Here is a 121,896-nt window from a genome sequence, read left to right on the forward strand (position 1 = left end):
ATTTTGCCGCCAAATTTGTTCTCTCGCGAGAAAAAAAATCTCAAGTGTCCTTCACAAAACAACCTTTGACTGCATGCTGTATTACACGTGATACAGCAATTAATGCTTGCCTCACAGAGCCACCCAAGTGTATTTCTCGATCGAAACATCACAGTAGGCTAATGAACAATAACAGAACACCCTGATATTTTCGTGCATGAATTTAAGTGTGGAACTTGTGGAAGTGACCTGTTTATGTACGAACATTTTGTGTGTTATGCGAAGAGCTGCTGGCATGCATTTTAACTGAAACATTATTTCCAGTACTAAAGTCGCCATGTATCGCTAAAGAACACATAAATTGCGGGTGAATATGTAATATTTTTAAAATTTTTGATTCTGTTATTTTACAAGTTATTCTATGCGTATCATATATGATACACCATGCAGTGAGGGATGTAATGTTCTTGACATACATGCATACAGTGGCGTAGCAACAGGGGGGGCCGGGGGGCCGTGGGCCCCGGGTGCAAGGGGCCAGTGGGGGGGGGGGGGGAGGAGGTGTCATATACGTCTGAAGACAACCCTCATTCCGCCGGCCACACCCGGGGGGGGGGGGTGACAGAAGATTTAAGGGCCCCGGGTGCCAGACGACGTAGCTACGCCGCTGCATACATACATACATACATACATACATACATACATACATACATACATACATACATACATACATACATACATACATACATACATACATACATACATACATACATACATACATACATACATACATGTATTCGTGTGTGTGTGATTCCACCCCTTTTGGAGGAGTCATGGCTCCAAAATTATTGTGTTCATGGGAAAATCACTTTTTCGTGTATCCTTCCGTCTCTTCCCCATTTACCTTTCTCTTTCCGTGAGTGCGGATAAGATAATTGAGAGTCGCTTTCTCATCAAGCTTACCGAAATTAATAATCATCTGCGATTCGCTTTTGCGGGATGAAGGGATTCACTGTACAGCCAGGCGCTTTTCTCAACGGAAGTACATGCATGGCTACTCTACTAAGTACGAAGTGGGGAGTAAATATGTTGGCAAAATTCAGAGTGTTTTTCCTACCCTCCACATTATTTTATTTATTTTGTCTATTTTTCGCCTGTTTTCTCCATTATACACATATGTATGCTCTATGTGTTTCTAAATGCGATGGTATTTGTTGTTAAACCGTCACCCAGTTTGGTCAGTCTGACTGGCTATCTATAGCGACAAAAATGCGCCAATTGTTTACCACACGTGGGAAGCCATGCATTTGACAAAATAATGCTCTGTCACAGTTAGCCTAATACAATTTGTGTAATACCAACCATGTTCCTAAATCCGGCTAGCCTATATCTCGTCTCGAAGCTGCACCTACATAATATAAATAAAAGCATTTGTCTTTAGTTGGGTTCACACTTCACAACAGCGTTGCATTAACCGCAAAAAATATCGAAGCCCTTTCGTGATGCAAATTAAACTTGCGAAATAACCAACCTAAATGATTGATCGCGTATTCACAAACAGTACACAAGATATATATATACATAGCACACACCGTCCCATATACTCTCTGTGAATCATCTGCGGAGCATCGGATTCGCATTGGTCCTCTGTCTAGCCACAGTAAACATGCGCTGATGCCTCAGTGCACGGAAAAGCTAGAACGCGTTCACGATTTTTTTGTTGAAACCGTATTTCTAAATAGTAATCTCGCTGATAGCGCTGTTTCACCGCTAGAAGGTGGATTAGTGGAAGACGGCAATATTACTCGCATGATAAATCACAATATCCAAGGAGCTATTTGGAAAGCTGAAGTAAAAAGTAACCATATTAATATTTCACATTAGGGCAAATGTTGCAAAGATAAACGAAGCTGAGTGGTAATTAAGTCAAATCCACTGAGCAGTATTTGCCAGACTAAAACCACTTGAGGTATCTTCTCCCACTATCTGCTAAAATGCATTGAGGTTACGTGCCAAATCCATTCAGTAGACATTTCCAGACTATAGAACCATTTCCGAGACATCTTCTCCCATTATCTGCTAAAATGCACCGACGTTAAGTGCTAAATCCATTCAGTAGACAGTTCTAGATTTAGAACCGTTTCTTAGATATCTGTTCCCACAATCCGCTAAAGTGCATTGACGTTACATGCCAAATCTATTCACTAGACAGTTCTAGACTAGAACCATTTCTGAGATATCTACTCCCACAATCCGCTAAAGTGCATCGCTGTTACATGCCAAATGCGTTCAGTAGACATTTCCAGACTAGAACCATTTCTAAAATATCTGCTCCCACTATCTGCTGAAATGCATTCGCGTTAAGTGCCAAATCTATTGAGACAGGAAATTCTAGACTAGAACCCCATTTGAGATATCTGCTCCCACTATCTCCTAAAATGCATTGACGTTTCATGTCAAATGTACTGAGCAGGAATTTCTGGACTAGAACCACTGTACGCTATAATGCATTGATTATACATGTCAAAACTTAATGAACAGGAATTTGCAAAGTAGAATCGCTTTTGAGATATCTGTTCCACTATTTACTAAAATGCAACGACGCTACTTGTCAAATCCACTGAGCAGGAGTTTCTGGACTAGAACCACTTTTGAGATATCTGCTCCTACTATTTGCCAAAGAAATGCATTCACTTGCAATTAACACAGTCCTGTAATAGGTGGTGAGGGCTATTGGGAATAATTAACTGAAGCGCCTACGTTAGTTTGTGACAAAGTTGAAACGAAATCCTCAAAACTGGTGCTTTCTCGACATTTTTGCTAAGCAGATATGACTTTGCTACCGATCGGGCTCAATTTGTCCATTTCAATATGTGCGGTAAAGTGAAGCAATAAAAAACAATATTACAGGAAGTTTGTAAACTATGCAAGTGAACATTGCGATTTGTCGGGCGAGGGAGGTCTGCTTCTTCACGAATATACCTGAACAGGCCGAATCGCACTATGTGGCACATCGACAATAATAATAATAATAAAATCTGAGAACGCGCACACAAATGCATCTGTACGTTATGCCGAGTGACCTCGTTCCCTAAATTTTTCTCCGGCACTGCATAAGTTTACGTAGCCACCCAACACGAAGCTTTATCTCGAGACTAATTCCGATGCCGCCTATTCAAATACATGTAAAACGCAGAAATGCATTTTTGAGATAACCCATAGGCCGATTTTAATCACATCTGTTGCATTTTAGAGAAAAAGATAAATTCTAGTGACTGTCGGGAGCGGAATTTTCATTTAAGGCCCGAGATTTTTTACAAGAGTAAAAAAAAATTAAGTTTAAGAAAAACGGAAGTCCGAAGTTTCTTATATTTTTTCTTTCTGCATCAACAACAGAGATCGCCGTTCTATAAATTGCATCCGTTATAGCATCTAAAGTGGACAAACTCGATGCATAAATTTACAGCTTACATGAATTTGTTACAATGTTTACAAGGGCGTTACAACAGTCACACTCACATAAGAGGGGAATATAGTACATCAATTTTGTCCATTTGAGAAGTGCTATTACATGGAGTTTACCGAATTGTGATACAAGTTTTCGTTGCTGAGTTAGAGCTGTCAACTCGATAGTATCGTTTTCTGCAAATTTGCTATTTTCGACAATTTTTATTAAAAGATTGACATCCTAAATTCTAAACTAGATTTTACCGCTTTCTTTTATGTACAACAAACTTCACCAAATTGAGTGCAGTGGTTGCCGAGAAATACGATTTGTCTTTTCCCATGTATTTAGGGGCCCCCGAGCTAAAGCTTTTCCTTAAAGGGACACTAAAGCTAAACGCTCAATCAGTTTAGACGGATAAAGCGTTCTTTGAAAACTCTGTTGTCGTTAATTTTGTAATATTAGGTTGATTATTAGAAGAAAAAATGCCGGTCAAAATTTCAGGTATTGAATTTTGCGCCGAAAATCCAACGCTGGTACGTCGCTGTGACTTCACGAATTTCAAAGAATGATTTTTTTTTATTTAGGCCGCGTTAGCTCAACAAAAGTTTATCAAACCAGCCCTGTTCTGTGGCTCCTTTAGAACAGAGTGTAGTCTATCTTTACAGCTATATTATTAACTATAGACCTTAGAAGATACTGTCAAAATTTATGACGTCACAGTGAGGGGGTGTGGGCACTTCATGGAGGCGTCGCCACCCGTCTTTTGTTAATGCACTTTTTCTAGCTTACCAAGCGTCTTATCGTGGTAAGAGTGGTGTTTTAGATATTATAAAAGGCCAATTTACTGATACAGAAGAAATCAATTTTCTCTTTCGTGTCCCTTTAAACAACCCTTCCAAAAGGCTGCAGACACCAACGCAGGAAATGCCAACGAGCTCTCACATCGATAAACATTCTGACCTCTCTACGCTTTCTTGTGGACCGTTTTTCTCCATCCGGTGGTGCTGTTCACATATGCTAACAATGCAGACCATCGGCAGCTGAGCTACAATTCAATGCGTGTCCACATTTCCACGCAGTTAGGCCTACTTAAAATTTTTTCCAACAGCACTTGAGGTATATATACGAAAGTTATGGATCGGCGGACGCAAGAGGCTTGCTTTCCGCTCGCATACGAGAGTCGCCTGGGTGCTATCAACACACAAGCAGACTTTGGCATTCTTGGTTTCGGAATCCGCAATTTCGTCCCCTGATATAAAACTCTCTGTTATAAAGCCACGAGCGAAGCTCTGAAAGCATAAAGAAAGCAACTGGGAGGCCTAGTTCCGAAAGCGAGTTGTTGCGTTTCGCCTGCGACACGTGGTTTTGCCGGCGCGACTGCGGCGGGGCGGCAGACATTTTGGCCCGATCATCGTCGCCGCAACGCTCATCGGCAGGTGTTTCCAGGCGCGACTGCGGCGATGCGACCGCAAAGGATCACCCTCTCATTCCAGTCATTGTGCCCGAACCAGGCGATGCGAAAGCAGGGATCATCCGCTCATTACAGTCATTGTGCCCGACCGGCAGCGCTACGACAGGGTGCTACGAGATCGTGCTCGACATGGTGCTACGGCAGCGCTACGACAGGGTGCTACGAGATCGTGCTCGACATGGTGCTACGGCAGCGCTACGACAGTGTGCGTCACCATTAGCCCATTGTACATTCACGTGCTCGTCTTTTGAGGGGTTCCTTCTTGCCCTCAACTGCGAGAGTATAAAAACAGCTGCCCCCGGACGCCAAAAGGAGGGCTCCGATTTCTTCTGTTGAGTGAAGTGCTCTCCCGTCTCTCTACTTCGGTCAAACCTGACCGCCAACTCTTTGCGATGTTAAAATAAACAAGTTGTTTTGTTGTTACCAGTCGACTCATGCTTTGCCGGGACCTTCGGATGCTTCCAGTTGTACCCCAGGCCGCCAGGCCAACGCTACCCTTGGGGCTTGCGACCCAGGTACAACCACGGGCGTCAGCGCCGAGTTCCCAACAGATCGTACCAGCGGTGCGATCCAAACATCTGGTTGGCAGCGGTGAGATCGCCTCCGACTTCAAACAACTGTCTGCCAGCGGTGAGATCGCGACAACGGAGGCCAGCAGCGAAGAGATGCAGTTGACTGTATGCTGAGCAGCTCAACAACGATCCGGGAGCAGTGCAACGAGCCCTGTGTGATGACTGGTTGCCTGCAGCGGAACGACTGCGCTGGACTCTTGGCTGCGAGGTTTGGTGAGTGCGGGACTTTCTTCTTCTGAGCTTTGCCAGGCTTTTTGTTAGTGTCAGAAACAGAGCTGGTAATTGTGGTTGTCGTTGCTGCCGGGTTAGTTTGCGGCAAGACAATAGTAAGCAGTAGAGAAAGCAGCATTCAGAGCAGCCATGGATTTGAAGTCGTTGCGCAAACCGAAATTGCTGGAGCTTGCAAGAGAGTTGGGTCTGGATGTCTCGGACAAACTCAGAAAACCAGAACTGCTAAAGGCTATTCTTGGGTTGGAGGCTGAGGATGACGAGCTGTCGGAATGCCTTGAGACTATTGAGGAGAGGTCAAAAAGACAGGAGCGCGAACTTAAAGAGCAAAAAGAGAAACAGGAGCGTGAACGTAAAGAACAGAAAGAGCGAGAGCAACAAGAGAAAAAAGAAGAGCGCGAACACGCTTTGGAAATGAAGCGTCTCGAGGTAGAGATGGAACGCGCTCGTAATGGAAGTCAGGCACACGGTGCAGGAGAACGAGTATTGTTCAAAATGACTGACCTGATGCGGCCGTTTAAGCTTGGAGAGGACATTGGTTTGTTCCTGGTTAACTTTGAGCGAACGTGCGAGAAGCAGGGGTTCTCTCGGGAAACGTGGCCACAGCGCTTGCTCACTTTGTTACCCGGCGAGGCGGCCGACGTAGTCGCTCGCTTGGATAGAGAGGAAGCAGAGGATTTCGACAAAGTAAAATCGAGTCTGCTAAAAAAGTACCGGCTGTCTGCGGAGGCGTTCCGTCGGAAGTTTCGGGAAAATGAGAAAGGCAAAAGTGAGTCATATACAGAGTTTGCGTATAGGCTTATGTCAAACATGCAGGAGTGGCTCAAAGAAGAAAAAGCGTTCGGTGACCACGAGAAAGTTCTGCAGTGTTTCGGGCTAGAACAGTTTTATAGTCGGTTACCGGAGAACGTGCGATAATGGGTCTTGGATAGGCCAGACGTTTGTACGGTGGCTAAAGCCGCTGAGCTAGCCGAGGAGTTTGTGACGCGTCGGGCTCGCGGAGCTAAGGACGGTCAAAAGGGTGAATTTGGCTCGAAGTTTGAGAGGCCGAAGTTCACACCCATGAGAGCAAAGGGGAACACGCGTAGTGCGGATGCGAGTGGAAGCAGTGCGACCGAACCTAAGGAGACGGCAGCAGCCGAAGCCGAACGCAGAAAGCGGTTCGAGATGAGGCAAGCGCGCGTTTGTTATACGTGCCAGAAGCCGGGTCACTTTTCGGCGCAGTGTCCGGAAACAACACCAAAAGTTGTGTTTTTTTCAATAGGCAGCACTGACGAGAACATGAAGCTTCTCGAGCCTTACATGCGAGACCTCCTCGTGAACGGGAAAGAGTGCCGAGTGCTTCGCGATTCCGCAGCTACGATGGATGTAGTTCACCCGTCTTACGTAGAACCCCATATGTTCACGGGCGAGTGCGCATGGATCAAGCAAGCCGTGGAAGCTCATAGCGTGTGTCTGCCAGTAGCAAAGGTGCTTATTGAAGGACCTTTCGGAGCGCTTGAGACGGAGGCGGCAGTGTCATCTATGCTGCCACCCCAGTACCCGTACCTATTTTCAAACAGGTCCGATCACCTCCTGCGCGAGAAGGGGCTTTTGTTTGGTGAAGCTAGTGTTCAGGCCTTAACCAGATCGAAGGTTCGGGAGCTCGCTGCAAAGGCGGTAGTTGCGGGGCCGACGTTATCAAACAACGAAAAAGGGTCAGAGGCGCAGCAAGCTGATATTCAGAGCACGCCCGAACTGAATAAACTTGAGTCTGTAACGTTAAAGGCGCCAGATACTGGAGAGGAAACGCCCGACGCGGGAAAGTTAGAAGAGCTATCTACTGATTTGCTCATCGCGCCTACGTCAGACGGACTTGATAGGTTGCTAAAAGTCAGCCGGACGGCTTTGATAGCCGAGCAAAAAAAGGATGGCAGCCTGGAAAACGTGCGCTGCAATGTCAAAGAAGGTATCGCCAGGAAAACTGCGCGTTTTGTGGAAAGAGGTGGAGTCCTGTACCGGAAGTATCTAGACCGCAGAGGAGTGGAGTTCGATCAGCTGATCGTGCCTCAATGCTATCGTCAGGATCTGTTGCGCTTGTCACACGGGGGTTCGTGGTCCGGACACCTTGGAGTTAAGAAAACTAAGGACCGTCTCTTGCAAGAGTACTATTGGCCAGGGTGTTTTCGGGACGCAGACCATTTCGTGAGGACATGTGACACTTGTCAGCGGGTGGGCAAACCAGGGGACAAATCGAGGGCGCCGTTGAAATTGGTACCTATCATTACGGAGCCTTTTAGACGGCTCGTTATTGATACTGTGGGACCTCTGCCGGTAACAGCCACGGGTACAGACACATTTTGACTGTGATCTGCCCAGCGACAAAGTTCCCTGAAGCAGTGCCGCTTAAAGAACTCAGCTCAGTTGAGATAGTTAATGCACTACTGTCCATATTTGCGCGAGTTGGTTTCCCTGCGGAAATCCAATCAGATCAGGGCACAGTGTTTACTAGCGCTTTGACGACAACTTTTCTCGAAAGGTGTGGGGTAAAGCTGTTACACAGCTCAGTGTACCACCCACAGTCGAATTCCGTTGAGAAGCTCCACTCCGTCATGAAGCGCGTGTTGAGAGCGTTGTGTTTTGAACATCGAACTGACTGGGAGCTGTGTCTGCCTGGGGTGATGTTTGCTTTAAGGACCGCGCCGCATGCGGCTACGGGGTTTTCGCCAGCTGAACTGGTGTACGGTCGCTCGCTTCGATCTCCGCTTCGCATGCTTCGAGAATCGTGGGAAGGTAGGGGCGACGACCCAGTCGTGGTGGAGTACGTACTTAAGCTCCTCGAACGCTTAAGAAGGGCACAGGAGTTGTCAGGTGAAGCAATGACAAAGGCCCAGCAGAGGGCCAAGGTTTATTATGATCGGACAGCCAGGGCCCGTCGTTTTGAGGTGGGCGATGAGGTCATGATATTGCGCACATCGCTAAACAACAAACTAGACGTGCAGTGGGAAGGCCCAGCACGAATTGTTCAGAAACTGTCGGACGTTAACTACGTGGTAAGTCTGCCAGGAAAGCGGAAAGCACAGCAAGTTTACCACTGTAATCTGCTCAAACCTTATAGACAAAGGGAAGCAGTGGTGTGCATGATGGTAAACGTTCCTGAAGAGCTTCCGGTCGAGCTTCCGGGACTAGGCTCAGTGACGAACAGGGAAGACACCGGTCAAGTCATTAGTGACCTTATCAGTAAAGCACCGCTGTCGCCCGAGCAGAAAACCGAACTACACCAGCTATTACAAGAGTTTCAAGGTCTGTTCTCTGAGAGGCCTGGTAGGACTTCTGTACTTACTCATGATATAGAACTTACCTCCCCAGAGCCAGTACGATCCAAGGCGTATCGGGTGTCACCCCGCCAGAGCGATATTATGGAGGCTGAGGTAAAGAAAATGCTACAGCTCGGTGTTATTGAGGCAGGTGAGAGTGATTATACCTCCCCTTTGATTTTAGTTGAGGTACCGGGCAAGGAACCTCGTCCTTGCGTCGACTACCGCAGGCTTAATTCCATCACTAAGGATCAAATTTATCCGATCCCTAACATCGAGGAGTGCCTTGAGAAAGTTAGTAGCGCTCAGTTTATTTCCACCCTAGATCTTGTCAGGGGTTATTGGCAGGTTCCACTTACAGAAGAGGCTAGTAGGTATGCGGCGTTCATTTCACCAATGGGAAGATTCCGTCCTAAAGTGTTGAGTTTTGGTTTGAAGAACGCGCCATACTGTTTTTCAAGTCTCATGGATAAAGTGTTGCGGGGACAGCAAGAATTCGCTTTACCGTATCTAGACGACGTAGCGATATTCTCCGCATCCTGGTCTGAGCATATGGCACACTTGCGGGCAGTGCTAACCCGCCTGCGCGAAGCGGGCTTGACAGTCAAGGCTCCTAAGTGCCAGTTAGCACAGGCCGAGGTTGTCTACCTCGGTCACGTGATTGGTCAGGGTCGTCGCCGCCCCTCTGAGATAAAAGTGGCCGCTGTGCGAGACTTTCCGCAACCGCGCACGAAGACCGATATTCGGTCGTTCTTAGGTGTCGCCGGCTACTATCAGAGGTACATCCCTAGGTACTCTGATATCGCGGCTCCCCTGACGGATGCTCTAAGAAAGTCAGAGCCTCAAACAGTCGTCTGGGACGAGACAAAGGAAAGAGCTTTTAGCGCCCTAAAGAGTGCCCTAACAAGCCAGCCTGTGCTACGATCGCCAGACTATACAAAAGGGTTCATTGTTCAGTGCGATGCTAGTGAGCGAGGCATGGGCGTTGTACTGTGCCAACGGGAAAATGGAGAAGTAGAACACCCCGTCCTGTATGCTAGTCGTAAGCTGACCAGTCGTGAGCAGGCGTATAGCGCCACCGAGAAAGAGTGTGCGTGTCTCGTGTGGGCCGTTCAGAAATTGTCATGCTATCTAGCCGGCTCGAGGTTTATCATTGAGACGGATCACTGCCCTCTCCAATGGCTGCAGACCATCTCTCCCAAAAATGGCCGCCTCCTGCGCTGGAGCCTCGCTTTACAACAATATTCCTTTGAGGTGCGTTACAAAAAGGGGAGACTCAACGGTAACGCCGATGGCTTAAGTCGAAGCCCCTAACGTAGGAATCAGCCTCAAAATTGTTTGTTACTGATGTTTTTCTTCCTGAGGCAGGATTTTTTTTAACATATTGCTTTTGTTTAGTGTTTCAAAGTGATGATATGCTTTCTAGTGCAATTTTTCAATTTGTGGACGCGTTCTGAGTGATGCTAGACTACTGTAAGGAACTAGGCAGTGGTATAAAAAGGGGAAAGAGCCTGGCAGGGCTTAGTGAGGGTTGTGCCGTGCTTGCTGACTGAGCGGTTGAGTTTCAGCGTAGTTCTAACGCTTGCCGGGAACGAGAACAAAAATGTGAACTCTCCCGAAGTCACTTTGCAGTGTCCCGTGCGAACCTGAACGAGAGAACGAGGCCTTCTCTGTGCGCTGCGCTCAAGAAACGTCGAGGGACGCCCGACTTCGGTTATGAGCATCATCGAGCGACATCCCTCCGGACAGCGGATGCAGTCCCCTGTCCATCGGGATCTCCTTCCCCCGGCGGGGCGGTCTGTTGCGTTTCGCCTGCGACACGTGGTTTTGCCGGCGCGACTGCGGCGGGGCGGCAGACATTTTGGCCCGATCATCGTCGCCGCAACGCTCATCGGCAGGTGTTTCCAGGCGCGACTGCGGCGATGCGACCGCAAAGGATCACCCTCTCATTCCAGTCATTGTGCCCGAACCAAGCGATGCGAAAGCAGGGATCATCCGCTCATTACAGTCATTGTGCCCGACCGGCAGCGCTACGACAGGGTGCTACGAGATCGTGCTCGACATGGTGCTACGGCAGCGCTACGACAGGGTGCTACGAGATCGTGCTCGACATGGTGCTACGGCAGCGCTACGACAGTGTGCGTCACCATTAGCCCATTGTACATTCACGTGCTCGTCTTTTGAGGGGTTCCTTCTTGCCCTCAACTGCGAGAGTATAAAAACAGCTGCCCCCGGACGCCAAAAGGAGGGCTCCGATTTCTTCTGTTGAGTGAAGTGCTCTCCCGTCTCTCTACTTCGGTCAAACCTGACCGCCAACTCTTTGCGATGTTAAAATAAACAAGTTGTTTTGTTGTTACCAGTCGACTCATGCTTTGCCGGGACCTTCGGATGCTTCCAGTTGTACCCCAGGCCGCCAGGCCAACGCTACCCTTGGGGCTTGCGACCCAGGTACAACCACGGGCGTCAGCGCCGAGTTCCCAACAGATCGTACCAGCGGTGCGATCCAAACAGAGTGTAACAAAAGATAACGAAGCAGCTGACAGTGGCCGTAGGCAACAAGAATGTTAAATGACCGAGAGTGGAAGAGATAGAGCGTGAGAGGGCAACCGGCCAACGCCGGCGAGGGGCTTGTCTAGACACGCTCTCCTAGCGCCCCTTAATGTACACTATTTCTAAATTTTTTGATTCCGCGACCCGCACACAACCGGACGCCGTGAAATAAGGCATGTGTTTAAACGAGCACTGACTCTCTCGCGCATGCGTAGCAAAATCCTCCTCCCAAACCCGCTTGCCTCGTCTGTCCCAGCAGCCAGCTATTGAATCTCCTGCGGAAGCCGTCGCCAAATCCTCCTCACAAGCTCTCTCGTCTCTCTCATCAGCCCTGCGCTCTCTCCTCCTCCGTGCGCGAGTTGTAGAGGTCGCTCGGGGCTGCAGAGCCGGCGGCAGCAGCAGCGTACAGCAGCCCCAGCAGCGGCTCATTCGCTTTCACGGCGTCGTCTGCACAGCTAGAGCCAGCAGCAGCCGTGACAACAGCAACGCAGTCGGGGACCGCTGCAGATTTTGTCACCCGATCCCCATACACGTCATAGGCCGTCATAAGCCTCGCTGTCTCAAACCGCAGGTGAGTATTGTCTCACGCTTTCTAACGGTTTTTTTTTTTTTCTTGCGGCTCCCGCCAGTGTCCCAGCCTTTGTTTTGTGTTGCTCGCTGTCGCGCGAGAGGCGTTCGGTGTTCTGTGAGCGCTCCGCGTTGAGCGTGCGTTATCTCTGCGCGTGCGAGGGATGTCGGACAAGTTAAAGAAGTCGGGTTTTGCGCGATAGCAACAAGTTGGCATTGAGTCGTATTCGCGCCGGTCGCGCGTTTCGTCCAGCTTGGTTTCTAATGCCAGTTCGCTTTCTAAATCGAGTCTGGTGTGGCTCACACAAACGTCGAAGACTCCAAATTACGTAAGCTTTTATGACATCCGCTTTTCCCGCCGTACAGTCCGGTCGAGAGGAGGGAATTAACGGACGGAGCGAGGAAGCCGAAGGAGGGGGTGCCTCAAACCAGTGGCCTTGTCTATGCTTCAAAAAGCCTGCTGCGCAGACAACGTTCGAACGCGTCCGTTTCCTGGTGTTGCCAAATCAGTTCTTCCGCCATTATCGTTTACAACAATGTGAGGCGGGAAGTTGAGCGTGGGTTCTTTGATATGACGTGAATGCAGTGGCGTAGCAACAGGGGGGGCCGGGGGGCCGTGGGCCCCGGGTGCAAGGGGCCAGTGAAGGGGGGGGGGGGGGCGTGTCATACATCTGAAGACACCTCTATTTCCGCCGGCTACACCCGGGGAGTGGGGTGACAGAAGGCCTATGGGCCCCGGGTGCCAGACGACCTAGCTACGCCACTGCGTGAATGTGCTATTTTGCGCTATGCATTACACAGTAGTTATTTTACTTCATTTAAAATTGTGTAAAACTTGAAACGTGCCTACAAGATTTTACCGCGAAGCTGCTTATGGCTATGCTTCCGTGAATTTCTCTCACGCGCGTGTGCAAATGTTGTGGGCCAATCCCGAACATAGTACGATACCGGGCCAACCCGCGGCGGAGGTGAAGCAGGCTCCAAGCACTCCGCCAGCTTGCAAAAATAAGTTTGAAATCTTGGGTCGAAATAGAATCCGTATCAAGTACTAAGTTGTTCAGAACAGATAACACTTTAACCCGAGTCGGCCATATCTACAATGTCTACGCTCGCACCACCTTTTCTTTGTCGGCGTGCCAAGCGCTTGCGTAACTACTTTCCTTCCGCTCTCCCGTGGTGGCGGCCCCGTCGAAACGCAACGTGTGTATAGTTTTTGTTTCGTTCTCGTGAATTCCTTTAGATGGCACGGTGACGGAGTGTGGACATGTGTAATACTAGTGTGCTGTTTACTCGAAATTTGATCCTTGCATTCTTTTTGTTCTTCGTCTAATTCTCTATATTTTATAAAGTTTGCCATTCGTATCACTATCACGCATCTTCAAGCGACCCTTAAGTCTAAGTGTCGACGCTGCATGTAACGCAAGAAGTAAACGCAACATGCTGTGACAGTCCGACTGCTCTCGCGGGACTGAACAACGCTCAACTGTCGTTCGACATAATCGTAGAATCGCGACCTAGGACAGTGAACTTTGCCTTGAACTGCGTTGAAATCAAACAGTACCTCCGCGATGGACCTCCGCGCATAAGAAATACATATTTTGCGACGTCTTTTGGCACAGCTGCATGGGAAAGTAAGAAAGCAGCTTAAGTTATGATTTGAAGCCATCGCTTCAAAGCCCAGTGGCGGCCTGTGCAGCTGCTTGTGCACGTGAGCAGGATCTCTCACGACAAAGTTCGGAAACCAGTGCTGCTCGTTATGTTTTTTTTTTTTTTTGAAAGGGAGAAACAAGGGACTGCTACACAGCAGTCACACGAACATATGTCAATGCTCTGCTACAAAGCAGAAGGAGGGAGACAGCAAAAAGAAAAGCGAAGCCTAGCTAGAAGTGTGTCCCTCGCGCCTTCATGTAAGACGACGTCAGTTCACAAAACACTCAAAAGCTTATACATAATGAGGCGCAGTAGGCAAGGATGGAGACAGGAGCGCACACGCACGGGCGCCGTACTTCCAAGCCGCACGTTATGTACATTCGTGATCCGACTATCGTCTTGTGTGCGTTCCTCTGTCTCCGTCATTGTCTACATGGACTGCGAAAGCTTCCCTGTCAAGCAGTAGGGAAAGGCAGACGACAGGGAGATGCAGAAGTATCGTCTGCAATCCGCTACATGTTAAGTAGCGCGCGCAATGCCTAAATATGTACCGCCAGCGCCATTGCGCATGAACTTCGTACGCTAGGTGGACAGCGTCCCTCATCTCTGGGTCTTCTGCTTCTAGAAGCACCAAGGAGAAACGCTGAATCATTTTAGGTTGATAAAGTATTCTAGGATAACTCCACTTTCGTTGTTTTCGTGGTATCAGGCTGATTATTGCTAGGGAAAATGATGGTCAAAGTTTCAATTTTGAATTTCGCACTGAATCTCGCGGGCAATTACGTCACCCTGACGTCATGAATCGCAAGGTTTCTTTTTCATTTCGGCCGTTATTATTCAGCGACATTTCTTGGAACTTTCGAAGTTCAGTCCTTGGCTCTGTTAGAATACAGAGTAGCCTGTTTTTGACCGATAACAATTTAACTAAACCCGAGCAGACGATGTCAAAATCCATGACGTCACGGCGCGTTGGTGCGGTAATTTGAAGGCGGCGTCGCCACCTGTCTTTTGTTTTTGTTTCTGGGGGTCTCCTCGCGGCAAGAAGGGCTTTTCTTTTTTTTTACTATCGAAGGGTAATTTACTAGCACAGCTAAAATCATTTTTTCTCTTTAGGGACAATTTAAGCACGGTGCAAACAGCAAGATGCTCCGGCGGTGCCCCGCCGTATGGGGAGGAAAACGTCTACAAAATGTTCGCTGCCTCTAGGGGGTGGCACCTTTCTTGGGGGCGCTAAAGAGACTTGCGAATATATATGCGTGGCAATGCAGCAGCATATCTGCGCCTTAATTTTAGCACAGAGAAATTGGGAATTGTGATCTTTAATGAAGACACGTGTATGTAATTAGGTGGTATGAATTCAACAGCCAGTCATACTCACAGTAAAGTAATATAAGCACCTGAGTGCATGCGTAAACGAGAAAAAGACCTACTCAAACATTTACCAAGGCAATCTGAGGATGAATGGAAAGTGGAATGCCGCAATGATGAAACAAAGAGTACTCTGGGGTTACAATAAATGTAAGGTGGAGCGAGGAACTTGGATAGGACTAATGGTGCCAGCGTTAACGTTCGCAAATTCAATTCTTTGCTTAACATCACAGATCTTGTCGGGCATAGACGTTAACCAAGGGTTGGCAGGGGCGATTGGCGTTGGGGGCCCACAGTAAAACCACAAATCAGGCAGTGCAGAGTGACCTTGGTTGGGCCTCTTTTGAAGTCAGCGCAGCGTAATGTTAGTTGTGAAGAAAGACTCGGGAACGTGGATGAAATAAAATGGGCGGCCTAACTGTACAAATATCTGCAGCTCAGACCCATGGATGGACACGGAATGGAAGCAGAAGTCAAGAAGGCTGACAACAAACTACAGTGTAAATGAAGGTACAAATAGACGACCAGAAGTCATCGAAATGAAAGTGAGAGAAACAGACGGTAAATTGCATGCAAAGGACGGAAACAAAAAGAGACCGTGGCGATTTGCGAGTACGGCAAGAAAGAAATTAGGAGAGAAAAAGTGTACGACAGCACAAAGGGCAGCGCCTTGCTATTTGAGGTTCGTGTTGGCTACCCGAGGACAAAAACACATCGCAGCAGATATTCGCAAAGGGTTCAAGGCATGTGTCGTCTGCTGCAGCGAAATTCCGCAAACGACTCAGCACATCGCAAAGGAATGCCAAGATATTCCACCAGCAAGAAGACCTATACGGTACGACCATTTAAAAACTGCGGAGGAAGGCCATAAGTTCAACCAGTAGATCACGTCAGCGAAAAGCACTTTTATACTGCTTTTCCCACCAAGACGTGGACTTCTCAGCACGGCGGCCGTTGTAGCTAGCATGCAGAACCCGGTCGAGCACGTCCTGCAGATGCGGCACAGGTGCGACGATATTTCGGAGCTGCTCGAGTTACTCTTCAAAGCGCGTCGAGCGCAGGAGGCAGAGTGCAACGAGAGAACAAAAACGGCTTACCGCAGTAACGACCTTATAAGTCAGAAAGCATCCGAGGCCTCCTCGTCTACTCCTCGCGTTACATGTGTTAAAGACGGCATCAAGCGACGCGCTTGCGAGCGCTCGAGACGACACCGAAGAAGCCCCGGGTCCGTGTCGTAAAAGGAGCATCGAAGGTTGTGCGAGTTTTGACTTTGAACGTTTTGAAAATCGGTCACTTCTTGAATAAAACGCAGCCGTTTGCATCAGCGCGAAACAGACCGGTATGTCAGTGCGGGCAAATTCAGCCTAAACGCTTCCACTCCAGAAGTATTACTGCGTGTCCATCTCATGTTACATAAATGGAGGTCGCAGTGATCCAATAGCGTATTGGATATGAGCCAAAATCGCAACATAAGTGACATCGTGGATCGACGTCTGTCAAATTTCTCGGACGTATTCGTCGTTCGCATACGCATGCGCGAACTCAGCTCGGGCTTCGGACAAATAAAATAAATCAAGTACCCGACCGTATTTGTATTGCTGCCGGAGGTTCCGCGTTATCAACCTGTTGTATCCGACGGTATTTTTAAATATGCAGGCACACTATAGACCACCACGATAATAAACGCTGACTCCTAGTCGCAGAGGATCGTATCTGCACTCGTGTATTTACTTTCGCTATCCTAACGTGTCTGAGCCGAAAGATAAGTAGCCGCTAGCTATGTCCGCAGTGACACAGTCGCTCTAGAGGAATGTAAGAGACAGCAGACGCTTCGCGACAAGCTTTCTCTTTGAGAATTTGTTGGCGCATAAAAACTAACGAACACATCGAAGTGAAGAAAATTTTCTTTCTGCCTGTTTTTTTTTCTCCCTAAACGATAACACCGTAAAGAACCATGGCCGCTAGGTTATTTTGTCCTGTAACATCGTTAGCTTTATACCTAGAACGGCGCTTTGCGATTTCAGTCACGTTCTCGATTGATGTGATCATGTCAGTCTAGTACGCACATCCGTTAAAGTTGACCGTTTGAGACTTCTGTGCGTCCACTTGGCTATTTGTATACTGTCTAATGGCGTCTTCGTCAGATGCTTGGCCACAGTCCCTTGCACTAATATCCCAATAGCAGACCGCCCACCAACAATCCACAAATACGTGTTCTATAGATTCTGTTTTTTTTTTTTTTTTTTGCAGAGTAAACAGTTAGTTCCTCACGGTAAATATTCCCCTTTTTCTTCTGGCCATGCTTTCACCGGAAAGGTATCAGCATGTAGTTTAAAAAATAAAGTTTTCGCAGCCTCTGCTGCCATCATTCGTTTCACACGTTTTAGCTCTTGGTCTTGACAGTGAATTAACCGATACAGTTGTTCTGGGAACATAACGTCTAATAAATCCGAGCTTATGCGCTTACGTGTCTCAGCAGACTAGTATTCGATGGAAAAATTGTGGTTGAAGAAACCTACTAGTACTGTCACTTCATGTAAAAATGTATTCGCTGCGTAGCACCCGTCTTCTCTCATCGAGTCAACAAAGTAAGATAAGCCATTGCTCAACCGGAATTGAATAACTGCTCGCAAGAAAAGGTTCGTTGTGCCTCGCAGGGACAAAGATCTAGAAACCAGTTGCTTTAAGTTGTTAACAAGTTCGGTAGCGACAAGCCTCTCTGACCTAACTTGCGAAACACAGGTTGCTTCCGCTTGTACTTTCGTATTCGGACTGCCGAAGAAACACAGCGAATACTCTTATGAAATTTCTTAAAACTGAATCGGGAACAGCTCAGGACTTTCAGAAGATACTAGAGCTTGCAAATCAAGAAGATCCTGCAAATGGCCGCACGTGCGACTATTGAGAAATCACATCCGCCCCCCTTGTCTGTTTGAACTTTCAATTGTTGCACCTTCCCGCTCCATAAATCTTTGGTGTCTCGATGAGCGCCTAGTGGTAACCCTATAGGTGAATCGCAGGTACTCCGAGATCGTCGGTCATGTGACCTGCTATGTTTCCAAAGCACGGCACACTTGCAACGCTGAACGGAGTGGCAACGTGGAACGTGGGAACGCGTAAGCGTTCGGACAAGCACGTGGTGGCACCACGTCACGCGTTTCTCATCAGCGCCAGCGTTCTCTCGGCTCGTCGATCGCGGTCATCGAGTTCTCCCCGTTCGTACGGGTTCCGTCACGTGCTTATGCTTACTGCGATTCATACTGCCCCGAAAGGGAGGAAGGAAATCGACTTTATTCCAAGGTCCTGCAGGCCACGAGAGCTTTGGGCTCTCGGGGAGTGGGCGTCTCCCACGACGGAACCGGGAGGTTGAGTTTCCTGGCGGCGTCGTGGACCTGCTGGGCGGCCCAGAGTTGGGGAGCGAGTTCTTCGCTCTGGATTGCTTCTTCAAACTTGCGCTTGTCCGGTTCTGAGTTTATGTGAGCTTGCGAGCACGGCCAGAGTAAATGATAGACGTTAAGCCTCGAAAGCTACGATCCTTATTTCGTGTTGTGCCGTATAAACCCGTGTAAGGGCCGCGCCTCCAACTTGGCAGCCCAGAACATTGAGTCCAAAACATTGAGACAAAATAGTTTCTACCAAAAATCAATCGCGTTGACTGCGCTGACGCTGCAGCACGCGCGCATCATCAAAATGAGTCTATACGGTACTGTAATGCACTGCTATCGTATTCGTTGCTTCACCCCTACCGCGAAAGTGTGGTAATTTTTCTTCACATGCTTGCTGATAAGAGACGGTGGGGGACGCTTTCTTACACGCGAACTTTAAAGTGTTGCACGTTTTGTTACAAACCGCTAACCAGAAAAACATGTGGGTTATATTGAGTGAAAAGAGGAAAAAATTAAGCAACCTGTGCAAAATGACCGTCCCAGCATCTAAGCCCAAACGAGGATGCCTTATCAAACACCGAAATAAATTTAGAGAGCGCGCAAATAACGTAGTATATCAGATCCCCCTGTCCTAGCTGTGGTACTTATTGCATCGGAGAGACAGGCTGATGCGTTAATGAAAGGCTGAAAGAACAAAATGCACAATGTAGACCTCGCAAAACAGGGATAGCCTTCTGCCCTGCAGCACGTTTGGATGCAGCCCAAGATTCACAGAGTGCAGTATCATCGCAAAATATGGAGATCGTGTCACGTGCGCGATAATCGAAGGGAAAAAAAATGTATGCTTAAACGAAGGTTGCGTCAGTACCTCCTCTTTCTCTCTTAAGAAGGAGATGAGATACCGCGGGCTATCACTATGTTGAATTTTTCTCTATCTATCTATCTATCTATCTATCTATCTATCTATCTATCTATCTATCTATCTATCTATCTATCTATCTATCTATCTATCTATCTATCTATCTATCTATCTATCTATCTATCTATCTCTCGCTGCGTTCTGCGCATGACTGTTGTGCTTCTGTGTGACTATATATAGCGATGCTTTCCGAAAAGGAAATAAACTGTTGGAAGTAAGCGCTCTGTTCTCTGTTGTTCTCTGTGGTGTACTTGTGCTGTCAATGAAACTTTGAAGGCATTTGTTTGTTAGTTTATCTGGGCTTGTTGGTTCGTATTTGCGAAGGAATAAATAGCACAAACTTAGGCGAATACGAGGATAAAAGCACACGGAAAAGTGTTTCCTTCTCTATTCATTATGGTGATACGATGCGGGTAATTAGGACCAAAGGTTGAGCAGACTTTGAAGGTACTGAAGCAGCTCAATATAGCCTAATAACACGCCGCATGTTGCTGGGCCAACCGGTTCACATTGGCGAAGTGATTAACAGCGCGAATTTAGACGACGGCGAAAAGGGGACAAAGGCGATGGAGTTGCCCTGTGTGCTTCCCCCCTTTATTTATAGTTTCGCGGTGTTTATATTCTTTTGCCAACGAAACAGTTACGTAAGGTTCATAGTATCTATCAGCGCCGCAACACAGGGGACGAAAGAAATTTTTGCAGAAACAGTCGACGATTGTCACTGTAACTGAACGAACGAAAGAACGAACGTTTTGCTTGCCGAATGCGACCAACATCCACCGACCAATCACGAAAACAGAACAAAGAGGCAAAGAAAGGTATTCGCTTTAAAAAAAATGACTTGAACATTGACGAAGCGCCTGCACTAACTCGCCACGGATGAACACCTTACTTTTAACTCCCGCGAATACGCGAAAAGGAGCTGCCTTTACTGCGTCAAGCTGCACCGGGTCTAGAATCAACGCGGCGGACACGGTAGCAGCTGAGCGTTTATTAGCTTTCGGAGCGTCGGCTCGCAGTTTCCTACAGATACGCGTCGGCTGACACGTCGGGCATCCGTCGGGGTTCAACGTACTCACTGAAGCATGTCGCTGGCGCGTCTGCGTCTCAGGAAATGAGGTGGGTTGAGTGGGAGCGCCGAACGGTGGAAATATCGCCGTGCGGCCAGTGCGACGGCGAAAAAAAGCGCATGTTCGGTCATTGACTGCCATAGTTTCGTTTTCGGTGAGTCAGCGTTAGCCGACTTCATTTGCGCGTCCAGTCCTCCGGGTGAGTAAGACGTGGAGGAAAGAGAAAGAAAAAGTTGGGAGACAGCATCGCGCAACACGACTGAAGCCAAAAACGGTAGTGGCCCAGCACGTGATCGTCGCGTCAGAGCGCGCGGTAGGTTTTAGTGCTCCCGCTCTGGCAGGTAGAGCCGCGGCAACGCAGCCGAAGAAGTGCGCATCGACTGAATACTGCCGCGAACCAAACGTTCCAGGACAGTACGACGAGTGTCGAAGATCACATGTTGCAACCACTACTGCGAGGAAAGGGGTGAGGAGAATGGAGCGCTTGCCGAGGCTAAATGCGTGACTCTCCTTGTTTGTTTCCTTCCTTTATGGCTGAGGCAGTGTTTCGGGGGGGGGGGGGGGGGGGGGGGTTCGTTTTTTTTTTTTTGGATATGCGAGGCGTGACGTCACGATCTAGCGTCACATTCGGCGTGTTCGCAAAAGATGAGTGACCGGGGGCTACAATTCTGGGCGTTGCCAAATGCCGCCATATTGTCGAATTTTTCATATTGCCAGCTGCCAATTGAATGTCGCCATTGCAGAATTTGACAATATGGTGGAATTTGTGATACTATCGCGGTCGCTTCTTCGACTGTACATATATCAGATTAGGCATGGTGAATGACATAACGTGAATGGCATTTCATATCATCAACGACACGACATATTTGTCATGGTATGAACATCGTGACATAAATGGTATGAAGACATGATGCCGTCGTGGTCATTGCTTTAACTCAATATACGTCAGAATATGAATTAACTGCATGCATGACCTGACATGGACGAGATGACATAAATGTCATGACATGAATGACATGCGTGTTATGGCATCAATGACATGATGCTGTCGGGGTCGTTTGTTTAACTCGTTATATATCTGGATATGAATGATGACCTGCGTGCATGACCTGACATGAATGACATGCATGTCATGACATCATCATCATCATCATCATCAGCCTGGTTACGCCCACTGCAGGGCAAAGGCGTCTCTCATACTTCTCAAACTACCCCGCTCATGTACTAATTGTAGCCATGTTGTCCCTGCAAACTTCTGACATGGCATGACATGAATGCCATGAATTGCATCAGATGACATTATTGACAAGGCATGAATGGGCATGTCATTCCATGTCATGTCATGCTCGCATTTCTCTCCACACATATCCTGATGCATATCCAGTTAAAGAATTAACGACGCCATCACCCCATGTCGTTTATATCATGTACTATAGATACCTTTACCTTAAAGTTATATACATAAAAACCGGGTATAGCTGATACTCTAAAATAATGAGGAAAATGCGGAGTTGGGTAAGTCATGTAATGCTTAGGACAGATGACCAGTGGCCTATGCGACGCGATAGATCTTGCGTAATTTTTTTAATCGCGTATATAAGAGATCGCAGGCTTTCGTTGCATCATGGAATTGCGAAAGAAAGAAAGAAAGCATGCGCAAAGCTTTAACGCATCGCAAATTGAAAGTGATGTTTTCAAATGGTGCTCTGCAGAAACTGTATTGAAATTGCAGCTGTGAATTTAATAATTAAAAAAGTTTGTCACTTAGTGAATTCTACACTTCGTTAATTAGAAAATGCAAGAATACTGGAGGCTTCTTCAGGAGCTTGCTAGCAACGTACGGTTGGTTTCATCCGTACAGAGGGCTTCATAATTTTTTTTCAAAAACTCTGCTGCGTGTTAGCCGGGGCACCGAACAGCGCGAACCGCGGATGCGTCGCGTGGTATGCCATTTCGCTTGCAGCTGTATTTATTCTTTTCGTTTTCCTCCGGAGCGAGAGTTTTTTTTCTTGATTGCTTCATAGTTTCGTTTTCGAACGGCATGCGTGCGATGCGCTGCAAGGCCGTCTGACTGTTCTTTTTTTAATTTTTGCGGAGCGTGGTATAAACAGGGCGAGCGCCTGTCAGCGACGACCGGCTGCGCAAAGTATTGCGTTGCTCCTTCAGCTCAAGGTCTCTGACTCGCACTGCCGTGGTTTCGGTTTCCGGGGTCGCTCGCCGCTGCCAGCTGGCGACCTGACTCATAGCCGTGGTCGCTGAGGCTATTCGCGGACGCAGTCGTCCCACTCTGATCCGAAACCGAAACTATGTGCTAAGCGACGTAAGCTAAACAAGAACGAGCTAGGAGTTTTGTTGGCTACACTGCCTTGTAAAACTACACAGCTCGCAATGTTTACTTCACCACCATGGATTTCCTTTTCTTTTTTTAAGAAGAAAAACGGAGACGCGACTTTACTCCCTTGGGAATCTGACGGAGTGAAAAAGCGGCACGGATTGACGTCAGGGGACGCATGCATGGCCGATCACTTTCGGCGATACTATCGCCTTCGCGTGACGTAGTGCTCGATTAACCAATCAACTCATCCGATTTTGCTCAAGCAGCCAATCAGCTTGCGCCAGGTGTCCGAGGCGATAGTGATCGCCGAAAGTGATCGTCCCAGAATACGTCCCCAGTCTGTCTAGAGAATGACGTTTATTAGTGAAAACATCGCGACGTGAATTGGCGTAAAAATTAATTTCATTTATTTCGTGCCTCGTCGTCTGTTGTTCACGGGCAACGGTGCGGCGTGCAGATGATCAGTTGACAGCGTCACGGAAACAGGAACGCGACTCAAAGCATGATTGTCGTGGCTTACTCGTCAGTGCATTGGCAGTGCTCAGCGTTTTCTTTCTTTTTCTTGTTTATTTTTTTTTGGGGGGGGGGGGGGGACGGCGGGATTCCGCGTACGTCGGTGTTTATCCAAACAAATCATTTTCGCGTTTTCTATGTTGTTCTTCTTTTCTAGCGCCAACTGTAATGTTTTCTTTTGCCGAACATTTTCTCTGAGGAAATTCGGCGTACCTATTTATAGGTGTTAAACCATGGATTGAATCTTGGCATTTCATTTTTTCGGCTCTAACGTTTATTTCCGAATAAAGCTGAACCGGTTTCATTTTAGTTTATTTCTGTTACAATCCTTTTTCCCGAGGTACAACGGCATTTTTTTTTCTTTTCGGGCATTACCTACATCGAAATTTATCAGTCCTTTCAGCAACCTCTGTTGTGCATTATTATAGATGGAGTTATGTATACGTGCGTTGCATGCGGCTTCTCTCTCTCTCTCTCTCTCTCTCTCTCTGAACGTCTTCAGAGGCTGTTTACGGCCACACAGAATTTTATAAAATAAATTCTGAGAATACCTACCTTCCAGGTTCGTAGAGAACACCAAATCTGCTCGAAGTTTTCTAGCGCTTCACTGAGGCGTGACTATGCGTATCGCGCAGCGACGTCACAACTAAGTTAATTGTTGAAGATTACGTTGTGGTCGCTGATGGAAGTTAAAGACGAAAGCACGTGCAAGTATATTACGTGGCCATATGAATTTTCCTGGAAACCTGGACATATACATTATATTTATATTAATAACGTAGGTTAGTGTGGCGTGGTTTATTTATCACTCGAGTTTTTCTTCTCTATTGTCATAATGTTTGCATCGCGTTCGACATAACCAGTGGTGTATGTTCTAATTTTAAAGGCATTTAATAAACGCTAATAAATTTATGTGATTACCGTATCTACACTCCATGACAGAAAGTCTTTATAGCTTTGAAATGCCAGGGGGTCTCGAGTCTCGTGTTGCATGCTCATCGTGGGGACGGAATATGGCGGGTGCTGCTGTCTTAATTTGCTATATTCGCGTGTTTGCGCCAGCTTAGCTTTACTGTATGTTCTTGAGTTGCATCTTTATGAAGCATATTATAGTGAGACATATAAATCATCAAAAGTTCAGACCCTGTTCTCGCACTGCAGTCCTCTCCCGATACAAATAAAATCCTTATCATCATCAACGGCCTCCGTCATCATCAACGGCCTCATCATCAACGACCTGTGATGTTTGACGGATCCAACCTCCCCCCCCCCCCTTTCCTTCCTCCTCAAGACATGCCGGCTGACAGCATTGAGCGCGTAAGTTATAAAGCTAGGTATGATGACATTGCTCATAAAGAAAAAAAAAAGTACCAAAGCGTGCTACCCGCGCTACTGGCAGCTGTCGCCTGTGCCAGCAGCAGCATGTATAGATGGCGTCGAAATCCACCTCCAGCGACGGCCCCCACCGATTAACAGAAGCCAATCTCTAAGGCCATGCTTTTGCTGACTACACGCCCCGGAAGCAACCGCAGAGCTGGAAACACGCCATGTACTCCTTGTTTTTGACAACGCCTATTGCGAGAGTGGAGCTAGCCAACGTACGTCATGACTCTTCCACTTCCCCAGTGCCAAAACCGAACCCGGCTTAAGCAGCAATAAAATAAACTGGAGGACGCTCAAGCTTCACCTTTTAAGACTGAAACGCGATAGTACTCAATGATCCCTGACTGCTTCTCACGCTTCGCGGCAACTGCAGCTTATGTAACCGTAAAGTTTACCGATAAACGCTGGCGGCGAACGCTACACACGAAAGCGAGGTTTCGGGTAGAAACGCGGCCTCTCGCGTGGGCCGATCCCGGAGGTAGTGCACAGCCGCGCCCCCCCCAAAAAAGTGCAACACTTTCAGGTTTCTGTTACAGCTCCAAGCTGTGGCCGCTTTCGCCGTACCGCGCAGGTGCTCTCGAATGGCACATGCGTTCCCTCTCCGCGATTTCCTGTAGCATTCAGTTACGTTGTGGTACTCGGCTTTCGGCCGTGGTGTGGAGACACCGCTCGCCCCGGTGTGTATACAGTCGCGCCTGTTTCGTTCACCCTGCTTCCAAAGCCGTGTGTCCGCGAGCAGTGAGGTCATCGTGTTGCAGACGTCGGTCGTCTCGGCTAGCAGGAGAGCAATACGAGAACCGAGCAGTGTACGGAAATAACAACTCAGCCGGCAGCCCGAACAATATCCCAAGAGCACGAGGGAGAAAGCAACCTCGGTACGTCGATTCCCCAGGCGTATGCTTTGTGCTGCGGATGAATGGAGCCTGTAGTGGGAGCACTGCCGCTTGCGCGCTACCAAAAAGTTCACTTGAGATCTTTTTGTGCTCATTTCACGTTATTTTGGGCACGTTTGGCCGATAGCTTCTCGTGTGATTTTTGGGTCCCTGATTTCAAAGGCTCCCTAATATATTGTGCATCGTTAGGAGGCCTGACCGGATTACGGGAAGCGCGTTGAACCGCTCATGAAAACTCTTGAAACTTTTGAAAAGACTTCTTTTAGAACACAGCTAAAGCGCTCGCTAGGCACCTACGGATCTCGCCTCACAACTTCACCTCGTTCACGACCGCGCTTGATGATTGTTGTAAATCATTCTGACAGCCCTCCCCCTCCCTCCCGGCCTATCTTTTCTTTAATGCTGTCGGTGTTTTTACTTAATCGAAATTCATATTTTTGTTGTACCCCGTTCACTGAGGGCTACACGCGCTTTAGTCCAACCAATGCAAATGGCGCCCTGATCTGCAGGTCTGCCCAGCTTTCGAAGCTTTTTTTTTTATTCGTGTGCTATATTCTTTTTTCCTTAGACGAGACACTTTCCTCACGATGGAGAACGCCGACGGATTTGTCGACATGGCGGACATCCTTGACGAATTGGAAGGACACGAGTCCACCAAAAAGGTGAGCCCCGTTTGCTCTTGATACAAATCTGCCTTCAAAGCCGCTCTCTCTCAGGTCTCCGCCCACACGCACTTAGCGTTCACCCTTTTTTTTAAATTCTGTCAAGTACAGGTTATACAAGCCTGCGAGCTAGTTTGACGCGTTATGATCAGAGCTGTCGGCCTATTACGACCGCGCTCCGCGAAGAGGACAACAAGTGTCTTTCTAGACGCTATTTCTTCGTTTATCTTGTGTCATCGGAGGTTTATGGGGAAAACATATTTTTACATTTCACGTTCATAGAAATAATGTCTCGCATGTTTCTTAACCTGTACTTTTTACACCGAGCAGCAGTGTGTGTGTGTGTGTGCAGAGGGGAGATAAAATTGCACACATCCTCTTCAGATTTTGATCCAAGATATTAGCCTTCCTCTACAGGAAAGAGGGCATTGCTTTGCTATTCCAGTTTGCTGTGTTTAGGCAGTACACCGTTCATAGCCTATGCAGAAATGCGAACGTCGAAAGCGTGAGGTGTGGACGCTGCGATGTCGGGAGTAACGAGGCGATATATAAATGGTGACGACGTGTACGCACAGAGAACACATGTCTAAATATAATTAAGCATTCTATACCCCTTGTGTAGCAGTGGCGCATTCCCACTTGTGGAGGATGCGCCATGAGTGGGGGGAGAGGGGGGGCACAAGTGTAAGAAATTTTAGCAAGTCAAAGCAGTTGAATTCCACGCGCTCTCCTGTGTGCTTTAGAGATAGCTATAAGCCGACGTTATATGCACAGGTTCTATGTCCTGATTTATTGCTTTATGATGCGGAACAGAGATGCGCTCACTGGCTCTAATTAATTGTTCTAATTAACCCTCCCGACAAGCGAAGAGTATCGGTTTCAATAAGTCTTCGCATGCACAAGTGCGACGGTATCGGACCTTTGGACTAAGACACATGGTCGTAGTGTAGTCCAAATATATGCAGCACTGGGGGACAAGGGGAAGGCCAGTATATTGTAACTAATAACGGATGACAGCATGGGAAATGCTAGCAGCACGCGAATTGAACTGTTGAAAAGATAATGCTTCATAGATGTCCCCCTTCCTCCTTTTTTTTTCGCGCAGGTTACAAGTACTCCTTTGAAAGAAGCGCCGAAGGCAGCGACTGGCTCATCAGCGGCGAGTAGGCTGTCTGAGAACGGTAAGTTTGAGTGAAGATCAACTAAGAAAGGTAAGGAAATGCAATGGGGGATGCTTAAATCCAATAAAATGCGGTATACTACGACTCCGAACGTGTCTGCTCGAAGCTTGCAAAGCGTCCGTGAACGCTTCAAATTGGTAGCGTGTATATCATCACCATGCTTATTTGCTTAAAAGCCGATGTCTGAGAAGCGCCCGAATACGTAGAATACGTAGCAGCATTCCAACCAATATGTAGCTGTAGCCAATGTTTCGATAAGGGGGACGATGTCTTCCGTCAGGGCAGCGACTATTGTCGGAACGTCGGCTTCGGAGCGACATTTCTTGTTCCGCTATTGTTGGTCACATCAAGCATCCATCCTCCTGGAAACTTCTTCCTTGAAACGGAAAAGGTGTCCTTCTCTAAACTTGTCGTTCCTTAAACAGCATCAACGGATGGGCATTCGAGATAAGCAAGAGACGTTTAGAGTATTGTTGGGGAAACAAAAAGCAGCGAAGAGATTGATACGACCGGATCCGTTACTGGCATAAGTAGCGGTAGAAGGGAGATAGAGAAGGTTTTAGGTAGAGAAAAAAGAATAAGGCGATGTACATAAAAAATACTAGAATGAAAGGAGTGTATAATATACCTTATTAACTCAAGCAAGCTAGGCGACTGTTTGACACCGCCGCGCTTCAAAGGGAATGTCAATGAATCATCATCATCCCTTCGTTGTTGAGGCACATGGATCGTTTCTTCTTTACGGGCGATATTAAGAGAAAGCTTTATTTCAGCCTTAACTCCGAGTATCCTATCAAGTATACATGTGTGAAACGTAGAGTCTGGTCCCGTGTTAGACAACCGTTGAACCGGATCAAAATAAATTTGTTAGATCTGACAGAAAAAAAGCGAACTTCTCCCGATTGCGAGAGGCGGAATCTTGATTTAGGACGTCAACTCTTCTTACAAAAACTGCAAGAAACTACACAAATGATCAAAAAATAAATTTAACTACAATTTTGTTCGCTTTAGATGCCCCAATACCTGCAGTCGGCATAAATGTGACATTGTTCTTACGCTTCTAAACAGTACACCTAATTTTTTTTTTGTAATTTGGTCGATTTTCCTAAAGTATTGTCAGGCAAACTGGTAGCCTGAATGAAAAATCTGTCTCCGACAGTTTCCAGATTTTTTTCATTTCTTTCGATAGCAACAAAGGTAATCAAAATTGCCCGTGTGGATGCCGATCAAAGAAGTATCGGTGTTCCCGTGTACTTGGGAAAGGATCTGGCTGCTTAGCCAACTTACGGTGGCTGTAGCCAACTTTCTTGGCGTGTCGCAATGGTGTCGTCATTATGTCTATCCTCATAACAAACACAGGTCACCAGAAGAAAAAAAAACTTTTCATCTGGGATTCCATTCCGGGTACAAGAGTTGTTGCGGCGTGTCTGGTATCGCCCTTGTTGCAGCATTGTCATCGTCGTCTACGCTGTCGTCGTTATCGTCACCTTTGTACGGTTCTCCTTAATTAGTCATCATCACCGTGTAGTCGCCCCTGTCGACCTTATAGTCATCGTTGCACCTTTGACTTGGCCGCCGTTATCGTCAAGCGACCCGCATCGGACAAATTACCGCTGTTTTCATCATCATCATCATCAGCCTGTTATATGTCCACTGCAGGACGAAGGCCTCTCCCTGCGATCTCCAATTACCCCTGTCCTGCGCCGACCGATTCCAACTAGCGCTCGCGAATTTCCTAATTTCATCGCTCCACCTAGTCTTCTGCCGTCCTCGACTGCGTTTCCCTTCTCTTGGTACCCATTCTGCCCAACGGTTATCTAACCGGCGCATTACATGACATGCTCAGCGCAATTTTTTTCTCTTGAAGTCAATTAGAATATCGTCTATACCCGTTTGCTCTCTGATCCAAACCGGCCTCTTTCTGTCTCTTAACCTTATACCTAGCAATCTTCGTTCCATCGCTGTTTTGGGCTGTGCTTAATGCTTTTCTCTGAGCGGCACGCTGCAGTACTCTCTCTCCCTCTCTGTGACCAGGTTCGACCGAAGGGGCGACCCACCCGCACTTCGTGCTGAAGACCGAGCTAGTGCTGAAGCTGCAGATGGAGTACCCGGACAAGTTCGTCAAGGAAAGGCTCGGAGGCTACGAGTTCAAGACGAAGAGTTGAGTTGAGCATGCGAAGTCGTATAGCAGCCGGTATACGCTAACGCTCCGCTAAAACTGCCTAATATGTGATTCAGGGTTACTGCACAAGTGACACGAAAAGAGAGAGAGAGAATTAACCATGCAGGACACTGGTGGGCCCATGTGGTCCTCCTCTTTTATGAGTCTCGTGCCCGCTTTCGCGCTGCCAGTATATAACACTACTTTTACAAGTGTGTGTGTGTGTGTGTGTGTGTGTGTGTGTGTGTGTGTGTGTGTGTGTGTGTGTGTGTGTGTGTGTGTGTGCGCGTGCGTGCGTGCATGCGTGCGCGCGCGATTTATGGCAGGTAACATTTCTTGGGACGAATTCCAGACAATGAGCAGAGCGACTGCATGTTCCGTGACAGTGCTGAACGTTTTTTGTGAAGTTTCACAACTCTCGCAGTCGCAGAGCCTCGCTTGCGCACTAAAGCCTTCCTTCCATCAGAAAAGGAGGGCGAATCGACACGTATGCACAAACGACAGACAAATTTGCTCCCCTCTTCGAATAGCTGTCATCGAGGAGAGGAAGGGGATGGTGATCGATTTCTGTTAGTCACGAACATACTGTCGCGAAGACAATGTAACGCGGCCTTCTTTGCTGTCTTTCGGGGAATATTGTGGGGTCCTTGCCGCGCGGCCGCCGCCCCCGCCGCACCTGACGTCACACCTGCACATGTCGCGTCGTCTTCTCACGCTCGGCTGTCAAAGGCCAATTAGTTATGGTCAGAGTGCTTTTGTGTACGGAGTGTTGACGCGACCATTTCTTGACCCCTTGAACTCTGCCGCTTATTGGATGATGTCGGCTTGCCTGATTGGTCGGAGTAACGAAGTAGCCCATTGGTGGAGAAAAGTGTCTCTTGGATGCTGGGGAAACTTATTTAAGGAATAGTTTGGGGTAGTTTTAGGGTGAGCAAGTAGACCGCAGCAGACACGGCGCAACTTCACCAGGGGAGACCAGGCCGGTCAGGCAGGCCGACGACGACGGGTATGACATCGTTTTGTTTGTAAATATTTTTGTACAGTTTAAACTTACGGCAGATGCCAAGTGAATAAACCTAGTTATTTAAATGTTACTCTCGTCGTCGTACCTGCGGATTTGGACTTTCCCTACCAGAGCTCATCCCCATTCTTCTTCCGTGTCCCTGGTGAGTTGATGCGTCTGATATCTCACGGCTGCGTCACTTCGCTACAAAGTGGTGGAGTGTGCTGGGTACCGAAGGCCACGCACTAATATCATCGGCCGTGGCAACAAACCCGAAGAACCTAGCTCTAACAGCTCGACCATGACCGAACCCCCTACTGTCCTCGCTACCATGTCCATCCCTCAAGCGGAACCTTTCATCGGACCGCCAGTCTTTAGAGGCACGCCCGAAGAGTCAATATCCGAGTGGCTGCTTTTCTACGAACACGTAACCTCCCTCAACAACTGGGATGAAGGGACGAAAGTAAAATTTTTATATTTGGCATTAGAGGGCAATGCAAAAAGTGGCACACCACGCAAATTTTAACGGGTGCCCCTAATACATGGAAAGAGTGGACGACGCTCTTAAAAACGTCTTTTACAAGTCGCCACTCAGTTGAGATCGCATATTTGCGGCTCCAAAACCGAACGCAGCTGCCATCAGAATCTCACGAAGATTATTATTATGACGTTGTGCAGCTGTGCGCCAGAGCCAATCCATCTATGACGGAAGAGGAGCGGATGCGGCACCTCATGCGCGGATTGCGTCCGGACGTGCTGGAAAAAATTCTCATTGCAAACCCGGACAGCTGCTCTGCTTTCCTCGAAATTTTACGCCGAATTGATTGGGCAGCTTTTTTGATAGAAGTGACCGGCACCCATTTCTCTGCCGGCCGGCAGTCATGCTACCCATTCGCCTCGGCACCTGCCGCCGGAGTGACACCCGCTGGAGCAACAGTGCAGCCGCCTCCGGCATGTCTCGCTACCTGCGCTGCGGCAGAACATCTTCGCCCGCGAGAGGCCACCGACCGCGATAGGGACTTAAGGGCGATCGCGGACTCTATAGCCACATTATCGGACCGCCTGAAGGCTATGGAAGAAGACGTACGCCGTCCTCCGGTGCCTTGGCCGGCAAGAAATTCCCGTGCCGACGACGGGCGTCCACGATGCTGCCAGCTATGCCGTCGCATCGGTCACGTCGCGCACCAATGCTGGACGCGGTTTCGAGATGACAGAAACCAACAGAGAGGGCCCAATAATAATCAGGGTGGGCAACCCAACCCTTCGGGAAACGAGAACGGCCGGGCCTAGGGAGCCAGTCCGGCCGTCCCGTATGCACTATGTCAGATAGTCAGCTTTTAACAGTACCGATACGAGCAAATGGTACCGACACAAAACTCGTAATTGATACTGGCTCCTCGGTAAATGTCATCTCGTCGCATTTCGCTGAAAAAATATGTGCTTCATCAAAATCAAGAAAAGATGTCTTTATCAGAGGAATCGGCGGAAGCTTGCTCTCCCCCCAAGGTGAAACTGAAATAACTCTTGATTTCGACTCCACAACTGTTCGCGAGAAGTTTTTGATTGTGAAGGACTGTCCCTACGAGCTATTAGGTGGTCTCCCGTTTTGTCGAGCAGTGCGTCTTTTAATAGATTTCTCCAAGAGTGAGCTCCAACTCAACGGTGAAACTTTTCGGTTGCATGTAAATTCGAGCACCCTGGCACACAATGATGCACTCAGTGCGCGGTGCCACGAGCATATTCGCATTGAACCTCGCACTGAAATCGCTGTCCAAGTAAATGTCGCAAGGGACGGAGTCCATCTCATCGAACCGAACAGCACGCTCAAAAGCGGACTTCACGTTGCTCGTACCGTGACCAAGGTCGTGCATGGGACAGGTGTGATTCGGATCGCTAATCCCACCATGTCGCCAGTAAATTTGCTCAGCGGAACAAAGCTTGGATGGGCTACTTCTATCCACAATTCACAAATGGCAGTCATCGCCCCCGAAGACACGCAAGACTCTCGGGATTTTGACGTGGAGACTGGAGACCACTTACGTCCAGGTGAAAGGGCTGAGTTGCTTTCGCTCATTGACAACTTCCGCCACCTATTCACTGGCGATAACAACCCCATTCAGCAGACGTCTATGGCAGAACACGTTATCGACACAGGCGATTCTCGACCAATTCATCAGCATCCCTACCGTCACTCCCCTTTTGAAAGGAACCTGATTGAGAAGCAAGTAGAGGAAATGCTGCGCGATGGGATAATAAGGGAATCTCGCAGTCCCTGGTCATCACCTGTCGTCCTCGTAAAAAAGCCGAACGGGTCATGGCGTTTTTGTGTCGACTTTCGAAGGGTGAATGAAGTTACGAAGAAAGATGTACATCCACTGCCGCGAATCGATGACATTCTCGACGTGCTACAGGGCTCAAAATACTTCACAACACTTGATCTTACATCGGGCTATTGGCAAGTGAAAATCAAGGAGGAAGATAAGCCGAAGACCGCGTTTGCCTGTGGGCCCGGCTTGTATGAGTTCAATGTTGTTCCCTTTGGTCTGTGTAACGCCCCGGCCACGTTTCAGAGAATGATTAACAAAGTACTCAGTGGTCTGCTTTGGAAAGTATGCTTGGCTTACTTGGACGACATTGTAATTTTCTCTAAGGACATGACCGCTCATTTGCAAGATTTGAAAAGCGTATTCTCGGCCTTGGACGCGGCGAACTTGCGGCTGAAGCCGGAAAAGTGCAGCTTTGCGCGACAGGAGATTAAGTACCTTGGTCACATTCTCACTGGCGAGAACATCCGACCGGACCCAGACAAAGTGGCCGCGATTGAAAAGTTTTCCCCACCAAAAAACAAGAAAGGTGTACAGAGCTTTCTCGGAATCTGCAATTACTATCGGCGATTTATCAAGGATTTTTCTCGTATTTCTCGGCCGCTCACTAACCTCACTAGAAAGGATGTCCCTTTCGTCTGGGATGCAGCTTGCGAAGCGGCTATGCAATCCCTCAAAGAGAAGCTGATCACGGCGCCCATTTTGCGTCAGTTTGAGCCCGGGAAGCCGATAGAGGTGCACACTGATGCCTGTGATTATGGAATTGGTGCTGTACTAGTTCAGAAAATCGGATCCGAAGAGAAAGTAATTGCCTATGCTAGCCGACACCTTAATAAGGCTGAGATGAACTACAGCACAACTGAGAAAGAATGTCTCGCTGTCGTGTACGCGTGCGGACAGTTTCGTCCGTACATTTTTGGGTCTAAGTTCACAGTCGTGACCGACCAAGCTAGCCTGGCCTGGCTAATGAAAGTGAGAAATCCGAATGGTCGCCTTATGAGATGGTCTCTGTTGCTTCAGGAGTTCGACATAACGTTGCGACATCGCCCTGGCCTGAAGAATGGAAATGCGGACACGCTTTCCCGCATTCCTCATGATCCCGCACCAGCAAGCGAAGAAAACCCATTACCGTTGCTCGCGCTGGATCATGTGGACATCGGGGAAAGGCAGAGAGAGGATTCCTGGATGCAAGAAATCATACAGCACCTAGAGCAGCCGAGTACGCCCGTTGTCAGAAAAACGAAAAGAACGGCACGGAGCTTTCGGCTGGTCGACGGTGTATTGTACAGAAGAGCGAAAGGCTTTCAGGAAGATCGCGCAGCACTCGTTGTCCCCAAATGTTTGAGATCGGAGGTTCTGAGGCACTGCCATGACGACATCACGGCAGGCCACCTCGGTGTCAAGCGCACATGGGAGAAAATTCGCAGCCGCTATTTCTGGCCAAAGATGTTTTGCCACGTCACCAAGTATGTCCTCTCCTGCCCTGACTGTCAGACGCGAAAGCTACCACCCGGAAAGCCGACCGGTTTTCTCCAGCCGATCCCACCTGCAGGTCGCCCTTTCCAACAAGTGGGCATGGATTTTCTTGGCCCTTTCACTAAAAGCAAAGCAGGAAACCGCTACATCCTCGTGGTTACTGACTACCACACGAAATGGGTCGAGGCTGTCGCGTGTACAGCGGCCACTGCTGCAGAAGCTGCTAAAGCCTTCGTCGAGCAAATTGTCTTACGCCATGGGGCACCAGAAAAAGTGATAACAGATCGGGGGCAGCATTTTGTCGCCAACCTGACTGAAGAAATTTTCCGACTTGTAGGTAGCGAGCATGCCACTACTACAGCGTACCATCCTCAAGCGAACGGCTTGTGCGAGCGCTTCAACCGCACGTTGGCCGATATGCTCAGCATGTACGTTTCTTCGCACCATCGCGACTGGGACGAATTTCTTCCGTACGTGCTTTTTGCATACAATTCTTCTACCCACGAGACCACCGGGTTCACCCCATTCTTTCTTCTTCACGGACATGAGCCCACACTTCCTATAGATGTAGCACTAGGCGCGGAACGCGGTTTCGACTGCACCCTGGACGCCAGGAAAGTGGCCCTCCGGCTGCAGCGTGCTCGCGAGCTAGTGACCGAACGGGAAAGGCGTCAGCAAGTAAAGAACAAACGTAGTTACGACGCTAAACGACGTAGTGCAGTCTACCATGCGGGGGACTTGGTGTATTTGTGGACTCCCTTCAGAGCTCGGGGAAAGACAACAAAACTCCTTCACCGGTACCACGGGCCTTTCCGTCTTGTTAGGCGAATCGGCGAGAACAACTGGGAGGTAGTGGATAGAACTGGCAAAAAACGCGACGTTGTTAATGTTGCGCGCTTAAAACCGTGCCACGTCCGACAGTGCTCGGATAATGACGACGCGGACGACGAGTCTGTTGACGGACATCGAGAGGAAGTGTGTGATCCAAGTGGTGCTGTGCGCGAGTGCGATTTGAATGGTTGTGTGCGCGAGTGCGGTTCGCGTAGTGATTGTGTGTACAAGACAGAGACTTGTGAAAGAGTGCGCGTCGTAGAAGACTCGGACGATGGGACTGAACTTTACTCTGACTGGAAGACATTCCACAACGAGGCCGATCCGAGAACTATTACTGCTTACGACACGGACACTGATGTGTATCACAACGCAAGCGTATAACCTTCATTGTTAATTTTATTGTGTAGCGCGCGCGAATGAACTTTGTTTCTTGTCTTGTGCATTTTGTTTCCATTTTGTCAAAACTTGTTTGTTTTGTTTTACGTGATGCTAAATCTTCCTTACGGATACTTCAGTTCTTTATATGAATCCCTAATGTGCGCGTTTAACTTCTTGAGCCATGTTTTATTTTGTAGTAATGATTTGTAACGAGTGGGACACTCTTTTTCGTAGGGGGGAGGTGTCGCGAAGACAATGTAACGCGGCCTTCTTTGCTGTCTTTCGGGGAATATTGTGGGGTCCTTGCCGCGCGGCCGCCGCCCCCGCCGCACCTGACGTCACACCTGCACATGTCGCGTCGTCTTCTCACGCTCGGCTGTCAAAGGCCAATTAGTTATGGTCAGAGTGCTTTTGTGTACGGAGTGTTGACGCGACCATTTCTTGACCCCTTGAACTCTGCCGCTTATTGGATGATGTCGGCTTGCCTGATTGGTCGGAGTAACGAAGTAGCCCATTGGTGGAGAAAAGTGTCTCTTGGATGCTGGGGAAACTTATTTAAGGAATAGTTTGGGGTAGTTTTAGGGTGAGCAAGTAGACCGCAGCAGACACGGCGCAACTTCACCAGGGGAGACCAGGCCGGTCAGGCAGGCCGACGACGACGGGTATGACATCGTTTTGTTTGTAAATATTTTTGTACAGTTTAAACTTACGGCAGATGCCAAGTGAATAAACCTAGTTATTTAAATGTTACTCTCGTCGTCGTACCTGCGGATTTGGACTTTCCCTACCAGAGCTCATCCCCATTCTTCTTCCGTGTCCCTGGTGAGTTGATGCGTCTGATATCTCACGGCTGCGTCACTTCGCTACAATACAGTGAGGCCAGAGAGGTCAAAGGGGAAATCAGTGGTTTAATTTAAATGTATAAACAACCAGGTAAAGGGAAGCGAAAGTGGACGAAGAGCTAGCATGCCACCAGATGGGGACCGAGCCCACACCCTCCGAATTACGTTTGCTGGGCGTTGAAAATGAAGGTACCACCGTGGCCATTCTCCTCGCGGTCACTTCTCTCGGGTGATTGCATTCGACCGTGTTTCACCTACTAGCCCAACGAGAAGTACTCCTAAGAACTCTCGGTTCACCGTTAGCCACAGCCTGCCCATCGACATTTTCGACCGCTGTAGACGCCTGCATTTTGTGAAAACCCCACCCCTTGTGTAACAACCCCGAAAGCGGTCTTTGAAGGAAATAAAGTGACGCGGTGATGTGATGTGAACGGAAAAGTTTTCGGGCCGAGTTATACCTCTTGCCACCGTGACGTCGCTCATCTTCCTCCCCTCCGCCGCAGGCACGTTGCTCCGGGCGCTGCTGCACCGCACGTACAAGCAGAGCAAGCGTCCCAACAACAAGACCTTCTGCGACCCGCTCGACTACGTGGGCGACTACGTGCTCAAGTTCCTCATCTCGCAGTACCTGCTCGAGCACTGCGCCGTCAAGACCAAGGAGCAGCTGGCGCAGAGGCGCGCCCTGGTGGAGTGCCAGGAGGCGTACGCGCTGCTCGCGGTGCGCAACGGGTTCCACGAGGCCGTGTTCATCGACGACCGCCGGGACTGGGAGCACCTCAACGAGTACATCAAGAACGTGAAAGACGTTCAGGTGGGGTTAACCGCCTGATAACAGCCGAACCCGGGCTTTAGCTCAAGTGCTCCTATCTAAATACATGTAAAAGGAGAATTCGTTTTTCTCGGCAACCACTGCACCAAATTTGACGAGGTTTGTTGCATTTAAAAGACAAACTTAAAATCTAGTGACTGTTGGTTTCGAATTTTTGAGTTAGGTCGTCAATTTTTTATTAAAAATTGGCAAAAATCGAAAATTTTCAAAAAACGAAACTATCAAGTTTACAACTCTGTAACTCAACCGCTAAAAACGATACTACAATTCTGTGAATGGCATCTAAAAGTAAATCTAAAGCGGACAAAACGGATATCTTACACATGAATATAAAAAAATTTCATCATAGGGAAATATAACTTTTGCAAAACCGTTATAACCAAAGTAACAAATTCACGTAAGATGTAAAATGACCTATTGAATTTGTCCGCTTTGAATGATCTAATGGATGCCGTTTACAAAACTGCGATATCAGTTTTTGATGCAGAGCTATGAATTTGTAAACTTCGTGCTTCTATTTTTTTCAAACGGTCAAATATTTGAAAATCGTTTTAAGAAAATTCAATCCCTAAATCGAAATTCCGCTTCCAACAGTCACTAGAATTTAACTTCCTCTTTCAAATGCAACAAATTTCATCAAAATTGATCCAGGGGTTATCTCATAAAAACGTTTTTGCGTTTTACATGTATTTGAATAGGCCGCGTCGGAGTTGGGCCCGAGCTAAAGCTTCCTCTTAAGGAGCCCGTGTCACAAAAATCCGGCGTCGCGCATCGGCGTTGGACGTCGCTTCGGAAAAAAAGGAATTTCGAACTGAAATTCCAAACCACGCATACCCGACCACTTATCTACCACCAAAGTTGCTCGTACCTTGTCTTTCATTCTTTACAAAGTTATTCCTCCAAATTCTGAGAACGGCAGACCACGAACAAATGCAGTGAAAATAAAACACCGGCAGCGCATGTCCTTTATGTAAGCTCTTTTCAGACGGAAATATTAGAAGTGCGAAACAATAACGGGATATCGAGCCACGCAAGAGGCCGCGTTTCTACCAGAAAGCTCGCCTTCGCGCATAGCGTTCGCAACCAGTGTTTCCCGGTGAACGTTACGGTTACATAAGCTGCAGTTGCCGGGAAGCATGAAAAGCAGTAAAGGGTTCTTTGAACGCTCTCGCGTTCCACTCTTAAAGGCGAAGCTTAAGCGTCCTCCAAAATTTTCTTTATATCGAACACGTGGATTTTACCGACCGATAACCCCTCCGCGGTATAGCTTGCCATGGTGCATGGTTATAATATGGCGTTGCGCTACCGAAGCTTGAGGAGGCGGATTCACTCCCGGCCGTATTCCGACGAGGGCGAAATGCAAAGAAAGGTCGTGTATATTAGAGTTTAGGTGCATGTTAAGGAAACCCGGGCGACCTGAATTAAATCCATGTAGTCCCCCGACTACGACGTGCCTCGCTAATTTTTTCCCCTCTGTTTAAGATGCCGTACATTTTATTCGAAAGAAGTTTAAACACCGAAGGTTTCGAGAACGTTTACGGCGGTGCAGCTGCTGAAATACGAAAAAGTACTTTGAAATCCGTGACGCCAAGGTGACGTACTGACGTTATGTTTCAGTGCGCAAATAAAAAACGAATTTAGGTTTGGCTTGCATTATTTCGGAGAAATTAAGGAAATTGGAGGTTTTTTTAAAAAGTATTCAACTTCACTAGTCTAGATTAATTCAGCGTATTTTTACTTTCCCCTTAAACATGGATATTTAAGGCTGGTAAAGTGTTCTTTCAGAACCCCGTTTTTTACTACAGGGTTGTTTACTATATAGTGAAGGAAAATTAAGGCCAAGCATTCCTTTCTTGAAGTTTGCGGCAAAACATCTTGACGAAACGGATTTCCAATTTTTTTTTATTTTTTAGGCCGTTCTGGGCGCAGAAAAAGCCCTCAAAGCTTGCTCCAGGGATGTTTTATATTCTTTAAAATCGATATCGACCTCGCCGTAAAAGCGAAATTCTAACCTTAAAAAAATATATTTCGCTTGTTTTCTCGACTATGCTAGAGGGCCAACGCAGTAAATCAAAATAAAAATTTAGCTGAAGAAAGTACGTCGAGTAACTAGAATAATGTTTTAGTCTACGCCCAGTACTGTTATTAGCGTTCAGGAGTTTATTTTCGCTAATATTTAATTCTTTGTCGTGTGGCCCATCCTCATCGTCACTGAACGCCAATCTGGCCCTCTGGTCAAAAAGTTTTGAGGCCGAAGCTCTTAAGGAGACAAATACCCGCCGTGGTTGCTCAGTGGCTATGGTGTTGGGCTGCTGAGCACGAGGTCGCGGGATCGAATCCCGGCCACGGCGGCTGCATTTCGATGGGGGCGAAATGCGAAAACACCCGTGTGCTTAGATTTAGGCGCACGTTAAAGAACCCCAGGTGGTCAAAATTTCCGGAGTCCTCCACTACGGCGTGCCTCATAATCAGAAAGTGGTTTTGGCACGTAAAACCCCAAATATTATATTATTAAGGAGACATATTTACACTTTTCCATCGTTGGAAGGTGCTCACTGCTGTCCAATGAACTTTTTATGAACTTTTGTCCACTTTTGTGAACCTTCGCTTATTTAGGCTTGTGTGCACAATCGTGTACCCTAAGATAGCACACCAAAATCAACAGCATTGATGAACGCGATTTAGTGGTATACATCTTTAAGCACTGCGGACACCGCCTGTTCTGCGAGTTTGAACGATATGTGTAGGCTCTTACACTCTAAGAACAGTTTACACCCTTTGGCTTGCCCCTTCTGCCACACAAGAATAATCGTCATCTGCCTTGATGCGTTTCCTTTCTTTGTCGCTGCAAGCCCGGAACTTTCCAGTGACGAACGGCACGCGCGTTATCAGAAGGGGCACTCCAAAGGGTGTAAACTGTTCTATGCTGATAACGCGCGTGCCATTCGTTACTGGAAAGTTCTGGGCTCGCAGCGATAAAGAAAGGAAACGCATCAAGGCAGATGACGATTATTTTTGTGTGGCAGAAGGGGCAAGCCAAAGGGTGTAAACTGTTCTTAGAGTGTAAACAAATGTATGTACACCCTTTGAGGTGTATATTTGCCACACAACAATAATCGTCGTCTGTCTTGCTGCGTTTCCTTTCTTGAAAACGCTGGGCTCGCTGCTTTCCTGTCGAGAATGCCATGTCGTGCTGATAACGCGCATGCCGTTCGTGACTTGGAAGTATCGGGCTCGCACCGTTAAAGGAAATGCGGACAAGATATGTGACAATTATCGTTGTGTGGCAAGATACGACCGAAAGGGGGTAATTTGTTTAGAAGAGTGTAAGGTGTCCGACTCAAACAAATTGGAATGTAGACGGCCGGGTATCTATTCTCCGCGTCAGTATGTTTTCATGTAGTGGGTTCACTTCCTTCGTTGTTGACAATGTTCTACGTCAGGCATAATTTGTCAGGTTGCGGGATCGGTTCTTTCCGTGCGTGCTAGACAGGAAATGGCTAATCTTGTATCTGACGTTCCTGTGGGTAATTCTCGCGTGGGAGTCCGTATTCTGCAAACTTGACAAAGCTCAATTGAAAATAGAAAAATTCTTGCACTCTTTTCGTCATCCTGTCGATGCAAAAAATATGGTGAAACTCAATTTTCGACGAAGGGAATGAATTGGCACCCGAAGGCGTTAATTGAGAGCCTTAGATAATTGGACGAGAGAGATTTCGGTGCTTCAGAAACGATCTCGCTTAGGCCCATTAACCAGCTCGCCTGCGGAAAACGTTTGCGTCCTCGTATCTTAAAACACTCTAATGACATTTACGCGTTTAGGCTGCTGTTGTCATGACGTTGCACAGCAGAGCACGTGGTCGAGGGATCGATTCCCTACCTCGGTGGTCTGATTCCCGTGGGAACTGAATGCAGAAAGAGACTCTCGCGCATTGGGTGCACGTGGGAGGAACCCGAGCAGGTCGGGGGAGATTAATCTGAAGACCTCCACTGGGCGGCATCGCTCATGCCCCCAACTGTGAAGGCCCCGCACCTCGCAGCTCAGTTTGTTCTACGTTTGCCGGCCTTAATTGACCTTCGCTTACGTGTGCACGACTACTGATTTGTGCTGCCAATGCGTGGAATATGTGGTACGATTGAATGAACGCACGAATGGATGAAACGTTCACTGCGGTAACGCTTCCTCGTATGTGTCTCTCCCGTGCACACGCCCCGCCCCCCCCCCCCCCCCCCGCAGACCCTGAAGCAGCTGAGCAGCGTGGAGAGGCGACGCTGCTTCATCCAGAACTTCTTCCAGTCCGTGGCCGGCGCCGTGTACGTGGACAGCGGCTACGACCTGCGCGCCGCCGAGCGCGTGTTCCTGCCCATGCTCAAGCCGTTCCTCGACGAAGTGGTCGACATGGAGCTCGGAGACTGAGGCGCCCTAGTCATCGTCTTTCCCTGTAACATGGCATCCGAGATCCAATGGCGTGAGCCACCGGATCTCGAAGGCTACGCTTACATTTTTTACTACCTCTTCGGGCGCTCTCACACTACACGCCGTGTCGTCGACGGATTATGTGTACAGAAGGCCAAGGGGTGTGCTGTACAGGCCCGCATTCCCGGTCGATCGTAGCAGTAGCCCTGTGGTGTTAATTTCAATAGTGCTGCAGCTACTGATTACCCTGAAGTTTTAGATTTACTGACCCTGAAGAAGATCAGAACACATTGAGCGAGTCAGCTTCCGGGGGACCATAGGTAGTGAAAAGGAAAGCAGGCAGATGTAGCTGACGCTGTGTATATGGTCCACCGTTAGTCGACGCAGTCTGCATGTTTTTTTGTTTTTTTTTTTTGGGGGGGGGGGGGCTACATGGCAACTTGACCTTCCGGCCTGCATTTGCCTTTCGATTTTGAAGAGGGAAATCGAAGTCCCTGCTTTCGAAAATGATTGGCTAGGAATACGGACGGCCTCGTCCCAGTACACTCCAGCAACTTGAAGTATTAACGCGACGCCGGAGCGACCCATTTTCCTTGCATTTGAATTGTTTTGTGTGTCTTGAATCTGTTCTCACATATGCGTTTTTAACTTTTTAAGCACTGATTGTACGTGAAAGAGTACCAGGCGTTGTTGCTCGTAATGTGGACTACGAGCTTGATCTGCTAACCGAAGGTGGAGCTGTTTCAGCTGTGATGCATCCGTCTCACGCATGTGCGTGTCATGTTCAAGACTTTCTTGCGTTTGTATCGGATAAACAAATAAAACTGACATTCGTGTTCATTCTTTTTTTCTTTTTTTAATTTTTTTTAATCAGAAGTGTCGCCTTGCATTTATTCTCTTTTCTGATAGATATGAATTTCCTCTAAAATAAAGGTAAGATATGAGCTATTCTACAAGAATGCTTCCATGGCGGCTAATAGGTCGCTACCGGCGCATTTACCCTGTAACAAGAACGGTAAAAGATGGATCACTACAATTTCGTTTTTGAAACTTTTTTTTCTTTTCACCAGCCGCGGAATCGAATCCCAGCCACGGCGGCCGCATTTCGGTGGGGGGCGAAATACGAAAACACCCGTGTACTTTTATAGATTCAGGTGCGCGTTAAAACCCAGATTGTCCAAATTTCCGGAGTCCCCCACTACGGTGTGCCTCATAATCGGGTCGTGGTTTGGGCACCTAAAATCCCATTTAAAAGAAGAAAAAAAAACATTTTTTCGAGCGCATCTGTATGAATTCAGAGACACGAAATCTCACAGGTACGAATATATCACCGAACAAAGATAATAAAACAGAAGTGCTACTTCTAGGTCATTCGGTGGCACACAACGCCTTGAGAGATTCCACTAGCTTTGCTGTTACAATCTGCTGCGTTTTACATGAATGCGATGCAGTGGGGCACTGCATCGCTTTTCTGGCGCATCACATTCGTGTAAGCGGCGGTGAAGCGGTAGGATGGCGAATCGCATTGATGCGACAGGAGAGGGGGTCAAGCCGTCTCGAGCGGTGCACGAAAGCGCTAGCGTGTTGCTTTTCAGGGAGAGAGACGACTGCCGCCCTGTGCTCCCCACCAATCGCTGTCGGAATGCAAATCACCTGAAATGTGTTTCGCATTTGTAAGCGAGGGGGTGGATGCGACACGCTACTGTCCGATTCGTGTAAACGTGGCCAAGGGCCCCGCACGTGGTGAACGGATCGAAGACTCTGCAGGGTCGTCAACCGGTCAAACGTCTGCCTTTCCTCTCTCACACGGTAAACTAAATTTTCTCAGAACCTAGAACGACTCTTTCTTGCACTAAATCTTGCACGCCTACCATTTTCGGTCCTTGAAACCGAAACCAGTCAATCCCCCCAAATGGACTGCAGTCTCCGTCAAGAAGCAAAAGAGTCCGCCGCAGCTCCCGACACCCCCCCCCCCCCCCCATCCTTTCGACCTGCCATCGACATCAAAAGAACTTGTAGCAAGAACTTGTCACTCTCACCGCTAGCGACTCAACCCCCACTTAACACTTGTTAAAAGAAGTCTGTCGTTCGTCGCTCCCGGAGACGCAGCTGAGCTGGCTCCCAAACGTCACGAGAAAGTTTTGGGTTGGCGACAACGCGTATCCTCGTCGAAACGCTTTGGAAGGGGTGCCCTCGAGACCACACAAAGAAAGGGGCATTCAACCTGTATTGTCCTTTTGTGTGTGTGTGTGTGTGTGTGTGTGTGTGTGTGTGTGTGTGTGTGTGTGTGTGTGTGTGTGTGTGTGTGTGTGTGTGTGTGTGTGTGTGTGTGTGTGTGTGTGTGTGTGTGTGTGTGTGTGCGCGCGCGCGTAGCTTGAGGGGCAAGCGCGCGAGATTGAACCTAATTTGCCCCTGCTGGGCTCGAAAGAGACGCCTGTTCGCACACTTGCGTTTGCTTTCTTATCTAAACTGACGTCTTCTCGGTGCTTGAACTCTGGGATCCTCGTTACAAAGGGGCGTTAAAACAGGGGACATTTTTGAACTAAATTACACAAGAATTTCGTGAAAAACGACATTCGAATGGAATGCAAACTAGAACATAAAGTTTGCGTGGAATCTAATAAAAAGTAGGACCGCGCAAAGAGCGATGGAACGAAGACTGCTAGGCATAACGTTAAGAGACAGTAAGAGAGCGATTTGGGGGGGGGGGGGGGGGATCAGAGAGCAAACGGGTATAGACGATATTCTAATTGACCCCAAGAGAAAAAATGGAGCTGGGCAGGACATGTATATCGCAGGTTAGGTGACCCCTTGGACCATTAGGGTCACATCATCATCATCAGCCTGGTTATGCCCACTGCAGGGCAAAGGCCTCTCCCATACTTCTCCAACTACCCCGGTCATGTACTAATTGTGGCCATGTTGTCCCTGCAAACTTCTTAATCTCATCCACCCACCTAACTTTCTGCCGCCCTCTGCTACGCTTCCCTTCCCTTGGAATCCATTCCGTAACTCTTAATGACCATCGGTTATCTTCCCTCCTCATTACGTGTCCTGCCCACGCCCATTTCTTATTATTGATTTCAACTAAGATATCATTAACTCGCGTTTGTTCCCTCACCCAATCTGCCCTTTTCTTATCCCTTAACGTTACACCTATCACTCTTCTTTCCATAGCTCGTTGCGTAGTCCTCAATTTAAGTAGAACCCTTTTCGTAACCCTTTTCGAACCCTTTTCGAGTACTGGTAAGACACAGCTGTTATAAACTTTTCTCTTGAGGGATAATGGCAATCTGCTGTTCATGATCTGAGAATGCCGCCTGCCAAACGCATCCCAGCCCATTCTTATTCTTCTGATTATTTCAGTCTCATGATCCGGATCCGCAGTCACTACCTGTCCTAAGTAGACGTATTCCCTTACCACTTCCAGTGCCTCACTACCTATTGTAAACTGCTGTTCTCTTCCGAGACTGTTAAACATTACTTTAGTTTTCTGCAGATTAATTTTTAGACCCACCCTTCGGCTTTGCCTCTCCAGGTCAGTGAGCATGCATTGCAGTTGGTCCCCTGAGTTACTAAGCAACGCAATATCATCAGCGAATCGCAAGTTACTAAGGTATTCTCCATTAACTCTTATCCCCAATTCTTCCCAATCCAGGTCTCTGAATACCTCCTGTAAACACGCTGTGAATAGCATTGGAGAGATCGTATCTCCCTGCCTGACGCCTTTCTTTATTGGGATTTTGTTGCTTTCTTTATGGAGGACTACGGTGGCTGTGGAGCCGCTATAGATATTTTTCAGTATTTTTACATACGGCTCGTCTACACCCTGATTGCGCAATGCCTCCATGACTGCTGAGGTTTCAGCTGAATCAAACGCTTTCTCGTAATCAATGAAAGCTATATATAAAGGTTGGTTATATTCCGCACATTTTTCTATCACCTGATTGATAGTGTGAATATGGTCTATTGTTGAGTAGCCTTTACGGAATCCTGCCGGGTCCTTTGGTTGACGGACATATAATGGGTACCAAGAGAAGGGAAACGCAATCGAGGACGACAGAAGTTTAGGCGGAGCGATGAAATTAGGAAATTCGCGGGCGCTAGTTGGAATCGGTTGGCGCACAACAGGCGTAACTGGAGATCGAAGGGAGAGGCCTTCGTCCTGCAGTGGACATCGATAGGATGATGATGATGATGATGATGCTTTACGTATGTTGGTATGCGTGCAGTGTAACGCCGACGATCCACAACTGGGCGTCTGCTCAACTGGAAATTTTCAAATAGTGAATTCTCGAACCAAATAGCCAAAAACTAATAGCATTTAAGCACTGGTCGCAAACCCTTCACGTGAACTCCACGCAGCCAGAGGGCCACAAAGCAGGCCACGAACGTGTCACTGGAAAGCTGGGTGGATGCGTTGCCGAATCGAATCATTCGATCGTCCTTCTTCACTGTGTGCTTCGAGCTCTACTCGCGCCGTGCATGTCCTCCTGATGTCGTTGTTTTGCAGCCTGGCAACTACAAGGCGTCGGACACACACGCTGTTAGGGTTGGCGTCTGACACCACGTGGCGACAGGTCATTCACCCTACCCTCTGGGCCGGAGCCCACGGGCGACAGATCGTCCCCCCTTACCCTCTACATGGTCGTGGCACCGTGGGTGCTACCTCATCCCCTTCACCTCTCATGGTCGTGGCACCGTGGGTGATACGTCATGCCCTTACCCTCTACTGGCCGGACCCCACGACGCCGGAGAGGTCATTCACCCGACCTTCGCCCCGGATTCAACACCACGCTACCCAATAAGTAATGTCGGTCGAGCTTCGATAGGCAGGCGTCGCTACTTCTCGGCAGCAGTACGGTACGCTACCCTGGAGTACGCAACAACGCACACCTCCTCGGATTGCACGATGACCCAAGCGTTGAAGGCAATCGACTTTTGGCGGCACATGAGCTTCGTCTGCACGAACTAGACACGAAAGGGTCGATTTAGAAGCAGGGTTGACAGACGCTGACTGAACCCCTCTCGCGCGCATTTCTCCGAACGGGTCGAGCCAATCAGTGATATATACACTCTTCCCAGTCGGTCTGAAGCCAACTGTCCCCGGCGCTCCGTCAAACAGACGCGCTGGGGGTTTGCGTGAATCTGACGACCGGATTACGGCTCGACAAGCAGACGCGATTCGACTATTGGGTTTGTGTTAATGAAACTCTGGTCGTTGGGGCGGCCCCGAATTTCTGGCGCACCACTGCGGAGGAAGATTATCCCAAAGGTTTTCAAGGGACTCTATTCCGTGTGCCAAGTCACTTGACAGAACATGTTTAAAACGTTTCATACAATTCCTCAGATCAAGCAGAGTATACACACCGAATGGATAGAGAATGCCCGATAAGTCGGACATATGTACTTCCACGAGAAATCTAAATTAATATTTACACTATCGCTAATGAATGTTTGATTAGTTTAATGGCACACATTGCTATTTACGAACTGTAGCCGGTGAGTTCGGAAGAAACGAATTTTTCAGGATGACGCCAGTTTCGAGATCTTCGTTCTCAAAGTGTGCGGTGAAACACACACGTGGGTGTTCCAATTACTTTCGGGCTTCAGTGCATGAAATGGTGGTTCGTTTTAAAAGATTAAGACGAACAGTGGATTTACCGCAAATTTCACGGCGAATATGTTGAAAGCCGTGCGATCATTCGAATTCGTTCCCCGTAGATACATCCCTTGCTAACTCGACGGCTACGATTCGTAAACTGTGCCGTAAAGTAATTTATTCAAAAGTTCATTAGCGATTGCTTCTTACTAGTCCATTACGCATTTCAATTTCTCGTGCGATCAGCGACCGGCGCTTCGAGCAGTTATCTCAATAAGTATACAGACCCGCATTGGTGGCGTAGCGGCTTTGCTGTTGCGCCGCTGAGCCCGAGGGCGCGACATCTAATTCCGGCCGCGTATCGATGGGGCCGAGAGGCGGAAAGAAAGGACCCCTCTGCCGTGCATCGGGTGCATGTTAAAGAACACCCGGGCGCACGTTAAAGAACACCGGGCAGTTCAAATAAATGTGGAGTCCTCCGCTCCGGCGGGCCTCGTAATCGTATCGTGGATTGGCACGTCAAACTTTAGAATATAATTTCAATCAATGACTGCAATTGTAGGCTATCTGCCCCAGGCGATTTAAAACAAAAATTATGTGTGGGTACTTTTGACTGTGTAGCGCCGGACTGCACTTCCAACACATTTCTGCATCTCAGAGCATGGAACACACTCGCAATGTCGCGACGTTGTCAGACGACTCAGGCCTGACAATGTGAATGAGGACGCGCAGTTGCACAGCCTTGAGAGTACGTTGCTGTCATTCGATCCTTCTGAACATTGCGATTAAGCAGGCCAGACTTCTGCAAGCCGAAATGCTGCATTTCTACAGAAGTCAAAGACACCGGCCTATACCGTGCTCCTGACGACCTAAACAGAAGGCGTTACGAGGCAATCAAGGGAGCTCGTAAATGTAGCCGCGCAGGGTCACACGCAGTTCGGAGCCAAACAGACCCCCCCAAACGGTAAAAAGTTCAGAAAGGAACAGACGACACGAAGTGCTTCTGCTTCCGCCCTACCTGTTGAATCCGAAAGTCCGAGGACGGGCCGCAACACCTCAGCGTAGTATTGAGAATCCCGTGGACCAACGTAGCCACTGGGACGAAAAAGCCCCCACATAGCCTGTTCGCCAACTGACAGAGAACGCGCACGCCTGTGTACCGCGGCGCTTATGTTCGTCGCCTCAGTGGTCGCCACACACACGCACGTGATCAGCGAGTGCAGAGAGAGAGAGAGAGATAGAGATTGTGACGTAGAAGAGGCAGCGCGTGAACACCCCCTCCAGAGGGTGTTGGCACGTGTCAGCGCTTTGGGGAAGGGGACAAAAAGAGGAAAGAAGGAAGAAAAGGTCACCGTGCTCGCGGCACTAATCGTTTACACCAGCCCCGCGTCTTCCAGGAGCTGTGCACGTGCTTGCAGCGGAGCGGTCTCGGTGCCGGCCGGAGAACAGAAGTTTCTACGCCGAGACTGCAGGAAGACCCAGGCGTCGAAACGACCCGCGACTAAATTCAAGATGAGCGGACAGAGGGAAGAAAAGGTTGCGTAGGGGAGAGAACCTTTGCGCGGTCGCGCTCCCGAGAAGCAGAGCTCCCTTTACGCTAAAGGAAGCCCGTACAGCAACTCTAGGCTGCAGCAGAAAGCGGCGCCGATTCTTTCTTTCTCTCTCTCTTAGTCGTAATTATTGTTATGCAGACTTCGGACTGTGTCGACGCACGACATCGCTGCTAAAGGGTGAGACGAGAAAAGCAGGGATGGTTGGACAACACTATGTGGTGTCCCGCTTTTGTTTCTTTTTTTAAGCACCTATAAACTCCATAATATTATTTATTTATTTATTCCCCAAATGCATTTGTTATACGCACATCGCTAACTCGACTTTCCTTTCAAGAGGGAATCGAGCCGTGCTTCCTTTTATCTCTTTCTGTTTCACTGACCCCCCCCCCCGCGGACTCCGAGCTGTGCCCGAGTGAAAGGAACCGCTCCCTGCCTTCGATTCTTGAAAGTGACCCAGCGACGACGCTCCGAAGTGTCCCCGGCGGGGGGGGGACGACAAAGGGGACGGAAGCCGCAGTTCGAAAATCGCGGGACGGTCAGAGTCACCCCACCAGCCCTAGAGATAGCACCACTTTTCTTACGGGCTGCAGAACCGAATGTTTTGTTAGTTTTTTGGTCTTCTCAGTGTATTTAACGTTTGTTTAAATATTCAACTGTGTTAGACCCGTTATCTAGCTGGATAGCGGACGCTTTGATACCGTCGAGTGCGATTCGCGAAGCCAGCACAGCTCTTGTTATCGGTATCACATGAGGGGCGGGCTAATTTACCGAAGAAGGATGTCTTCTGTAGTGGCTTTGAAGTGTGCCATTATGAAGTGGTGCAAAAAGAAAGCGAAGTCGACTGCCATTGGCCACCAACTCAACGTCCACCGCAGTGGAATACGTTGCACGGCAAGACCTCCGGCTTGGCCATGGCATCCGCCTACTGCAAGGACACGGCATCACCCAGGAGTAGAGCAGCTGACGGCCCACAGGGCAGCGACAAGCTGGGCTGGATCCAAATTTCCTCGCGCAGCTTAGCAGCCTTCACTTCATACGTGCGCTGTGAGTGAGACACGTCGCGAAGCACGCACGCCAGAATGGATCAGGACAAGTTGGCGCCTCAAACCTTTAAAGATATGACAGCAGGGCATGAAGGCTTCCACGGCAAACATTCGATCATAAAGAGCAATTGCGTTTTCCATGAAAGCTAAACAAGCGCGTGAAACGAGCCGCGAAGAGCACCGGCGATGAGCAGGTGCCGCCTGGAAAAACGTGGAGATCGCTATTATCAAGGTGTCATGTGCGAAAGAGGAAGACATTAACAGCGCCGCAACGCAGCTTCGAGAAAGTTATGAGCGCTACGGAGCACGTCGCTGGCCAGATACTTTACCTTCTTCACCACAGCGAACACACGTGAAACCCAGTAGGAATTAGAGCTTCAGAAAGCAATCGACGCCGGTCGTGCATGATGTGACTGTAAGCGACAAGTTGCGTGAGGCTACAGAAAGACAAGAGACAACTTTGCAGCGCTCTCTATCGGCTTACTCAAGCGCTTCTTCAATATCACGACGAACGGGCTTGTCAACAATCGCCACAGAGGCACGCACACAAGCAGAATCCGTCCGGGCCAGAGCAGAGTTTGGCAGCAGAGACGCTGCGATGCGCATTGAGAAGGCAAGAATTGGGGCTGAATTGGATATTTCCCAGCACGAAATAGAAGCAGCAGCTGCAGGCGCACAGGTGAATGCGCTACGAGTCGTCCTAGGGACTTACGAGTTTATCCACAGCCGCTTGTGATACGCCCCGGCACACAACAGTTCGAGCTCAGAGCTAGCCAGTGTGAAATTCCTGTGCCGCAAATACCTCTAATCAAGCGGTCTTAGCAAGTTTGATGATCGACCTGAGAACTTTCGGGCTTGGAAGTCGCCGTTCAAAGGCGTCATCGGAGATCTAGGTCTTTCTGCCCAGGAAGAGCTCGACCTTCTCATCAAATGGCTTGGCCCTGAATCGTCACATCCGGCTCGAAGGTTGTGCACGTCAATGACTTGCACAATGACACTTGCACGTCAATGACTTGTCAAGGGGCTTGAACGTTGTGTGAAAACGGCTAGATGACATCTTCGGGCGCCCTGAGGCAACTGAATATGCGTTGCTGAAGCGACCTGAAGCTTTCCTGAAAATAATACCAGATTCCAAGAGCTTGGTGACCTCCTGCTAGAACTCGAGGCTGCGGAAACTAACCCGCATCTTGCCGATCTTAGCTCGAGGTTTTCATCTGGAAATCAGGGGAATTGGATGTCAGCGGAGTCGAAATAGAAGAAAGGACATAACACTGCATTTCCACCCTTTTCGTTCTTCTGCATATTTGCTAAATGTCAGGCCAGCATGAGGAATGACCCGAGTTTCATTTCACACCCACTCAATGTCTCGTCTGAATTCAGCCAAAGAAAGGAAGACGAAGTTACCAAGACCACGCGGCAAAGATAATCTCTGTCAGCAAGAAAAACAGACATGTATCCTGCTTCTGTAACGATTCATCAAGATGCCAATACAGACGAGCAGCTGCTTGACTCGAAGTGCTTCGAGAACTGGTGCCCCCATCACAAGAACCCTCACAGGTGTCGCACCTTCCGTGAGAAAACATTGAAAAAGCGGAGAACTTTTCTCAAGAAGCAAGGGATCTGCCTACTATGCCGCTGATCTAAGAACCACATGCAGTGGCAATGCCAAGCAGTTGTGACGTATGCCACATATGCGACAGTGATGACCGCGCCACAGCGCTTCACAGCATCACCAAGCTCGAGTCTATAGTGAGTCTGAGAACAGCAGCGCACAAAACTCAGAAGGACGAGCCATATTTAGGCGTACCGAAGTGCCAAACGCTGGCAACGACACCAGGTCATGCGCTAAAATCTGCCTACAGTTTATAGAGGTGACCCATGAGACTCAGCTTCAGAAGACACTCAGAGCCTTCGCGATTCTTGATGATCAGAGTAATCGCTCGTTGGTTAAGGTAGAACTTCTCAACGAGTTCCAAGTGAAGGGGACGTCTATGCAGTACACGCGAAACACTTGCTGCGGCAGTACAGAAGTGGTTGGAACAATCGTTCATGGCTCCTACGTGCAGAGCCTATCAGGGGAAGTCAAGTTCCCTCTTCCGCCTCTCTAGCGCAACTAAGTCCCCGAAGACAGAGATGAAATTCCAACACCTACACGCACTTCAAGGCTGTAGCAACTCACATTCCACCTGTTGATGAGGTTGGAATACTGATCCTGCTTGACCAAGACATCCTAAGAGCTCACAAGTTTCGCCAAACAATTCACGGACCCTACGACGCTCCGTATGCTCAGAAGCTCGACCTCGGATGGGCCATTGCCGGCGACGTTTGCATCGGTCGCACGCGGAAAACAGGCAGCGTCAGTGTGTTCAAGACCAATGGGCTAGACAACGGGCAACCATACTCAAGGCATTTCTTAGTAAAGGGAGCACCGACTCCCTACGCTGCGAATAAGGTCCCAAAAAATTTACAGTTGGCCAGAACACTGGCTGATATCCAAGCCCCGAATCTTTGCAAAACCACTGAACAAGACAACCAGCTTGATCTCTCCATAGAAGACAAGAAAGTTCTCAAAATAATGAAAAGTGAGCTTACCAAAGGGAAACTAAACAATTGGGTCGCCCCTCTCCCCTTTCGCACAGAGAAGTAGGCTTCCGAACAATAGAGAACAAGCTCTGTCTCGTCTACTCTCGCTATTATGTACCTTGCGAAAGAACCCAGAGACAAGGGAATGTTTCGTAAATTTTATGAGCGAGCTCTTCATCAATTAAGGGTCACATAAAGGAAGCTCCACCACTTCACGTGGACGAAGAATGCTGGTATCTGCCCATGTTCGGCGTTCACCACCCCCAGAAGCCTGATCAAACTCGAGTTGTATTCAACTACAGTGTTCTCCCGACTGGCCCTGACCTGACGAACAACCTCGTGGGAATTATGATACGCTTCCGGCAAGAACCAGTGGCGGTTACAGCAGAAGTCCAGCAGAGGTTCCACATTTTCATGGTTCGCGAGGTTCATCATAACTAGCTGAGGTTCCTCTGGCTTAAGAGCAGCGATATCTCCACAGAGATCATAGAATGCCGAATGAACGTTCACGTTTTTTCGGCAACAGCCCTTGGCCAGCTGTCACAATGTATGGCCTTCGACGAACTTCCCAACAAGCTGCCCCGCGATTTGGTGAAGATGCCGGGAAGTTCGTTGAGATTTCTACGTCGATGGTGCGCTGAAGTATATTTCGAGCGAAAAGGACGCCATTATAGTATGCTGCAAAGAACGCAAAAAATGCTCACAACAGATAACATGAGGCTGCACAGAATGGCTTCGAATGGGCAGAATGTGCTGCATGCATTTTCTCCAGAGAAACGTGCCCAGCGACTGAAGAACCTCGACTTCAGCGCAGACGCGTCACTTACGCAGAGAAGTCTCGGTCTACTACGGGACACAGGCAATGACAGTTTCGTCTTCAGAGCTCCTCTTCAAGAAGGGTCGTATACGCGGCGAGGAGTGTTGTCTACCGTCAACAGCCTTTATTCGACCCACTAAATTTTGTAGCTCCAATAACGGTTCAAGACAAGTATAGCTCCTCCGTGACCCTGCTAAGGGTTATGACTGGGACAAACCGCTTTCGGACGAAAAGAAGCAGAGCTGGGACTAGTGGAAGAACTCACTCCAGACAGTACATTTTGTCGTCACGTGTGAAGAACGTATTTATTTATGTATTTTATTTTATTGTACCCTCAAGACCGAATTATTACAGAGGGGAGTGGGTAAAGAACATAAACAAGTAAATAAACAAAGCAGCAAGAAATGGTTAGCTATTACAGCAAAATTGATTAGTTAATTGTATCCGGGAGTGATGATGTCTGATAAGGCCGAACGAAACTTTGAGTTGTCCTTGATTGCGACAACTGCGCCGGGAAGGTGGTTCCATTCGTGAGAGGTCCTAGGAATAAATGATTCTTTACAGGTTCTGGTGTGGCATTGAATGATTCCAACCTTATGGCTATGATCAATGCGAGAGAAAATGTAGGTAGGAGATTATATAAGATTATCGCGATTTTTCTTTTGTGCCAATCTCTACGCCTGAAGCCGAAAGTACGGACATTCGTGCATTTTTCAGACGCGTCCAGACGGACCGTCGCAAGGGTGACATACCTACGCCTGACTGACGAGCAAACCAAGCCGTAGAAATTCCCGATTGCACACGAGGGGGGCATGGGCTTCCAGCCGAACTCGGTCACGTTCTACACGGATAGCAAAGTGGTCTTGTGTTACATGCACAACGAAACAAGAAGATCATACGTGTACCCGACCAACAGGGTACAGCGGGTACAACAAGGTACAACAGGGTGCAGCGCATACGTAGCAGCACGCAACCTGAACAACGGAAATACGTTCACACAGAACAAAACCCATCAGACCATGTCGTTAGAACGATTGCAGCTACACAACTTAAGAGCAAGAACTGGTTGCCCAGGTCTGACTTTCACTCCCGGCAAGAAGAGGAAACACCGTCGCCGGGCTTCACACTCCTAAATCTGTTGCGTTCTCCAGGGTAGCGTACCGTCCTGCTGCCGAGAAGTAGCGGCGCCTGCCTATCTAAGCTCGACCGACATTACTTATTGGGTAGCGTGGCGTTGTCGGCGGGCTGCAGGCATCCGGTAGATCATGGCGACCAAGCAGGGGCGAGACGATTTGCTAGTGCGAAACTTGCACGGTTTATTCAAAGGTAGTTGAAAGAAAATAAGAAAAGCATGAAGTATCAAGTATGAAGTATATCAAAGTACATTTCGGAGCCCCTTAAATAGGCTCTCTACAAGTGTCGGCGGGATCGACACGTGACAGGCACGGAGCGAGGACCCCTCCTCCTGCAATACCGAGCACGGGAGGAGAAGTCCATCCTCTCTTCGACGAATCCGGGGAGAAGGTCGGGTGAATGACCTCTCCGGCGCCGTGGGGTCCGGCCAAGAGAAGGTGAAGGGGATGAGGTAAGCACACACGATGCCACGACCATGAGAGGAGGGGAAGGGGATGAGGTCGCCCGTGGGCTCCGGCTCAGGGGTAGGGTGAATGACCTCTCCGGCGCCGTGGGGTCCGGCCAAGAGAAGGTGAAGGGGATGAGGTCGCCCGTGGGCCCCGGCTCAGGGGGTAGGGTGAATGACCTGTCGCCACGTGGTGTCCGACGCCAACCCTAACAAATCCTAATGGAGACGAGAGAAATACGCTCTAAAGTCCGCACTCTCGTAACGGAGGTGAACAAAAGACAGCTTCAAGAGCCGAAAGCTTTCATAGGTTCTCAAGCAGGAAACCTCTCGCTCACGCTGTGGCAAATCTGATCCAGGTTGTCCGTCTCACAAAGAGCACGTCACAAGAAGAGGTAGCTCCCGTTGAGGCGCTCTCCAAAGCCAGACTCGTCATCATTCGCGCGGTATAGCAGGACAAATTTTTTTAAAGAGGTATGCTGTATCCAGAATGGAAAACAAGTTCACAAGACAAGCTCGCTAGGCTTGACCCATTCTTACACACCAACGCCTTGATCCGCGTTGGTAGCTGCTTCAACAAAGGCGATCATTCCGCATGATGAGAATGCCCGCTCGGCACCATGTCATGCCCGGTCGGCACCATGTCGTGACGCTTCTCGTGCGCCACCACCCACCACCACGAATGCGTGCAACACCAGGGCCGGCACTTCACCGATGTAGCCGGCTGGTTAGTATACATCGTCGGCGCTAAAAGGTACATCTCAACCAGGCTGGAGGCATGCCTTTCGTGCAAGAAGCTGCGAGGCCACTTTCACAACCAGAAGATGGCTGACCTTCCGGCAGACCGAATCGGTATATACATATCCTCCTTTCACGAATGTTAGTATTGACGTTTTTGGTCCCTGGGTGATTGCCTCTCGCCAAACGAGAGGTGGTGTTGCAAACAGCAAGCGCTAGGCAGTTATGTTCACTTGCTTTTAAGCATTCGCGCAGTGCGCATTGAGCTGATCGAATCAATAGACACGTTGAGTTTTATTAATGCTTTCCGAAAGTTTCTGTCAGTGCGACAACCCATCAGGCAATACGCTCTGTCTTGGTGGGACCAATTTTATCGGAGCATGCTGAGAACTTGGGATCAGCGCTGAGGGCACTCGTTGCTCACAAATATAGGCAAGTTTCTCGCCGGAAACGGCTGCAAATGGATAATGAATCCACCGCACGCCTACCATATCGGCGATGCGTAGATCGAAGAAGATGATAAAACCGCTACCCTTACTTCGTATAGCTGTCTACTAATTTGCTATCGCAATCGATGCTTCGCTTTTAGGGCGAAACTGCGTATTTTTTGGCGTTTTTACAGGCGCGCAGACAATTTTCGTAGGTCTTGAGAGCAAACGGCGGGAAGTGTTCCTGACGAACGATTGTTGTTAGCCGGTTTCTTCTGGATGTGCCAGGATTCCAAAAGGAGCCGCCGCCGATGGTTTTCTATCTCCAAGACGGCAGCGCAGTCAGTGCTAATCTGATGATCAAAAGCTCGCAGTGGTCTGCCACAGCACTGTGTTCTCTGTTCAGGTGCTGAAGGCCATTCATTCTTGTGTTGACGATTTCTTTCCGGGAAGTCTTTAGTTTCACCAATATATACTAATGAGACCTAGTGAACAGCGAAACCACATCAAACACCATGGAGTTGTTTTCATCAGGACTCGCATTGAATCCCGTTTCCACGAACTGTCCCGAGTGGAAAGTGTGGGTTTCCGTTTCTTTTTATTGTTTTTTCTCGTTTACTTTTTCTTTATGCTTAGGACACTTCGTGGAAATGTCGTCCATTGTGAGTCCATATGAAAACGATTACATGGTGTCCTTCGATGTGGTTTCGCTGTTCACTAGTGTGCACCCAACCCTTCCTTTTCCGTACACTCAGAAAACCGCCACATACAGGACGACGTCTTCATTTTAATTCTAGTCATCCCACGTGTGCCACAAATTTTCTGTAGTCCGAAGCCTCGTCAAGATCGAGAGCCGAGAGAATTTGCTAGGCCCCGCATCTCCAGAAGGAAGAAAAGAAAGCAGTAATCCGCGACCTTGGGATGAACGGTTACACAAACGTATTTATCAACGGCGGCCTCCGCCGACGTAAAGCCCCTGCATCCACGCGCCACCGCCGCTTTGTGTATGGAGGGGCTTTACGCCGACGAGCGAGAACGAAAGGAAGACTGCGGACGCCGAACCACCCCGACAACGGCGGTGTGTCTCGCCGCTCACAAGCCTCTCGATCGGTATCCTCCTCCCTCGTCCGAGAGACCGCGTTCCTGTCGACAAGGCGTAGGGCATTGTGTGCAAGATTACCTGCGCCGAATGCGTCGCTAATACCTACCCGGAATAGAGCTCACCAACACAAGGTTGAGCTTCGCCACCTGAAGAGAGAATGCAGTGTTGTGGCAGAACACTGCGAGCCTTTTGATCGGCAAATTAGCCCCGACGGCGTTGTCGACTTGGAGAGGGAAAACAACCACCGGCGGCGGCTCCTGTTGGAATCCTGGCACATCCAGAACACGCCGGTTAACATCAATCGTTCGTCGGGGGCTCTTCCCGCCGCTTACTCTCAAGGTCTATGAAAACTGCCTGCGCTCCTGGCTGCGCACCTGTCAAAACTCAAAAAAACGCATGTAAGCACTGCTACGGCTCGCGGTACGTCACCGCTGAAGAAGGGGCGCTCTCCTTTACCCCCTACGCAACAAAGAGCTGTGGGACGATGCCCTCCGCGACGGACCTCCCGAGGTCCTCTGAGCAGTGATACAACGGGCTCGAAACATCGCCGGAATCATCTTAGGGACCCTGGACTGAGGGTTCCTCCCGCACTGCTCTCGCCATTCAGATATTACTAATAAAGATGTTTTACTCTCTCTCTCCGAAACTGTCGAATACGTAAAATAAATATTGGTTGGAGTTTTCATTCTCTTTATTTTAGTTGGCCCCAACCAGGCCGATATCTGCCGAATATTTACCACAGCAGCCCCAACAGCAGCCCCCGTTGGCCCGAACCGAAGCCCCCGGTCCAGTCAACCCGGGTAGAGGGGGAGTGCCGGGACAATGCACTGAATGATGTTGGGTTGATGAGCACATGTAAGCTCTGGGACGCGGCACCTCTGGGTGCCAAGTCCCCTTCCCATCGGGCAACGGCACCTTTGGCCCCAAACTGCGCATAAAAGGAGCAACTGGAGAAATAGTGTGGTTAGGAGAGGGCTAAAGTTGACGTCGATAGATTCTAGTCTCAATATTTTTTTTAAGATTGCTATTTTTTTATATTCAGTCATTAATCACGTTGTACACCATTCTTCTACAACGTACAAAAGAAGCATTGTGGAAGAAGAGTGAAATTGCAAGTGTTAACGCGTAGGTCGGTAGATGACGCAATAAAAGGCGAATAATCATGTGAGGGGAAATCCTGGCCGGTGTTGCGTTTCGCCTGCGACACGTGGTTTTGCCGGCGCGACTGCGGAGGGGCGGCAGACATTTTGGCCCGATCGTCGTCACCGCAACGCTCATCGGCAGGTGTTTCCAGGCGCGACTGCGGCGATGCGACCGCAACGGATCACCCTCGCATTCCAGTCATTGTGCCAGAACCAGGCGATGCGAAAGCAGGGATCATCCCCTCATTACAGTCATTGTGCCCGACCGGCAGCGCTACAACAGGGTGCTACGAGATCGTGCTCGACATGGTGCTACGGCAGCGCTACAACAGGGTGCTACGAGATCGTGCTCGACATGGTGCTACGGCAGCGCTATGACAGGGTGCTACGAGATCGTGCTCGACATGGTGCTACGGCATCGCTACGACAGTGTGCGTCACCATTAGCCCATTGTACATTCACGTGCTCGTCTTTTGAGGGGTTCCTTCTTGCCCTCAACTGCGAGAGTATAAAAACAGCTGCCCCCGGACGCCAAAAGGAGGGCTCCGATTTCTTCTGTTGAGTAAAGTGCTCTCCCGTCTCTCTACTTCGGTCAACCTGACCGCCAACTCTTTGCGATGTTAAAATAAACAAGTTGTTTTGTTGTTACCAGTCGACTCATGCTTTGCCGGGACCTTCGGATGCTTCCAGTTGTACCCCAGGCCGCCAGGCCAACGCTACCCTTGGGGCTTGCGACCCAGGTACAACCACGGGCGTCAGCGCCGAGTTCCCAACAGATCGTACCAGCGGTGCGATCCAAACATCTGGTTGGCAGCGGTGAGATCGCCTCCGACTTCAAACAACTGTCTGCCAGCGGTGAGATCGCGACAACGGAGGCCAGCAGCAAAGAGATGCAGTTGACTGTATGCTGAGCAGCTCAACGACGATCCGGGAGCAGTGCAACGAGCCCTGTGTGACGACTGGTTGCCTGCAGCGGAACGACTGCGCGGAATTCCTGCCTGCGAGGTTTGGTGAGTGCGGGACTTTCTTCTTCTGAGCTTTGCCAGGCTTTTTGTTAGTGTCAGAAACAGAGCTGGTAATTGTGGTTGTCGTTGCTGCCGGGTTAGTTTGCGGCAAGACAATAGTAAGCAGTAGAGAAAGCAGCATTCAGAGCAGCCATGGATTTGAAGTCGTTGCGCAAACCGAAATTGTTGGAGCTTGCAAGAGAGTTGGGTCTGGATGTCTCGGACAAACTCAGAAAACCAGAACTGATAAAGGCTATTCTTGAGTTAGAGGCTTACGATGATGTCGGAATGCCTTGAGACTATTGAAGAGAGGGAGACTGCAAAAAGACAGGAGCGCGAACTTAAAGAACAGAAAGAAAAAGAAGAGCGTGAACGTAAAGAACAAAAAGAAAAAGAAGAGCGCGAACTTAAAGAACAGAAAGAAAAAGAAGAGCGTGAACGTAAAGAACAGAAAGAGCGAGAGCAACAAGAGCGTGACCGTCAACACGCTTTGGAAATGAAGCGTCTTGAGGTAGAGATGGAACGCGCTCGTAATGGAAGTCAGGCACACGGTGCAGGAGAACGCGTATTGTTCAAAATGACTGACCTGATGCGGCCGTTTAAGCTTGGAGAGGACATTGGTTTGTTCCTGGTTAACTTTGAGCGAACGTGCGAGAAGCAGGGGTTCTCTCGGGAAACGTGGCCACAGCGCTTGCTCACTTTGTTACCCGGCGAGGCGGCCGACGTAGTCGCTCGCTTGGATAGAGAGGAGGCAGAGGATTTCGACACAGTGAAATCGAGTCTTCTAAAAAAGTACCGGCTGTCTGCGGAGGCGTTCCGTCGGAAGTTTCGGGAAAATGAGAAAGGCAGAAGTGAGTCATATACAGAGTTTGCGTATAGGCTTATGTCGAACATGCAGGAGTGGCTCAAAGAAGAGAAAGCGTTTGGTGACCACGATAAAGTTCTGCAGTGTTTCGGGCTAGAACAGTTTTATAGTCGGTTACCGGAGAACGTGCGATACTGGGTCTTGGATAGGCCAGACGTTTGTACGGTGGCTAGAGCCGCTGAGCTAGCCGAGGAGTTTGTGACGCGTCGAGCTCGCGGAGCTAAGGACGGTCAAAAGGGTGAATTTGGCTCGAAGTTTGAGAGGCCGAAGTTCACACCCATGAGAGCAAAGGGGAACACGCGTAGTGCGGATGCGAGTGGAAGCAGTGCGACCGAACCTAAGGAGACGGCGGCAGCCGAAGCCGAACGCAGAAAGCGGTTCGAGATGAGGCAAGCGCGCGTTTGTTATACGTGCCAGAAGCCGGGTCACTTTTCGGCGCAGTGTCCGGAAACAACACCAAAAGTTGTGTTTTTTTCAATAGGCAGCACTGACGAGAACATGAAGCTTCTCGAGCCTTACATGCGAGACCTCCTCGTGAACGGGAAAGAGTGCCGAGTGCTTCGCGATTCCGCAGCTACGATGGATGTAGTTCACCCATCTTACGTAGAACCCCATATGTTCACGGGCGAGTGCGCGTGGATCAAGCAAGCCGTGGAAGCTCATAGCGTGTGTCTGCCAGTAGCAAAGGTGCTTATTGAAGGACCTTTCGGAGCGCTTGAGACAGAGGCGGCAGTGTCATCTATGCTGCCACCCCAGTACCCGTACCTATTTTCAAACAGGTCCGATCACCTCCTGCGCGAGAAGGGGCTTTTGTTTGGTGAAGCTAGTGTTCAGGCCTTAACCAGATCGAAGGTTCGGGAGCTCGCTGCAAAGGCGGTAGTTGCGGGGCCGACGTTATCAAACAACGAAAAAGGGTCAGAGGCGCAGCAAGCTGATATTCCGAGCACGCCCGAACTGAATAAACTTGAGTCTGTAACGTTAAAGGCGCCAGATACTGGAGAGGAAATGCCCGACACGGGAAAGTTAGAAGAGCTATCTACTGATTTGCTCATCGCGCCTACGTCAGACGGACTTGATAGGTTGCTAAAAGTCAGCCGGTCGGCTTTGATAGCCGAGCAAAAAAAGGATGGCAGCCTGGAAAACGTGCGCTGCAATGTCAAAGAAGGTATCGCCAGGAAAACTGCGCGTTTTGTGGAAAGGGGTGGAGTCCTGTACCGGAAGTATCTAGACCGCAGAGGAGTGGAGTTCGATCAGCTGGTCGTGCCTCAATGCTATCGTCAGGATCTGTTGCGCTTGTCACACGGGGGTTCGTGGTCCGGACACCTAGGAGTTAAGAAAACTAAGGACCGTCTCTTGCAAGAGTACTATTGGCCAGGGTGTTTTCGGGACGCAGACCATTTCGTGAGGACATGTGACACTTGTCAGCGGGTGGGCAAACCAGGGGACAAATCGAGGGCGCCGTTGAAATTGGTACCTATCATTACGGAGCCTTTTAGACGGCTCGTTATTGATACTGTGGGACCTCTGCCGGTAACAGCCACGGGGTACAGACACATTTTGACTGTGATCTGCCCAGCGACGAAGTTCCCTGAAGCAGTGCCGCTTAAAGAACTCAGCTCAGTTGAGATAGTTAATGCACTACTGTCCATATTTGCGCGAGTTGGTTTCCCTGCGGAAATTCAATCAGATCAGGGCACAGTGTTTACTAGCGCTTTGACGACAACTTTTCTCGAAAGGTGTGGGTTAAAGCTGCTACACAGCTCAGTGTACCACCCACAGTCGAATTCCGTTGAGAAGCTCCACTCCGTCATGAAGCGCGTGTTGAGAGCGTTGTGTTTTGAACATCGAACTGACTGGGAGCTGTGTCTGCCTGGGGTGATGTTTGCTTTAAGGACCGCGCCGCATGCGGCTACGGGGTTTTCGCCAGCTGAACTGGTGTACGGTCGCTCGCTTCGGTCTCCGCTTCGCATGCTTCGAGAATCATGGGAAGGTAGGGGCGACGACCCAGTCGTGGTGGAGTACGTGCTTAAGCTCCTCGAACGCTTAAGAAGGGCACAGGAGTTGTCAGGTGAAGCAATGACAAAGGCCCAGCAGAGGGCCAAGGTTTATTATGATCGGACAGCCAGGGCCCGTCGTTTTGAGGTTGGCGATGAGGTCATGATATTGCGCACATCGCTAAACAACAAACTAGACGTGCAGTGGGAGGGCCCAGCACGAATTGTTCAGAAACTGTCGGACGTTAACTACGTGGTAAGTCTGCCAGGAAAGCGGAAAGCACAGCAAGTTTACCACTGTAATCTGCTCAAACCTTATAGACAAAGGGAAGCAGTGGTGTGCATGATGGTAAACGTTCCTGAAGAGCTTCCGGTCGAGCTTCCAGGACTAGGCTCAGTGACGAACAGGGAAGACACCGGTCAAGTCATTAGTGACCTTATCAGTAAAGCGCCGCTGTCGCCTGAGCGGAAAACCGAACTACACCAGCTATTACAAGAGTTTCAAGGTCTGTTCTCTGAGAGGCCTGGTAGGACTTCTGTACTTACTCATGATATAGAACTTACCTCCCCAGAGCCAGTACGATCCAAGGCGTATCGGGTGTCACCCCGCCAGAGCGATATTATGGAGGCTGAGGTAAAGAAAATGCTACAGCTCGGTGTTATTGAGGCAGGTGAGAGTGATTATACCTCCCCTTTGATTTTAGTTGAGGTACCGGGCAAGGAACCTCGTCCTTGCGTCGACTACCGCAGGCTTAATTCCATCACTAAGGATCAAATTTATCCGATCCCTAACATCGAGGAGCGCCTTGAGAAAGTTAGTAGCGCTCAGTTTATTTCCACCCTAGATCTTGTCAGGGGTTATTGGCAGGTTCCACTTACAGAAGAGGCTAGTAGGTATGCGGCGTTCATTTCACCAATGGGAACATTCCGTCCTAAAGTGTTGAGTTTTGGTTTGAAGAACGCGCCATACTGTTTTTCAAGCCTCATGGATAAAGTGTTGCGGGGACAGCAAGAATTCGCTTTACCGTATCTAGACGACGTAGCGATATTCTCCGCATCCTGGTCTGAGCATATGGCACACTTGCGGGCAGTGCTAACCCGCCTGCGCGAAGCGGGCTTGACAGTCAAGGCTCCTAAGTGCCAGTTAGCACAGGCCGAGGTTGTCTACCTCGGTCACGTGATTGGTCAGGGTCGTCGCCGCCCCTCTGAAATAAAAGTGGCCGCTGTGCGAGACTTTCCGCAACCGCGCACCAAGACCGATATTCGGTCGTTCTTGGGTGTCGCCGGCTACTATCAGAGGTACATCCCTAGGTACTCTGATATCGCGGCTCCCCTGACGGATGCTCTAAGAAAGACAGAGCCTCAAACAGTCGTCTGGGACGAGACAAAGGAAAGAGCTTTTAGCGCCCTAAAGAGTGCCCTAACAAGCCAGCCTGTGCTACGATCGCCAGACTATACAAAAGGGTTCATTGTTCAGTGCGATGCTAGTGAGCGAGGCATGGGCGTTGTACTGTGCCAACGGGAAAATGGAGAAGTAGAACACCCCGTCCTGTATGCTAGTCGTAAGCTGACCAGTCGTGAGCAGGCGTATAGCGCCACCGAGAAAGAGTGTGCGTGTCTCGTGTGGGCCGTTCAGAAATTGTCATGCTATCTAGCCGGCTCGAGGTTTATCATTGAGACGGATCACTGCCCTCTCCAATGGCTGCAGACCATCTCTCCCAAAAAAGGCCGCCTCCTGCGCTGGAGCCTCGCTTTACAACAATATTCCTTTGAGGTGCGTTACAAAAAGGGGAGTCTCAACGGTAACGCCGATGGCTTAAGTCGAAGCCCCTAACGTAGGAATCAGCCTCAAAATTGTTGGTTACTGATGTTTTTCTTCCTGAGGCAGGATTTTTTTTAACATATTGCTTTTGTTTAGTGTTTCAAAGTGATGATATGCTTTCTAGTGCAATTTTCCAATTTGTGGACGCGTTCTGAGTGATGCTAGACTACTGTAAGGAACTAGGCAGTGGTATAAAAAGGGGAAAGAGCCTGGCAGGGCTTAGTGAGGGTTGTGCCGTGCTTGCTGACTGAGCGGTTGAGTTTCAGCGTAGTTCTAACGCTTGCCGGGAACGAGAACAAAAATGTGAACTCTCCCGAAGTCACTTTGCAGTGTCCCGTGCGAACCTGAACGAGAGAACGAGGCCTTCTCTGTGCGCTGCGCTCAAGAAACGTCGAGGGACGCCCGACTTCGGTTATGAGCATCATCGAGCGACATCCCTCCGGACAGCGGATGCAGTCCCCTGTCCATCGGGATCTCCTTTCCCCGGCGGGGCGGTCTGTTGCGTTTCGCCTGCGACACGTGGTTTTGCCGGCGCGACTGCGGAGGGGCGGCAGACATTTTGGCCCGATCGTCGTCACCGCAACGCTCATCGGCAGGTGTTTCCAGGCGCGACTGCGGCGATGCGACCGCAACGGATCACCCTCGCATTCCAGTCATTGTGCCAGAACCAGGCGATGCGAAAGCAGGGATCATCCCCTCATTACAGTCATTGTGCCCGACCGGCAGCGCTACAACAGGGTGCTACGAGATCGTGCTCGACATGGTGCTACGGCAGCGCTACAACAGGGTGCTACGAGATCGTGCTCGACATGGTGCTACGGCAGCGCTATGACAGGGTGCTACGAGATCGTGCTCGACATGGTGCTACGGCATCGCTACGACAGTGTGCGTCACCATTAGCCCATTGTACATTCACGTGCTCGTCTTTTGAGGGGTTCCTTCTTGCCCTCAACTGCGAGAGTATAAAAACAGCTGCCCCTGGACGCCAAAAGGAGGGCTCCGATTTCTTCTGTTGAGTAAAGTGCTCTCCCGTCTCTCTACTTCGGTCAACCTGACCGCCAACTCTTTGCGATGTTAAAATAAACAAGTTGTTTTGTTGTTACCAGTCGACTCATGCTTTGCCGGGACCTTCGGATGCTTCCAGTTGTACCCCAGGCCGCCAGGCCAACGCTACCCTTGGGGCTTGCGACCCAGGTACAATCACGGGCGTCAGCGCCGAGTTCCCAACAGATCGTACCAGCGGTGCGATCCAAACACCGGATGATCATCTATACATAGGGTGCTTCAGCGAATACATTTCAAAATTTTTAAAAATTGTCTGTGGCAAATAACACAATCCTAGTCCATGAGATGGTCTACTCGATGAGGCGGACATTACCCGCACAAAAAATTCAAATGCATAATCGACCGAGTAACCAAAACTCACTAATTAAGTTTTCACCTAATTACTCTATGGCACATATTGCAATTTACAAATTCTAGCGGGTGAGACTGCAATGCATGTCCACTTGAAAAAAAAATGTGTAGATGACACCATTTAAAAGATGTGCGGCGTCAAACTTGCGGTAATAATGCCCACTATCGTTCCACTTAGTTTCTCAACCAAACATCGTTTTATGCATTGAAGCATTAAAGTAAGTGAAACACCCATGCGAACTTTGGTAACGAATATCGCGAAACGGGTGTCATCCTGAAAGAAATCGTTCCAGGTGGTGTGATACGCCTTTGCGAACTCACCGGCTACAATTCGTAAATAGCAATATGAGCCGTAAACAATACGGGTTGTTCAATGAAGGCTGAAGCATGGTGCTCTGAAATATTTATTTCTGAAAATTAACATTCGGCACAAGTGAAAGGCACGCGTCCCCACCGTTTCCACCACGTTTCCAACACGAGTTATCTTTTGACACCTACTTAAAATTACAGGGTCTCTTAAAATCTCTGTTGAGAGGTCAAGAGGCGCGCGTTTGATGGACATTTTATACATAACTAAAAATGGTGAAAGACAATTTCCGTAAAATATATACAAGTACTAAACGTAATGTAAGTATGCATGATTGAAAATACTTCAAAGATTTGAAAGAACAGCAGGTGTAAAATCAAACATAATCACACACAAGCGCTGTGATAACTAATTCAACACTTTGCAAACATAAACATGAACCCTTAGTAACATTAAAAATATATTCCATAAAATATAACATTCATAACATAAGTTAACTATCACATTAAAAAATAAAACATGAGGCATAAGCGAGCACATTCGCCTGCATCAGACACCCCACATTCAGAAGAAAAAGAAATGTTTTGTATTGTACATATTTAACCCCCGACCTGTTTTACAACGCAGCACAAGAGGCAACAATATGGAAAACAAAGTTCGACACTGCAACCAGCTGCATGTAGTGCGATGAGTACTCATATACACTATTGAACACTAGAGGGAACAAAAAGAGCAAAGAAAAGCAGCGCGAACAGCTACAGCTACTGCAACGAGAATACTCAAATACACTACTGGGCGTAAGAGGGAACAATAAAGAAAATAAATAACAATAAAGTGGGTTTACATATTTGTCTAATTGCAGCGCGCTACTGTGAAACAAGAAATCAAGGACGCAATGAAAGGAAACAATTGTGTAGGTTCATTTGCATCCTTGCTTTTTTCTCTTTCGCAGTAGCGCATTGCAATCAGCTAGTCATCTGCTATTCCGAATGGTGCCCTTTGTTCACCGTTTAGCGCTTTGATTATTAGCTCAACGAGGACACCCTTAGCTTTTAAATTGTCTTCGTTCTGTTTTAAAATGCTCATTTTCAGTGTATGTGACTGCACCCTCTTTGCAAGCACGTCTTGCAGCACTGTGCCCTCTTTGCAAGCACAGAACATCAAAAGATGTTCTATAAAGGAATAATCGCAAGCAAGGTATATACTAAGGACTGATACTTATTGTTCCAGATGAAAAACCAGACAACGCAACGAGAAGGAATGTGAAGAATTTTTTTTTATTTATCTATAGGAGGTACTTTATCATTGAAAGGAAATATTCCTGCTCTAAACAGCGATGTTTGCAATGAAATATTGCTGTCCATTTCCCTCCTCGAGTAATAACCTAGGTCCGCGGGATGTCCTTCTCAAAGTATGTACCGGGCGGATTTTTTTCTTAGAGAGCACAAAATCTTTAAAGAATCGTTTTTCGCAGATATACCACAATTATAGCGATTGATCCGGATTGCTACGATAAATTAAAATGAATGTTTGACTAATTATCAGTTTCGCTAATAACGTTTAGGCTAATTAGTTTCCGGCATATACTGAAATTTACATATTGCAGCCGGCGAGCTCTCAAGGCGTATTCACGTGGAAGAAATTTTCAGGATGACACCAGTTTCCAGATCAAGCTTCGTTCTCAATGTGCGCGATGAAATAAATACGCGGGCGTTCCAACTATTTTTGTGCTTCGATGCAGAAAACGTCGGTTTGCTAAAAAAAAAATTACGAGCAACAACAGTGTATTTTTATCGCAAGTTTCCCGGCGCACGTTTCGAAACACGTGCGATCCTTAGAATGTGGTCCTAGTGGACATGTCTTGCAAGTTCACCGGATGCAATTCGTAAATTGCAATATGTGTCATAAGGTACCTAATTATACCAAGGGCTAGTAGTAGCCCTTGGTACAATACTAAGGGCTGAGAGGACCAAATACAGAGGTGTTGAAAGTGAGACAAATACAAAAAAAAACATCTTGCGAGTTTTTGCTCTTCAGCCGACATATTAAAAAGATTGGACACATATCCAAAAGAGTCTATGTCGAGTGTGTTTGTATATTCGTTTCTCCACGAATATGCAGAGCCTTGCTGTTGCGTCGTAGTCACAATCATGTGTGTGTGTGTGTGTGTGTGTGTGTGTGTGTGTGTGTGTGTGTGTGTGTGTGTGTGTGTGTGTGTGTGTGTGTGTGTGTGTGTGTGTGTGTGTGCGTGTGTGTGTGCGCGCGCGCGCGCGCGCACCGATGCCCGTGAGCTACAGAAAATATCATGTGAGCGAAGGCAGGCCGGAAGCAAACCAAAGCATGTGCAGCCGTGTAATGAGATTATCACTGATTAGCAAAGTTAAGTAATGTTTCATTAGTGATTGGATTAAGATGAATTCAGGTGTATTAAGGAAGATTAAGGTATTAAGGATAATTAAGGTGGATTAAAGTCGATGAAGGTGGATTAGTGAATGAAGGGGATTAAGGTGCATTATGTAGGTTATGGTCGATTAGGGAAGATTAAAGCGAATGAAGAAGATTTCGGGTGAATTAAGGATGATTAAGGTCATTAAGGGGGATTAGGGTGGACTAATCTTCCTTGCTTGTTCATTACATAAATAAAAACCCACCCCTTATGTAATGCCCCCAAAAAGGGCTTTTAAGGTAATAAATACGAACTGAACTGAATTAGAGGGAATGACGGAGTATGAGGGTGGATTAAGGAGGGTTAAGGTGCGTTAAAGAGGATTAGGGTAGGTTAGAGTGGATGAAGGTGGATTAGGGCGCATTAAGAAGGATTATTGTGTATTATAGGTGCATTAAAGCGAATTAAAGAGGATCAGGGTGGATTCAGAAGGATTAAGGTGCATTAGGAAGAATTAGGGTGGATTAAGGCCGATGAAGGAGGATGAAGGTTGATTATGGTGAATTAAGATGGATTAAGGTCGATTAAGGTGGGTGATGGATTAGCATGGATTAAGGTTTATAACAGTAGGTTTTACAACCTTAATCCCCCTTCATCCACCCTAATCCTTGATCATGTACCTTAATCCTTCTTAATACACCCTAATCCACTTTAATCCACCCTAATCGGTCTTAACGCACCTTCAAGCCTTATTCACCTTAATTCCCCTAATCCACTCTAATCCACCCTAATTGATCTTAACATACCTTCAAGCCTAATTCACCTTAATTCCCCCTAATCCACCTTAATACTCCTTCATCCACCTTAATCCTCTTTCATACACCTTAATCCTTATTCATGCAGCTTATTCCACCTTAATCCTGCTTAATATACCCTAATCCACCTTAATCTACCCTGATCCATCCTAATCGGTCTTAATCCTCCTTTATCAACCCCAATCGACCTTATTACTCCCTAACCTTTATTCATGCACCCTAATCTACCCCCTCCGCGCCTGTCCTGTGTGTTTCCTTCTTTGTCATTTGTTGTTTGCGCGGTTACATATGATGCATTCCAATATCGACCACCATCTAGCCCGCCTATCCCTGTTAAATAATCTACTCCCATCTACTTCATCAACCCTAATTCACCTTAATCCACCCTGATCCGCCTTAATCCTCCTTCATCCACCTTAATCCTTTTTCACCCACCTTAATCCTTATTGATGCATCTTAGTCCTCCTTAATACACTGTAATCGACTTTAATCCTCCCTAATTCACCTCAATTCAATTAATGGCTCATTAGTTAACTTGGATAGTTGGATAATCATTCTCTTATGAAGGGGGACATGCTTTGGGTCGCCTCTGGCGTTCCTTGGGTCACGTAATATTTTCTGTTCGCAACGCCACCTTGAAACAGACATCTAAAGGCTTTCGCCTTGAAACTTAAACGCAATGTGGACTAGCTAGCGTTCATCACCTGCTCTACCACGGGTATACTTGCCACTAATTTTTTCAGGGCTTGCATTCATTGCATTTGACTAACGCACAGATTGACGTAAGCTAGAAATAATAGAGCTTCTACAAGCCGTATTTCAATTTTCAGTAAAACAGGCAGCGGATCCTAACAATCGCGAAAACTGCGATCGAGAGGCTGTATCTTCGCGCACAATTGTCCACAGCGGAAAGCAGAATCTATAGTGCTACGTTTCCGACTGAATAACAACAGATGGCGACGTGCCAGGTGATGGATGAACCGCAGGATATTAAGCACACGCGCAAGGGGCGAGGAGGAGGGGAGGAGGTCGCGCGGCGGCGGCAGAGTTCAAGGAGTGGCGATACTTTCAAATGATCAAGGGACTTTAGTTGTCTCGCTCGCGCAGCGCATGATTTTGCGCGCTGTGCACAAAGAAACATGACTAGCGGTATAATTCGGTGCTACACGAATAGAGGCAGAACAAGCGGATTGCAAAGCGTGATAACGCGCTGGAACACGGTAGAAAATGGCATAGTTTCGGTACCTGCGCACGTGACCACACGACCGTGGGAACAAGCAGACGAAGCGGAAGGACATCTCTCTTGCTTCGGTGCGATGTCAAACAAAAAACACGCAGGCATTCCGTTTGTGTGTTTTATTATTTCTCTAAACTTCAATTCGTCAATTCAAGCAACAGATCGCACAGATAACAGATGTTGTCTTGAATAATTCTCGAAGTCACGTGTCATCACGAGCGACGTCATACTGCGGACACGATTACGTAAGCGCAGGGGAACGATTACGTCACCGTCCGGCTTGAAACGCGGCAGCCGCGAGTGAAGAGGGAAACGGCGTTCGGATTGAAATTTCATATCTTTCCGCGGTGCGTAGCGATGTAATACTCTGCAGACACGATTGTTATCGCGCAATGTATGCTTTGCGCTTGTCAGCTCAAAATGGTCAGACCTGGTGAGGGGCCCTTTAAAGCAAATCGAGGCCAGCAATTTCTATCATGCTACAAGTTGAATCTCTCGCGTTTACGCCGCTTTCAGACATATCGCCTATTCTGCCCGCAACTACAGTGCCCACGACCCTCAAGCCGTGATTCCTACGTTCCGAGGCCGCTGTTTCTTCTCGTTGCGCCATATTACGCTTTTGGAGGAGAAGTTTCGGAATCCCACGTTGCGCTGACTTGTGACGACACGCGTGCGCAGACGCGTGGAGAATAAGGTTAGTTTTGTTCATACTGTGTTATTTATTGCGCCCCTGTTTGTTATGATTATATGATTGAGACAGGCAAAGGAATTAAACAAGACAACATAAAATCTCAAACGGAGCTGGACTGGCTTAAAAAGAAATATTTATACATATTTAAATGACGCACCGACCTCGCCGACACGAAACATCTTTGGCGCGCCGACGCCTCGGCACACACCTCTAGTCGGAACCCATCATGGAGGCCATATAGTTTCTCTGTATAAAAATAGAGTGCACTATTTCTCTCGGAAGCCGAGCGCGCACCGAATTAAAGCTACCATTAACCAAACGTCTCGACAAATCTCGATTTTGCTCCGTGATCTCATGGTGATCTCGACCAATGTCCATAGAGTTAGCCAATGTCTCGACGCAAAAGGTCACGTGTTGGGCCACCACTGTGGCTTCACGGAGGGTTTGCTTGCCAATGCTGGCTGTGTGACGTAACGCCAGTGGTAATGCTCATGTAGTGCACCCTCCACTCCATGCTCCACTCCCTCCTATCCATGCTCCTATTTTTCCTTCCTCCATGGAGAAAGTGTGCGTGTTACGCGCCTGCGGGAAGCGTAACCCGAAGTGCCCAAAGTTATTTCTTTATTCTATGAAGTGCCACTGACATTGTCATCACTTTTATCTGTGTTTGGCGCATGGTGTTTGGTGCTTGAGACGTTTGAGCGCAGTTTCATCTTGCTTCTTGTCAGATGTTCTGTGTTGTGAACCGGGAAACAGCTGTTGCGTCCTCTTTGCCGAACGTGCCGAAAGTGAAAGTGCAGGCTCACTTGTGCACCTTGTGGCGTCGCTTGTTACCGCTGAAACTCCCCGAAATCCCAGTGCCCGTACGCTGCGCGGGAGTCCAAAGGTGCACCATGGAGCGTGTAACACGTCCTCTGTCGCACCGAACGGTCTAATCTTGAAACTAACGCATTCTCTGCCCATTATCCGTTTGTAATATTACAAAAAAAAACAGGTAAGCGCTTGTCGAGCTAAGCGCATCGAGAAAGGTGTCGGCTGTGCTGCACAGCGCCTTGAAAAGTGAGCCAAGAGACGCGGGCTACCGCATTTTTGCTGCCGCGTTTTGTGCACAACTTTGCTAAAGTGTAGCAACAGCGCGCCCGATCATTGCTGATCGAGCCACGGCTTTTACGTTGCTCTTTCTTAGTGGCCATAAAAGATACCTAAGCTTTGTAAGCCAGCTATGTATCCCATGTTTGCGGAAATATGCTCCCGTTATCGGCGTTACGTAAGTACCGGATTAAGGTAGTGAAAAGGCAACAGCATTGCTTAGCTTAAGTTTGTATTTGCGGAATTCTTCGCCTCGGATACAGACTCATGTTTTGACAGAAGCTCTCTTAGGGAATTTGATAGTGTCAGTTCCGAAAAGAAACGAAAGCGGTGTTGTTCAAAGTGCAGCTCTATTCTTAAATTGTTTCCACAGTTTGCCTTTTACTCTACAAGCTACTTGGTCAGCTTATCGCACCTATCGGAATTCCTGAACGCCTACGCCTTCGGCCACATGCAGAAAAACCCGACCCGTTTGCAAACGAAGCTCTTCACTTCCACCTACACACGATCGCGCGTTACTGTCGGTGAACGTCTTCAGTTTCATCGCAGTGGCTTGTATCTTGAGAAAGCTTACGACTTAGCCAGGACTCTTCCGCCCCCTCTGTGCAACCACCAATCCCACTTATATTTGTTGCAGTAGCTGCAGGCAAAAAGTGGATGTAAATTAGAAAACACAAAAGTAAAGTTTGCTTGACCGACAGGCTGTCGCATGACCTTGGCATGCAAGCCTACATCAGCATCAGAGTATAGGCTTGCCACTGTGCACTCTTATCGACATTTTTCAGTTAAAATTAAATTCTGGGGAAAATATTTAACATACTCTTTTCTTTTTTTGGTTTAAACCGAAAACGCTGAGCTCTACTCATGAGCCACTTGGCAGTTTTAGGTCATTAAACTCCCACAGTTTAAAAGCAATGCAGCACACTGCACAGAATTAAGCAAAGGCAGTTTTGCCAGTATTCTGTGAGATGAGATATGTCATTGCATGGCTACGTAGGTTCACATCTATGTTTCAGTTAGTAGGGGGGACTGTATTCCTTCTGCATGCTATGATGTTGCTAATAGGGGTGTGCAAATAGCAATTTTTTGGGCCGAATGGAATAGTGCCTGAAGTGAATTGAATGTCGAACTTTAGCATCCTTGCATTCACACAATAGGAAGCTTCTGTCATTACACTGCACATTTATAAAGCATGCTTTGTTAGAAATGCAAAGGGAGCATTAGGAACAACAAAGTAGATTGTGCACAAACTCGAGGGGCTCTCAGAAGAATGAATACACAGTCATGCATTATCAGATTCTAAAGGTAAACTTGTGCTCTAATTAATATCTTGAGTATACTAGTCATGACCATACATGTGTGTCATCTGCAGAGATGGCATAGAGAAAGAAAAATTCATTTTTCTCTAGTTCAAATTGTAGTAGATAGTGCCACTATTGTATAATACATACTCCAATCAAATATATTATGATTTAATCAGATGAGAGGATGCAGATGCTGCATGTATAAACAGTTCCAAAAGTATGCATGGCGGAATGCCCTGTCTAAGCAATACTTTATTGCAAGTGATCATGTTTAGCCAGAAAAGTTCCGCTGACTTGATGACGCAGCATGCTCTAGTATGTTATGTCCACTGTGGATGGGATGAAAAGTATTCTTTTGTTGCTTGTGTATAGTCGACGACATCAAGTGTTCGGAACATATCTGAAAAATATTCGTATTTTCAAATAGTGGCTATTCGATTTGAGAAGCTATTCTAACGACTATTCAATTGAAGGACCAAATTGAATAGGACAATGTTCGATTTGTGATTAGAAAGTTTCAAATATTCGCACACCCCTAGTTGCAAGCAATTCCTAGAAATTGTGAATAAATTTAGTGATGTGACAGCAGATAGAATGCCACTAGTTTCAAGGAATGGGATATCAAATGTGGTAAAAGTTTCATTGTTGTGTGACTTTAAAGAAAAAATGAAGGGCTGTTTCATACGTAGAAGCACAAAAATGATTGCAACGGCAACATATTTTGGTGCATGCTTTGGGAATGGACATCTTGAAACTGGTGTCATTCTGAGGATACGTTCCAAGTAGATGCACCTTTCAAACTCACTGGATACAGTTAGTAAATTACGATATGTGCTATAAATTTGTTTGTTAATAATTTAGTTATGGAAATTTTCTTTAAGATATATTTTAAGATATATAGTTTAAGATATATTTCGATTTCTTATGCAAGTAATGCCCACCTCTTTGAGTAATCCAGCTCGGGGACTAGAATAGTTCTGTCTACCACAGGTGATTTTTAAAAATCCCACGTATTCTTCTAAAAAGGGAAAAAAAAGCAATCGAAGAATGCCTCGTATGTGGTTGGAGGCCTAGCTCTGCACTGCAGCATGAATTGCTATTGCGACATTGGCAAGTTCTAGCATTTTCAGTTCTTACATTTTGGAAAGTTTTTCATACTGTTCCCAGCCTTTACTCACAAAAAACTAAGTATATATATATATATATATATATATATATATATATATATATATATATATATATATATATATATATTGTTTTTTAATTGCAGGAAAGCTTACGGATACTTTTGGTGGCTACATTAATGGAAATATGCTTGTATTTTGGTAATATTAGTGTCATATAGTGTCTTTCTTATAATGCTCACCTATTCTAGTTAATAAGCTGAAAAATTGTGGTTGTAAGCAGGGTACTGACACTGGGGCCAAAGGACACCATCATAATGCTTGTGCAGCTGTTATTGCTGACTGCATGTATTTATAAGTATGTAGCCATGAGAAATTTCAAACTGTTGCAAATTAACTGTACTGGGGAGTATGTTTAGTTTTTATGTAAGACATTCATGAAATCCAGTGAAAGGTTACTTCAGCTTTGCTGGCACTTGTTAGAATCAAAAATGTGCTTTGAATGTGTTACTAATGCACGTGGTTTTGTGCTTAACTTCGGCTGCTTCCATGTGGTCAAACTTGTAAATTGCACAAATATGAAGACATTTGCCTGCACTTTTCTCCTGGTGTGTCAAGTTGATGATACATCTTGCTTAAAAATCTTGAAAACGCCTTTACACATGTTTTATAGTGTCTCTGGCAACCTCCATGCTATTACAGTGAAAAAATAATAATGATATTGAAAAAGTTGATACGTAATGTAATAAAAGACAGAATGTTTATAAAATGGAACACTGAGCTGATGCTGATGCATCAAGCAAAAGTAAATTGAAGTGAAGCTTGTAAATTATCCACAAGCATTTATAGCAGCAAGGATAAAATTTACAGGTAATGCTTTAGCAACTTCAGCTACACATGTGGTGTGTGATAAGTTATGAACTGTCTCATTTTGTGTACACCTTTCTTAATAACATGAACACACTTCCAGTGTGCGTAATATATTTTTAATGGCTCGAGCTCACTTTTTGTTATCAATAAGCTGAAAAATTGCTGCAGTTGTAAACAATGTACCAACAGTTGTACCAGTGAAATCATGTGGAACGTACAACAGTCTTATACCGATGTCACACGTACACTTCTGATCGCAATTGGGGCCGCTCGGGATCGCATTTTTTGATCGCGATCAACTATGGTTGCTGCTACATGGTCCAACAATCTGGATCAAGTTATTGTCTGCAACTCTCAGAGCTGCATAATGCCTTGGCTACAAATGTAGATTTGCAAAATATAGTTCAATTTTGCAACTTTCTATTGTTGATAAAAAGATTTTTAAACATTTTATATTGAGCTGCCTTGACTTCTTGTTTTTAGCAATTTCAGAATACTGCGTTAGAGGGTGCAGACGTCAGCCTGCGATCGTGATCAAATACATGGTGGAGATCCGACAGTGACCATGTAGCAGCACACATATCTGGGTCGAGCCTTATCCGGATCGGCCCCGATCATGACCAGAATGTACCTGTGACACTAGTATTGCTCTTTGACCGTTCCAGTGAATGTATCAATTAATGGGGCCTCAGATATTTTTAAACAGTAGTGAGTTGGCTACTGCATGGAGCATGCTTGCTTTTGCATAAAACATGCAAGGAATGTAACCAGAATCTTGATTTACAACTTTCCACCGGTTACTGACTATGGATGTTATTCAGTATTGTCTAAGGAAAGACACTCCTCGAAACAACTTTTTTTCTATTGTAAAATAGCTTTCAAATTTCAGCAAATTATAGAGTTTTCTATACAGATTTCAAATATGCCATTACTGTTTGTTGCCATTGTAGTTTTTGAGTTATGTGGTGCACAGTGGCAAAATATAGTAATCTTTGTAGGCACTTTTTTATGCACTAAATTTTCACAAAAAGCATCGTGCTGTAGTTTGTTTAGCTCTTTGTAGATCACAAAGTACCGATATGTATCCGAACAGCGTGTACAATTAATGTAACTACGCAAAAAGATTAGAGCGTTTCAACTAATTTTTTTTTCTCGATTCCCTGGAATATAACCTTGTACTTTCACAACTGCTGCTGGGCAATATTGCAATTTCAAGTAGGTATCAGCACTGCACATATCTTCAAGAGTATGTATGCCAACCTAAGTTAGTAGAAGACAGTTATAAATGTACAAGTTTATTTTCATGTGATCATGAAAAAAAAAAGAATTTGTTGAATTGTCCTATTTTTTTCGTAATTGCAATAATTGTAGATGCTGTTTCAATAGATATTGGCACATAGCGGTCTATAAAGAGCTAGATAAGCTACAGCACAATGCTTTTTTTGAAAATTTATTACACAATAAAGTGCCCACAAAATAGCTTTATTCTGCTATAGTGTAGGACATAGCTCAAGAACTATAGCGGCTACACAGAAACTAATGACATATTTGAAATCTGCCTGTAATGCTCTATAAGTGGTTGGATTTTCAAGTCTCTAGTATAACTATTTAAAAGTCAGTCAAGAACTTTATGAAAGTCCTGAGGAGTTTCAATCCGTTGGAGATCCCACGCGGGGAACTCCTCCGGCAGAAACCGTAGGCGACACCCAAGTCGGGACGGGAACGTGGTGACGCTCCGCCAGTTCTTGGGCCCTCTGGACGGCCTTGAGTTGTAGTTTGAGGTCCGGGCTTTTGAGGGCTTCTTCCCATTCGGGCTCACTGGAGAGAGGGCCCTTTGGTAACGCGGTACATTGCCATAGCATGTGCGAGAGTGAGCAATAAAGTTCGGGGCAGTCTGGGCAATTTGCCGGGATTTCTGAGTTATAGTGACTTAGTAGGCCTCGTGACGGATACGAGTCCGTTTGTAGCATTCGAAACGCGGCCGCCTGCGCGCGTTCGAGTTTGGCGTGTGGGGGCGGGAATTTGGTTAACTATTTAAAAAAAAAGTTTTTTTTGAGGAGCATCTTCCCTTAACGTTCACTCCAGCCACTGATGATTGTTGTAAGCAAGAATGTTCATTGAATATATTAATGCATGTGGTTCTGGCACTGAATCACAACTGTTTCGATGTTATGTAAGTTTCAAGCACTAAGCATCCTTGCTTGTACCTTCATTTCTTATTTTTCACTGCACCATTATGTTCTCAAATGCACATTTGTTTCAGTCTGAAACCAAAGCTTGCCAGAATGAATTATTGATGCTTCTCTTAGTGTTTCTTATTCTCAGCACCACCCAGACATAAATCAGTTGATGTGCACACATAACTGAGCAAACAATTTTTGGAATGCATAGTTTCACCTTCTTATATGCAAGAGCTAACATCCAGAAATGATGAAAGGGCAGATTTATGTGCCTCAGTAAGCATTGCTAAATGGCTGCAGACAATCAAGACACCAGAAAAGAAGGTGAACTTAGCCACAGTGCTGCTCGTTAGTAAACCGTAGTGCTTGGAGGGCTGAACTGCAGTACATAATGACAAAGACACGATGGATGAGCATTGTGTTTCTACTCTCGTGCACACTTTTCATAATTCCCCATTGCTGTGCATCCTTAAAGAGTTGTCCAGACAGGAGACATAGATACACTTTTGTCTTGTTCAATAGCCAATATCTTCTCACTCTCCTTTCGCACACCCTCACATGTGCTCACAGAGGTACACCGAGTGTTCTTTGCGCTGCAAGACAGTTGGTATCAGAGGCTTGTCTGATGCTGCCATGGCCTGCTTTTTGTTGTTTAGCTTATCCCTGACAGTGAAATATGTTGGTGTTTGACTGTAAATGCGAACCATATTTAACTAAACTGAAAGAAAATAACCAAGTAAAATAATGATGGGATCATCATGAAATTTCTGTGAATGCTCTTGCATCAAGGAGGACTCACCAAAATGCCATGGTAGTTTGAGTTGGGCGATGCGCCTGTATGGTCTCTCTTCACGTTACAGTAGTGTTAATGATTCCATTGTGTGTTATACGTGGTGTCCCGGCTAACTTTAGCCAGAGCTTAAAAGTACATGTATGTGAATGCCATGTAGCTGGACAGAACCAAGGTAATGTTGTTTGTTGTCGCTTGGAGATGCTAAGTTTATTTTTTGCATTTTTCTAATTAGATAATTAGTCTTGATTAATTAATCAACTTCTCATATATTATGATTAGATCAATATTGTCAAGAAAAACATTTTTGAGCAACATATAAAACTCTCGATACAGCTTTCTGTTCCTCAATGCGTGCTACATAAAGCGTTTCTCCGAGTGTGAAAGAATCCCACAAATACACACAAAGTGCCTCGAGTGGGTAGTCGCCCAGCAATATTGCGTTAATTTGCAGGCTTCATTTATGCTCGGAAAAACACCTTTATGTAGCATATATTGAGCAAAGAGAAAGCTGTATCAGGAGTTTTTCATGTCGCTCTATAATTTTCTCATTGGCACTTTTAATCTAATTATAATATTTGATACATTAATTAATTAAGACTAATTATCGAATTAGGCAGAATGAAAAAATATAATTTTAATATCTCCAAGCGATGCCAAGCAACATTACCTTGTTTCTATCCAGCTATGTGGCATTTGTGTATTTTAAACTCTGGCTAAGGTTATCTGGGACATCCTGTATAGGATGTCCCAGATAACCTTTGATTGCATTTGGCAGTTTGCGAATGTCTTTTTTCTTGTGTGTGTGTGTGTGTGTGTGTGTGTGTGTGTGTGTGTGTGTGTGTGTGTGTGTGTGTGTGTGTGTGTGTGTGTGTGTGTGTGTGTGTGTGTGTGTGTGTGTGTTCTTGAACCTTTTTATTGTTTATTGCAGGCTATGTGAACATTGTGGTTGTATTCAGTTTAATTTCACGTTGAAGCTTGTTTCGCTGCTCACTTAATAAGGATTGCTGTTTTCACTGTTTTCATCGTCACTGTTTGCTAAATACAGATTCAGTGTGGTGAAGTCAGACTTGAGGACTGGACACTGTGCCTCCAAGATTTCATTGAAATGCTGGTACACACTTAAGCTCAACTCGATGGAGTGCATCACAGGTGACTCAAACTTGGACACAGTTAGGTTGAGAGAGACTTTCACCTTTGCTTAATAAACTTTATTGTTTCCCATGTGTATTAGTGTAATGTGGTCTTCAAGTAAATATCTTCTTTGAGCCTCCTGAGTTAAGCCAATTTCTTCTTTTATGTTTACACCTCTTTCATTGTAATGTACTGATCACATGTTTTTGTTGTTAAATTTTATTGAAGCCTTTTTCTCATTTAAATCTCATTTACTGTTTTGTGTTTTTATTATGTGCACAATCCTGCCTTCTCTGAATCTATCTTCTTGGCTCTTCGAGCTAAAGTTGGCAAATCCGATAGCTGTCTCAGAGATGTGAACGCTGGAGGAGAATTTAGGTGCTCCCAATGATAATTACTTGAAAACTTAAATATGACACCTGCTTATAAAAGATTTGAAGGAGTTGGACAGAAATGTAGTACTGGTTCTTATTGATGCAACAGAAGTATCTACCCTCGCATCCTTGAATTGAAACATGTAAAGTGCAGGCATGGGGAATGTCTTGTTTTCTAATGTGTCTGAGTGGAGGCACATAGACACATTAGAAAACAGGACTATCACCGGTCTTGAAACTAAGGCATGTTGTGAAATTACATTGTAACGTTTATACATATACACTATCTCTATGAGCATAAAAAACTAGAATGTAATCCCCCTTATGTGCAGACAAATTCAGCTTCATTCTTTGACATTGCAAGGCATGAGGCTCCTGGCATTATTATCGTTGAGGAAGAGCTTCCAGGTAGCTATAATGAAGAGTCTGCAACAGAGAGGGAAACTGCTGCTGTGCACCAAAGACGTCATCATTAAGAGCAAACCTTCGCATCCCGGCATGGAGGAGGTGCACAAAAATGCAGGAAGCACTGCCTCAAGGGTGATGGGTGTGCAGTCGGACGCCGAGGGCCCAGACAAAGATGCCATTTCGTATTGGTGCAAACACCCACGCATTCTTCATACCGCAACACCTGCTTCGACACTCTGTTGGGCACTCACAGGAGTTGCCATTCTCGTGCAATAACTGCAAAGAAGCGTGAGAGTATGCATGACAACAAAGAACAGTTCCATTGTATGCCTTGTTGCAAAACCCTCATTGACAAGGCCGTGCTTCGACATCACATAGCGGTTCACCATGGGCAGGCCGGATTTCGTTGTCACCTGTGCCCCCAATGTGTGAGTGCTCTGAGCTACATGCCGTCATCTTCTCATTTTTTTTTTGCTGTAATCATGCCATCTTGTAACCACTTGCATAAAAACATGGTCAGTTAGGCAACTTGTAGATGCCATATGAACATGAAGATAGCATCAAATGATACTTCTCCATGCTGAGAGCACGTAGCAATAGTTTTAGGCTAAGAACATAATTACAAGGGAGTATAATTAGTTTTAAACACCCATAGAGTGTGCAATATTTTACTACTGGTGCCGTCTGCTGAGTATGCACTATACAGGCGTGCCAGATGTTTCGCATTTTCCCACGTGCCCATGCTCTCATTGCGCATGTCAAGCTTGCATGTTTTTGAAAACAAGGTCTTTGCTGACTTCACATGGGTTTGGCTTATCTGGCATCTGGGTATATTTAGCCACTACCACAAAAAATGAAAGGGTAAACCAAGCATCAATGCTAGAAAAGACAAGGTCGGCGTAATTGCGCATGAAATATGATACGAATGAAATACAAAATTAATGAAGAAAGAATGTGGAAAAGAGGGAGAATAGAAAGATATGATCAACATTTAATCATCGAATCATTTGAACCACCATGTACGTCAACCTTGTCTTCAGTGTTGACACTTGGTTGACGCTTTTTTTTATTACATTACAACTTGTAAGTAATAGCAGACACAAGACAGTTATTTTTGTTTCATATGCAATTTCATTATAGCAAGGCTTGACTGTAGTCTGTGCCTTGGGTGAGATAGTTGCAGTTTTTTCAGCAGGCAATTTTATTCTCAATCTTGGCAGCCACTTTCTCAATCTCATGCACATTTGTTCTTGTATGTAGATAAGCCGCCAATCAATAAGAAATTCACTTTCGCATGATTCAGATTAATACATATTTCATGTGATTGAAAGCATGGCCACTTACCGCTCTTCAACATCCTTGCTAGTGCTTATGAAACTGTGCCGTCGAATGTGGGTGTACTATTTTCAATCCTAATGCTCTTTTGCATAGATAATTACTTCATTTGAAATGCTATGGCAAACTTCTACATAGACTGCAACTGCTTCAGCCACACTTCCCAAATTCTGGTGGAAAAGCGGAAGGGAAATAGTTACTTTTGAGTGATGGTTATGACTTTAGTGTGCGATCGTGCTCACGCAACCATAGTAAAGAGCATAAAACATTGGTTAACACTTGCTCCAAGCACACGTTTGTTGATATTTTATTGATTTTACAAGGCTTGGAAACTCCACATTTGCAGACGCTGCTGAAGAAGTCTCCAGATGAAGACATCGAAGAGTTAACACAATTATGGAAAACATTATCTTGCATCGTATTGCAGAGGTGATTATTAAGGATGAGCCTGCAGATGTGAACAGCAACAAGATTGTAAGTTTGGGAAGCACTGCCTCACATGTGACTAAGCGGCACGGAATCCTCGGCGAGGGGTGATCACCTGCATCAGTGCAAGCTTTGCCATGGCATCTCCTCGGGACCATGCCATCGGCTTCAGCATTCCGTTGAGCGCTTGCAGAAGTTGTCGTTCTGGTGCAAAAATTGTGGTGTTGCCTTTTCACATCAGGTGGACATGGTCATGAACGAGAACGCATACGTTGACAGAAATACTCCTACTCGTCCAGAAGTACTCGTACTTGCCATCCAATGGTCTGGAGTGTCAAGAGTGCCGTGAAGATACGTAGACTGTATACTGTTCACAAAGGCTGAACATGCGAAATGCTTCATGTTTGGACACTGTTTGCTACACAATCCCATGTATTGTGTGGCCTTGTGTTGATTCAGTGTCAGTGGGACTTGCAAAATTGTTTTAAATTGTTCTCTGTTTAATTTTAAAAATGCAAGTAACATAGTTTAGTTCAAAGGAATGGGCATTGAAATAATAGAATGTGACTGTGTTGAGGGTCCTTGCAGTCTCTTGCAAACAGTAAAAAAGATGAGACCTGCTGCTACTATCATTGTATAATGTCATTGAAACACAGTTGCTTACATGCCTATCCTGGTTCTGTTTATTGCTTTTCATTTTATTGTTTGTGCATTCCTCTATATTTTGTCGCCTACTTTGTGTTTTGATTGTATGCAGAACGCCGTGTTGTGTAATTGCTACTTATTTAAGTCCTAGTGGAGACACAATCATGAAAAAAACAGTACAAGACCAGCCCCTGGTGCTGCTTTTGTGAACATCTGCATAAGGAACACCTGTATTTTCGTCTGATCAACTTCGTGCAAAGCGTCGGGAGTGATTGCATTTTTTAACCAACATAGAACAAGAATGAAATGCATATGTCGAAGAAAGGACTCAGTTGTTGTACTCAACCAGCCCTTTCATTATCTGTCCATTTAGCCAGCTTTGCACGTGGGATGGTTGATTGCGCACAACTGACCTGTGGTCAAGAGCACTCCTTTGGGTCAGCTCGTGAATCATATTTCAAAAAGGTCAACACAAAATGCAAGATTGCAAGGAAGAAAATACAAATGGGACAGATGCTCATCCAGTCTGTATTCTCTTCCTTGTGGTCCAATATTTTGCACTTGAACCTTCTCCAAATGTGAGCCATCTCACTAACTGCATTCAGTGCAGCAAGAGCTACGAGCTATGTCTGCCGAACTGGCTTTGTGTTTCTGGGAAAGGACGGCTTGCTGATTGTGCACTACTAATCCATCTGTATCATTTCGTTCATCTGGTGTTGGTGGGGGTTTGAGAGGTCAACCATTCACAAGCCCTTCTTTGAGTTCTCTTTCCTGCTGGACCTATGGGAGCTGTAGATTTCGTGGTACTGCAAGAAATTAGTGAGGTGTATTTTAGCACCCATTCCAGGTTTATTGGCATGGCCTGTAGCTCTTTGCTGCAGTGTGCAGAGTTTGTGAGATTACGTGCATGTAGAGTCATAGCAATCTCTTGCAAGATTTTAAGTATGAAAACATGGTGTACGTTTCTGGAAAGCTGTAGGAACGAACTGTTGGGCTGAAATCACCTCATGTGAGGATATTCTCTTTGAAAGCAATGGGTTACTCCTCCACGGCCTGTCCTGTCTATCCTGAGAAAAGGGAACATGGGAGAATGTTTCTTGTGTCATGCTGCCCTCATTTGCTACTTAAAGTTGCTGGTTCTTCAGTGCATAGAAATCACAAGTTGCTAAATCTTTGAAGAGATTAACCCTTCAACTCCCAATTTCTTTTGTTGAAAAGTGTACAAAATTTTCCCAATTTTTTTCATTTCTGCAAATTCTTGAACATTGTATCCTGATATGAAAAATATTATACACATACAGTTTACCTGCTATGCGGTATTCATTTAAAATGTCGAAATGTTAATGAAAGACACCTGGTTTCAAGAACAAGTTTCTACAACTAAAGCGTAAGGTTTGAATGTAATTCTCTGAACAGATAGCTAAGCAATTTGAAAGCATCGAAGGGTATGTTCACTACCAAAACTCAAAGGCACGGTGAGAGTTGAGTTGACAAGCGTGGCAGGTCCTTGGCAAGAAATGCAGAAGCTGGGGCTTGGACAAGTGCTGCTCAACTTTAACAATATTCATACAAACTGTTACGACGAGTACATTTTACGCTTGGTATTTTACGCTAGGATATCAATAGGGTAGCTATTGACATCCTCCAAGGTCTTATCAGCTATGCATATATGCTGTTGACTGCAAATGCATCATGTTAATTAATGCTTGTTGTCATGTGTAAATTGAAGCAGCTCTGAGAATTATTCCGCAAGTACCCTTTTAAAATTTGATTGTGTTTCAACTTCCATTTTGGAGCTTTAAAAAAAATGTGTGCTTAAAGGGGAAAATTTTTTTGTTACCTTTCAGTGTGTGCTAAGTTTATTGCTAACTGTTTTTCCCACTGCCACTATGAATGCCACAGGATATACCTGCAGCCTTCATAAACAGAGCTGCCTTTTGACATTTCAATCTTTCTTCTTTTTTTGCAGAGCCTGGACAGCTTATGTTCACAGACATCATCATTAAAATTGAAGCACCAGACCCTCAAGGTGACATTGAAGGTGTTGCGGTTGTGGAAAGTCCTGTTTTGCAAATGCACACGACAGGCAACTGCAGAAACAAATGCTTTGAGGTAGGTGATCACCAACACCAGTGCAAGATCTGTCGGCTGATCTTTAACACGCGCCAACACTTGCTTCAACACTCCGTCACACACACCAAGGAGCTGCCGTTCTTGTGCGCCAATTGTGGCGCAGCCTTCGCTCGCGCGGAAGACGTGGCGGAGCACGAGAACAACAGGCACTTCAACAAAAAGCAGTACCGCTGTGTCGGATGCCAAGAGACCTACAGCAACAAGGCACAGCTTTGGCAACGTGTACAGAGTCACTATGGCAAGCCTGCGTACCACTGCGAGATGTGCCCCATGGTGTGAGTTGTCTGCCTTTGCCATTCCTTTATAGAGAAGCACTGACGCATGCAGTAAACTCGTGTTATAACGAAGTCACCAGGTTAGGAAATGGAAACCCCAATGCATCACACACTAAAGCACACCAGGAGAGTTAATGTGCGGATGTTCAATTGCGAAATTTAGAAGTGCAAGCACTCCAAAATATCCTTCTTCTTGGTTTGTTTGTTTGTTTGTTTGTTTGTTCGCAAAGGGTGCTATAGTAGCACTCAGACTCTGCGTAAACCACCACAATTCTTGTTAATCACCTATGAAATATAGGATTGAAATCTTGTATGCGCTTAATGCAACTTTTTACAGCGTAAGCTGTTATGGGCTCATTCATTATGGGCAATGTTATCTGCCACATCATAGCATTTAGCATTGATATGTGCGCACTTCGTGTTGCAGTTACCGTTTTCCTGTTCATGTTTTACTACATGAACAGGAAAAGTGATCTATTCCTTGTTAAATTATCATGTTTAGAAGAACGTGTCCCCTCACGTTTCAAAAGAAACACAGAACCCTGGACTGTGCACCGTTTTAGAACTAGTTACAGCTCACAAATGCTAAAAAAGAACTTACCAAGGCTCTATATGCTTACAACAAATCTGGCATTGATATATGTGCCCTTACCCCATCAGAATTTTCTCGACTAAATCAGCAGGACTAATATTCATGTTTGTATGGTCAGCTATTTCAGAAGTGCAGATTAGATGAGTTTACAGCTTTTGTTCACATTTATATTACATAGATATGTGTATATATGTTTTTTTTTTCATCTGTCATATGCGAAACATTTTACACTTCATTACACGCAACTACACATGCATTCTTGCAAAACTGTGTATTTTTGTATTGTTAAAAACACGCGGCAGCTCTGCGCTGCCCATGTCTTGTGGTCATAGGGGGCAGGGTGTTTTTTCAAGCTGCCCTTAAAGCTTTTCTTCCCTGTCTCCCCCAATCTGTTGGAAATAAAGATATATTCAAATTCAAATATGTTGCAATTGCGTAGTTGCAGTAGACGAAGCAACAAACCACATTCGTCTAGTGCAACTATGCAACTGAAACATATGCAACTGCAACACGAAGTGTGCACATATCGATGCTGCATGGCGGTCATCTCCTGGTAGACAAAGCGGCAAACCGCTTCGTCTACTAGCGTCTGCCCCTTAGGTTGACATCGAGCTTCCTGGATGCCTATGAGCGGTACCGGAACTCCGATGTCACCCCTTATGGACAATAAAAGTTTTCGCACACAGGTAGTCGTACGAGGTAGATAGAAAAGGTTTGAGGAAGAAAAACAAAGATTAAGGAGATGTATACAAATATGCTAGAATGAAAAGCATATATAGCATACTTCATTCATTCCTTCATTCATTTATTTATTTATTTATTTATTTATTTATTTATTTATTTATTTATTTAAAATACTCTCAGTGCCTGGTGGCGTTACAGAGAGGAGTGGTGAATCATTATACAATATAGATGTAGCAGTCTGAAAGGATGAATGAACCGGTTTGCTGGTGACCTAGGTGGGGAGGTGGTTCCATTCGGACACTGTTTTGGGCAGAAATGAATTTAAGAAAAGGTTTGTGTGACAACTTGGTACTTGTATCTCGATGTTGTGGTCGATTCGCGATGAAATATAAGGGGCTGATGTAACAAGGTCATTTTTTAAATTCTGGGTTATTATAGTACATTTTATGAAAGAGTGATAACAGGGCGAGTTTCCTTCTTGATGATAGGTCTGGCAGATGAATGCTAGTTTTGATGGTGGATACACTGGTACTGTGGGAATAATTGCATACAATGAAACATGCAGAGCGACTCCGAATGGCTTCAAGTGTTAGCTGTGCTGTAGAGGGATCCCAAATTGATGAAGCATACTCTAGTTTAGACCTTACTAATGTTTTATATAATAAAAAAATAAATAAATAGTAATTTTTTTAATAAAGCAGGTTAAGTGGCTCTTTGTCACCGTCTCATTTCAAAAGGAATGCCAATAAATAAATCATCATCATTAGCATTGTATTGTGCAATTTGTCACGTGACGTAACATGCACGCCACGTAGTGTTGATATGTGCAAACTTTGCATTGCAGTTGCATTGTATACCATCAGTTGTCCCAACATGTAGCAGTTGTATGGAGCAGTTTCATACTGCTTGCAGCTGGACCCGGTTAACTCAAGCTGGCTAGGTGACTATTCGTCACCGCCCCATTTCGAAGGAGATGCCAATAAATCATCATCATCAACAGCATCTTATCGTGACATGGGTCAAGGGAGATAACATGTGGACCGCGTACTCTGGATACCCGTGTTTACTCTTCGGTACACATTATGGTGCCTGCTCGCAAGGTACGAATCGCTGAAGCGAATCGTACATCTGTGCACATGACTGCAACCAGGCAATATTGGGTTCAGCAGACTGCTATGCAGAGAGAAGCACAAGCTGCAGCTTGCCATGCACAGTTCAGATCGTCCTCGTGAAAACAATGTGAAGAGACTTCACCACAAAGACCCTCTAGTGCGTGCTGCCGAAAAGGGAGCTCCTATGAAGCCGCTTCTTCAGCTTAAGCTGTGACTGCGCTGCTTGTGCCGTGCAGGCCTGCAACTTTTTTTTTCCCCACAAGAAAGCTCAAGTTCTGCTCCTGTCGCACGAGTTAATGTTATTTGTATTTAGTGACATTTGCATTTAATGGCATTAGTTGGCTGCTGCTCAGATATATGTAATGTCATTAGAGGAAAGACTACTTTTGCAAACTAATGAGTTTGCTGAACTCATTCAAATGTGTTTCTGTGTCAATTGAGTAGTTTTGCCAAAGAGTGGTCACAAACAAATAATATTAAAAAAGGTAAACACTTGATTGTAGCAATGAGTATGCTTTCATTTTTAGATGTCTCATGTTTTGGAGGGGGGAACATTACAATAGACTGATTTGATCCTAAAAGTGTGAGTACGCACTCGTGTTCCCAGCAACATTGTCAAGAACGTTGTTGGCAATGTTTAGCACCAAATCATAAGTGCAGTCAACACAAGTACAAAACATATTATGAGGTTTGCAGATGAATACTGTCACGTTAAAAATAATTTTTTTATAAAGCACATATAATTAAGAACATTTTGCTTAGCACTGTAATTTTTTCTGTGCCTTCGAGTCTTTGACACCTTACAATTACCATTGTCTGCAAATGACCTTATCGTTTGTCATATAGCAGTGTACGATACCGAATGTCTTTTGATGTATCAATTGCCATTAGATACAAATTACATTAAATCTTCCCTTGTGATGGGGGTATTCGATTACATCTAGGCCAGAATGAGCTAAAATTACATCCCCCACTCTGACTAGCATTTTGAGCTGGTAAAAAGCTGGTTGGAGCTGGTATGATAAACTGCAACAACAGCGAGGTTAATGCCATTTCGTGAGCCTTTGAAGCTGTGCTGCAGTTGCATCTAATCAGATGTCATGACATTATTGTTTTCGAAATCATTTTTGTTCAAGAACAAACCATAATTATCGTGCCAGCCCATCAGGCCCTTCAGTAAAGCCAAATGAGGTGCTTCTGATGTGGAATAGGTGGATGATCAGTGGGCAAAAAGTCATATATATATGTCAGTAGAGTTTGTAGTTTCATCTAAGTATCATTGGCAATCTCAATTGTATTTTTCAAATGCCTTGCAGATCATGGCAGCCTAAGGAACTTATGGAGTGAGTTCGTAACTATCACAGAGCCCACACCGGCAGTGACATGTGAATTGTATTGAATTACATTAATTTTTTTATGCTATTGGTGCCAGCTTGTCACTATCGTAGCTTTAGCTTTATACTCTGCACACATCTCACTTTAGGTACATTTTTCAGGGAAAAGAAGTGCAGGTTAAGATTGAGTTAATGCGGTAGTATTTGCCACTACATTCTCAGGTTGTTGCTGCCTGTAGCCAAACTTGTTCGATCTCTTTGTTGTGCCTCTTTTTAAAAGCCAACGTCAACAATATTCTGGAATGCATCAAATGTGTAGCTTTAGGTAGCGAGTGTATGTAGGTACAAACTAGTCTCGAGAATGTTGCAGGGGCCCTTTAAATTCTTCTTGTGCTGCAGCTGCATTTCACTTACCTTTCTTTCCCAACCCTTCAGGTTTCCCCTGCAGCACCAACTGTCAAGACACTTGCGGACCCACACCAAGGAGCTGCATTATACGTGCAACCAGTGCAAGGCCACATTTATGCACAAGGAGTCCCTGGCTAGACACAGCAAGACCCACCAGGGCATCCGAATGCACCAGTGCCCCCACTGCCCGAAGGCCTTCTTCCAGCGGGGCTATCTCGTGGAGCACGAGAGGATCCACACGGGAGAGCGCCCCTTCACCTGTCGTATCTGCGATGAGAAGTTTGTGCAGCGATCCCACTTGAATGTGCACAGACATCGAATGGGCCATTAACTGCGTGTGACTGTCTGGGTACTGTTCTGTCCCTGTTTGGCGGTGGCATGACTTTGCTGCTAGGATGTCAGTGAGACATGGATGTGCACAAGAGCATCACGGGGCTGTGCCTGGCAAGGAGTGTGTAGATAGAGTCTGCAGTCAGGCATTAGCCTTGTGTTTTTCCTTATTGTGGTATGATTCTCATAACGTCCTCGCTCAGAAAGATTAAGTACTTAAATCTCCGTATGCAGACCAGTAAAGTGAGTCACCCAGTGTCAGTGTTGTAGGTATTATGGTTGTCTTAAACCTTAATCACCTTTCTATTGGTGTTTAAGTGAGAAGGTTTTCTATCGAATGGCGTAATAACTATGTTCTTCGAAACATACATGAGTTTGCTGTCTTTGGCTGTACATAGAGCCAGTTGTCGATGGCTGTGACGATGTGGTTCAGCTTTGCAGTGTACTAGTGTGTATTGGTAAGTGATTCTGTAATCGGGCCCTGAGTTTTCATGCACCTTGCAATCATCCCTTAGAACAACCCTTATACTTACACACATATTATGTGTACTCGTATTTTCTGTAGTTGTAAATGAGGACTAAAAAAATTGAAAGCTTTCAATACCTATTTTTTTGCTTATAAAGGACAAAGACATCGAAATCTAAGAAGCCTTGCTTTAGTTGATAAATCTGGTTGCAAGTTTAAAAGCAGTTGCATTGGTAGCTTCATCAAGGTACTGCTTACCAAGGTATCAAGTCTACAAGCATTTCTTTTTCTGATATTTCAAAAATGAAAGAAACCTAAAAATTTGGATTTTTATTTCGCAGTTAATTTTTTGAGTGGGCTGTTTTTTTTTTTTTTTTCGACAGTTAAATTGTTTTAAGGGCATTGACTATCGCTTGGACAATATAGGTTAACCTTTGCAGTGTAACAAATTTATAAATCTCTCTGGTGTTAGGGTTGTTGTAGACCATGCATTATTCAGGTTATGCAAGCAACTTGGCATTGCAGTTTCTTATTAATGAAGTCCTCAGTCATTGCATTGTTACATCTTTCATTTCCTCGCTTTGCAGCTACGAAAACAAAAAGAAAAAGATGGTTGTCTTTATAATTTGCATGTGTCTTTCTGCATACAAAACATTCCTTGCATATATACATAACTTGTTGTCAAATTAAAAGCGACTCCTGCGTCCACTTGTAATTCCGGCATGAGGCACACAAAGCACACCCCGTTCACCCACACTCAAGAGACGTGAAACGCTGGGAAACCAGACAGGAGCATCACAACATATTATTATAGCCAGGGCTGGTCAAAGATACTTTGCAATTATATCATGATACAATAGAAGCTACTCTGGCAGCAAGTATTTGAGATACAGATACAAGATACTGCAGCAATTATTGTATCCGATACGATACTTTCCATTTGTGTCTTAAGATACGCTGATACATTCACAAATTTCTTATTATAGATCTACATAACGTAGCAGCAAACACATATGCATAAAAATTTGTGCATATTTGTGCAAAAAATGCATTGCAGAATATTTAATGCGACAGCGTTAAGGGCCCGATGTTGCAGAAAAACCAGTGTCTGCGTTGACGGAGTTATTCGTGAGCAAAAATTTCTGTATATATATACAGGTATATGTATATACCACGCCTTGCTCTATGACATGCAGCATATGCAGGGTCTATTGCCACACCATTCTATGACTAAAGCTGCTCATACCTGTTAACACCCTTTCTTCCCGTTTATTACATAACGAGGGTCTCGAATCTGGCATCATTGATGCCTTCAGGTAGCATGTGTGGGTTTATTGACCAGTTGCCTTTACCCAAAAAGATGACATTCTCGTGACGCCTGCGGCAGAAAGAATGTTCTACATCCGCCACCAAGGTGTGTGGGTGGTAGCACTGGCTAACACTCCCAGGGTTCTACTAGGAAACATGAATACCCAAGAAAGCGGATGGAGAAATGGCGCCGCAGTAGCTCAATTGGTAGAGCATCGAACGCGAAATGCGAAGGTTGTGGGATGATTCCCCACCTGTGGCAAGTTGTTTCTTCATGTACTTTCATTTCCATTAATTTATTTATTTCGCTTATTAAGCACAAGTAATTTCCCCTATGTTGTCTGTCGTGTCAATGTTTCTTGGCTTCTTGTGATATGACTAACAAAAATCGGGCCCCTCGGTTAACCCCCTTTCTTCCCAAATCTTGACTTGTAGCTTTCCACTGTTGTTGGAAAGTGTACAATCATTGCATTCTACCAGTGCCAACATATGGGGCAGAAACTTGGAGGTCGATAAAGAAGCTGGAGAACAAGTTAACGACCGCGCAAAGCGTGCTGGAATGAAAAATGTTAGGCATAATGTTAAGAGACAGTAAGAGATTGGTGCAGATCAGAGAGAAAAGGGGGAGCCGATATTTTAGTTAGAGAAAGAAGATGGAACTCGGCAGGCCACATAATGTGTAGCGCAGCAAACCAGTAGACCATTAGAGCAATAGAAGGGGTGCCAAGGGAAGATGAGTGCATTTGAGGACAGCAAAAAATTGGGTGGGGTGGTGATATTAGGAGATTTGCAGGCACAAGTTGGAATCGCAGAAAGAGGCCTTCGTCCTGCAGTCGGCTTAAAGATAGGCTGCTGTTGATGATGATGGTAATGATACCCAAAGGGGTGTGCAAGCTTAAATATGTATGATGCCAATTTCGTTACAGTTGTCATGTACGCTATGATTGTGCACTTTGCTCTATGACCAATTATTTATTGAAGTGTCTAGCTACAATTATAAGCTAAACTTTTGTGGTTTTATATGGTATTATCATAAAGAGAGTGTATCAACAATTCCGTGTATAATTTGCATATGCGAGGATGCTTCCTTGAGGCTTATTTTAATATGTAAAAATATGTAAAACCCCTCTCCAGGGGCATTTGAGGAATAAATAAATAAGTAGTCGCCATCATTCATATGTATGTTGGCAGGCCTTGGAGAAGTTGCAGTAAATAGTCTAAGCAGAGCTTCCAAGCTGAGGACATTGATTATTGTGCATAGTTGTATTTATTGTACTTCTTACTGCATACACATGTATTTAAAACCTATTGCTTTCATGCCTCTGTCTTGCGAGTAATTTTCAATTTGGCATAGTCACATGTTCTATACTCTGTTGCCTGCTTTCTATTTTGATGGTATTGTTTGGGCACTGTTTTTCAAAAATTGCCACTGTTGATCTTTTAATCAGAAAAGTGAATTGTGAGGGGTTACGTGGATGGGCGAATTAATCAAAATATGACATTTGTTGAGAACACTTATGGAAGGTTGAAATTAATAAAACAATGACCTAGTATTTGTGCAGCAACGGTCTGCTTTCTTTGATAGTATGTAAAACATTTGTGAAACCTGCGTGCTATGCTTCAAGATAATAGAGGCAGAACCTACAGAAGTTTTTATGTGGCTGGCTTTTAGTCATTTTAGCACGCGTGTACATTCAGCAGCTCAAAAATAAAAAGGAAAGCTGTCTGTTTCACGCTTACATACAAAACTTGGTATTCAATTGAAAGTGTAGTAACTAAAGCATGACTTAAACGATCTTTGGTGTTTTAGAAGTGCGTGCTGAAATATGAATTTGCTTAAGAGTGCACTACTATTAGTGGCTTTTAGTTTTGTGCATGGAGTAAAATCACATTGAGAAAACTCTTCTGATGGCTTGCTAGGTATACGCTACGAAAGTCTGGTTTCTTAGTGCTTTGAGTTAAGCAAGCAAAATTTCAGTGACCTGCTATTTCTTTGTGACAGTGTCCTGTATTTTTGGTGCTTCGATGATTACAGCAAGGATTATTATGCATCTTATTCATTCCTGAGCTGAATTAATAAGATCAGAAAACTTGCAGATGCGGGCTAGGTGCAAGATGGGGTTGATGAGAGATCTCTGCGAGAGGCCTTTGTACTGCGTAGATGGGGTACTGAACAGAAGGAATAACGCAGTTTTGTCTAGTAGGTTATTATTTAAGGATGGTCAACTAAGCAGTAATTAGTAATCTGTTTTGTCTAGTACATTACTAAGCATCTGCTCATGGTAGGACGGGCCTGTTAAAAATTCCATGAGTGTAACGCTTTAACTTGGTTTAAAAATTTTAAATAGGATGATGACAGTGACATTAACTCCCAAAATCACCTATACTCCGTTTTGGACATAAGGTGCAACATTGTGGAAGCTACACAAAAAGTTTAATGACTAAAATGTATCACTCGGTGCATTGCGTCCGTGTCTCACTGTGCACCAAAAACATATACCCACGCGAGCGTGCATGTGAGGCTGCCGCATCACGCTGCCAACAAAAGAACTTGAAACGAAACACAATGAAAAATAAATTGATCTAAAACAACACATTAGATAACCATATACCACAGTTTGTTTGTTTCTGAGGATTAAAACATTTTTTCATTCAATACTCAGCCTACATAAAGAACAGTTTCGCACAGTTACAATCAAGAACAACAAACTATTTCTAAGTGTGAACGCAGCCACTCCAAACAGTATCTCTAGCCTCCACAGCGTTGCACCCGATGTCTGAAACTGAGCATAGAGCACGCTATTTACATCTCCATTCTGTATCGCAGGGTGCGAAGGCTTTGGATCCATAAGCATCGCCGTTAAGAGTGAGCCTCAAGATGACGCTGGCGAGCAGCATCGCGAGGACATTGATGTCGTTGCCTTGCACCTAATGGGCAGCAGTCAAGACACTGAATGCTCGGAGAAAGCCAGCCTTCCCCACCGTTGCGAGCTTTGCCATCAGCTCTTCAACACGGGGCAACGCCTGCTCCAGCACTCCGTCGCGCATTCGCGAGAGTTGCCATTCTGGTGCGCCTGCTGCGGTGCCGCATTTGCGAGCCTCAATGATAAAGCAGAACACGAGAGCACGCATGCAGACAAGTGGCAGTACCGCTGCGTGCTGTGCTACAAGTTGTGCAGCCACGAGTCGGTGCTCCGAAGGCACCTCCCAATCCACTACGGGCAGCCTGGATTCCATTGCCACCTGTGCCCTCTTGTGTGCGTAGTTTGGATATTCTCTTTGCCTTTTCATAAATACCTGTTGCCTGAGAGTTCAAATTGTTATAGTATAGCATGAAGGCAGCCATGAGGGCTCTATAAAACAACAATGTAGCACTGCTAACTGAAATATTTATTTCACATGTAGCCTTGTACAATGTGAAGTACGAAAAAAAATAACGGAGTCTTACTTTCATGGCTGTCTGCTATGAATACAATGTGGTTACTGCAAGTTTATATATTTGTTTCGTGTGCTGTGAACTGTCTTGCTTGTACCCACCTCGGTAACTCAGTGTCCGTGACGTTGCACTGCTTTGCACGAGGTTGTGGGTTCATTGGTGGCCCTGGTGGTCGTATTGTGATAGGTTCGAAATGCAAAAATGCTTATGGTGCCATACATTAGTGGACGATAAGGAACCCCAGATGGTCCAAATTAATCTGGTGTCCCTCACAACGGCACGCCTCATAATCGAATTGTGGTTTGGCACAAAAGACCGCAGAATTTCGGGCACATTACCCAAGGTTTGGTGTGCATTCATGTTAACATTTTTAGGGTAGATTTTTCTTTAGCCCTTTCGGCCGTTTTCGTAATTGGTCGATGGTGGATCGGTAATCAATAGTCTGTGCTTGTACTCTGCAAGGAAACCATTTCTTCGTTTGTCCTCTCTTGTTCTCTGTCTTGCTCGCCCACTCTTTGTCTGCTTGTTCGTGCATTCATTTGGGCTGTTCACTTACAGTGATACTTATTGTCAATGTTTTCTGCAAAACCTTTATTTATTTTATTCTTATATTATTTTTTCCCAAAGTTTATCCTTCCCGAGTTGATTCTTATTATTGTGTGTTTAAAATCTTCATAGTAGCGTGTTAAAAAATTTAATATTTGATTAAATATTTAAAAACAAAACCATGTTACTCGGTCAATGTATTTATATTGTGGTATTTGACCATATTTACTCGATTCTAGTATGCACATTTTTCCCATGAATATGAGTTTGAAAATTTTCTGCACGTTACCATAAGTGTTGTCCAAATCGCAACCCTCATCTGTTTGCCCATTGAGCGAGTAAACTACAGTACTTTGACATATATGTAACATCTTTAACGCTAGGCCTAACAGCAATGCCATCCAAGTTGTCCAACTTGCTGTTGTCTTGAAAAGTAGTGGTGAAGACAAATGAGCGCTATTGATTTCAGTTTGTTCCATTTATGGTTTGAAATACACAATACGGACCAGTGTTAAGGGGAACACATGAATATGCAGCACATGATAATTTTTTCTTCTGACAGTGGTGCAATTGCCCGGCTTTGCAGGAGATAATGTGTGGCTGGCAGCGGTGGCAATAACCTATGCATCCCTGCTGTGCATTGACGTAGTTTCGGCTGGCACCAGCAACAAGAGGGTTCGTGAAGTGATAGCCGCCGCACTGCACACCTGTTGCATCAGTTAAATCTTTTTGTGCGCTAGCGTAATTGTCCTTTTTATCCCTCTCCCTTCTTTCTGTCTTATGTGTGTCGCGCTATTAATGCCGATAGCATTTTCTCACACTCGCGGCAGTTTTATTTCCGGCTACCTAGCTTATCCACCTGTCCCACCGAAAATATGGGCCAATCTCAGAGACAGTGCAATCTAAATATGCGAGCCATTGGCATGGGTATGGGTCACTGGGTGTGTGCTGCTCTTTGGTGAACCTTTTTGACAACAACTTGGGTCACTTCCTTGGGTCACTGCCTTGGGTCACTGTGTATGTGTCATTAGGCACGCATGGACTTCATGGTGATGCCATCAGAAGGTGCAGCATGTCCGGAAGAAAGTGTGAGAAAGGAGCCCGGCTGCAGCGCATGCCTCATACATGACGCACTTACCTCATACATGACGGCTATATGCACAGTTGGATAATCATTGTTGATCAATTCTGCCTGGTTTTTTTTTATATATATATATATATATACATTCACCCTGTCTTGTTCCACCCCTCCCTCTCAGGTTTCCTATACGGCAGCAGCTGACAAGGCACTTATGTAGCCACAGCACAAACACTCCCTTTGCGTGCAAACAGTGCAGTGCATCCTTCGCCCACAAGGAGTCGTTGACAAGACACATCAAGACGCACCAAGGCGACCGATGCTTCAAGTGCTCGCACTGTCCCAAGGCATTCTTCCAGCGGTTCCAGCTGTCTCTGCATCAGAGAATCCACACCGGAGAGCGGCCATTCACCTGCGACATCTGCAAGAAGAGCTTTGTGCAGAAGGCTCGCATGGTCCTGCACCGACAGCGACATTTGAAACCAGCCAATGTTCGGGTGTTGTACTCGTAGGCCTTTTGGTTGCATCACATTGGCCTTGAAAAAGCATTTCGGGTGGGGCACCTGTGACAAGTCTGTGTGCAAATGTCGTGCAGTTGTGCTTTTGGTGACAAAAGACAGGAGTTAGCGACCAAACATCCACATAGACTCAAAGGTAAGGTGCTTCTGCCACGAATCCATTTGGTCGTTGTGCAGATTGTCACATGCAGAACTAACTAACATTCAGTTTTCATCCTCGTGGGCTTCTTAGTCGCATCACGCTGGCCTTGAAAGCAGTTCTACTCTCAGAATTACATTGTCTGTATAGTAACTTTTAGCATTGTGTGTTGCTGGGTACACACGTACAAGTGAATTGAACATCTGCCATCTTAGACTGTCACTATAAATGATGCTCTTGAAGCCTTCCATGCTGGTAGAGTTAATGGCCAAGAATTTTCTTTACATGCTTTATGATAGCTCCAGGCCCAGGTATAGTATTTCTCTGCATTCATATATTCGAGAATTATTGGGCATGTATTGCCATTTATTCTGCCCAGCAATTAAGTGTTTATCTGTGCCTCTTCTTTTTTTATGCAATCCTCTACATCTTTCAGTTTGACTTGCTCGCATTTATTTACATTGGACATCAAATGGATAGGATTAGTAAATATAAGCTCAATAGTCAGTTTTAACTTGTTGAATGCATGCAGGTACACAATAGCAGATTCTTATCTGAGAGCAGGCAGTGCTTTTTTTGCTTATCTTTCACGTGTGGGGGAAGCTGAACCTCATGTTAACTCTATAAACTGTGTAAGCAAAAGTAACTTGATTTTTATACCTAAGGGAAGTGGCCTTTTCTAACAATGTTTTTTTTTTTTTTGTTTAATGGGCTTGGCATTTTATGAGCTTCTCATTTACGAGTATAGTCATGAAATACTGATACACGTGCATGCTGTGACTCTTCCAGCATCTCGTCCTCGTTTGCCGCCATGTAAAACAATGCATAGTAAACCGTTCACGCCTGCTACTGGCACGACCTGCTGTTAGGCCATGCTGCCAAACCGAAGTTACATCCACATTGTGCTGCACAATGACTGTACTGTAATTCCAGATGACACATGTTCTACGTAACTCTTGAAGGAACGCCAAAGGTGAATCTTAAGCTAAAGTGACAAGAATTGCAGTAGTCCTAAAGTGGCACTTTTACCGAAAACATAATCTTCCGAACCCCCAAAAAATGACATACTCGGCAGGACTCGCACCGCCACTATGATAGCATGGTAAAATGCAGCACCAGCTTCTGTTATGTAAATATGTTGTGTTCGTGATTGGTAATGTTTTGTGATGGAGTACACCAAAAGAGCTCGAGGAGAACTAAGGACACCATAGTGAGCAATCGAATGAAAAATAATGAGCGTAAGATAGATGTGAAAATGGCAGCGCGGGCTAGAGAGCAAACATGGGTAGTTGATTTTCAAATTGATATTAAGAGGGTAAAGTTGCATTTGTGCAGCTCATGCATTGTATAGAACAGATCAATCGATAGTCTACTTGGATAGCAGAACGGTGCTAAGGGTAGCCAAATACAGTTGAAAATGACAGAGGTCTAGGCGATGGGACTAAAAAATGTGCAGGTGTAAGATGAAGTTTGCCCCAGGTCTGGTAGTAGCTGTGAATTGCTGAAAGAGGTCTTCATCTTGTAGTGGAACTGAATAGGCTGATGATTCAGCATAATTGTGCTTCAATTTGATACGGAACTTGGCTTGGCAACATTGTGGAAAGCAGCGCAAGCAGACTTTAAGCTAACGAGCCTTCGAGCGTAACGCCGCACTGTGCAAGGTCGAAGGCAGCTGTGCTTTGGGCCACGTGTGGCGTGGCCCTGGAGGTGTTCTGGTTTCCAAACATAAGATGCCGGTTTTGTGTGTTACATTTTAGCTTGCTAGCAGCTATCAAGCGTGTGGTAACATCATTCCACGAAATAAGCTGCTGCACTTTTCACACATCATCAAGCCACATGTTCACACTGTGAATGTGCGAGCCATCAAATTGTGGAATGGAATATGATAAATCTGGCAGTGTAGTCACCACTGCTGCAAGGTGAAGTAGCTGCTGGAGCAACAAGACTCTGTACTGTAGCTTGGTTGAGAGCCAATGTTGAGGCAGTGGTCAGACCGGACGCAACGAATTCCACTGAATCAGTTAACTCGCACCGCTGCCGAATGTCAGCTTCCAGTCGCTGAATTAAGTCTTCTTTCTAACCAGTGGTATCTAGCTGGCTGTGTGCCAGCTTTTCCCGTATGAGGTCGATACTGAGGCACAACATTTTCACTGGGTCGATGCGAGATGCTCCCATAAAATTCTCACCGTATTATTCCGCAGAGCCTCCTGCGCGCAGTTAGGCATTAAATGAGAAAAACACAGCAGGATTTCTTTGCACTTGAGGAAATTCACTACCGCTAAAAAGAATTGAACTGAGAAATGAGGGTTTTGCCTTGATATCAGGGGTTCCACAGACAAGTGCATGCAGACGAGCACGAACAGGAGAGTGAGCGACAGGAACCACTTCGGCCAAGAAGACAGACTAATGAAAGCCGGCTTCTTTACCAGTCATTTGGCGGACTGGCATATAGCTGAGTGGCTGGGCTGAGAGTCAGGCTTTGTCTGCGCCGGATGTGAAGGCTGGACGTAAGGGCTGGAGGCATTCACTTGGCTTGGCAAGTCAAGGCAACAACAGAACACACTTAATACATTACTTGGCCGAAATTCATCTGTCTGCAGCTGTGGCAGACAGATATATATATATATATATGTGTATATATATATATATATATATATATATATATATATATATATATAACCAAACTTAAGATGACACAATCCAGATATTGTTGACAGGCAGCTTAAAATATGTGCAAATTAAACAGAAGAATAGGCTTCGTGCACAAGTGCTAAAATTTAGAATTGGGGATAAAATTTTTCATTTTTGCAGCAAATTATTATTTAGTGCAGGTATACATGCGTGCCCCCTTTTTTTTGTTACATCATTGCCACACACATTTCAAAAAGTGGGTGACAAAATATAGTTCAACATGCAATTTCGTATTGAACTCTAATGAACCGGTTGAAACCAATTCAAACAAAACTGATATGTCTGAACTGTAACCCAAACTGCAACGAAAAGTTTTAGTTCAACAACCTATGTAGCATAATAAGCTATCTCAAAGAGTTTCTGTGACCACACATCAAGCAGCACTTACTATCAATGCTGTCACAACCTCAGTACTTCACTTAAGTGTGTTTGGCACGATTTAACTGCTCACAGTCCCATGCTTTCTGCCGGTTGAATGTGTAATTTAGAGCCCTGGGTCATGTTGTCTTGAAGTTTCCTCAAAGTCCTTGGCGAGGTGTTTAGGCTCACAAGAATGTCTCCATTTCTGATGGTCCTCTTCCTCAGTTCTCATGTTCCTTCATCACATCATTAAATGCACAACTCCACATGTGGCTTCCTGTTTTCAAGTACTAATCCACCTCATGTTGTTGTCTGACTGGCGTTTGGAGACGGAGACCTCAGAATGGGCCATTTGTTAATTCATATGATATAACAATTATATTCATTGCAAGCTGAGTGTTGAGGAGGCTGTACGAAAATGTAAAGTTCTCTAAGTAGTTAATAATCTCGCAGGAGTGCCAACCAACACGATACTCACCACCATGTCATGGAGAGCACATGTGAAAGTAGTGAGAGTAAGCTCGTGTGCATAGAGCATCCTCTTGTCCGAGCATTGTTTGCTGCGCTATTACATTAAGCAAGACTAACCCTTGCTGGTTATCCGATCTATATCCTACAACCGCTTATTGTAACTATTGTGTGCGCACAAGAGCCACGGCACATGGCACTCAAGTGCAGCAGATGGGAACTATGCAATGCTTGCTCAAAAGGACATGTGAGCATTTGTGCTTCCAGTGGAGCTACATCAAGCTGATTGGAATACCTTAGCAGATGATGCTTGGACCACAGGATGCTCCACTCATGCGCACTTACTTGGCACTTTTGCATACTGCATATGTGCTCCTTGACACTACACTAACCATTGTGCCGGTTGGCATTCCTGCAAGATTGTTGAGACCTTCGAGAGCTATACATTATCTGAACACCAGTGATGCTATTGAACAATGTGCCACGTTTTTGTCAGTCACAAACATGCTGACTCAAATTCTGGAGGAAGTTGCACGTCTCTCCTGTTTGGTGCAGTCTTCCTGCTGCCATCATTGTGAGAGTTGTGGCATTCAAAAGATAGTGAGGATGCTGCTCCAGCCGGCTTTCTGTTATCTTGATAATGACTGACATTGTGCCTGTGGTAAGCCATTAATAGCCCCCATGGGACCATGCCATGTGATGCTGTGGCCATGATCATTGGCCTTAGTTAACTGCAGCTAACTGGCACCAGCACATTGTGTTTAGTAGTAGGCTAGAACTGGGGGGGGGGGGTTAGGCAGTTCCAGTTGCTCATTCTGTAGAACTGCATAATTTCATTGCAAATGGATGTAATTTGTAAGAAACATTATGTGCATAAGACGCAGTGTGATCACTGGGCAAAATTGTGTGTGTAATTGCGTGTTCACTTTCTCTAACCATGCCTTGTATTAATGTATGAGGAAGGACCTCAGATGTTGTACTTTTGTCCTTGAGCTTTTGCATGAGCTTGTTGGTGCTGATGTACTAATAAATGTTTCGATATGCTTCGTTATGCTTTTGAAGTTTTTCACATGGGAATGTGAACTGCTTGAGTTGCAGTACAGAATGAACTTAACATTGATGCATTTGATTTCATATCTGCATTTTATACCTGCACTTCATACATAGGGAAAGGCAGAAATTGTGAACACACTCATGCATCTTACACTTCCATTTAAACCTCCCTGATGCCATAAACATTAGTTGCACGTTAGCCTCAATAATTTAAAATAAATTATGTTGGCTATAAGAAGGCAGCTTCGTGAAGCATGAAAAAAAAAAGTAAGACGTCTCTGCATGGTTTGTTGTGAATGACACCTAAGCACACAAGCGCAGTTGTGCTAGGTTAGCTCACGACATAGATGTCAATGGTGGCTTCAACACAGTGTCATAATACTTCAGTTTTTGTTATGTACTGCAGACAACCACGTTCACAGACACGGCATGACAATTTTGTGTTTCTGAGCACGTGACTAACATTCTAAAACGACAAATTTGTTGCACGCTTGTTTGTAAATGTTGCATGCTGCTTTATTCAATGAACCTTTTCTCTTGACAAAAATGCAACATTCTTGGTTTAGCAGACCTATAATGTGAACAAGGGTAATGTGCAATGTGTTTCTTTTATGGGACCGCTAGAACATTAACACATTGCCTACCTCTCATTGTTTCTCTCGGTTGTCAAAATGTGCCAAAAAAATCACTTGCGAAACCAATGTTTTCGGAAATTCCAGATGAGTTATTCTTGTTCTGCTTTGTTGTTGTTATTGTTATGTGCGTCTGAGACATTCTGGGTTATTGTTATGTGCGTCTGAGACATTGCTGAGCTGTCATGATCCTTTAGCCTTGGTTGTTCACAGGCCATCTAATCAAGAGCCATACATCTTTAGCGAAAGCATGACAGTGTTTTTATACACAAGTTCTGCCAAGCACGTGGTGCCTGTAGTGATTGCATACCTTCACCCTGACTTTTGATGGGTTATTTATCGAAAAATAGTCAGCTTTGTGTTTGTTTTAAATGGTCCCCTCTGTTATAATTGTAGACTTTGTTACCTTTGACCGTTTATTTAACAAAAAATCTAGCAGCAAGCATAGGTTAAAATATTATGGCGTTTTATGACATTTTAATGCATAAACTTTAATACGGTAAATTGGAGAGTACATCTACATTATTTTGTACACTCGCTACGGGCAGGATGCTTTCTGGAGGCACATGGTGGCTGTCACAAACAATAGTGTGTATTTAGGCAGGCTTTGGGGATGCTACAGTGAATAGGCTGAGCAATGCTTGAATTGACCTTTACATTTGCACGTATTTATGTGTCTTTGTATGAAATGTATTACTTGTACTTGTGCTGCAAGCAAGCAAGTTTCGCTCTTGCCCGCTTCACTTGTTGCCTGCTTTGTATTTGATTATCTTTTGTGGCCTCTCATTGTAGTACTTTTCGCCCTTGATCTTCTATAATGCAGAAGCAAGCAGAAGTAACTCAACAAACATAAAGGTGCACGTTGATGCAGCCAAGAGAGAGAATGATCGACCAAGGGCAAATTGTCTAAGATTTCAGATAGGCTATTTGTGGAAGGTGGAAGCAAATAAAACACTGCAACTAGCATTCACTCAGCATGAGGCTGTTTTCTTTAGCAGGGTGTGTCACTTGGGTGAAAATCAGCATGTTACCCACGGAGACGAGCAGTGCGGAACGTACAGTAGCTTTTATGTGCCTGGCTTTCATTCAGGCTGATGTGTGTGGGCATTTAGCAACTTGATTTTTTTTTTTTAGATCGCACCCTTTAGGTGCATTTTTACAGATTCTTGCAGTGATTTAAAGCATGGCCACGGACATCATTTTAACGTCTTTATCACATAAAGTACATGTTGAAATATGAATGCTTGAGAATGCACTATGCTGGCTTTTAGTTTTTATGTATTGAGTGAAAACACCTTGGGTAAAACTCTACTGGTGGCATGCTAGATATATCAGCTACAAGTCCAAGTGCTGATAGTATTCCAGGTGCTGTAATGAAGGGAAAGAACATTTCAGCGAGCCACCATTTTATTATTGTGTCCTGTAATTGCTTGCTGATGTCCTTAAGACCATAGTAAAGACTTTGATGCAACATGCTACTGTCTAGAAGTAAACCTTTGAAATTAGTAAATTTGCAGGTATAGAGTGAGCTCAATTGATGCAAGCTAGAGCTAACCCACGATCTCTGGAAGAGGCCTTTGTCCTAAGGTAGACTATGGGACACCAAGGTTAAGCAATAAATCACTTTTGTCTGATGCAATGTTATTTTAGAATGCCATTTGCACTTGTTTAGTATGAGTTTAGTATGGTAACTGAGATAATGAAGGCAAAACCTTGCTTCGTAGTGTGGTTTCGTCCTTTTTTAATTGATACATGATCAACTAGTGCCACTCGGGCATAGTCAGAACTTGTGGCATCACAGAGACTGAGTGCAGGAATGTTTATTTGCCATCACTGTCTGTCTTATGTTATGTTCTTTCTGTTATACTAAGCAGCCACTCTGAGTAAGACTGGCCTGTTAAAAATTCTAAGAGTGTAACCATTTATATATGATTGACCTTAACATTTGTCTTTGAGGTTATATAAAATATGATAGTGACATTAGATAGTGACAACAAGATAATGGAAGGATATGCTGGGCAGTTGGGTGCCTGCCTTTAGGCCCATCCCTGAATGAGAGATGTATCGCCCACCTACAGAAGCTTGTTGCCTCATATATTGTGCAAGAAAGCAGCGTTAGCATCTGACTTTACTGTCTGCTCCATTTTCTACTGAGGACTGATTATGAGTAATCAGTTTCTGACAACGAAATTGGGTTGCTTTGAATGAAGTTTACGTTCCTCTCGCATATGAAATCATCTCTTAATACTCAGTAACAAGGTGCACTGTGTGTTTATCGCTTTTTTCCTTCCTGCATGTTTTACTTGCACTTCAACTTAACCATGAACAACCTACTAGCCCAACGGTTCGTGCCTTTGGCTTAAAGCCCTAAGTAGTGGTAACAGGCTTGACTGTCGTGCCCAACACTTTGCAGTTTGTCAAAAGACTTTAGATGCATGCTGAAACAATTTCCGCAGTTTGTGTAAGATTCATGTGACTTCGTGGACAGAAGCTGCTCTTTTGGTAGGTGGCAACTTAGAGATTCGTGTTTCAATAAAATGCAACATTTGAGGATCCTCGTGTTACTTTTTTGGGTGAGATGAGTCTGGTGAGCACAAGATCACAGATTTGACTTTGAACCATGGCAATTGCATGCCGACTGGGACATAATACGAAAACACTTGTGTACTACACTCTGTTGGCCGTTAAAGAACTTCAGGCACTCAAGGTTTATCTGGAGCCACGTACAGCATCCCTTGTAGCCGTGCTTTACTTTGGGATATTAAACTCCATTAGCGAGACAGTTTATTGCTGAGCAAAATGTGATAATGCATCAATTTTTTTTCCCCTAAGGACATCTGAAGTGTACATGCTAAAATAAGTTTTCATTGGTATTCGTCTGTATATCGAAATGTTGTTATGTGCCTGCTAATAACTTGACAGTTCATTTATTTAGTATACAGTGGGGCCTCATTAAGTGGCACTTCGCTGCGCATTTTGATTTCACAGAGCAAACCGGCCTTGCTCACAATTTTTTGTTCATTGAGTAGACAATGTTCTTCAGAACAAACCCGGCACCTCTGCACGTAACTGCTCTTGCATGCTTCCTGGGCCTAAATGTTCCTACGCCACCACTTTCCCCTTGCTTGGCCTCCCTGTAGGTGTGCTTCCTAGGCCACCATTTTACAGAAGGACTCAGACTGAACTGTGAAATGTTTTTAAAAGTACAGATGGGTGTAAACACCTGTGTGAATAGTCTCCCTTCCTCTGTCCTCCACCACCTCTTATCCAGATCTCGAACATCATGCTTTCTTGGTAAATAGTCTGGCAATTTCTTCTGAAGTGGTGTGATAGATTTTTTCCTTTTCCTTTTTACATGATTAAAAAATGCTCAGAAACTGATTAATAGGTTTCTCATAGAAAATAATGCAAAAATATTTGTTGCAGTATGAGCACATCACAAAAACCTGCACACAGAATCGTTCAGCGAAGCATCACTGCATAAATATAAAGTATGAATCATTCGAGTGCATACTGAATGTAGTTACTCTGCAGTGGACCTAGGACACAGCATTGTGCCTTCTACTGTTGGTGAGAATTATGTTCATTCACACATAATTTCTGCTGAGCCACCCATTTTGTCACCCATATTGGATACACCATCAAGGTGCAGTGCCTGCGACATTGCAGGTGGTGCACCTCATCACGACAGCATTGTCAGATGCCTTGTCGCTTCCAGAGCGTCGTTTCTGCTGCATTGTGGCAGTTACCTTGCATGCTATATCACACCATGTCACACCTGTATATAGTTGGAATAAAGTCCATTAAGTTCAAGCGCAGTGCTAAATCTTGTTATCACTGTCAATGTTATCCTTTAGGTGAAGTTTTTTCCAATCTTGTTAAAAATTTGTTGAGAAGTTTTTCTTAGTTTATCACTATCCTCTCTTAGTGCTCGTCACTGTACCTTTGTTAATCTCTCAGGGCAAGTGTTCTCCCGCAGGGGCGTCTGCGATTTGCAGGCGTTTGGTGGGTTGCGACACCACGGACCCGAGCATGTGTGGGTGTAAGCACACATGGGAGCTTATGGTGCAGGGTGTGTTGTCGGCATGTTACTAAAACCATAGGTAGTAGTCGTGTAGTATCACAGAATGCTTGGCGCACGCATCAATCAACCTGGTGCACAGCAGTAGCAAGCCAACAGAATGACTGAGTCACCGACAGCCTGGTGCACGACATATCGGCCATGCTTTCCTCCTCCTTGTCTGTGATTTTCTGCACTCGTCATGGGATAGGCCTGGTCCCCTGCTGTTGCTTCTTTCTAAACATGGCATGCCCTTTTCATTTTGTCTCTCCTATTCCATCGTTTAAACCTGTTGGCAAGACATTAGCGGGGTAGCTTGCAACCACATTACCCAGGCTGACTGATTCACACCCTGCTGCTGTCACGTTGCCACCTCCTTCGACTTTTGTGATATACAAAAGGGACCAAGCTGAGCATGCCTGAAGCCACTCTCTATTCAGCGCATGTTTTGGATTGCTCTTATAAGAAACAGGAAATATTCACGATTTTTTTTTAACGTTCAAGGAACTTAGGTCTCATGCCATGATTACAGATTTGGCAGCTAAACGAGTGAAACAAGGAAGGCAACATAAATATGCGGCATCAGTATTCCTTTAATGCTTTCTTGGTCCAAATATCATTTTTGGCATTGCAAGCATATATTTTGTGGTCTGAAGAGAGAAACAAGAGAGGAAAGGCAGAGAGGTTAACCACACGCACGTCCGATTTGCTACCCCACTCTGGGGAAAGAAGATATAGGGATGAAAAGACATAGAGCACAGTTTCTCGCACATTTGAATGAGCACACTGAATCTATAAATGGTCGCCAAGACCGGTTCGCTTGAGGTACTGCTATAACGCTTTCGCAGCTCTCTGTGTTATCAACCTGCACAGCCACGGTCCAAGGATCTTCATTTCCAAAAATGGTCTAGAGTCCAGCCAGTTCAATGCTGTCCATAGATGTTCACGCTTAACATCGTATCGGTGACAGAGACACAAAATGTGCTTAATAGTGGCATAAAGAAAGTTTTCAAAAATATCCAGTGTAGTATTTTGTAATTTTATGCGTGTCTTGAACTCCAGAATTTAATGTAACTATTGGAAATTTACTGCTTGGCTAGAGCCAGTGAAAATTGGCATACTTCCTGCTGCAAGAAAAGAATTACTGTGTTTTATGCACCTGCAGGTTTCCCACGAAGGAGCAGCTTTTGAGACACGTATGCAACCCTGGCAGGGATACAAGCACTACTGGCAAGCAGTGGCATTTGCCGAGGTGACATTGTATTTGAAAGACGGGAAGATGCACTTGAAAGTTATCGCAGAGCACAAGTGGCTTCACTGCCTCATGTCCTTCTACCAATGGTACGATCTCGTGAAGCATGATAGGACTCGCACGAGAAAGCAGCTATTCCTCTGTGACCTGTGTGGGAAGGCATTCCACGCAGCGTGCTTACTTGAAAAAGCTCAGCCAGAAATGTACCGAACAATCAAGTGCCCCACCATTGTCTTAATAGGCTCCAAGGCCGCAACAGATAGATCCAGAAATAGCCCTACCGTCAATGTGTGCTAGAAGTGTGCAGAAGAGTGTCGCATAGTTGCGTGTTGTGTTGCTCCAGCTGTGCATTGCTGCATTCAGGATTGTGCTGCACATCATCCACTTTCCATTGCTCTAGCCATATGTTATACCGTTTGGGTGCATTGCCCTTTATTTTCAGCACTACAGGAACAACCTGTGTACCTAGCAAGCACAGCGCGAGTTCCCATCGTGGCCAGCTAGTGCACGACGATTAAGCATTTAAAAAAGTTGTTTTCCTCCCATATTTTCCTCATCATTGAATTAGAGGTTTAATGTGAGCGTAACTTGGAGGCCAGCCAACGCACACATACTTAAATGCTTAAGTTCATTTGATAACAAATTTCGTTTCATTTCAAATCAGTCTTTCAAATCTATTTAAAGGCCGGAGTTAAACACTTTCCTGTGTCCTTTTCATCCTCCCCCTTTACCCCTTCCTCATTTATGAGCACGTTGGCAAGCATACTATTATGAACATCAATTCTTTCACTATTTATTTTTCAAGCTGGCAATGAAGAAAATGGCTTTAAATGACATATGCAAGGTCTTGATTATTCTAGTTCTGTTGCCATGCTGTTTTTGACAGCAAACATTTATGTATTCCAAACCAAATAAAGCTCATCTTAGAAATTGGCCGCTTAGAAGTTGCAGCAGCATGAAGTGTTTGCAATTTGTTTTTCTTTCCACAGTCTCCCATGTATTTAATTGTTACCTTAACCTTTCAGGCACACAAAGTTCCCGGCTTCAGCTTGTCTAACAACCAGCCACACTAAAATACCAAATCACATTTGCAAAGAACCCAGCTCAACAGGCAACCTACTTTCTCTTCAGCCACAGACATTTGGCTTCGGCCTGTTCATAGTCACTTATAATTAGTTCACAAACTTTTCAATACCCAAATGTGTCTGTACATGCTACTGCACATTGTCTCATAAGAAGTGCACTGAATTTCACATGCTTTGTTTATTTTTGTAAAACTCTGGTGTGCATTGTGAAGTCTATAATCTGGCCATGATAAGGTGTTTCTTATAGAAACTAACGAATGCTCACCTTCAAACCCTCGCACTACTACACCTGCTCAATCTAGGTTCTTTTATTGTTATTTTTTTGTCCTCTGATAAATTTATCGTCACTTTTTTAAAGATTAGTCAGCTTCGTTATTCATGTGCTCATGTGAAAATGTCTTGGAAGCGTTAGCTGTACTTTTTCACACATCTTGACTGAAATATACGTGTGAGATCAACACTTGTGTACTTGACGGCCAAAGTGAGAACATTCCGAAAAAAGTAATTTTATTGAATTTTTTTTTATCACAGTGATACTTTCGCACATCAGAAATGTCCATAGAGTACAGTGTTGTTTCCATGTGCACTTTGGCTCCACATTAAGGACAGTTGCCCATCTAACAATATGCAGATTGTTCACAGTCCCTACATGCCTCATTATTATGGCATCTGTGTCATTTGTAGCACTAGCACTGATAGTAGCATTTGTCCCTCGTGAACTACTAGTCGTCTTCGGAGACACGCAGAAGAAAGTATGGCCATGCATTCTTGTCCAGTGTGAACTGAATGTGAATTAGCCCACAATGGCCTAATAGCATGCCTCTGTGTGCATAATTTGAAATTTTTCAAGTGAGAGAACTGAGTAAAAGTACAGTTGCTTACCAGTTTCAATATCCTGAATACTCACAAAGGGTGTTCTTTTTCTTGACATTATTATTGCTGACCTGTGTTTCATAGTGTAAAATTTGTCATGCATGGCATTCTTTTTGGAACTCTGCACACACGAGAAATGAGAGAAACTGGGATGTAGATGGACTATGATGAGTGCTGCGGTTTTGTTGTTGTTGATGAGTGCACAGGAAAGTTTTGTTGGGCCTATCACAACTACATTTGTTGTCACAAGATATAGCATTGCACAAGAAGCAATGAGGACCGAAAACCAAAATCCCTGGCCTTTCGAAACAGCATCCAAAATTTAGCAGTACAGTAATGCAAGCTGAAGTCATTTGCTGGCTAAGGAGGCAACCGATTCCTCGCAAGGCTCTCATTATATTCGCAATAATGACTAAGCAGGCTGCTGCAAGCTTTACATCCCTTGACACCAGATTTGAGTTGTGGCTTACATTCCATGACGGCGAAGTTTCATGCACAAGCTGGATGTGTAGACAGGAGACTTGACAAACACAAGTGCAAACTTTCATTTGAATTTTATTGGCGAGAATGGTGCAGTTGTATACATGTGCGATGTGTGACGTGCATCCGGTTTGTGAAAAAAGGAAACAACAAACAACTGTAAACCATGGACTGTGCTTACATTCCACCCATTTTGCAATTTTCTTCAGACTCTCAATGTTATATTGTCCTATTGCTCACATGAACTTAATTCTGCATTGGGCTTCTCTGTGATTTTCTTTTCCTCTCTCTGCTTCTTATGGATAAAGCAGGATACCGAAATCTCTTTCCTTCAAATTTTCAGGGTGTATAGATTCAGGATTCACAGATGCCAAGAGAGAGCCTGCAGATTCCAGTGGGGACGAGTCCGAAGCATCAACCAGGGATGTTGCCTTGCAGGTGACAGATGACGAACAAGACAGCGAAGAAGAAGCTGGCTGTCAGTATCACTGTGAACTCTGCGACGAGAGCTTCAACACACATCAACTCATGCTTCAGCACTCTGTGGTGCACAAGCAGGAGTGGCCATTCTGGTGTAGTCTCTGCGGCGCCAATTTCCCGTGCAGCGAAAAGCTGGTGAAGCATGAGAGCACACATGTGAACAAGCATCAGCATCGCTGCCTGATCTGCAAGAAGGCCTTCAGCCACCAGAATCTGCTGCACGAACATATGCAGATCCACACAGGCCAGCCAACGTTCCACTGCCACCTGTGTCCTATGGCGTATGCAGTCCAATTCATATTTTTGGCTTGGTTCATTAGATGAGCCGACTTTATGACTATGTGCATTGTATCTCAGCCAGGTGCAAGCAGAGTTTTCAAACAGTGTTGCATCATAGTTATGAGCCAAAGGTATCTCTGACACAGGATGGGAAGATTTAAGTTTATCTCCAATTACCTCTGTTCTATGCCAGCAGTTAAGTCAACAGCTACATAAAGAAGCAATAAGAGTGAAATAGTTTCAGGTCAAAATTTGGAGGACGCTTAAGCTTCGCCTTTAAGGGTGGAACATGACAGCGCTCAAAGACCATTTACTGCTTTTAATGTTTCCCGGCAACTGCAGGTTATGTAACCGTAACGTTTATTAGGAAACGCTGGCTGCGAACGCTATGCATGTAGGCGAGCTCCCTGGTAGAAACGTGGCCTCTTGCGTGGATCAATCTCCTGTTATTGTTTCGCACTTTTAATATTTCACTCTGAGACGAGTTAACATAGAGGACATGCACTGTCGATGTGTTTTCCCATTACATTTGTTTGTGGGCTGCCCCTCTCAAAATTCCGAGGAATAATTTTGTAAAGAATGAAAGACAAGGTATGAGCAACTTTGGTGGTAGAAAATTGGTTAGGTATGCAAGGTTCGGTATTTGCTTCAATATGAATTGCCTTCCGGGATTTTTCGCTCACGGCCAACACCGCCGACACCGGCTTTTATGCGATACGAGCTCCTTAACGCTATCGCGTTAATGCACCTTTAAGAAATGACATGATCTATATGAGCACAAAACACTGCACGCATGGTATTAAAATTATGCTGGTTATAACTAGCATGAGTAACAGTCATTTTGCAGACTATGCTCCACATCCAAGGGATAGCACTCTTACATGTTAGTGACAAGCACTGACAGGCAAACAGCCAACTTGGAAAGAACCTCGTTGTTGGATGAACTTATGCCCTCTGAGTTAAGTTACAACTCAGCAGTCACATAGGTACAAGCACGGTCAGTAGTCATCCAGTCAAGTGGCACAGATATGCTCTCTCATAGTTATAAAGGTTTCATCATGCATTCTGAATACCTTAATATATCTACACAAGCTCAAGAATGTGCTACAATAATCGGTACACTCTAATAGGACAGGCCCATCCTTTTGTATGTCATTAGAGCATTCAAGATGCAGATATACTCGGATAATGTGAGAGCATCTTGTAGATTGAAATAGGTGCCATGGTTGAAATACAATGACACAACATCATCTTAACTAAGGTTACTATAGTGACAATGTGCATAATGGGAAAACAGAATGTCACAAAAAACAAGCATGAGATACGGAACAGATTTCCAAAGATTAATCACACAGCAAGAACTTTTTCATGCGCAATCACTGATGGTTGAATAATGCACATGCTATTTTTAATTCTCGTGTTATAGGCCACAGTTATGGCTCTTGTGTGCTGGCTTGCATATTTATAAATGATAGATGTATCCTGAAAGAGGGGCTTGCAACTACATAACTTGTAATGCATAGCTAAATGTGGTGACACAACTCCCTTGAGAGAAAGCTCATGCTCTTATAATCAGGAATTTAGACATCACAGCGTTAGCCTAATGTATTCATTACCACATGACATTGGGTTAATGCAGGTGACACCTGTGGCACATGTATATTTATCCACATGTTTGACGGAGCATTTGTTTTCGTTTCTTGCATGGTTATCCGCCAACACCCTTTCTACTGTAGAGCACATACTACCCCTCTTACTCTCTACATTTCTGCCTTGGCCGTTGTTCTGTTCACACCACTATATACCATGTTCAGGTGCCAATCAATTCTTTCCATTGGAAGTTTATTGTCACCACATTTATTGCATATTTAGAATCATGGAAAGCATCCGCTGAACAGATTAAGAATCTTCAATTCTTCAGTGAGTTTCATGAACAGATTAAAAGTCTTCAATTCTTCAGTGAGTTTCATGAGGTTTGTATATTCTGGACTCCATGCGACAGCTCTCTATAGGAATTAACGTAAGATCTGAGAACATCAGCTATTTCATGTCCAGCATACTTGGAAAGCGCCTATCCAGCCACTTGAAAAATATGCCTGATGTAAGACATTGAGAAAAGGAATGAAAGAAGCGGAAACGCTACACAATGACATGCTGGTACTGAAAGCGAATACCCCACCATCTACCTTTCAACTACTCACAAATACATTTGGCACTCTAATGGAAAGTGCATCAAGGCATATGCAACACATTTTGAATGTGATCTTCTCGATTAGTGCCCTTACTTTTGATGCGCTATCTTGTCGTGCATAATTGTGTTCAGTGCCCGAACTGATTAACCGACCCGTCCAACTCATCATCTTGCATTTAACAGCAATGAATTTAAATTTATTGTCACGTGTGCACACTCACAAGGTCACTGGTTTGATTTCCAGCACAGCAGTTCCATTTCAAAGGCCTATATTATTATTAATATATTACCTGAAGATTGAACAAGTTGGCACTTGTTTAACTGGTGTTTCATGTGGTGCTCACCAGAAATGTGGACAACAGAGAATAAATGCACAAGACGTGTACTCAATCACAACTATCACTCTTATTAGGAAACCATTCACACACGCACGCACGCACACTACTTAACAGTCTACTCTTGTTAAACAGACCTTGATTCATTTGACTTTTTGCTTAACTCGAACGCACTTAAAGGTCTCGGCAAGAAACGATACATTTCTACAGAATAACAGCTTGTTCAAACACAGAAGCTTGCAGCCTCTGTGTTTCATGTGGGCATCCCCTCATGCTCGTAGTGCCTATTAAGGCTTGAAAAACAAGGAATTCAGCAGACAGTGCAACTGTTTCCTAGGCATGAAATTGTTTTAATTTACTTTCACTTCACTTTTATTGTCATAACATTCAGAACTTTTTTTTTTTGCTTTCAGTTCAATGCTGAGGCAACGTTTAAGCATGTCTGTACTCATTGCTGCATGCTGGTTGAGTGGCGCTTCGAGAACAAGAAGCACAAAAAGATTACAAACTGCCTCAAGCAGTGAACAATATTTGAATTCATTCATTTTGCTGCCATTTGTTAATTCGACCTTTCGGATAATTCTTTCAATTCTTGTGCTCCTGCAAGGGTTGAATTAATGCTAGTCGACAGTATATTATAAGGAAGATACAAAACAGGAAGTGTGTCAGTGCCTCTGCACTGATCTTTTCTTCGACTTTTTTCTTTACCTCTAGTGGTGCTCATGCACCTCTTTCATTGCCCTCGGCCATGTTGCGTTTGTTGCTCATCGGAAAATTTAAAAAACGCACAGATTACCTCAACACAGTAGTTTAGCCAACGAACCCTTTATTCCATATGATACACTCCGAAACATACGTACGGCAAAATTGTTCCACTTTCATCTATCTGCACATGCTTCACAAAGCAAGCAGCTGACTTGCCAAGTGCTGTTGCCTAGGCATTCAGCGACAATTAATGGTCCCTCGTACTTCACACGTCGCTTCTGCATCGATAACTGGTGGCCTCGCTTCACTCAGACTTTATCTCCAATCCTGTATTGTGGTGCTAGATGGTGGCGATGGTCATAGTGTCACTTTTGTGCCTGTTGCACCTGAGCAACTCTCTCACGTGCCTCTGCTAGGATGTTGTGACAAACTGCCTATTGTGCAGTGGAACATCCTGTCTTGATAGGTGTGTCCAAGACGAGTATAGCGCCCAGTTTTGGCAGCTGTGCACGCATAAATTATTATGGGGACATCCTAGCTGAGCTCTGTAATGCCATGTTAATTGCTTATGCAACCACTTAAAGATGCTGATCCCAGTCTGCTTGACCTAGCCTTTTGTTCTTACAGTGTGGGGTGAGTTGAGCCTAGATGGTCTGGTTCAACCTCTCTGTCATACCATTCGCTTGTAGGTAGCAGGCTGACTTGAAGTGGCGCTTTACTCCAACCTGATGAAGGGAAGTGTGAAGCTCGTGGCTACGGAAAGTGGTCGACCTGTTGGGGATAAGCTTCCTTGGGAGGCCCTGCCTCCATTCAGAGCGCTCCTGTTAAAAATTTAGGATGCAGCTAGCAGCAAGCGAAAGCATGGAAGTGATCTCCAAGAATTTTTACAAGTCCACTGTGGCTATAATGTTAATGAATACACGCTGCCGTTGGCAAAAACCCAACGTTATCCATTCCCACAGTGTCAAAAAATGCCTCTCGAGGTGTAATGGGTGTAGGGAGCCCAGGTTGACACCCCAGAAGCCATTTGGATTGTTGACATACCTCGCAACTTGCGACGTGTGAACAAATGCTCCTGTCCATCCTAGGCCACCAAAAGCGCTCTTGAACCTTCTGTAGAGTGGCTCATTTGCCGATGTGGCCTCCTTCAGGTGTACCGTGGATAAAGTACTGGAATGCAAGGAGCCAGGAATAATTAGAAGGTGGTGTTCATCTTGCTTATTGATTCCGTGATGACAGTACAATGTACCTTCGTGTAAAACAAACTTGGAATTGCTCCTCATATCCGCAAGAAAATTCATTATGGACACCAAATCTCTGTCGACATGTTCGGCATTAGAAACTTCATGCTGGGAAAACATGATCTAGCTTCCTTGCCTTTGCAGCCAGCCTTCATCATTTGGTGATACGAGCCTCTGCAACCTGGTTGAGTGCTCCAGCAAGCTTTAGCATTTTCTGTAATCTTTATCACGTGAGAAGCCAGACAGATTTCTTTAATTCAAATTTCAGGCTCCTTTTAAATAATTGGTTGAAATATCACTGAAAACATATCATCCAACCAGAATGTTAAGCTTTGTTTGAATTAGCTGAGTTTTGAATCATTGGCATATCTACTGAATAGATATACCGCCAAAGAATAATGGCGGGCTTTACATGAACAATGATCACTGTTTCTTGATGGTTGTTGTTTATGGCGGTCGAGTTTATTATTGCAAAATTAATTATTAGCTAATTAGCTAACTTTTATTTGTCTTACACAATATGTCATCAGTGCAGAAGTTGTGGCAGGTTTTGTTAAATTACTGGTAACAGCACGTAAAGGAACCTAGGTCTTTTGTGTTTCTTTTTTCTGATGAGAAAAGAAAGCCCATGAAAATTTATAAGTACTGCTTGATAATACGTTCATGCACCAGGAATTGAGCACTCTCAAACATAAGCCTTGTCAAATGCAAACCTAGCTTATCGTGCTTAGAATGAGTGGCTGTGCTTTTTCCTTGACCTGTCAGCAACTTTTGGGGATCATTTTCAGTTTTTATCAAACACAAAGCCCCGTCTTTCAACGTGTTTAAGATGCGCAGCATACTATATGAAGAGCTTAAAGTTTGAGGCCACTGCTATTGTTGATTATGTGGAAACTTTGTCACATTGAATTTTTTCATATCAAACTGACTTTTTTTTTTCTGGAAAAGAAAAACCACAGCTCCTAGGTTGCTATGCTGTTATAGTTCATTTTTCAACATCTGCCACTTTTATAATTGACGGTTTATTGACTAGGTAAGTAAATAAAATTTATATGATTAAACTTATTAGCCAATTATTCTTTCAGAATGAGAAAGACGCTCGTGACTAGCATGTACAACATACATCAACACACAGTGATCGCTGTTCACATAAAGCCCTCTGTAGTTTTTTTTAATTCTTGGCGACATATAGTTGGGACAACTGGAACACAACCACTGAATATTAGCACCTTATCTGCAATTACAAGGTAGTTAACGTGCGTTTCATCTGTCCACAGGTTTTGCACGAAGAGGCAGCTCCTAAGCCACCTACGCAGCCATGGCAGTCGTGCACGCTTTGCATGCGATCAGTGTGGGAATACCTTTAGCCAGAAGGCGTCGCTTACAAGACACCGCCTGATTCACCAGGATGGCCGCAAGCGCCACAGCTGCCCTCACTGCCCCAAGGCCTTCTACCGACGGTCTGATGTCCTAAAGCATGAGAGGATCCACACGGGAGAGCGGCCGTTCAGCTGCGACCTGTGTGGAAAGGGATTCAAGCAGCGCGTTCACTTGGAAAGGCACAGCCGGAAATGCGTTGACCAAATTACAGTTGAACCACCATCCTCATAGTCTCTGGGGCTGCAGCATGTGTACTCCAACTCATACTTAGCAAGCAATGCTATGGAAGCTGCGCATGTTGTGTGGTCATGTTTGTCTCACTCTGTGCATTTTGCAGTGCAATTTGCTTTAGAACGCAGCTCTTAGATGCTTGTTCCTGCGTTGAGTGGCAGCGTCCCTCAACGTAACCGAGCCAAAAAACACAGTGAAGGATGAAAGAGTGAACGCAGAGCGCAGCTGCGGATGAAAGACAGCAATAGCGAAGAGAGTGAGGAGGAAAGCGGAGGAGGAGGGTGCAGCGAACCATGAGGCGGAAAGGGGAGGAGGGTGTGGCGAAAGCGTGAGAAGAAAAGCGTAGTGCTGCGCAAGACCTGTTCTGCGGTGACGACCACTACGAGATGGCAACCAGAGTAGCCCGCATTGTTGCAAAGTGTTTGGAACTGTATTTCATGATAAATTTTGTTTCATTTCAGATCAATATTGTGCATTTTATGAAATGCAGAAATTGCACACTTTCCTGTTCATTCTCTTCCTTGCATATATCACCAAGTGACCATGCTATTAAAGTCATTGTTTGTTTATTGTTTGTTTGCTTACTTTCTTGTTTTGTGTATGTTTTAATTCTATCTTTATGCCTTTTCTCATGTGACAACAAAGAAAGAACTTCACGAGGCATATGGAATGCCTGTATCATTCCAGTTCTGTAAAAATACTTCCATGTTCTTACCCAAAATAAAGCTCATCACAAGGTTCTCTGCTTATAAGTGAAAGGGTCCATCTCACCAGGTTTGGGCATTGCAAAACAGGATAGCGTGGTGCAGAGATCATGCGGTGGCAATCATGCTGCAAAACGTCAAACAGCTGCACAGCACAAGAACAGCTGAAATTTCAAACTGAAGCCAGCGCACCATTCATCTCAAGGGAATACCTCGTTCAGCCAGGTTACAGGCACGAACACCTCTATGTAAGATGCATTGCCTGCAGCATCGCTAATTATGGCACGTGGCCTCGGTAAACCATCCAATGCAGTATGCCACCACTGGGAGTGCACCACACTGCAAAAAAATAAAAATAAATAAAAATAAAAAATGGCAGGCGAAGCTCGCAGTGTTAGCACGATGCTGTTTCTAGACTCCGGTATGGGAGAAGGCATGGAAGGTACGTCGCTTGCGGACGCCAGTCGAGGCAAAGGCAGAGAATGTGTGATGGGCAGCAAAGCTTGCTTTCTGACAGCATGGCAGTGTGACTTGTCAATTTTTCCTATCTCTTATAACGAACCAATTTGAAAAAATTCATGTGGTAGAATGCTATCCAGACGCCGTCCAACAACTTCCAGTGTGTAAAAAAAATATGCAATGGGGCCTGGTGAGGGCCCTTTTATTACAACATAAATTATTTGCAATTTTCTTTATTGCATTTCACTAGCTTTGCACCGTTCGTTTGTTTAAAATTTTCTTCGTCAGCCAATATCCGTAAGCTGACCTTTGCTTTTGTGCTGTCCTTTCTGGTTGTTATGGAGTGTTGTGTAAATGTACTTTTTAGCTTAGTGCCTGCACCAGAAATTATGGAAGCTCCGACACAAAGTCGCAGTCTGGGGCATATCAAAATTTTGCTGCGTGCTACAACCACTGCAGTGCACTTTCATTGCTTGGAAGTTGTACTGTGCTTCGACGGAGGGCAGCAGTGGCAGTGGCATAACTTGCTAGTATTATTCATTTCTGGAGCCTTCTTCTGTGCTCATAATTTTGAGTCATTTCAGAGTGTTGTCTTCTATGATGATTCGGTCAGGCTGTGCGTGCAGATTTTCTCTCAGCGAGCAATTTAATGGAAATATTGCAATGTCAGAAGTTAATGGCCTGCATGTGAAAAACATATGTTAGGGCTCCAGCTGCTTGAGCGCTCTTGTATGTTGCCATTCTATCTATCTGGAATTGCCATGGCCGAAATTCTTCTGTTATTTTTCTGAACAGTTGACTTTGACTGCCACTTGTTTTTTCATGCTTACTGGATCATGTGACACATGTACATTTTTGAATCAGTGTAAAAAATTTTGTTCAACAGTTTTAAAAATCAGCATATGTTGTGTGTGGACTCTCCAAATCCATTATTATGTGCAAAATAATACTGAATGGTTCCCAAAATACAAGAAACTGAGTACCGTTTTCAGTATAGAAAATAAACATTACCGAAGTTTCTTCTTGTCCTTGAGCTTGTTATTTGTGCTCGGTTCATTGCACAAGACGTACAATGCACGAAACTTGATATGTGCAACGTGTTATGGCACAAGCCTGGGTTTTGGTGCCTCAAAAGAAAAGAAAAAGGAAGTATGGATTGTCGGTAAACCTTGCCAGGCAGTGTCGCTGTTATGAAGTAGCACACGGAAATGTTTTTGCTATGGTATGCTTCCCACAACTACATTCCATATCACAAGACAGCCTTTCCACTGAGCAAGCAGGATTGACAAGAATGAAACACAAATCTCTGGCCTTTCAAGACAGTGTCGTAAAGTGTGCAAGTTTTTGCCACACCCTGAAGTCTTTTGCAGGCTAAAAAAAAATAAATATGACCAGTCACCAACCTCTCACTGCATTTTTCATGAAGATTAAGCATGCTGGTACTAGCTTGCATTCTGTTCGACTAAATTTGAGCTGTTGATTGCACCTTCGAGCAACTTTCGCCAGATTGCCGATATACTGTCATACTGCTCACATGAACAGTCTTCTGGGCTGGTTTCTTATTATTATTGTTTTTTTCCTCTCTGTTGTTTCTTGAGTGAAGCAGGATGCTGAAATGTCTATCCTTCAAATTTTCAGGGTGTCCAGATTCAGCATTGACAAGCATTGTTAAGGAAGAGCCTCCAGATTCCAGTGCTGATGAGTTCGAAGCAACAGCCACCGATGGTGCCGTGCAGCCGGTGACGGGTAGTCAACAAGACGGTGAATGCGGTGGGGAAGCTGGCCTTCAGTTCCAATGCGAGCTCTGCAACGATGTCTTTGATACACACCAACTCTTGCTCCAGCACTCGGTTGTGCACCGGCAGGAGTGGCCGTTCTGGTGTAGCCTCTGCGGTGCCAATTTTCCACGCCGTGCAGAGATGGCGGAACATGAAAGCACGCATCCAGACAAGCATCAGCGTTGCTGCCTGATCTGCAGCAAGGTCTTCGGCCACCGGACTCTGCTCCGACAACATATGCGGACCCACACCGACCAGCTGACGTTGAGCTGCCACCTGTGTCCCACGGTGTACGCAGCCCAGTTTTTATTCTTTGCTTGGTTTGTCAGATGACTTGACCTCATGGTAATGTATCTGGTGTCCTTGCCAGGCGTCAGTGCAGTTTGCAGGCATGTTTGCGTCATAGTCATCAGCTAAAGTTATATCTGAGACAGGATGGAAACATATCGCAGTTTCTTGCAGTTAATCTTTGTTTTGTGCCCGTCATCTACAGCCTCTACCTGCAGGCACCTCAATCTCATTGCTTAGATGTTCTTTTCTTAACTATGGTATCCTGCAGTGTTCCTTATTTATGCATCGTTTGCTTTATTCCATTTTATGATCCTGATCGATTATCATCAGCTCAGGCTTGTCCCTAAATGTTTGCTGTTTTCTGACTTTTAGTGGAATAACTTGTACAACTGTTAAAATGTTAGCTAACTAATTTTAATTAGCTCATTAGATGTTCGGGACTAAAAATTTATTGTTGGCAGCTTCTGAATTGAACTTCAAACAACACGTACTTGGTAATATTTGCATAGAATGATCAGTACTTTTCTTAAAAAGTTTCGTGCATGTTTGGTGGGACATATTGAGCCACTGAAGATTGGTGCGTTTTCTGCAGTACCAACAGAGTTGACATGTTTTTATCTGCCTGTAGGTTTCCCACGAGGCAGCAGCTTTCGAGACATCTCCGCAGCCACGGCAGGAATCTACGTCTTGTGTGCGACGTGTGTGGGGTTGGCTTTGTCCAGAAGGCTTCGTTCATTAGACACCGCAAGATGCACAGGGGCACCATGGCCAACCACAAATGCCCTCACTGCCCCAAATCCTTCTTCCAGCGGAGCCACTTCATGGAGCACCTGAGGATTCACACCGGAGAGCGACCTTTCATCTGTGACCTGTGTGGAAGGGGATTTGTACAGCGATCTCACTTGGTCAATCATTGCCGAAAATGCACAGAACAGTTCAAGGCCCCACCATCATCCTCGTAGGCATGGATCTCGAGACAGACTTGCGGTCAGTGTGTGCCAGAAGAAATTGGCAGAAGCCTTTCCAATAGCTGTGTGTTCTGTCCTTTTCTGCATTGCTATCTCCAGGCTGACATTTTGTAGCGCCCATGTACAGTGCAAAAGATAGGTCCCAACCCTCTAACCGCATTTTTTTGTCTGTATTTTATGTACAGTAGGAAAGGCCTGGTAGTATGCATTTCTTGGCTAGTCGGTTTATACTGAACGATTTCAGACCATGAGATCTAGGGTCACGTAGTGCAAAAATGGAAATAAAAAGGGGAGGGTTCCAGGCATGTTAGGAAAGACCTGTATATTAATGAATAGGATATGTTCTCAAGCTGGTCCACCAATGAGCTACAACACAGTAAACATTAAAAAAAACCTCTGTCCTCCTCCAGTAGTATTTGCTTGAGCATTGCGTTGGAGATTTGATGAGAGCTTGATTTGGAGCTCAGAATGATGGTATTTGGCTTGAATAGAATGCAATACAACACAATACAGTTTTATTTGCCCGTTTTTTCATACACATGAATCTGCTGGTCAGCCTAAGCACATAGCGCTTGTCGGCTGACCTGGCAGCTGGTGGATACATCAGCAGTTACAAGGCTTAATGATATACAATACAAAGACCAGATAGCAGAATCCCGTCCTGCGCAACATAAAAAAAAAATAGATATAAAGAAAGGAATCGATGAACACAAAAGCAAGTATAACTTGACAAGCTGCGATAAGTAGACTAGACACAGAACGTAAGAGTAAACATGGAACAAAGCATGGCCCTAAGGCCACACAGAATTGTCATTCTTGCATTGTTTCTAAGCACCACTTTCTTATCTTTTTTACCAGTGTTCTTCTTTTCACAATATTGCATAAATCGTCATTGAGATCATTAAATACCGCTGGAACATAATAGTTCTCGTTTTTTTCCCATAGTTTGTGAAAACGCTTGCGTTAACATATCAGTCTCTTTTCCTTAGTGTCACTTCTT

The 121,896-nt window shown here is 45.6% G+C and overlaps 3 protein-coding genes and 1 pseudogene across 5 annotated transcripts; 3 read left to right on the top strand and 1 right to left on the bottom strand.

Annotated features, from left to right (window-relative positions):
• Positions 1-11,939: 11,939 nt before the first annotated feature.
• LOC142557069 (ribonuclease 3-like) lies at positions 11,940-42,578 on the top strand. Of its 2 annotated transcripts, none has more exons than XM_075668637.1 (6): positions 11,940-12,115; positions 26,200-26,293; positions 27,399-27,474; positions 29,509-29,634; positions 36,996-37,303; positions 41,559-42,578. In XM_075668637.1, the coding sequence occupies exons 2-6, from the start codon at positions 26,219-26,221 to the stop codon at positions 41,736-41,738; spliced, it is 765 nt and encodes a 254-aa protein (XP_075524752.1). In that variant the 5' UTR covers positions 11,940-12,115; positions 26,200-26,218; the 3' UTR covers positions 41,739-42,578. The 2 variants fall into 2 exon arrangements, with proteins under 2 accessions (XP_075524752.1, XP_075524751.1); XM_075668636.1 differs by lacking the exon at positions 11,940-12,115 and adding an exon at positions 12,335-12,440.
• On the bottom strand, positions 13,026-13,203 carry LOC142558700 (U2 spliceosomal RNA; annotated as a pseudogene).
• A 28,940-nt stretch (positions 42,579-71,518) lies between the features above and the next one.
• Positions 71,519-104,654, top strand: LOC142557070 (uncharacterized). 2 transcript variants are annotated; one of them, XM_075668639.1, is made up of 3 exons: positions 71,519-71,748; positions 94,011-94,440; positions 96,425-104,654. In XM_075668639.1, exons 2-3 carry the CDS (start codon positions 94,115-94,117, stop codon positions 96,753-96,755), a joined length of 657 nt encoding a protein of 218 aa, XP_075524754.1. In that variant the 5' UTR covers positions 71,519-71,748; positions 94,011-94,114; the 3' UTR covers positions 96,756-104,654. The 2 variants fall into 2 exon arrangements, with proteins under 2 accessions (XP_075524754.1, XP_075524753.1); XM_075668638.1 differs by lacking the exons at positions 94,011-94,440; positions 96,425-104,654 and adding exons at positions 84,511-84,949; positions 89,107-92,736.
• A 5,884-nt stretch (positions 104,655-110,538) lies between these two features.
• Positions 110,539-121,050, top strand: LOC142557072 (uncharacterized). Its single transcript, XM_075668640.1, has 3 exons — positions 110,539-110,615; positions 119,498-119,927; positions 120,557-121,050. Exons 2-3 carry the CDS (start codon positions 119,779-119,781, stop codon positions 120,888-120,890), a joined length of 483 nt encoding a protein of 160 aa, XP_075524755.1. The 5' UTR covers positions 110,539-110,615; positions 119,498-119,778; the 3' UTR covers positions 120,891-121,050.
• The last annotated feature ends 846 nt before the right edge of the window (positions 121,051-121,896 follow it).

The sequence above is a fragment of the Dermacentor variabilis genome, chromosome 9, assembly GCF_050947875.1.
Source record: "Dermacentor variabilis isolate Ectoservices chromosome 9, ASM5094787v1, whole genome shotgun sequence".
In the NCBI taxonomy this organism is placed as follows: Eukaryota; Metazoa; Arthropoda; class Arachnida; order Ixodida; family Ixodidae; genus Dermacentor; species Dermacentor variabilis.

Coding starts and splice junctions, on each gene's coding strand:
- LOC142557069 (XM_075668636.1), top strand. CDS start 12,376: ATGCCAGTTCGCTTTCTAAATCGAGTCTGGTGTGGCTCACACAAACGT. Junction 27,475..29,508: donor GAGTAGGCTGTCTGAGAACG/GTAAGTTTGAGT, acceptor CTCTGTGACCAG/GTTCGACCGAAGGGGCGACC. Junction 29,635..36,995: donor CTACGAGTTCAAGACGAAGA/GTTGAGTTGAGC, acceptor CCTCCGCCGCAG/GCACGTTGCTCCGGGCGCTG.
- LOC142557070 (XM_075668638.1), top strand. CDS start 84,525: ATGTTCACAGACATCATCATTAAAATTGAAGCACCAGACCCTCAAGGT. Junction 84,950..89,106: donor TGCGAGATGTGCCCCATGGT/GTGAGTTGTCTG, acceptor CCAACCCTTCAG/GTTTCCCCTGCAGCACCAAC.
- LOC142557072 (XM_075668640.1), top strand. CDS start 119,779: ATGGCGGAACATGAAAGCACGCATCCAGACAAGCATCAGCGTTGCTGC. Junction 119,928..120,556: donor TGCCACCTGTGTCCCACGGT/GTACGCAGCCCA, acceptor ATCTGCCTGTAG/GTTTCCCACGAGGCAGCAGC.